Below are 137,010 nucleotides of genomic sequence, written 5' to 3'. Positions count from 1 at the left end.
AATGGTGTTAACAGATGGCATCTACTTTCAGTTAGAGCAATAAAAACTACTCAGTGCAGAAGTATCTAAGTGGAAACTTAAGAAAGAGGAAGCATCAGGTCCTCCTGACCAGATGATCAGGTGGGGTTTCCATTGTTGCATGTACATGTGTCTGCCAAAATTAGCACAGGGACTCTTTTTTAGTTAAATAAATTAATCAAAGATGTACATATATATTAAAAAGCATTACTATATTTTAGAAGGGCCCAATAAGGTGCATTATTACTGCTTTCCCCTAGCTACATACAAAGCTGTTTTGTACAAGCGCTCTACAGTAAACCCCCCCTTTATGAAGGTTACAGTGTTTGATCCTTTTTTTAAAAAAGCTTATAGCGCTGGATCATTTTTCAAAGCATTGCTCGCACTATAGTCAGACTAACCTCATTCATTTGGAGGAATGAGCGGTGAATTGGAACAGTTTCTTCATAAACTGAGCGTTAAGAGTGTCATGAGGGTGAGAAACCGACCACTAAGAATATATACAAAATTACTTATATCATAAAATAGATGTTACATGAAAGGAGCATGGCTTCAGTTTATAAATGTAAAAAGATCCATGCTGTTAAGGAAAAAGCATTTGACTTCGGGTCTTCTTCGATCTATCGACTATTGTCTCTGCTTTTCAGCTTTTGTTGCCTGGGGCAAAGTTTCGTTTTCTCTATCATCGCTAGCACACAACTCCAGTGAAGGAAAAGCCGAAACACTGAAGCGTTTAAAAAATATTTAACCCATTAATATCAGCCACATTAAAGAAAAGTAACAGAGGGGTTTGGTTTAGTCTCGGCGACAACTATAGGAGATAAACCCGCTTGATAAAAACACAGATTTGAGCTGAATGTCGGAAACCTCACCTGTCTGGCTCTTTACCTCCGCTGCAGTTCGACCTGGTGTCTGTCAGGCAGTCTGGTACCCAGCGGGACGGACTGACCCGGGACTGCTAACCTGGACAAAGCAGACGCGTCTGCGAGACTTGGGGTAGAAGTTCTCTGGCTCCGCACTTCCTGTTTGTGAGAGTCACGTTACTGCAGGAGGCACGTGATAGTTACCATTTGAATCTCGCTCCACCGCGAGAGGTCGAGATTTTAGGATCTTTAATGGCGGTAACGAGTCCAATAAGTGGATATTTTTCTTTGTTCTTTTTTATTAGAATTTTAGTCTGACAGGAAGTCAGAAGCTTATTATTAATAATTCACGGTTTGATATTAGAGTTAAGCTCATCTGGAGAAGCTGGTTTGGCCGTGTACAGTCATCTGGAAACCGCAGTCACGTGCGTTTGATAAACCCAGACCTGCCCTGTTTTTTTCCTCTCCTAACTTTATTAAATACATACAAACCAAGGTCAGTACCATAATTTGTAGCATGTGATGTCTCCAAAAGATACATGCTAACGTTAGGGACACTATTCAAAGTAAAAGTCAACCATACATTTAAAGTGATTTTTAATTCAGTTCTGTTACATTTAAAGAAACTGAAAAATAGTTCCTTTCTTAGTAGTTTCATTATTATGCAGCAGGCAAAGGAAGAATGTAGAAGTTCACAACAATGAACACTTAAAATTCAACTGAGATGTTGTGTAGGATTTGCGTAGAAATCACAGCCTCTAAGCATGCAGATATGTATCATAGGCGTGAAAACCATGGCCGTTTTGATTTCTTCAAGCTATTCTTTCTCTAGGGTGGAATGATTGTACAGCATAGATCTTTAATGGTTTAAAAAAAAAAAAAAAAACAAGAACTCAGTGCATGTTTGAATTTATTGTGGATTTCCTCTAATCCACACACAATCAAGTCTTTTAATTAATTGGTGTTGAAGGTTCTGTCTTTTTACTTGAAAAGGCCAGCGCATATTAACTTCTTGTTCATGTGATCATGAGTTCCTCTTTGCCAACATAAAAGGGATTTGTTATGCAAATGTGTCACTACTTTGTCAGGGGGGGAGGGGGGGGTTGCATGTATGTCTGGAGGAAGACCTGAACTGTCACTGTCAGATAAGAGGAAAATGGTTACAATGAAGCATGCCATTAAACTGGAAACTGCTGGAACAGGCAGCATCACTGTCCACAGTGAAGTGAGTTTTAGAGTGTTACGTCACGACAGACTGAGGATGCCAGTCAAAAGAAAGAAAGAAAGAAAAAAAAAAAAAAAAAAAAAGGGTCCTGCTCCAAAATCAAGACCTTCAAGCTCAACTGAAGCTTGTTGATGGATACCTAGATTGTCTGCTCAAGGCAAGCCCTTCTAAGGAAACATTTAACCAAATATCAATGCAAGTACGTAAAAGAGGGTAAAAAACACAAAACAAGCCAATCCTCCTTGTATGTGAACCGGTGACCGCGACTGTATCAAAAATAAAGATCACTCTCATTGTTTGGTATAAAGCTCAAACATCAAGAAAGCAATGAGTAAAATGCATTTTGATTTGAAAGGAACTTTATATTTTGGATGTATCTACAAAGTAACCATTCTAGCTGAGGACCCCCACAGGGACAGACACTTGTATGGCAATACAAAAGATATTTTATTTAATTGTAAAAGGGCAGATGTGCAACAGGTAAAACAGCAGGTAATAAGAAATACACACCCAGGGGGAAAACAAAAGACAAAAATGTTTAAATGGAATCAATAAAACAGGAAATGAAATGTGGCAAAGGTTTTTCACAGAAGTACATCAATTTCTTACACCTGTTGATCTCACTGTACATGACTGTAGATGTATCTTATCTTACCCTAACGATATTATAATGAAGCTGGTCTACACTAAGAAGCAATAATAGTTTCCAAAGACCCCCTCTCCTTTCATACATACACAAAAAAAAGAAAATACTACAGTAAAATCATAATTGCTGGCAAACAGGAAAGGAACTTAGAGGCTTTTCATGTCATTTTACATCATTTAGATTTCAAACACATAAAGCCAACAAACATGTCGCACTAACCATGCTGCTTCAAATCGCTGACAATCTCACAGATTTCTTCACTGGATATGAGGACTGACTCACTAAAAAAGATGCAAAGTTAGCACAGATTTCTTTTTTTCTTCCTTTTCTGATAATGAATGTGTCGGAGGTAGCGGCAGCTCTGACACAGACTGTTCTCGTCTTAGTTGCCCTCCTCCCCTCATCTTGAATTTCTGCTTTTATTTTTTACAAACTGTAAAATTTGAGGCTTCTGTCCATTGCTGTAGAAGTCAGGAACCGGGCATTCTCTCCAAAGGCCACCCCAGTCACCAATCCTGTATGGTCTATGGTTGAAAAGAAAAAGATCAGGGGTAAATGTCACGTGCATACTAGTTGAAAATCTCGAAAGAGATTTGACTTTTTTTTGTTTGTCTTCATACCGGTGAAGTTGAGGACCTCAGACCACTGCTTGCAGATGTAGACACGGATGTCAGACCCTCCTACAGCCAGGTAGGTACCACTCTGATCAAACACAAGGGACTTCACCTGAAACAAAAAATGAATGGATTAGGCTCAGAAGCAAACCTAAGATGGGTTGGACAACTTCAAAGCTGGTCCACAGTGAAACGCTGGAGTTCGGCTTAGTAAAAATAAAGAGAACGCAGTGAAAAACTGATAATCTGGTTCTTTCTGAAGTTAAAACAATCCACCCACCAGCACCCTGACAATTATACATGCAACTTTTCATCCACAGCCATTTATCTCTGCGTGCAATGACAGCCTACAGGTGATGCTAAGACTATTTCTCAAACACTTAAAAAATTCCTTTAGAAAGAAGAAATCCCAAATTTCTTACCTCATAGTTGTTGTCCAGAGTAATGGTCTTGAAGTTCTTCAGCTTCCTCAAATCCCACAGTTTCAGAGAGCTGTCCTGGGCACCTGGAGCAAACGAGGATAAGTTAATTTTTTTCTATTGGCACACCATTTTTATTCTTGTAAGGCTGAAGACACGGGGAAATCTCCAAAACTATGCAAGTCATTGATGCACAAGTCACTTTTGATACTCTAAAGAAAATGTTCATGCAGCTCTACAAGTTTATGCACATTACAGACTGACGGCTAATCTACGCAAAAAATGCTATCAAGTCAGTCTCACCTGTGGCCAGATAGTATCCGTTCTCAGAGAAAGCAATGGAGGTGACAGGTCCAGAGTGACCGGGGAAGTTGGCCACGTTGGTGCGCTCCTTCAGATCCCAAATCTTAATCTGGGAGTCCGCAGTACCAGTGCCAAAAATGAGACCATCAGGGTGGAACTGAGCGCATGTGAGAGCTGAGGGGTGCAATCAGAAACATTATGCCTGGAAGAGGACTGTTATTATGACTATCAAACGCATTAAGCAAGCAAAGAGAAACTTACCACAGCCAGCACTTTCATCAGTAACTTTGGTGAGGACTCTGCCTGTCTGGATATCAGAAAAGGCCCAGTACTACAGGATAAAAATAAGAGTTAGAGCGGTGAAGCAGTTTAATGGCAAAAAGGTCGATCATTCAGTGATTAAGTTCATGGCCTGTCGGTAATTTCAAGCACGCACCTGATCCTCAGAGGAGCTGAGCAGGTAGTCTCCAGTAGCATGAAGAGAGAGACCAGTGACGCCTCCCTCGTGAGCACGCACCACCTGCACACAGTTGCCCCCGGTGACAGACCACACACGGATGGTGGTGTCTGGAGAGGCGGAGAAGACCACAGACTAGGAGAGAAAAGACGGCAAGCGAGTGAGGAACAGCGGATTAAAGGAACAATCGTGTTAGTCACATCTCCATTAAAATGGAGGTGAATGTTTGCATTTAGGTTCTCAGAGGACATGTTACCTGAGATGGGTGGTAAATGACAGAGGTAACCTTCTTGGTGTGACCCTTAAGCGTTGCCACGATCTGCTCTTCGTTCTTGTCAAACACCACCACGTTCTTATCAGCTCCACCTGGGAGATAGAACAGGTTTAATATCAGATTCTTTGTCTGGCATCCCAGCAAATGAAATACAGAATGAAAGATTGATTCAGTGTACCGGTGAGCACTTTGTTGGTGTCTGAGGGACACAGATCCAGAGACAGAATACCCGGCACACTGGCACTATGAAGACCCTGAAAGCAACATAAGAGAGAATGTTGATACATTGGATCGCTCTGTGAAACAAACGCATCCTCGTGATCCTGCACAATCTATACTTACAGCATGGGAGGCCACTTGGCGGTATTTGCCAAGATCCTCGGCTCTAACCAGATCCTCTGGGACAGTTTTGCCTCTCTGTAGAGAACCACAGTAAAGCAATTAAATGAGAGCGAGAGTAAATTATGCACAAACAGAGCTTGTGGCAAAACAAGTGTTTGCACATTAGCAGCTAAATACAAGAGAAATATAATACCTTCTTTCTCTCTGTAGTGAGGATAGTAGCCTTGTCTTGGAGCTGCAAACAGAAAAAAGCACATTTAAAACCATCAAGCAATTATGACAAAGGTCATAATGGTAAAAAAAAAATCAATAAAAAAAAAAAATCAATATTACCTTCTGGATGATTTCTGGAGTCATTCCCACTTGTTCACTAATCTCCATAGGCTCTCCACCAGCCCCCTGGTGTAAAAAAGGCAGAATTAAATATTGTTTAAATGGCATGATTTGTCAGTCTGATCATTGTCTTATCAGCTGAAAATAAAGCCCAGCTACTCACTGCTGCAGCTGGCTGAGAGGCGGGCACTGCCTGAGGGGCAACCAATCCGGCCTGGGGTTTGAGCGTGGCAAGAGCTGTGGAAAGAAGAAATCAACTCATTAAAATAAATAAAACACACACATAATATCAATGAATCCAGGTTCATTTGGACCAGACGATCACATTAAAGCCATTTCTACATGTTTCATAACTGTGTAGAAACCCAAACTGCTGTCGACCCACCTTCTCTTGCAGCTGTGACCTCTTTGGTGAGTCGAGCGATGACTCTGCAGGCGGCATCGTGCTGATAGAGGGCATGTGAAAGTTCTTGGCGAGTAGTCTGCAGCTGCTGCCGCAAGGTGAAACTATGAAGCATTACAGCATCCTAGAACAGATATCAAAAGGAAAAAGTGAGAAAGGAGCACATGTATTATTTCACAAATTTTAAAAAAGGAAGATAAACAAACAAAAACAAACAGACTCACTGGAATATGTGTTTAAATGAAAAAAGGAGGATAACAAGATCGAATTCGCTTTTTTGGTCTCAGCTAAAGAATTCAAGTTATTTAAATCAATGTACCAAACAAACATATTTTTTGATCCTCTACTAATAGAAATGAATTAAAATTGATTCTAAAGACCCAGGGTTTGTCACAAAACTTGCAATTCAACAAAGGAAAGGGGCAAATCTTCCATTAGATTATTATTTTGTGGCACAGATTAGATTTATAATAATGTGTTGTGACCCATCATACAATGCACAATTGAAAACAAACAAACAAAATAAACCCAAAACAACTGTCCTGTTGTTAAAAACTGCCAGAGAGGGATAAATGGTGCACTGTAACACACTTTTAATTGTTAAACTATGTAACACCCTACAGATTGATTTTACTTCTACATATTTATAACTAATTTGGGGCAACCGTGGCTCAGGGGGTTGGGAAACGGATCTGTAACCAGAAGGTCGTCGGTTCGACCTCTCTGTCCTGGTCGTTGTGTCCTTGGGCAAGACACTTTACCCTACTGCCTACTGGTGTTGGCCAGAGGGGCTGAAGGCGCGATATGGCAGCCTCGCTTCTGTCAGTCTGCCCCAGGGCAGCTGTGGCTACAACTGTAGCTGCCTCCACCAGTGTGTGAATGTGAGAGTGAATCAATAGTGGAATTGTAAAGCGCTTTGGGTGCCTTGAAAAGCGCTATATAAATCCAATCCATTATTATTATTATTATTAATTTATATTGATTGATTAATAGCTGACTCCCTACTTGTTTAAAGGTTCTTAAATGTTGTGTGTGTGTAATGTGTTGTTGATGTAGTGTTAAACATTAATAAGAAAAATCCATTTAAAAACAAAATGATACATACAATAGATACAGTATAAAGTGCTCTGTTCTTTGATATCTCAGAGTTTACAGGACTTACCCATTCATCTTGAAGGGACTTGAGAATGGCAGGAATACTGGTTGCCGATGGTGCCTTTGGTCTAATAGGATGAGCCACTAAAAGACAGGAAACCTCTTCAGTAACTTATCAAGGCTTATTTGCAATGAGATTTGAGTATTTAAGGGCATATGACGCACTGATTTTCTTTTCATATATAAATCTTGATAATGTTCTATGTTTCTATGAATATCACAAAGAGTAGTTCACGAACACCAATCGAGGTTTGCTTCACCCCTGAAGGCCACACAAATAAAATTAAAACGTAGAATATTCTGCTTCTTCTGAAGTTGAAAATAAAAGTTGATTTGTTTGGAAGGTTTTATTTTTCCGCTTCACTTGAATTTTTCAGGTATTGTTTGGTTTTTTTATATGATAAATACAATACAGTACAATGCAACACGCCTGCAAACTTCAGCCTACTAAACCAAAGCCGAGCATCATGCCACTGATAACGACCTCTCTCACGGAAGTAGCATTACTCTGTATGAGCTTTATTACGGTCTATTGACTTATAGAAAACACCCAGAAACCCACCTTTGATGTCTACGAGCTGCTCCTCGGACAGCGGCTGTCCGTTCATCGGGTCCGTCCCATTCTCTGCGATGTACTTCTCGATCAGCCTCCGTTCAAACACCTGGTTGGACACCGGAGAGACGCACGGGTGCTCTGGCACTTCATTAGAAACTGTAAAAGAGTTCAGTTCCGGCTTTTTAACACCACATAACTACCAGCAATTTAAATAAACACACAATTAAAAAAAGAGAGCTCGCTGAACTATATAAAAGCAGAAGGCGGTGCTGCATGGCCGCTAACGCTAGCTAAATCAGCTAGCAGCATTAGCGCGGTACCGTGCTAACCGGCCTCCGTCATATCAATGAATTCAGCTTCACCTACTTGCACAAACCAAAGCCATGTTCCAGGCAGAGTCCTACAAGTCTCGTCTTAATTGTGATTTAAGCTCGCGCTTTACTTTAAAGTTGTTGCAGCTAAGGTAGACTTTACTTCTGTTTGGAAGTAGCACGCTGTTCTTTCATTGCCGCTACAACGAAGATTCTTCTTCTACGCTTTGACTTAGCTTCAATGTCCCAAACTCTGCCACCTACCGTCATGCGCTGAGGAGAACGAGAACGAGTTTTAGCCAAATAGACGCTCACGACACAAGAGTCAGAATCAGCTTTATTGATCAAGTATGTGTACACATACAAGGAGTTTTTGCACTCAGTGTACATGACAGAGTAGCCAACGTACAAGCAGAGTAACAACATGACACCAACACGGCACAGACAATAATACATTTATGGCATATTTATAGTCCAAAGTTGCAGAGTGCAAATCTGTTGGAATAAATAAGAGATGGACAGCTAGTTAGTATATATACAGTATATCCATGAGGATTGACTATAAATATATATACGGCATATAGCTATGTACAACAGGACAGAACAGTATATACAGTATGCTTTGATTCAGCATCAGGTATGGTGGATGTTTTAAATACAGAGACTATGTGAGTGTCCTAAATGTTTATCAGAGTGATGGCCTGTGGAAAGGAACTGTACAGATGGCTGCTTTTTTGGGCAAATGGTGCTCTGTAGCACCTACCAGAGGGTATGGAGTGATATTGCCTGCTTGTGTCCTGACTCTGGATTTGTTTTTCCTGCAGACTTCACTGTCCATCATAGTCTGTTCTTGTCCTGCATGGATGCTGATCCAAACAATACCGACATGAGTGAGCAGAGAACAAACTGGATTATTCCAGAGTTGAATAGATCATCACCTCCTGAGGCAGGTTGAACCTCCTGAGCTGGCGCAGGCTCTGCTCTGCCTTTTTGATAATAGTGTCTATACGGAGTGACCACTTTAGATCTTGGAAGATTGTGGCAAGCAGGCATAATGGAGAGGGACTCCTCAACTCCACTGTTACTGCTACAGTTTTGAGCGTATTCAGCTCTAGGCTGATCTGACTGCCCCACAGGGCCAGCTGTTCAACTCCACATCTGTGTCCTTGATAAGGCCGACTTCAGACCGTCATCAAACATCACAATTCTGACTGACAGGTCTTTTGAGAAACAGTCATTTGCATAGAGAGAGAAGAGCAAAGAGAAGAGGACCACCCCTGGGTGGCCAATATACATACAGTGTAAAGACGACATCATCTAAAATGTGTTTCTTAAAGATTATTTTTTTATTTTTTGAGTGATGACATTTTGACATTATGAAAATATTACAAGCTTTGGGGATAAAAGGTTATCCTGCACACAACATTCAAATATTAACTGCAGTATTTGGTGAAACATGTCACATAACTATTATAAGTAGAATTACCCCAAAGATTTAATACACTGCATAAATTGTTAAAAATGCAGACGAGCTATTTAGAATAATAATTAAGTATGGACAACATGATGGGTGAGAACTTAAGTCTATATTGCTGTACAGTATTGAAAAATGAAATTTATCAAACGTTACCACAACAACTGGTGGGTAGCCCTAGAGACTGTCTTAAACACAGGAGCAGTGCAGATCATATTGGTCCTGAGGGTCCGGAGGTAGGTAACGGCAGGAGATTTCAGGAGCACCATCAGGCAGTACAATATGAGACAGGAAGGATTATGCTCAACTCATGCTAGGGCTGCTCGATTATGGCAAAAATGATAATCACGATTATTTTCACTGAAATTGAGATCTCGATTATTTGACGATATTTATTTAACCCTTTAAGACCTACCATAGAACCAAGTCCGCCAGAGCTTATATTATATTTTTACATGTTGTAGTGCCATTTGTGGGAGCATTTCAAGTTGCTATACAACTATTATAGCCCATATTTTAATAATATGTATGCATTAAGTCCATAGTAACTACATTAATTGCAAAAAAGTACAATAAACTACAAAAAAAAATTGAAAATCATTTTTGTTTTTTTTTGCATATATTTCTACTTGGAGAAATTTAAGAGGCTTATCCTTCAAAACTTTAAATACAAAAAAGTTGCAAAAAATAGTTTACAACAGGAAATTTATTTTGAGTGTCTTCATAGTTTTATTTTGGAGATATATCAATTTTTATATACTGCAGGAAAAACGAAAAAACAATCCTATGATGCAAATTTGCAAAGAAAACAGCATCAAAATAAACTATTTCCAGCAGTGCAATTCGAGTTCTAAGCATCCCAGAAACTATTCAGAAAAGTCAAACATGACCAGTATAGGCTTTTAAGGCCTACAAGTAAAAAAACTACAATTTCCGCGAAAATGACGTCACTTCCGGTTTCGGGCAGGAAATGGCGGACATGTGACAGTTCGCGCTGACGTCTGTTTAACTGTGGGAAGTGTTACGAACAGCTGATCGGATCGGCAAAGCGTGTTTCTGGAATATTATGTTTTTGTTCCTGCAAGCGCTTTTTATGCAGTTTTTGCAAAGCTATATGTGGAAGGAAACCGTGACCGAGGACAAACTGATGGCATCAGATGTAAGTACAACTCCTCCGGTTTCATATGCAAAACAAATTATTGCGCTAGCTTACAGGTCCAGGTTCTACAGGGATTTAAAAATAGTTATGCAAAACGGAGTGCTGCTCTGACCGGATCTAAAGGGTTAACAATGACTTTAAAAAATAATATAAAATAGTGTGCAACACCACTGAAGTTTTTTTTACCTCTCTTTTCAACCAACGGCAGTCACTCTCCTCTCCAAATAACTTCTGCTTAGCTTTCCGAGCTTCCCTCGGGTCCTCTTAATCAGCGGTCTCCAACCTTTTTTGCGCCACGGACGGTTTATGCCCGACAATATTTTCACGGACCGGCCTTTAAGGTGTCGCGGATAAATGAGGGAGGGGCCAATAATCGGCTCAGTCATTTTTAATGATCGTTGAAAGCCCAGATCGTAATCGTGATTAAAATTCGATTAATTGAGCAGCCCTAACTCATGCTTCAGAAAAATTACATCACAAAGCAAACTATTAAAACCGTGCATAAGGCACAGGTGAGGTTCTTCTTCTCGGTCAGGAGCTTCACCGTTTGTGTGATTTCTCCATGTTCTCTCTTTTATGAAAAGTTCAGATTCTTTGACGTGTAAATACTGCAGGACTCAGAGGTGTCTGTGTCTAGTGGCAGCGTGGAAAAGAAGTCTTGTGATTTGTTCCCCCTTCCCTTATCTCCATCCTTTTTGATTTGGAACTGAACGCAGTCCTCGGATGAGTGGAGGCAGTCTGAAGCTCCGGGCACAGGGAAGGAAATCCTGTCCTCGTCCTCATTAGATTTAGCCTGCTAGCAAGGGATGAAGACACAAGCTTAAGCAAATATCATAATAATCTGTGGCATCTAAATATTCACAGCTGGAGAGCTGTATTACCTCAACAGTTAAGTTATGACTAGGGGAACTCCCAGCTGTTGCTCTGTGCACATCCTGGTTCTCGGCTCTTGGAGACCCTACCGTTACCGGAGCATAACCCTAGAAATACAAACAACAACAGATATGCACAAAGACACAATTCAATTGAATGATTTTAGCTCCCTTAAAAAAGAAGAAGATTATATTAGTTAATCAGTCTTACAGTGTGAACAGGACTGGCTCTTGGGGTCCATTTTCTTGGTGTTCCAGTCTGCTGAGAGTAGCTGTAGTGACCTGGGGGCTGAGGAGAGGGGGGACTGTAGTGCTGCAAAAGAAAAAACAAAACCCCACAAACATAAATAAACCAATAACGACAAAGACCTAGGAACTCATCCGACTCACAGACCACCACAATTCACCGGTTACTGCTCGTAAAAACAATAAATGTGACCTTTAGTGATCATCGTGGACCGGTGTGTCTGTTAAATGTTTAGCCGTGATATCAGGTTGCTCCTTGCTAGTGATGTGTGTGGCATCATCACGCTGACATCTACGGAGCTTCAGTCAAAATACTTCGGACAGAATATATAAAAATATCTACAAATTATCTGAAATAATTAGAGGGGATAGGTTAATTGGATAATTCAAATTGCCACTAGGTGTGAATGTGCGAGTGAATCTGAGTGTGAATGGTTGTCTGTCCCTGTGTGTTAGCCCTGCGACAGACTGGCGACCTGTCCAGGGTGTACCCCGCCTCTCGCCCTATGACAGCTGGGATAGGCTCCAGCGCCCCCCGCGACCCTGAAAAGGATAAGCGGTAGCGAATGGATGGATGGATGGATATCTGAAATAAAACATACCCACTGAATAAAGAGCTTCTACCATAAGTTTTTTTTCTCCATACTTTTTAAAGATACTTCAGTTCATCAGACTCTCTGGAGCAAAAAAGAAATGTCAAAAAACGTCAACAAGTGGCTTCTGTCGGTGTCAAAGTGCATGCATTTGCAATAAGATTGGCTCGACGGCTTGTAATCATTTATTTAGCTGTGGACTCTCCTGGTTTCCTCACCTGGATGTTGACCCTCGGGGGGTTGGCTGGCAGCGTGCGGTGTGTTCTAAAGCACGTGATGAGTTGGGAGAGGCTACAGTTTGGGTAACGTTTCATGAACAGGATGAAACCAGCCAGGGACACGAACATGCCAGAAGGGACAGTAACGGATTTGAGGAGCGCTCGCCAACTCCCTCCCCTTTTGTCTGAGAAGATGGCAGACACATGGATTTTAGGAGGAGTGGCAACTATGGATCAAACAACTTCTGATTGATACATGCTTCCAAAAACGTGGCACAATACCCACTGATCACGTGCAAGTAGGTGGAGGATACCAGGTTGCCATTCCTGTCTTTAACTTCATACAGCCCATCATGCCTTGAGGTCAGCCTTGCAATGACCACCTCGTAGATGGAGCCGTTCCTACTCAGTGAGATGATACCCCTGTAGTGCAGGTCATGGTCCGTTATCTGCCCCTCACGGATGAGCTGCACAGGGCCACGTGGGGGTTTGGGGTCAAAGGGGCCCAGGGAGGATTCATCAGGAAAATGGCCAGGGGTAAAAATGAGATGGGCATGAGCAAGAGGAAGATATAGAGGCAGGATTATGGACTCTTTGGTAAAGCGTGTGATGTTGAAGGAATGCCCTGCATCCATCCATGTGTAAAATCATGAAAAATGGAGTAGTGGTGAATGTGGAAGTATGAGAGGGCATCAGATAGAAAGGGAAGGATAAAACAAAACCATTAGCACTGTAAAGTCACAAAGTTAAAGGTAGTCAGTCAGCTTCTTAAAACCCACGTTTCTGCTCTGCTCACCACGGACGGTGAGGGTGCTGCGACCCAGCACCTTCCCGTTGTCGTCTCTCATGGTGTAGTTGCCTTGGTCTGCTTGCGTCACTCTCTCCGCCACCCAGACCTTCCCCCCTCTTAGCAGCCGCCCCCGGCCAGCGTTACCGGTTTCGGGGTCTGTCCGGTTCCAAAGCACGACCGGCACAGCCTCAGGCGGAGCGCCCCGGTGAGAGAACTCCAGCAGGGAGCCATTTTCGGGGATGCTGTGCTCAAAGGTCTCCCCATAGTTTCTGCGGTAGGGTTTAATGCATTCTGAAGGAAGACGAAGAACCACGAGGTAAGTGAAAGACAGAAAGAGAACAAGTTTATTTAAGTACAATTTAGAGATGCAAAAGTTACTTTCTTTTTAACTAAACTGGTGAAAAGGAAAGTGATATTGCAAAAGACCCACTCCTAACACACATCAGTGTACTGTAAATGATCACAAATCAAAACGAAAAGAAAAGTGATAATATATCTTTCTTTATGATACTTTGATGAGTACATTTTCCTGACATTACTTGTGTAGGGACCATTCGTAGGCTATGCATGCTTACGGCAGTGTTCAGCTGCAGGAGAGGTGGGAAAGATTGGTTCAGGGGGCAGTGGCAGGTAAAGTAATGCCACACCTGCTGTATATTTATACCAATTAACCTCTCCTCTTTTTATGCAGCAGGGGTGTGGCTGGCAAACGTTATATACACACACACAAACACACCTGACACGGAGTCAGAACAGTTGCTACAACTTCTCTGCTTTAAGGCAATGAATAGATTGCCTATGACATCAAAGCATAGGGACACATTAAGTTATTAAATAACTTAATGTTTCAAGCAAAGAGAGGCAGATCATTGAAAAAGCTGGCTCTTTTGCATCATGACACAAAGCAATGAATTTCGCCAAAGAGAGGCAACTGTCATACCCGAAACGATCAGACGGACAGTCTCGTAGGTGAAGCCCATGGACAGCTTGTTGGCATAAACTCCCTGGTCAGCATGACTCACTTCTTTCAGGACTAACGACTTATCTTTGGTCCACTCAAACCGTGGGTCCTTAACCTACAGTTGCATGGCAGATCCATTTTTAGGCAACACAGCAACCAAACACACACACACACAAAAAAACCCCAAGTGTCAACACTCGTCCACTCACAGTGGTTTTCTCCAGCAGGATGCGTTTCGGCCCGTCGGGATACGGTGTAAAAGTCACGATTCGCGACGTTGAGTCCACCGGTAGACGAAACTCCTTCCCGACGCAAACAGTCTGAACTTTTTCTCGGTCACCTGTCGAGGTGCAAATGAAAGTCAGCAACATCATTGGAGACCATGTGCTGCAGAAGAAGGATGCATGAGCGGTAAAATGTGACTTTTGACTCACCTAGTAATTCCCAACCTGCAGGAAAAGTACGAGTAACATAATTAATAATTTTCTTCAGACCTCAGATACGGACTGTAAACTCTCCTACATATGTAAAAGGTTGACCTACTTTTATGTTATTAGGTCATTTAAGGTCATCTATTTTGTAACAGATTTTTAGAGTCTGCTATGTGATTTAACTTTTAAGCTCTTTAATTCAGCATATGTACACGTTTATTAATTGTTACTGTTCACGTACTGACTTTATACTGCATATTTTTCCACTGCATTTTCTCTGGGCACCTCTCACATTTATTATAGTTTTGCATGTTGGAAATTTATATTTGTGAGAATTATATTTCAGAGTTGAAGTGCTAAAAAACAAAAATCTCTGCTCTTCAAATCTGGGCTGGCCATTCTTCTTTGCCTTTGTTTTATTTAATCCAAGACCCTTTAATGAAATGGCTTTCTAGAAACATTCTGCAGATAATGGTGACGTTATCGACAAATGTATTAATTAGTCACTTTTTAAAATAGTAACATTGACTTCACTTTTACTACGAATAACCTAACCGTAATATAAAGCACCAGTAAGTGCATTATTAATAATTATTTAAGCAGAAAGAAACAGAAAAACTACGGGTAGTCTTATTAAAAACTGGTGCCACACTTACCCAGTGCAAAAGGAAGGGTGAAAAGTGCAGTGTAGAGGACGCAGGAGGACATCTTCTCCTGTAAAAGACAGCGGATTGTTTCATCTGTAAACGTAATTGACATTCACACCAACCCTCCTCCGAAAACAAGCGGCCAGACGGGACATGCGATCATTAATCAACAAGCTGCAAAAGGCGGGGAGCTCAGCGACAGCCCAAATGATGTCGATGCGGACTCAGCGCACTGCACACACTCATGTCCCCCCATGACGTCCTGTCCGCTCTTTGAAGTCATGTCCACTCAGGTGTCCAGCATGTTTCCCATCTTCTGAACCATTGTAGCGCTACTACTGGCTGCCGGGTCATCAGTTACCGATCATCAACAAACGATTACTCAGTTTGTGCGTAATGTGAACTCACCTGCAGGATGTGAGGGTAATTTAAAAAAAATGTTTTTGTGGATGAGGATAAGAGGATAACGACGACCTCCGCAGAGCGCGCATGCCCACTGCTCCCCCTTCTGTTATGGCGATGGATACGTCGTATTCTCGGCCGCTGATACGCAAAGTGCGTCACATTTTGCAGTTCTTGTAAGGGAACATATTTTCCCTCCCTCTTACTATGCTGCTAGATTTTAGACTTCTGTAGTAACTCGTCAGATTCTGACTGTACGTGCAAATGATGAGATGATCTTAGAAAATATAAGAGATCATAACGCGACATGGAACACCTCTCACTTAAATTTTCCTTCTTGTTAAAAAATTAACAAAAGTTAATTAACAAAATTAACTTGTTAGTTTCTACAGTGAGGGAAAATTACTTGATCTCCAGCTCCCCAGAAATAAAGAGTCTCTAGATTTGATGGTAGTTTCATTTTAATGGGAGAGACAGAATATGGACCAAAAATCCAGGAAAAAACACATTACATAAAAATAATAAATTGATTTCATGTCATTGAGTGAGTGTTTTATCCCCAAGAACGACATAAGCAAGTTCTTTGTGGAGAAACCCTTGTTGGCAAGCGCAGCAGATGTTTCTTGTAGTTGGTCACCACGTTTGGACTCATCTCTTTTACTCCTCTTTACAGAAACGCTCTATTGATTTTCTATGGCAGGAATGTCAAACTCTTATTACACCATATTACACATACAGCCTACTTTGATCTTAAGTAGGTAGACAACATCCCTCAGATTTCTCAATATAAGAAGTCCAATTTCATTGATACATCTTAGTTTTACTACATGATAAAGACATTTTGTTCTATTTTAATATATAGAAATCAATAGAAATCTATAGAAATCACCCAGCACAACTCTTCTGGCTTAAATGATAAGAAATAAATGTAAAATGACAAAACTGATTTATCTGTGTGCCACATGGGCACACCTGACGTTTGTCTCTCTCCGTTGAAATGAAACAAACATAAAAATTAGAGACTGTTCGTGTCTTTGTAAATGAGCAAACTTGCTGTTTCAGGAGTGTGTGTGGTTTATCTTTATTTGGGGAGGTTTACATGAGATAAGTGTCACATGAGATAAGTAAAGTCCTTAACAGTGCACATGCTGACACTTTAAATATGTTTTTAGTATAGGTTATATACATGATTAAAATAAAGCAGGTTTTATGGTGCCGGACCAGTTATTTCCCAGTGTTTTTATGTAACATGTTTAAAAACGTCTTGACTGCGATTCCTTTAGAATTCATTCCTACTGAATTCACTTGAAATGGGACGGCAGCCAACAAAACGGTGCAAAAAGTTGTATTTTTATCCCCTTTAAACTGCTTTTATTTATGATATGGTGGTTTTAAAAGCGATCTTGGAGGCAGAAACAACACAAATGCCTGGTTTGTTATTGAAAAGTATCCTGGGAGATGGGCCCTGTATGCAGTTACAGTGGGAGAGGTGGAGCCTAAGTCACGCCCAGTCCTTCTTTTCTCCACCCAGCAGCTGCAGGACGCACAGAACTCAATCACACAAAAGAAGTACGGTCTCATTATTCTTTTTCTGTTTGTCCACAACTTCTTCTTAGTCAGGCTTTTTAATACTGAACATCACCTGTGTCACTGATTTGCTATTTTCGGGGTTAATTTTTGTGTGTTATCCGAACATTTCATTATAGAAGGGAATGCGGTACGGATTTGGTCTTGGAAGCTGAGGGAAAAAACACTCAGAAAAAAGAGCCTCAAGTCACCTCTCTGCTCTTTTTCTGCAGGACATGTCGCTTGTGTTTTTGATGTTTTCCATTGTCTTCTTCGGTGAGTAGAGCTCATTCCCACATTCTAACATATAAACACCTGAAATCTGAAATACAACGCTCGATGGTTTGGGATTATTTACAACAAACGTTAATTGATTTCCATGCCACACACTCCGTGGATACAGCATGTACAAAGTTATCCAATCTCTCCGTGGAGCCAGGTGTTAAGTGGCACTCTGCCGGAGCGAATTAAAGTGCGTGCATGTTGTAGTAAAAGACGTTTGGTGTTGTGGGGCTGCTGTAGACTAATGCAATTTAAATCAGTAGCAGAACACAGGAAGAACAATACGCATTGTCTCCACACCCATCTGCTATTCCCAGAATTAGTGCTTGGTGCATTTCATTTATCAATAAATTATTTGGGAAACATAAACACCTATCAACGTACATCCACCCATAAATAAAAATAAATAAATAAGCAAGCATATTGGGTTTTTTTTTTATTGTTTTTCGAAAGAAAACAAAACAATAATCTGATTAATTTCATTGAAATATAAATATACAGTTACATATTTATGTGTTTTAAACTATTCACGGTATTTATGCATTGTCATTAATGTCTTTAGCCGCAAAGTGAAAGGAAATGTTTACACGACGGAAACCAGAAAATTCAGCACAGCCGAGATTTCTTTCCGTTAGCTGGTTTGACAAAACATATAACCTCAGTCAGAGATAACGGGTAGCACGACGGTGGCAATCAACTTTTTCTTATTCTTTATTTGTCTTCTGCTTCCGGTTCTGTGAGCGCTCACACGTAAATATGGGCGTTTTGCAGCGTCACGTGACTCATCGTCCGCATGCGATAATCCCCTAAGAGTGGCGCTTAAAATGGTCATTTATAATATTTAAAGAAAAAACATATCATATCCATTCAAGTTAATCACGTTATCACTGCTGTTTAAGGTAACAGCTGCAGATTAGAGCTCTGAAACTTTAAACTGGATCTATTTAAACGTTAAAGGCCATTGTCCAATATCCGAATAGGCAGCGTTTCTGCCGAATGGCAGTTTGTCAGCAGATCAAAGTGTAATTATTTTATTGGTTGTCTTGATGCATGCTCAATCATCCAGATAAGGACATCCCAAAAAGTTAATCCTTTGTCTAGCTGAACAGAGTCAACTTTTTGGTATTTTATTAGTTGAAACGGTGTTCATGGTTTATGTTCAATGTTCATGGAGCTGCAATTCCAGCAGTGCTAAAGAAACTTAGCAACAGATTAAAACCACGTATTCCTATATATAACAATACGTGGTTTTAATCTGTTGCTAAATTTTTTTTATACTTTTTATATCGAATTGATTAATTATATGTGCACATTCCTGTACACTCTGTGCTTCATTCATTGGTTTTTAATAAGGTTTCGCTTAACAGCTAAAACATGCTGTAAATAAAAGAATCAGTGAACACGTTGCGTTTCTGGAGGATTTAAATTGAAACCTGACCTGCTCCCTAGCGGTTTTTGATACGGGCGAAACGGGCGGCTGCCCAGGGCGGCATCGTGGTGGGGGGCGGCATCACGGGCATCGGCAAAAAATAAAAAATTGCTCGTACTCATGCTGCCCCGACATCAGCCAGCGCATATTGGGAATGGCATAGGCACCGATCGGTTTTCTATCGCCCATTTCCTGGGAGTAAGGGCGCCCTCCGTTTGCGAGGTGCGCCTGCTGTTTACGGCACAGAGAGGAGAGGGCGGGGGATTCTCTGGCTGGCTGAAGCAGCATCTAATAACCAACTCGCAAAATAAAACAAAATAAAAACTAAACAACAAACACGAAAACACCAGACATTATGATACAGACTTATAATTTGCACCGATGTTTTTTCGAAATTCTATACGCGAAAAGTGAGCGCAGGAGCGCCTGCTTGTAGCTGTGCTGAAGTCAAAGTAAACTTTATTGTCATCTCCGCTATATACAGTCCAGTATATAGAGAGACGAGACGACGAGGCTCCAGTTACCGCGGTGCAAGTAAACAAACAGGGAGTGTTCGCCCCGGGCGCCAAACAGGCCAGGACCGCCACCAGCATAAATGACCACAGTGACTCTTACTTTGAGCTTAGCCATCTCAGCATAGCTGGTCAAGCCATAGATCTGGCTTCATTAATACACCTCGCTGTTTGTAATGTATGGGTTTGAGTTAATGGCTCAGTAGTGCTGATATCTAAAAGTGGCCAGTTGCTGTTCTAAGATGGTCAGCCATTGCTGGTTTGAGAATAGCGGCTAATGAAGTGAGTGCATCAGAGGGACCAATCAGGTTGAACCGTTTGGAGACAAAGTTACAGGCAAGGCAGAAATGGTTTAATGGTTTGGAGCTGCTGTGGTGACTGAGCTGAAAATAGGGTAATTTACTGATGTGAGATGTTGTTCATGTATTTCCTTCATTCAGCTAATAATAACTTGGTTTATTTCTGATGCTTTATGACGAATGTGAGTTAATTCATCAGATTGAGAGTTATACTTTACTCTGCCTCGTGCTTTGGGGATGAGAATGCTTTTTTATGCTGCTGCATTTGTGTAAATTCAGTGAGGTTCCAGAACCTTGTCTTCAAAATTACTTTCAGAGTGTAACAAAATACCGGTATGTGTGTGTGTGTGTGTTTGGTATATTAATGGAAACAACTGATATTATGTTGTCAGATGTTTGTGGTTTCAGTTACATTAACACTACCTCCATCTGTCTCTTCTTCTCTTGCATCTTTTTGATTAAAGGTTCATCCTCTGGTATACAAACTGATGAGGTGTGCTATGGCAGGAGGTGGCAGTTTCCATCTAATTATATACCCTCACGTTATACTGGACCAATATACTTTACTGAAACTAATACGGGATCCAAAAAAGTTGTTATAAATAATGGGATGGTGAGCAGCCTCTATGTGACCATTACATTTCGGCAATATGATAAATGTTAGGCCTATGTTTGAAACAATTAAATCAAAGTATATAGAATATGTTATAATCTGAGGAATATATATGTGCTGTCTATCTTTCAGGCAAAAGACACACGCTTTAGAGTCTCTCCTGGCTCAATTTATCTTACAGATGTAGAAAAAAGAGATGAAGGAATTTATTCTGTCTCATCTGGTGGCTACCAGCGACAAGATGTTGTTGAACTGAAAGTCTTGGGTAAGAATTTGAACTGTACTGTATATTTAGATCAAAAATATAAAGGTATGTGTTTTAGCTACCTGTTCCTAAGCACAAGTCCCCTCCTTTTTTTTCTTAATCTGCATTTTAAGAATGTGCTAAAAATGTCACAAGGGATTACTACTATACGTGGGAGGACTCTATCCCTAGATGGGCTGAAATCCTGGAGTTTACTCCCCTTCACAGTCCGGACCAGCCAAAGATCCTGTGGAATCGCACAGACTCTCAGATCAGAGAAAGCAGAGCTGAGGTGAAAAACGGTAATTGGCAGCTGTCTTACCTCACTCAGGCAGACAGTGGGTACTACAACTTCATGGATAAGAACCACTCTGTGTTGGCCAAGGTGCTGCTCAAAGTAAAAGGTGATGTGAGAAGCTGCCTGTGAGATTTCTGCATTTTACCAGATTAAATGTTCTAATGAAGTCTGATCTGTGTCACTAACAGAACAAACCAGACACTATGAAACAAGGTGGAATGAGCACATTCTCATTGAATACCCTCGGGGTCCTAAGAAGTGGACCGTGACTTTTACACCTGAGGGCCAAATGGATCCTGAAACACTGATGGATGGCAGTCTGATCATAAAAGATAATCGCTTTTCTGGCAGAATTCATGCAGTGATGGATGGCATAATTATAAATTCTACAGAAATTAGAGACTCTGGCACCTTTGAGTTCAGAGACCCAGATGGCAACCTGATCTTGAGTGCTCGGCTTGAAGTGACCCCTGGTAAGCAACAGAGCATTTCTCCTCATAGAGTAGAAGTTCTAACTAACATCAACCCCCACCCTCTACACCATATTCCCTAACTTTCTCCATACTCTTACAGAAATGTTGCCACAGTTTATATTTATGGCCGTTATTGCCTTGATTGTCGTCGGGATCATCTGCTGTTGCTGTTGTTGTAAAAAGTGCTGTAAAAGGGACAAGTCTGCTCCTCAGACTGCAGCCTCACCTGCACCTGCTGTATATTATCATGTAAGTATTCTTTTAAGTGGAAATTAAGACCAGCTGTGTTAATATTTGATGTTCTTATTTTAAAATTTTAAAATTCTTATTCCAATTACAGATTGAGAATCAACCTGCGTGCCCAAGTTACTCACATCCTTCAGCTTTGTCTTATCAGCCTGTGAATTCTCATATTTCTACACAACCTTCAGCTACCTCCTCTGAGCCACTGGTAGGTGTAAAGCTTGATTTATATTCAAGGCAAAGATAAAAGAGAGGTGAAAGGAACTCAGCCACTTTTGTTGTTTTAAAAAGAAATAGTAGTTATTTATGGATTGGGGCACTAAGTCTTTATCTCGTCTGGGACTGCCTGGCAACTCACATTAGCGCTCATCCTCTTTCCTCTTCTGACTCATGTGCTTTTTCCTAACTTCACAGTTGTACCACAAAGTGAATATCCATGAGAACCCCGCTCAGCCTGAGGTACATACACACAAACAAACATACAAAAATCCCCATGAATGCATAAAACTAAGAACAGAAATTTCCTCATTCAGAGGCATTTTTGGCCTGTCAGTGACTGATTCATTTTAACCACTGTGCTTATGCACCTTTTTTCGTTTTACCGATGTCTCCAGGTTTCAGTACCTGAAAACCAGGCTTCCACTCCAGCTCCCTCAGTCGGTCCAGACTTCCTCTCATCAGACCCGGAGCCGCAATTTGAACTGAAAGGATTAGACATGCCTTTTGCACCATCTCTTACTTCAAACACAACTATCTGTGATGTTTATAACTCAGACAAACTAAACTTTCCGTAAACAGTATGCTGAAAATTCAGGTAGAGTTTATTATTGTTTCCATTTTCATCTTTGCAAAGCCATACACGGACAGGAAAAGGACCATGCAGACAGATGTTAATCGCACTGTGTTGATGCATGATCCGTTTTTTTATCTTTCACACAAAGATGTGCTGTTGTAAAATGTATGGATTCCAAATATATTTTTTCAGTTAACAAGATTGCTTGTAAATTTGTAAGTTCATGTCTTGCAAACAGTTTGGTTCTGGAAAGCTTTGGAATTTTTATTTTTTTTCCTAAATTTTCCTCAGGTATGAGAACATAAATCTCACTCAGTGTTGTCCTCCAAATATTCTGTTACAGCAGCTTAAGTGTGAATTACAGGAATCAGGGTTTTATTAAATTGTGCAATATAAACGCATTTACAATAAATTAGAATTGTTACTTGCATGAAATAGTGTCTGCTTTGCTTCTCTTCACAGGCTATTTATGGATATTTATGGAATGACAGATAATGTAGTCCAGTATCTTGGCAAAGTGTGTAATAGATACGGTGGACCAACGTGCCTATTACATGCTTTGCCGTGATATCAGGCTGGATAATGTTGCTAGCTTTTGCTTCCATGGGTATTTTCTACCTCTGTTATGTGCATCCAGCTCCATACATCACTTGTTTGTAGCTTTTATCATTGTGTTTTGAGGGATGGTGGGCAATTTTTAAATATGCCTTTTTATATTGTCAAATTCTCAAATGCAATACAAGTATAACTGCTTCTGTATATCTTTAAACAGAAGCTTGTATAAAAGTTTTATCGGGCATTGAAAAACATGTATCGTTTATATAATGTATGTAAAATTCTGATAGTTGTTTGCATTGCATGAAGATGTCTGAATATGGAATTAGTGTAATGATTTGAAAAAGACCTTAAAGAGCTTATATGAATTTTTCAACTCTGTCCCTCTGTCTCGCTCCCTCTTTCTGTCTCACTCTCTCTCTAACACACACACACACACATGCACACGCACACGTGTGGGGACACAGTGGAATAACAACACCACTACTTCTTACATTTTAAAAAATCTAAATGGAAGAGCCCCTTAAAATTTGCATGGAAACTAGAGGGTTAGATTTTCAACATTACAATTAGCGTTACAGTTGTAATAGCTTCTAATGCAACTGTAACTCATTTAATTATAAGAGCATTTGTATGTTGACAGACATTTAAAAAAGCTGGTTTTGGAGAGTTTGCTACTATGCAGCTCTTATAGAAAGTTGATGTGCAGATGTTAATTCCTGCATGGATGTTCCTTTGCCTACATGCATGTAGTTTAAGTAATTGCATGGTGTTATCATATTTCGTAGATAAATATAACTTGGTTTCATCTGCATAGCAATGAAAATGCATGTGTTTTGTAATAACATTGCATGAGGGGAAACGTATAATGTAAAAAGTATTGGTTCTAGGACAGAACTCTGTGGAACTCCATGAAAAATTCTCTAACTTACATTAATAATACCTGTCTACCTGTTCATTCCTGGTCCATTCCTGGTATAAAGCCTGAGAATAATTGCTACGGCATGGGATTAAACTTTTCATCTGATTTTATATATATATATATATATGTATATATATATATATATATATATATATATATATATATATATATATATATATATATTTATTTATTTATTTATTTATTATGGACCAGTACAGTTCAGTCCAAGTAAAGGAGGCTCAAAATTTGTGGTAAATGTTTGAAGGTAAGCTGCTCCACGTGCCGTGTGACCATGTCTGGGCTGTCTTCTGTTGGAAAACATTAAACCCTGGTATGTGATGATAAATAGAATCTGTTCTCACCTGAGTGAATGTATATGTGTTTACATTTCGGGGAAAGGACCCCAATTCAGGACTCCCCTGGCTCAATTTGTTTTACAAATGTGATAGAATCAGGATCAGGAATTGTTTTTACATCTCATTTGGTGGCAGGCAGCTATTGTTGTGTAACTGAAAATCTTAATGAGAATTAAACTATCCTGCATCAACCAATCTGTTTGATAATAGAATTTTTTAGATAGACTGTTTCTTATAAAGAACCTTTCCACTTGAAGTACTTTTTTCTACTGTTTTTGTACTTAAGTGCTTTCTATGTAGCATTCACACTTATCATATCGGTGAGTAACTTGGGGTTCAGTATCCCAAGAATCCTTTGGCATGCAGATTATAACAGCCAGGGATTGAACCACCAACCTTCTGATTAGTGGATGACCTGCTCTACCTCCAGAGCCCTGTTAGATATGCATTTCTAAATACAAGTTCACCCTGTCTTTTGTTCTTGTTTAAAAAAAAATCCTAAATTGGATTTTTTGTTAATTAGTGTGAATGCTGATAAGTATTGACAGTATTGTTATTCAAATCTTTATTAGTGTGAATGCTGAAAAGCATTTATTTTTGTCAATACGACTTGTAGTATTTTCTTGGGAAGCATTTGTTTCACAATGACTTTTCTGTTTATTTAAACCTTTAGGACCTACCATAGAACCAAGTCCACTAGAGTTATATTTATATTTTTACATGCTGTAGTGCCATTTTTGGGAGCATTTCAAGTTGCTGTACATCAGTATAGCTGTTATAGCCCAAAATTGGGTAATATGTGTGCATTAAGTCTATAATAACTACATAAATTGCAAAAAAGTACAATACACTACAAAAAATTGAAAATCTTTTTTTTTTTTTACATATATTTCTAGTTAGAGAAATTTAAGAAGTTTGTAAATACAAAAAAGTTGCACAAAATAGTTTCTAGCAACAGGAAATTTATTTTGAGTGTCTTCACACCAATTTTTTATATACTGCTGGAAAAATGAAAATAAATATCATAATGCAAATTTGCAAAAATACAGCATATACATCAAAATAAACTATTTTCAGCAGTGCAATTTGAGTTCTAAGCATCCCAGAAACTATTCAGAAAAGTATGAAGTCAAACATGACTTTTAAAAACACCAGTACAGGCTTATAAGGGCTCCGAAGGTAAAAAAACAACAACAACAAACTCCGACCGGTTTTAAAGGGTTAAAGCAGCAGCAGAGAGGTGTATGTCTGTTTGTGTGTGTGTGTGTGTGTGTGTGTGTGTGTGTGTGTGTGTGTGTGTGTGTGTGGTGCCACTGGATGGTGTCGCTATAGCAACCAGGCTCACACCTGCCTGCTTAATGAGCTCTGTCTGTCACATAACTGACCCCATATATATCTTTGCTATTTAGCGTTAACTCTGTTACAGCCAAAGCTGAATTGGGATATTATGTAAATCTACACATAAAGCTTCCATAAGTCACTCAAAGGGTACATGGATCTTAAGTGTATTAAAAGGAAATTTCACTCAAAACCAAAATGAGTCTTGTAGTGGCAGAAAAGCGTGGAGATTACCAAAGTAATTAGATTCTGTTTCAACTTCATTTTCTTAGAAGTGTTTCAAGATTAATCTAGAAATGTTGACTTAATTCTTAAAATTAAAGATGACAATAAAAGATATCCAAGATGAAAGTCAAGATACTATTTCGACTTTAATCTCAAAATTTCCAATTAATTCTCCAAAATAGTATTTCAATGAGAAATTCAACATACAAATTTGAGAATAAACTTGAAATACTATTTTGAGATTAAATTCAACTTAAATTCAAATTTAGCTTTTTTCTCAAAATAACATTTTAAAATTTGTCTTGAAATTTTGATTTCATTCTAAAAATAATAATAAAATAAATCCCCCTCTCGACTTCCAGGCCATACTTGGCACAGATGTTCCTGTATACTATGCTGGCCACTTGGATATGGCGTCCCATGTATGCCCTGCCTGTCAGCATCTTGCATCCTGCTGTTATGTGCTGGATTAGCTCAGGGGCATCTTTACACAGTCTGCACCTGGGGCCTTGCCTAGTGTGATAGACCCCAGCCTCTATGGATTTTGTGCTCAGAGCTTGTTCCTGTGCTTCCAATATCCTTTGTGCTGACTTTAAGTCCAGCTTTATCCAGCCACTGGTAGGATTTCTGGATGTCAGTCACCTCCTCTATCTGCCGGTGGTACATGCTCTGCAGGGGCCTATCCTCCCATGATGGTTCCTCCTCTTCCTCCTTCCTTGTTTTTACTGTTTAGCTGGCACCTCGGGACTTGCCTGACTCTCTGCATTTGAAGCTTTCCTAGCAGCCTCTCCATGGTTCTCTCTATCTATCTCTCTATCTCTCTCTCTCTCTCTCTCTATCTATGTAATTTGAACAATATTGTCAAATGTCAAACGTAATATTAACCGACTCCGTCCCTTCCTTACTCCCCATGCTGCTGCCATCCTTGTCCTTAGTCTTATTCATCTTACTGTTCCGTCCTCACACCTTATTACTATGGGGAACAGAGCTTTCAGTCGCTCTGCTTCCCGGCTCTGGAACTCTCTTCCTCCTGCACTAAGAAATATTGACTCCCTTTCTATTTTAAGACACAGCTCAAAACACATCTGTTTAAACTGGCTTATTCGCTTTAATGCTGATTTTATCTGTTGTCAAGCTCTGTTTTGTAATTTTAACTTATTTTATGTATTTTATGACAACTGTTCCTTTTATTAATTTTGTTTTTTGTAAGGTGACCTTGGGTTTTTGAAAGGCGCCCTCAAATAAAATGCATTATTATTATTATTATTATTATTATTATTATTATTATTATTATTATTAAATGTATTAATAACAACAACAACAATTAACCTTTAATAAAAAATATTATTATTGTTCGTGGACCTAACAGCCCCTCGCCAATCTTTTATCGAACTGAGGGGCTGAGGCCGAGTCACACCGAACCCTCTTGTTCGATATTTTAACAATAATTTCCGTAAAACCCTTAAACGCATCACTAGTGCGCTGAAGGAAACGCCCTTTGGGTGGGCTTACAAAATGTTTCTCCGTTTTGCGACTTTAACAGCGTACCGGCGCGTATTAACTTTGTAACCTTCTTCTACTACCCATGTATTTATGTAGGGTAGGTGTAATATGAAGTCTATATACTAAAAGAGGTACAAATGAACCCCAAACGCAGGGTGCTTTGTGCCTAACTGTTTATTCGAGACTCGGAATCTCTGAATCCCTGCACATCATCATGATCTTATTGCTGCTTCTAGTTGCCAGTCTTGGTGTTGGTAAGTAAGGAAGCTCATTTCCACGTTAGTAAAGCAGCTTTAATAATGCTGAAGTCTGGGACTCAGCATCAGTGCTCAGGATCACCCTTTATTATTGTATTTAAGTGCAATTTTCTTAACTCTGATAACACGGTATAATTATGAACATGTCAATGTAAATATGCCAGAATTAGCAAAAGTAATTTGCAATAACAACATACATTAATAATTTTTCTCTCCTCTCCAGGCCTTGAAAATGTTGAAAATTATGAAGTGGAGTATGGAAACAGATTCAGGATGAGGGTGTCAAGAAGGGTTCACTTTATCGAGTTAATCCCCAAGAACAAATCAGAAGGGACGATCTTGTGGGAACGTGACGAAGATCAGCCCAAAGAGGGCAGTAGATGGAAGATGACTGAGACCTTATATACCATCAGTTCTTTAGCCCAAAAAGACAGTGGCCGCTACATATTCAAAGACAACTATGGGGAATTGATGCATGCGAAGATCATTGACGTAAAAGGTGTGGATCTTTTTAGTCCTTGATTTATCTAATGTTTTTTTTCTTTTTCTACAGGTGTGCTAAACTTTTACCACAAGCCTATAGTTAGATTGACCTACAAATCAATGAGAGCGTAACACTACTGTAACAGCACATTTAAAGTCTCTAAAGCCAAACTGCGGTATATAACAAATATGCATTTAGTTAAGTCATATAGCTCTATACTCTGTAAACTGGATTTTATAAAGTCCACCAGAGCAATGCAAATCTAAAGCTCGGTAAAGGACATATGGGTTGGTTCGTTTTAAGCCTTTTTAAAAGGACAGGTTCTGGTTTTATGAAGATTCTCACAGCTCATCTTCAGAAGCATCATACACGACAGTAACTTAATTTTCCTTAAATCGGACACAAAACCCCCCAAAAAACTTACACCACGAACCAAGACAAAGTTGAACACATCATATACTTAAAAACCCCGTCCACTGCAGGGGAAATCACCATGTGCAACTGAGGGGGAAACGTTGATAAAAGTCCTATAGACACCCTACAATGAGTTGAAATATTAACTTGTTATTTATTTCTCCATATGTAATTTTTGTCATTTGCATTGTGTCACTTTGTATGTCCCTCACGATTTCCCGTCATCAACCCCTCCCCTAGAGCTGCCCCTGCTTCCTACAGATTCCTCATGCATTAGTGCATTAACTTAAAAATCACTTTAATATTTTCTTTATCAGAGGTCACAAAGAGCTATACCCTGGAGACTAATCAAGTCCTGAACATCACTTTTGATCTGGAACCGCACTCCTGCAACATTTACTTCTTCCCTGGCGAAAACAGTAAGACTGCGATAGTCCTTAAGGGCAGACTGCAGCATGATTTGAAACAAGTGGATTGCGTGGGGTTTGAGCTTTTAAAGCCATGTGGGATTGTACACAAGGCCATCCAAAAGACATGCAGTGGACGGTTTGAAGTCAGAGATGATAATGATGACAAAGCCTTGGTAGTTTTCCTGGAAATGGAAGGTAAATAAACTAAGATCATTTTCATTATACAGTATAGTTTGCTTTGGGCTGATTAACAGACTTTGTTTCAGAGCCACAGTTCAGTCAGGCTTACCTCGGTATTGGTGGTGGTGCGTTGTTCTTCACACTGTGCTGGTGTTGCTGCAAGTACTGCTGTTGTGGTGAGAGATCCTCAGCAAAGGAGAACTCAGAAGCAGCTGCAGAGAATGATAGCGAGCCTGCTGTGTATTACCATGAGGTGAACATGATCTGCTATTTTTTTGCTTTTTGTGTATTTATTTTTTTTAGTTGTGTTTATATTGTCTGTTTAAATCGAACTGCAGTTTGAGCCTGTGGGTCCGGGATCAAACCAGCACTGTGAACTCTCTAATCCACCCAACACTGATGAGGCTCCTGATGCTCCAGTTGACCTGCTGGTTAGTGTATGAACTCAACTCCGGAGCCATTTTTATTCTCCTCTCTTTCCTGCTATTAATGTGTGTTGTTGAACTCTGCAGATACACAGTTCTGCTGCTACGGATTCTCCACCTGCTTATTGTGAGGTGAGACCTAAGTGCATGTTCAATGCAGTTTTGAAACTTCTTTAAACTTAGAAACGAGACTTGGTTTAAAGGCTAAATGTGCAGTGACACGTCTGTCTTTTTCCTCCAGGTTACACCGCCGGCGAAGCAGGAAGAGGCTCCAACCATCACTCCCACCTCCGACCCTGAGCCACGGTTTGAATTGAAGGGGACAATTTTCAATTCTGGTCCGCCACTCAGCTCAGCCTCAACGTACTGTGATGTTTATACCTCAGAAAAATTCAACTTCTTCTAAAAGTCTTGATTTTGAACTGTGTTCTTTAGTACGGTGACGAAGGGATAATTTGACATTTCAGGGAATAGGCTTGCCTGACATCTTTGAGCCAAGAAAAAAAATGTTTTGTAACCACTGGTACATTTACAAATTTATGTTTCTACAGATAGTTTTTTATGGATAAAAAAAACCTTAGAACCAAAAACATTTTGAAGCTTGTGTCTTCACTGCTGCCTGCTGTAGTTCCATATTTATCAAGGAGAAAGAAAATATGTATTTTCGGATTTTCCTCTGTCTTTTTGTTTTTTATGTTGTGATTTTTAAGGGATACGGCACATTAATCAACACTACTGTAAATACATTTTTCTGTTCTCTATAGTTCTGTCAGGAATACGTTATGCATTACAGACCACTGTGAATGTGATATTTTCAGGGAAGATATATGCAGTAGGCACGTTGCAAAAACTGAGGTTTTACAGTTAAATGTGGAATCTGAGTCATATTAACTTAAATAAGGGAACTGTTTTTAGCTCCTGAGAAAGATGCATTCACAGTTTGTATGAAATGTGAGACTGCTAATGAAGACGCTTATTTTAGACTTTTTTGTTATTGTTGCTTGTATGAAGAGTTCATATCTTAGTATTTAATCATATCTTGTACACAAAAAGCAAACTTAGAAATGCAAGGGCCATCAATATGGAAATATTTCTATGCTTTACCAAAGACCTACCCTCCTGACATGTGGTTTATGTTTTGTTTTTATATATTTGATGTATTTGTGTCCATATGTGGGAACTTTTGATCTGTTACATTTAGTTACAAGTGCAATACCCCTTCATCCTGTGAAAGTACTGTCGATTGTGTGTATTGTGTGTATGTTATTTAAGCACTTTCTGAGAAGACTATATGCTGTAAAACCTTTTAAAAAACCCTTATGGACATATCAGCATGTATTTAGACATCTGTTACATTAAAGCTAGCATTATCCTACCTCTACAACTTGTTTGGTATTTGCATTTGTTCCCCTGCACAGTTTACCTTCACTAATACTTAAAGCACCTCCAACAGTGTCACTAGAGAGCCAAAAGCCCATCCAAGCACATAAATTCCTTTCTGCCATAGTAGCTGGTTCACAGAAGACAGGAAGCAGAGCAGGACTCAAACTACACCTGAGGCTTTTCTGTCTTGAGAAGAAAAACAACAGAACCTCAGACCTGTCTGACACGCACAACAAGTAGTCCTGTGTAGAGACATTTAAAAAGGTTTATCAGCTCATGCTTTAAAAACTGGAGTATGTGTTCAAACTAACTTTGTAATAGCAGAAGAAACACACAAAATAAAACTCTAAGCACTAAAACCTCGTGTGACTCATTTAATTTCTTAAAGTTACTTAAAATTAATATGTTTTTGTTTAGCCTTTTCCCACAATAATTGGCAATCTCTGTGTAGGTTATATCAGAGACGTGGGAATCCTATAAAAGCTATAGTATGTATGCTATTGTGTAACAAAAATGTGAAAATATCCACTTCCATTCTTTCACAGCTTGAGTTAGGGTTTGTTTTGCTTTTTAAGTTTTTGGGGAAGTGTAACTAGAAGATTTTCTTTTAAGTAACTAAGAAAAGTTTGGAAGGAGTTGCAAAATCTGCATTTATCTGTGTTTTGGACACCTGGTGAACATATGCCCAATATTTAACGCTCTCTAAATTCTGTTAAGGGAAACAGCTGGCTCTTTAGGTGCTCTAAAGTGTTCATAAGCTAGCTGCTGAATCGGTTTGCCATTTCTGTATAATTAAGTGAAGTTGTGGCCTGGGAAATCCAAATGCATAAAAAGGGTTGCAGAGCTGTGAGAGGAAGAGCTGGTGTCTAATTCTTGCTTTATCCTTTTAATCTTTTAAAAGAAATTCATTTTAGATACATTTAGCTGCAACACTCTATCAGTTTCCTCCTTTTTTCACTAATGTGGTGAGAAAAAAAAGGTTGATTTCACAATAGAATTGTATCTGGTCTGCTTGGCACTCCACCAAAGAACAGCGTAGGAGGATTTTGACTATTGATGGTGAAGGGGAGCAAGCAGAAGTGATAATTTTGGCACTGAGGTCAGGTTGCTCCATTCCCTTGATGTGACAGTGGGGGTGGAGATTGGTGGTAAGAACCCAAAGGATTAAAAAGCTTCCAGATGACAGAGCCGTTGGGACCCAGCCTGGCAGATGGGAGTGAAGAGGCATGGCTGTAGCTAATTGAACATAAGTCATCAAATATAAGATGTGTTGCTTGATGCTTGTGCTTATGAAGCCTAATCTAAGATGCCATCAGTGCATGGAAAGTTCTCAATCAGGATAGCTGCATGATTACGCTGGGTTACGCTGGTCTGGCAGTTGGTCAACCACTTCAGCCCAGACAAAAATATCAGTTGGATTGGCTGCTGTAATGGACTTTCCCTTAGTGATACCAGAAGGTCAAAGATTGTACTTTTGCATCTCAATGGTTCACCATTCATCATTCTTTGATGGTTGACCCCCAGGAATGTGTACCAAAGGAACAGAATACTTTGCTTTTTTGCACAGTGCTTGCAAAGGAAACAACATTTTCATTTAGCTCAGTTGTCACTGTGGAAACTGTGGTCATGGTAAGCAGCTGGCTGAAATGCACACAGAGTTTGCATGACTGAAGCTTTTCTCTTTGAACTGAAAATTTTGTAAAATATTTTATTGTGTTTGAAATGGTGCAACAGACAGGGCAGAAAAGGACTGTTATGATCTCATTTATGGAATTATTTCCTGTATGCACAGTCATTTTTTTTCTTGTGTAGCCTTTCAATACATTTTGTTTGTCATAGTAAACAAGTTTCATGTGGCTTGATTGCAGACGAAAAGAACATTTTTGATTAAAAATCCCAGAGATTACTTTATTACCCATATCTCACACAAACAGGCTGACAGAAATCAGTTACTATTTTTCTTAACTTGCATTGCCATCACCTTTGTCCATCTTAACTCCTGTCTGCCTTTTCTCATCACTACTCCTTTTTCTTACTCTCTACTGCGTTCACTCGGCCCTCCAGGCGCCTCAGTCGATCCTCCACAACAAAAGACTTTTCAGAGCTCGAAGTGAGCAGCGTCAAAAAGACGCATACCAGCACTAAGCCAGCCAGTCGAACTGCCGTGGTGTCTGCGGACGCTTGCTTATCAGTCACTATCAGTCCAAAAAACCAGAGTCCCAAGACAGTTTTGATAATCCAGAAGACCTGCTTTATCGCACCAATCAGCAGACGCAGAACGATGGACAGCAACCAGTAGCCAATGAGGGCCACCAGACCCCACTGGGCGACGGCCGTCACACCCTCTGGAGTAAAGTGGGGCAGTTTCAGTGTAGCTGTGGAGGGAGGAAATCCAGCTTAGCCGTGTTGTTAAAAAGAATAAAGCTTGAAAATACTTTCTGTTACACAGGAAGCAACAAGAGCAAACACTTACAATTAAAAAGGAGTGGCTTACAAATTGCCCGGAGGGAGAGGCAAGTCTGCATATTTTCACTTGCATTTTTTATTGCCATGGATTCAACTTTACGTGAGCACACACACACACACACACACACACACACACACACACACACACACACACACACACACACACACACACACACACAAACAGACACACACATAGGGACTCATCCTGCTACCCACCATCAAATCCAGTGACTCTGAGGATCTCTGTGACGTAAACGGCGATGACATTCAGGCCGCTGGCAGCTCCTTCGGCCAGGAATCGGATCACCATCTCAAAAAACTGGAGTGGTGTGCAAGGAGGGTGGAGACATGCTTTACATTTGTTATTACACAAGGCCACAATTAAGTAACATGGCATACTGGCCAGACTGAAAACCATGCAGAGAGACGACAGAAGACAATGTGCAGGCAGTGTGATTCATAATGCTGACAGGAGCAGCTGGTACAAACTCACTGATCGCATTCAGCTGGGAACTTTAATAGCCCTTATTTCACTTGTATTTTTATTTTTTATTCCTATTTATTCTATTTATCCCCTTTGTATATTTTATTTATATTTGTCTCTGTATTTATATATGTGTGTGTGTGTGTGTGTGTATATATATATATATATATAACAGTTCTGTAACTGTAACTTTGGTCGTTGCTGTGCTTTTTTTGGAAGTCGAATTTCCCAGAGGAACCCACCCGAGGGATTAATAAAGTTCTATCTTATCTTATCTTATCTCTTATCTTATGAGCGGCATCTTAAGATAGAAGATGTGCCGACTTGGACAAACAGCTGTGCGTGCTGGTGACAGCTGGACAGCACCCCTCTCTATTCCTGTGCACCCTCCACCCCCGACTCACAAAACAACACACACACAGACACAGTACTGCAAGGTCAAGGGGAGCCCAGCGAGTTGGACGCATATCTAATCTGCACCTGTTGCACTACACAAGGCCACAAACTTAAGAACTTCATGCCAGTGTCTGTGTAACTCATAAACAGGTGTAATAACCTTCTATTGGTTTTAATTTCCAAAACTTTTAAAGCTTTCATAACTGTAAAATCGGGCTTATTTACTTATTACACTATTATACCAAAGATTTTGCTCTTTTACACTGATTTTACTGGGAACTATCAGCACAGCGTCCAGATCTTTTGTTTAGCTTAAATCTGAAGTTGCAGAAACAGGCTTTATTTTCAGTTTGACTGCATGTGGGAAGTTAACTCACACATTCAGACACACTAGGTGATTCATGGTGAACTACTAATGCACAATGACGTTTCCACACACACACACACACAAAAGCTCACAAGTAAAGTGAGCCCTTACATGCAAATATCACTGTACTGAAACACACAGCTTCTCTACTCTCAGCGCTATATGGTGTAACACGACATGACACGACATGGGGCTAAACTGAACCAAGTGAGTGGGCTCTGTTTAAGGCACCATGTCAGGGCAGCACGATGGAAACACCCAGGAATGTTGCTTACCATGGCCAATGTACCGACGTTCTCCTGACCAAGCAATGACTCAAGAAACAACACTGCACTCTGAGGGAAAAGGGAGCCACCAGTAGTAGAAGGAGCAGGGAGGCGGAGATGAGCGTGTGGAAGAGTGCGAAGGGGTGAGGAGAAGACAGAAAAATGAGGGCAGAGAAGATGATGGGGGATCAGGAAGGGAGATTATCAAGTTGAAGAGCACATGGAGGGGAATGCGTGTGTAGAGGGTGAAGTGATGGGTGGAGAAAGGTTAAAGAGAAAGGTTGGAGCTTTCAGAATTAGTAATCGGGTACAGTTAAGCACAGAGCGAGAATACTGAGAGAATAGTGAAGTTAGACCACCGCATTTTAACAATTCAAATCCACTTCCTAGTGCAAGGAGGAAAAGAGCGTTATCCCGCGGTGCACCTCCCCTCTTTACCTCAGCAGCTGATCGTATCACGCTGGTTCCCACTAACGACTCCGCGTACCGGTGGATCTCCTGGCAGGTTCCCGTGAAAACGGTACGCAGGGTAACCACCGATGGGCTGTCCGCCTTGGCCTGCTCAGCCCGAGCTTCGGCTCCAGCCCAGGCCACCGTCAAGCCGAGAGCCAACACACAGATAGTAAGAAAAACCCGAGCCATGGCACATCCACTGCGCTCTCAGCCCAGACGCACGGAGTCACTGAAAGGAGGTTTGAGAACAATGTGTGGAAAATGTGCCAAGTGAACGCGCACAGGTTCACGCTGCTCAGAGCAGGTTGAGCAGCTCGTGTTCAGTGACTCAGACAGAAAATCACAGACTTAAAAATGGCTTCTGTTGGGAGCATTCGCTGACTGCACACCGAGTTTTAAATCAACATGTAGCACCAACAGGCAGAAGGACAGGCAGTAGAAGGCGCACGCTTTTAAAAATAATAAGACATTCAAGTGTAAAATTTGAAATTCAGATAAAACACAGGTTTAAAAATCCTTTCGGTTTCAGGAGGATATTATTACTATTGGTGTTTAATTATAAACTCTGGCTGCACTGCAAAAAATATCCAATCCTGGAACTCTGCGCTCCCCAAGGACGCTCCAGCTATATTTGGTAAGAAACCGTTAAAGGCTTAGATCCAGCAGCGATAGAGATATGAGATCATCAGTCAAAACGTAACGGAAAGTTACAGTTAAAAACAACAACAAAAAAACTCCCGCAGTGTATGAATCCAAAAGTGGTTTGTTTCCTGGGCAGATCTGCAAGAAAACGACCGAAACTCTGAGTGTGAGCTGGCCACGAGTCTCCTAAAGCCTCTTATTTCAGCTCTGAGCCCCACAGCGATCGAGGTTGGTGCTCCTTTGTCTCTGAACTTGCATCAAAATGCACTTCTGTGATGGATTATGTTGCATAACATTTAAAGAGTGAGAGAGCGAGAGAGAAAAAGCCCTTCGTGCCACCGTTCCCGTTCGGCACTCCCTTCCTTCCAGCGTTTCTAACGACCGTTTCCAACGTGCAAACACGTCTGGGGCTTCGGGGAGGAGGAGCAGAGGGAGGAAAGAGCTCTGCTGAGCGGGGATAAACAGAGATTTGCACACTGGGACTTGTATTTTAATGCTGCAGGATCAAACGTTAAGACTTCACATGGTTTTAATAATAAAAAAACGAAGAAGAAGCGGAACAGTTTTCATGTAATTTTAATAACTAGCAGAACAGCAATTATACAGCACCAAGTCAGCTTGTTTCAGGGCAGCACTGAGCAAAAACAGGCAGATAAAAAAAAAAAGAAAACGGCATTCACAGTGTACATACACACCAACATCCACAGCACTGCTGTTTCTCTGATAACTGGTTTAATGGGCTGCTTTCAAATGAGTGCACACAAACAAGCCTCTGTCTGCACCAGCATTAAAAAAAGAAAGTTAATTAGTGGACACTGGATGAGAGAAGCTTCGGTTATTGTTAAAATAAAACAACAACAACAACAAAAATCTTCAAAGCATCACTGCGGCCCACACAAAGCTGAAATCATCGACTGTCTCCTCACCAACAATCTCTTGCACATCAGAGTGTAAGGGAAGTACATAATTGGAGGAGGGGGCACGTGAGTGCCGTGCTGAGCCTTTTCCCCAGGCAGTGTCTCTACTCCAGCTCATCTCGCTGACCCGCTTCCTGACGAGTTTAGCTGCGTGGCTTTTAGCCGATGTAGATGCGATGGAAGTCGTTGGCCCCGAAGGCCGCGTTGCATTTGGGGCACTTCCTCTGGCGTGTGTCGTAGCGCGTCTTAACGCACTCGAAGCAGAAGACGTGGAAGCACTTTGTCAGCACAGCATCCTTCACCCGGGAGTTGCAGCACGGACACGTAAGACGTGCCTGTAGAGAGAGAGAGAGACAAGGAACGGTTTGAACAATACACTGAAAAAAACATTGTTTTTCTCGACTGAATGGTTCCTAATGAGTGGAAGTGAATATCTAGGGCAGGAGTGAAGCCCTCAAACCAGACTTAACACTCAACCACTCTCTTAGAAGAACAGAAATCCTGTAAAGCAGGTGTGTATCACTAAAGACTCAGATCATAATTATATGTACTGCCTCTGGGGATAAATCTGGACAAATGTGATCACAGGCCTATAGGAATCTGAAATTTGAGCAAGTCTGTTTTCTAACAGATCCACTGAATTCCAGTTGTTCTATTCTGTCCTCATAAAGACTCTGATCACACTCCCAAAAACACACTCAGCTATAACACCTGTCAGTGTATTTGTTTATGGATTTTGCTTGCAGCCATGAGACATTACTTATGTGTAACAGGAACTGCCTGTATTTTTTCCCACAGTTGGTGAGACTGTAGTTTGACCTCAGATGTTTTTCAGCATTAGAATCATAAAGTTATCAATGGTCATCAGATCAGAGCTAAAGGAGAAACTCTGCCACAAGGTTAGCCTCATTTTGTTTTTATAGTAAATAGGAAGTTATAGCTAGCAACCTGTGAGCTCAGATTAGCACAAAGACTGAACACATGGGGAACAGAAGCACAGGAGTTTATGTTGCTGTGCTTTATCTTGGTTGAGACTGGTAACTTCCCAGAGTGTCTAAAAGACATAACCTCCTGCGAATGCTGCAATTTCTACACTAAAGATGCAATACACACATCACTGAGCTTTAAGTGTTCTGGCAGACTCATCGGATCACCTTCGTTGAGAGCCAGGCTAGTCTGCTGCAGGACTTTATGCCAAGCTGAGGGTCTGACCTTATAATCATTTATTTCTTCATTTAGAATATCGTCTCCATTGCTGATTTTCTCGGCTGGCTTCTTGGCCTTCTCAATCTTTCTCCTCAGTTTGGAAATGTCCTCCTGAAAAAAAAACACAATGGGGAGATGTAACAGCTGTAAGTGACAGGAGACACTCCCTATATTTTGGGCTCATCTAACAACAGACTTTATGACTATAATAGTCTTATAGCCCTTTTGTACTGACTTGACTCGACTTTTCAGGGGTTTCCATTAGGTCATTTTTAATATCTGCTCTGCTGGGTTCCAAGCAATCTAAGACGATCCAAAAATGTGACATCAACAGACTGCATGCTGCTGATTGGCCAGTCAGTGGCGTCACTTAAAGAGTCATGAGAGCAACTCTTTCAAAAAACACCATGTTCAAACCACCGGGTGCAGATGTTTACCCTTGATTTAGCAGCAGGTATACCCTCGCTTCGACGTCCTTCTCTGTTGTGCCGCTTTTTGTCGCAGCTGCGTTGCTATAACAACTCCAGGCACCTTAAGGTGCTACTCGATCGCAATGGAAAACGATCAAAGCCGAGCCGAGTCCCATAGAGTAGAGTAAGTACTCGTGGAAAAGAGACTATTAAGTGGCATTAACAGTCATGTGAGAAGTTTTCACCGTTTCATTGGAGGGGGAAACATAATGGAAATATTGGAATTATAGAGGAAACAAATCCAATTAGGGATTAGAAAATATGTTGTGTATTTTGAGAAAAAGTCATCTCGAAAGTCTTATGACAGAAAATTAAATTGTTTTAAATCCAGTTTAGATTTATGGTACAATCTGATACAGGAGAGCTGTGGAGGATCAACATGTAGGGCTGTTTTCAGCAGTATAGTTAAAATTGCTTTAAAGTCTGTAATCCCAGTGCATATGATTATGTGACGGCATTTCAAACTGCCGTGTTTACTGAAACTTGGTGATTTGCGTACCTGTGCTCGTCGCGCATTGAAGGACTCCTTTTCCCTGGAGATGCTGTTCTCAACGACCTCCTCTCTGACCAGCTTGAGCCTCTGCTGAACCTGCTCCAGCTGAGTTCGCACCTCCTCCGAAAGCAAAGCCGACTCCTGAGCCTGAAGGAGGATGAGAGCTGTCAGTGGGGAAATTCTAATCCCATGCACTCCACTGTGCACACACAGTACAGCATGTGAAAGTGATTTTAGTTATTATTTACTTTAACTATGTACATCTAAATAGCATTAAGGAAGCTTAAATTCCTTAATAGGAGCTCATTTTGTAGCTCTGATTCTGCCCTCTTAGGGAAATTTGATTTACAGCATAGTCACAGGGCATTTTATCACATTATTTAAGCTTTACATATGATCAAGCACAATGTAAAGGCACTTTCTAGTGAGCTGAACCGGCTCTCCAGTGAAAGATGTATTGTTAGAAGCCTGCAGCTAAAAATCAATAGACAAGATTTTGACTGCTCACAACAGTTTAGGAAGAAATCAAGCATTGGTGTGTTCTCCTCCTCCCCGTTACGTAGGAGGGCAACGCCTACATCAGTATCATCTGAGTGCTCGATAACATTTAGGATGAGCTGGTATATGAAATAAACAATAAAGATCATAAAATTTCCAGGGGGCAAATGTGCGCGGGGGTTCGTCAGGAAGCGATATGCCAGTTTTGATGTCAGCAGTGCCTCCACTCTCCAGCACACTGAGCAGATAAACCACAGAGGGTCTATAAGGTGCTGATTGTTGATCCATTTAAACACTGTGCAACTGTTGTTTGTTAAAAGTTGTTTCGCTGTAAGGCTCTAGGATTTTTTGGCACATCTTGAGAAGGTACCAAGGCAACATAACAATCTCAAAAACTGACTGCTCAGCTCAACAGGCTGGGCCTCCGATGGACTTCTGTTTCCTTCGAGGTCAGGTCAGACGAAAAGGCATCACAGTGAGTAGCCATTCGGAGTGGTTGCCATCCCTGGACAAGCAGGTTTTCTCCTGCCCTTCACCTCAGCTTTTATCCCCTTCATACGGAACAATATGTTACCTTGCGTTTATTCATGTCCAGGGCTTGTGTTCGAAGTGCCAGCTCCCTCTCAGCAGTGTTGATGGTGCCCTGCAGGAGGCGCTCCTTCTCCTCAAGCTTCCTCACCACCTGCAGCTGGGCATCGACCTGTAAGGTACAGCGCAAACAACGATTTCAAGAAATCCCTTTTATTTAAAAAAGAAAAAAAAGAAGAAAAAAAAAGAAAAAAAAAAAAAGAACAAAGCAGGAAACTGTTCAGCAGAAAATGTTTTACCATGTTTGTTACAAACCACTATGATGCACAGTGCATTAAAAGAAAGTAATTAACTATATTCAATTACTAATTAGCAATTAATCTATGTGTGGTGGGGGGCGCACATGGGTGCTGCAGTCGCCTTGTGCTTCACCTGAGTTTTTAAAGTAAGTAGCTGGTCGGCGAGCTCCTCCTTCTCCTCTTTCAGCAGCTTGTGGATCTGGTTGGACTTGATTCGCTCGCTCATCAGCTTGAAGTTGGCGTCGTCTTTTTCTCTGAGCTGCTGCATCAGGCGGATGTTCTGTTCCTGCATGTCCTCAAAAGCCTGGCCCGTCACGTCCATCTCGCTCAGCAGAGCGTCTTCCTCCTACAGGAGGAGGCGAGAGTGTTGGAAGAAAAGAACCAGGCAGAGGTATTTAAGAGTAAAAACTAAATTATGAGGTCCCGCACCTGTTTAGCTATGGACAGCTTCTTGTTGAGGATGTCGATCTGCTCCTCCACAGAACGGATCTTCCTCAGAGCCTCTTCATCAGCCATTTTCTTGCCTTCCTTCCTCTCCCTCTCCTCCAGCTCTCTCAGCCTCTGCCGCAGCTCCTCTGCCTGAAACCAGGACATTTATACGGGAAGCCCAAAGCACATTACTACCTGCTTCCATCCATCCATGTAAAAAAAATACATAAAAATCAAGCCAGAAACATCTTAGTGGACCAAACAGATTCACTTCCACTACTTTGCCGATCATGTTAACAAAACGCCTGCATTGTGCAGCGCTGATCACCTCAGACTTGGTCTTCTTCTCTGCAGCCATGAGCTGGACCTTGTCCCTCTGCTCCTTGGGTGCTGAGCGGTACATGTCCAACAGCAGCTTCATCTCCCGCTGGGACTCCTGGGCTTTCCTGCACAACCACAGTGAGAATATTTAACAAAACTATCACCTAAACGAACACACAACACACAGTTAAAGGAGTTTCTCAAGCTATGCTAGCTCCATATACAACAAAAAGACCGTTCCCCCATGTTTTACATGTCAACATTCTTTGTTTACCTGCTGTATAATGAAGAGCTCATCATTTAGTGAGTGCTACTGCTGTTGATTCAAAGAATCACATGACGTTTGCAGCCTGAAGCTGACCCGCAGAACAAAAGATCCACAACAACAATGAAAGTAAACATGTTTCCACTGTACTCTGACAACTGTGACATATGAAGCATATATATAATACTATAATATGAAAATATGAACACAAAGGTGTAACACTGAAATCAAGCCCTCCAAAATCAGATTGAGGAAACAAAAAATATGATAATGGGCTGTTTGAGTACTTACAGTTTACAATATTTTTCCAGCTTCCAAATTCTTGGTCATATGTCTCTTTATAATGTATAATTTTAATTTATGTGTGTGCAAAAAAAAAGAAAAGCAGAAAAAATCCTGCATGGATGAATAATCTCTGACACAGCTTAAAATAAATAAATAAAAATCACTAATGTATCTTACTTGAGTTCTGTGCGAACGATCTTCAGCTGCTCCATCTCCTTCCTCTTTGACCCTCCAACCATAGAGAGACGCTCCCCGGCCAACTCCTCTGCCTGGCTGCTGCTCCCTGGTTTCTCCTTCTCTTCCTTTATCATGCTGCTGCTACTGCTGCTGCTGCTCCCGCTGCTCCGGGTCGGCCTCTCCCTCTCCTTTTCCCTCTCTCTCTCTTTTTCCTCCTTCTTTATAATGTCCTTCTCTTTCTTTTCTTCCTTCTCTTTCTTCTCCTCCTTCTCCTCTTCCTTTATAGTTGCCTCGAGCTCTATACCAGACTCTGTTTTCACTGAGGCACCTGTAGAAAGACGATGCGAGAAAGCCATGGAGGAATTGTAAACTGGGACAGGCTAATTAGCGAAAAAATAAAAAGCTATCTAAAATAAAGCTACATAAAATGAGATCAGTTTTAGAATTAGTTAGCTAAGCTGGGAGTTACCTGTGCTGCTGGGTGTGGAGGAGCCGTTGTCAGGCTCCGTCTTGACCACAGGTTCCCCAGAAACAGCTAGCGTTGATGGAGAAGTCATATCCTCCTTCACATCCATCTCTGTGCTGGACTGAGATTGGAGGGGGGCGTTGCCCTTTGAAGCGCGAACCTATGAGGGTAACAGATTGTGCCATCATGTTCTGCTTCACTTCACCCAGAAGATGTGACTGTGAAAGCACGCCATCATTGTTTCATTTCTCTTCTTGCCTCCATCTCACTTACCTGGTTGAGCTCAGCTTGCGCTTCTCTAAGTCTCAACTTGTATTTCACCACCTCTCCCTTCATCTGTTGGTTGTGAGTTTGCAACGTGCTGATCAGGTGTCGCATCTCCCTATTAATGGGACCTGAATGAAGTAAGAGGAAGTCAAGGGTGAAGGTTTTGGTTCAAATACAAATAATGCATCTCATTCACTTTTAATGTCAAAACTTCCATCAGTTACCTGCTTGCTCATTGGCAGCAAGAGTCTGCTCAAATTCGATGCGCAGCATCTCATACTCTTTCCTGACCTGCGCCAGTGTGTCCTCCAACTGAAACACCTCTGTGCGCACCTTCCTCTGCAGAGTCACCTCATCATTCTGCACACAGAGAAGATGAGAGTAAGACGAGGTGTGACGAAGACAAACGAAACCGCCCAAACACACAACCTACCTCCATGTGCTCGAGCTGTCGTAGCCGTGCCGTCCTCGTGGTGTTGAGTCGAGCGCGTGTCTCATCTAACTGAGCCTTGAGGATCAGAGACTCGTTGTAGAGCACAGAAAACTGTGACTGCAGACAGCGATACTCTGCGGTTTCTTTCACCAAGCTTTCAGCTCGGTTCAGCAGCTCCGTCTGAGCAAAACAGAGGTAATGAGAAAAGTCAACAAAACGGAGAGAAAAATATTAGCTGATGAATAATTTCCATCACATTTTTGAGGTTCATCAGAAAGACTCTGGTGTAAAAACTGACTTCATTTCTGTTACACTCATGTGAATCCACTCATTTTTAATTAGCTTCAAGTAAAAAGCATTTTTACACGATGGTAAATTAGCAGTTTGGTTGTTTGGTTTCATGAAAGTGGACTTTAAAAGTGCTCATGAATCACAAGCAACTAAAACAAATGTCAAAGCAATGCTGCGTTCAGTGTGAGCACCTTCATGCTGCCGTTCTCCTGCTGAACATTTTGCAGGTCTTGCTCGAGCTTCTGCAGCTCGATGAGACGATTTTCCGCCAGCTCTCTGTTCTCCTCCAGCTCACTGTTCATCTCCTCAAACTGTGTCAAGGAAAAGTACAAAAATGCTCACGCTATAGTTTTTTTGCTGTCCAAAAAGCTGCTCTTTAACTTTAAAAGGGAATCCTACCTTTCTCTTGTTAATAGTGATGGTCCCACACACACTGCTGGCCTCTCCACACACTTTGTAGCCTTTGCTGTTTACCTGGAGTACACAGGAAGTGTTACAACATACAAATAATCTCCTGACATTTCCCTGCTTCTAATCAGCCTGCGCTATCCTCACCCTCTCCAGTATCTCGATCAAGTGTGCGTTCAGTCTGTTTTCCCGCCGGCGGATCTTCTCCATGTCCCACTGCAACTCCTCGATCAAAGCCTGCACCTCGCTGACACGCTGGTCGGCCTTGTTAGCCGCCCGTGCCAGAAGCCGGGACTAAGCGACACAGAAAAAACCCAAAGAATTAACTACTGAGAAAAAAAAATCAAGTCTTTATGACCAAATCATTCAAGAAGTTTATATTATCTTCAAAACAAGTGTTTAAAAAGTGTAAAAGTTAGTTGGATCTGAGGATTAATCCAGTTCAAGATGCAGTTCATACCTCGCTCGTCATGTGTGTGTACTTCTGTTTGAGGTCCTCCGTCAGCTGTTGAAGCCGCTCGTTTTCACTGGTCAGGAGAGTGTTCAGTTTGGATGCTACCACCCACAGACTGCCCCCTGGAATGAAAAGCAACAGCATCACATTTAAAGAAAACCTGATGCACGCACATTTAATCTCATTGTCTCACTGAAAAACTCTCTTCACAGAAAACGTCAAAACATTGAATCTCACCAGCTCCAGAGTCCAACTCAGCCTTGAGCTGAGCCACGGTGCTTTTCAGAGATTCATAGATCTCCAGCACACGGGTAGCCTGCTTCTGGCTAGACTCCACCCTCTCCTGAAGCTCTGCCTCCATCTCCTCACTGCTGCTGCTAGCCAGCGTGGCCAGGAAGGAGTTGTTTGTCTCTCCTTGGTGGCCTGGATGACAGCCACATAACAGATTCCGTTTTTGGGTTTTTTTAACGTCACTGCTTTCAAAGTGATGATTCGTTGGTAAGTTCTGTTCTTACCTCGGTCCTTGGCTCTCTCCTGGTTGGAGTCGCCATCGGGTTCTGGAGTTTCTGGCTTCAGGCTCCGCCCCTCACCCGTTGGAGATTTCTCAGGCTCACTGCTTGCTTGGTCGTAACGCCTGATGATCAGCCGAATGTTTTCATCAAACTGAAAGAGACCAAAGAGCATAATAATTTGGAATTTTACATCTTCATACAGAAGATATTTGTTAATGATCATTTTTGACAGAGGGGTCACCTGGTTCCAGTATCTGTTCAGGATCAGAAGACTGGCATCATCTGTTGCTTGCCGGGTCTCCAATCTCTCAATTCGCTCTCGAAGTTCATCCTCAATCACCTGCACGCAACAAGATAACAGATCAAAAGCTTTTAGATTAACAAGACAAGAAACAAGTGCAGCTTCTACAGTCTGATGAGGTAGAAAACAACACCGGGGAATGAATTTACCTGTCTTTGATCGAGAGATTCTCCCAACTTTCTGTTCTTAGTCTGGAGAGCTTTGATGTCTTGTTCTTCCTAAAAAAGATTTGATTGAAACATGACTGCACAAAGAAGAAAACTTATCCACAATACGAGAAGACGGTTGCTAATAGATATATTAAGGGTAGAGTGGATAATAGATGAGGACTCACAGAGTTGGACACCCCTCCCAGTTTAATGACAGTCTCCACCGCGGTGCTCCCTCCGGCCGCGGCGCTGACTCCGGCACCTCCGTCCTCTCCTTCACGCTCCCTGCGCTTCTCTGGCGGCGCACCGGAGGACGAAGGGCCGCTGGGATCGGCAGGACGCTTTTGCCCCGACATCGTCGGACTCCTGAAACAAATACAGGAATAAAAAAATTCTCATTCTAACCGGAGGAAACTGTGTGTCTCAAATGAAAGTAACTGGGTAAACGACAAAGCCAGCTAGATCAAATGATATCAGGTAACTCTCTCAGTGCTTATTCTGATACTATATCGCCCAAAGAGATGGGAGGAGGAAAGAAACAAACCCAAATGACCTCGTAACATTTCAATTCACCAACAGTCTGATTAAATGAGTGACTGTAAGGTTAGGAGAACGTTAGCCATTTGCTAACGCCAGCTTTAAATGCCGATCAACTTCATTCTGATCCCGTACTTTGGTGCAACTACTCTGTAATACTGTCAACAACAGCTACAGCTAATAGAAACCTTACCGCTTTTAACGTTAAGACTTTTAAGCTAGTAACTGAATCTGTCTGTGGATGTTGATGTTGCGGCTCCCTGGCTCTCGGAAACGGAAGTTTCCACAGTCATGATGGATTAAAGCTAACTTGGCAGTGCGCCCCCTGCTGCCACGGAGGGCGCAAATTCACCAAAGGGACGCGTCCGGCTTCTTCTTCTTTCTCTTCTTTGTGCTTATTGGCGGATGGCAAACAACGAACTGGTGCATTGCCGCCACCAATTGGTATGGAGTGTGAACCGAATCCTCACTAAAGTATTCGATCCTATCATGCAAATTTTAATTAAAAATCGCCTGATAACTTTCTAAGTAAATCAATGAAATCCAATTTTATAAACCCATCGTCCTTTCTTTTTGCCATCTCTCCGTCATTTTCAGTTTTAATATATTTCTTATTTCTTTTTTTTTCTTTCTTTTTTTTTTTTTTTTTTTACCAAAGCTGATAATTAACTCCACTAATCTTTTTCCAGTGGCCTCATTTTCAGCATTATCTGCCACTTCATTTCCCCTGACATCATAACGTGCTGATATCCATAAAAAGTTCATTAATAGTCCCGTCATCCTTACTCTGTATAGTGTTTGTTGGATTTCTATTGGGATGTATGTATGTGTTGACCCAGGGTGAGATCTAAAACCTGCAGAGCACGGGCCCTCGAGGCCTGGAGCTTGACACCCCTGCTCTAGATTAACGCTGCTTGAGCTTTATGTTCAGGCTTCGTCTCCCTGCCCGTTTTTCCCCTGCACTAGCTTGTTCCGCCGCCTGCTCGCCTGCCTGTTCTTTTGGAGTTTGTCTTCCCGGATCTATGACGGAGATTTACCTCGCCTCTGGCTGTGATCACCGCCCGCGTCTGTATTTTCTGTGTATCAAGTCACTCCAGTGCGCCACCCATCCTCCTGCTCTGTTTCATTCCCTCTCGCTCCTCGCTCGTTTACCCGATCACTGTAAATAGCCCCTTCCCTTGTAAATATCCCCTATAACTGTAAATAAAACAGCATTCAGCGCAACCCCCGAGCCTGTGTGTGTTTTTGCTACTGAGTCCACCCGTTAGAGTCACCCAACACCAATATCTCACCCTATACCTAGCAACCTCTTCTGCCACACCAAGCATCTGCATGTCCTCCTTCACTACATCCATTAATCCTCTCTGTAGTCTCCCCTCTTATCGTTCTGCCTGGCAACTCCATATTAAGCATCTTTTGTCCAATAAGATGCACATGTCCAAACTGCTCAATCTTTCTCCCTCTGATACACTCGTTTCTAATGTTGGTCCTCCTGGTGACTCCCAAAGGGAATTGTAAGATCTTCAGCTTGGCCTCCTTTATTTTTGTTAGTGCTATCAACTTCAAACCATACAGCGTAGCAGGTCTCATCTTGTAAATCTGCGAACTCTCCTTCACCACACTTTTAGACTGTCTGATACTCTACATTCAAAAATTATCAAATAAAACGTCATACATGTTGCACAATTGCCCATAAGCCAATCACTATTAACTGATTTGATCTGATTAAAATTCATTCGAAATGTTTAATTTCACGAGCAAATTTAATAGCAGCGAGAGTGAAAGGGAACATTTACGAGATAGTGATGAGCTTGCCATGATGTATGGTTTGGAGATGATGGACCTGACAGAAAAGACAGGAGGCTGAGCTGGAGAGTTGAAAATGAGTTGAAGATGTTCAGATTTTCAGTGGGATGGAGGAAAAAACAAAGCATGGATGGAGAAATTAAAGTGAGGGCTCAGGTTGCGCAGTTTCGAGACGAATGTAGAGAGGCATGGCTGGTGGATGCTTTGGACATGCAGAGAAGAGGGATAGTGGACATACTGGACAAAGGATGTTGAAGATGGAGTTGTAGGAGGGAAAGAAGAAGACCATGGAGAACATTCATGGTTGTAATGAGAAGGTTGGTGTCATAGAAGGGATGGTGTGAGACAAACTTACTACAAAAGGTAGGGGAAGGTGTTTAATTATTTCTTTTTGTAACAATGCTTCTTGGCAGTAAATCTTATACTCTTGGAAAGTTTAATTCCCTTCAAAGGGTCATGAATCTGTAAGGAAAACAAATTTGTGGGTTGAGCAGCAGAGCTGAGTATGTGGGCTGCACACATTTGTTGCAAGACAACCGATGCGGTTGTGTTGGTCACAGAATAAGCCATTTGGCATTGGCAAAGAAGACTGGGCAAGTTTTTCATGGGTGCAACCCTCACAATGGAAGAAAATTGTACAACCTTGGTCCTCGCTACATCGAAAACCAGATTGAGTGCTTGGGGTCTGCAGCAACCTCTGACCTGATGACCTATTATCCCAGGAAGCAGCTCAAACTAAAATGTTCAAACAAATTCTTCAATTTACTGGCAACAAATGAAGAGAAGCCAAAAAGGGAATGTTAGTTGGTGCTAGTTAAAAGTCCTAGTGCAACATTTTTAACAGTCTGGCAAAGGTCAATGAGTGATTTGCTAAAACAAGTAAAAAAAATAAATCAAAATCAAAATAATCCAAATAAGAAGAGATAAAAGCCTTTGACACCAGCAGTCTGAGTTTTGAAATACTCCTTAAATTAGGAAAACAGCCCCTAACCAGCTGTTTGGAATGATTGCTCAAGAGACACTGAACAGACAAAAATGACACCCAGATTTCTGAGCCAAGACGTGCTGAATAATTTCTGCAATCAAATGGTTATTAATACATAACTCATGCATTAATGTACAAGTTCCCAAATGTTATAACACAAATTGAGACTGCTCTGTGTTTTTCTAAAGCAGAATTGATACTGGAGTCATTACCAAGCAGTCAAAGGGTAACAACCAAAGGGTAATTTCTCCTGTCCAATATTTTTCATTAATGTTATGCGAGATAAGCAGTGTTATCTATAATAAATATGCATGTATGTGATGATCCTGTGTATAATAGGTAAAATCGGATTCGTGAACAAAGAATGATCTCGATCAGAGATATCAAAGGGCAAATTGCTCATGGTGCAGAGTCCGGATTGTGTAAAAACTGGCTTGTAGTTAATCCTGAGTTTAAAATCCATTCCAGCCATGAGTTCAAATACAGCTATCTGATGAGGTCACCTATTGCCTGGTGGTCACAAGAAACTCCCCCAACACAAAAGCTTTTTGGAACACTTTCAGCAGCTGATAAGGAAACTGTCTATCCATGACGTGATTATCACGCACTGTGATGCACTTGGCACATATACGTGACTTTTAATGAAAGAAACTGAATATTACTTGTTTCCAAACCTCAAACTAAAACACGATGAGATAAATCGAGCAGAATTAAAAGAAAAAGGACGTGGAGGTGCACCAGTGGTCTCTGCGTGTAATAATATAAAAACTCTCCACAATATGAGATGTGGCTTTTATGACACACACACACACACACACACACACACACACACACACACACACACACCTCTTCAGACATAAACGTGCAGAAATGTAGAAATTCGACGCAAAAAAAAAAAGAACTGAAGAGTTCATCGAATGCTTTTGCGACTCACATTTTCACCAGGAAATACAAAAACAAACCTGAAATGCAACATTGCAGCCAGCGGCTCACATTTCAGCATCTGTCAGTGTGCAGCTCTGTGAGCAGAGACAGAGGGGCCCCTCTCTTGATCATGTGATGAGTGCATGCCGGTGCGTGCATACATGCAGACCTCGATTTTTATTACACACATCGCTCCCCTGTTGTTTTCCACTTACCCGATAAGAACATAGTGCATTGGTAGCAAAGTCATCATAAAAAATGACCGCCCCCGTGTGGGCCTAAACGGGCCAATTGCAGTTATCCGGGTTACACACGCCCCGCCACATCACGAGCACCTCCTACTTCGTGGATCCGGACAGCCTTTAAATGCCCCCTTTCATCCACTTTTCGGGTTGTGTGTCAGTGTCGTTGCTGCTTTGGGTCTGTAGAGGCTTATCTGCCACGTCAGTTGTCGTCGCTGTTTAACAAAACTGTCAAGTAAGACTAGTTGTTTTGTTTTACTCTTGCACACTTGCGATATTGCAGATTGTCATATGTTGCAGACTAGAATTTTTGGTTGGATTAGTAAGCCTCTGCGGGTTTACTGATTGAAGTAGCAAGTTTTAATGTGTTATAATTTGTGTGTGCACACGGTACACGGTTCATTTAGGAAGTTCACTTTCCTTTGCATCATACATTAGAGGCTATTTTACTTTGAAAGGCTTGGCAAACATAAACCTGTTTTCTGCAGATGGCCGTCAGAGCGCATGCTTGGATGTGCGCAAATATTTGAAAAGCGCCTAAGTTCAGCCTGTCTTTTACGATCGCTTACTTTATTCTTTGCAAGCGATGTTCTTGATTATTGGCTATGACATGGGCCTGTTTAATGCATTATTTGCTGACAGCACTGCAAAAACTTCTAGACCAAAACTGCGGGTGAACTTTGAACACATGTTGCACAATGAAAGGGAGCAGTTGTGTTTTGTAGGCCAAAGTTCAACCCTTTTTTAACCAAATTTTTAACCTTGGATGTGTTGAAGGAGAACAGAATGTTGTTGGATTTTGTGTCAGATGGAAAACAAGATTAAATCTTCCTCGTACCACTAATGGTTGAAGACTTTCCAAACACCTGCCAAAAAACCTGTATTGTTATTTCTCTTAGGATGACTCATCCGTTCCCATCCCTTTCTCCGGAGCAGAAGAGGGAGCTCTCTGACATTGCTCAGAGGATCGTGGCTCCAGGAAAGGGAATCCTGGCTGCAGATGAATCAACAGGTGAGCCACCCTTTTATTTAGTACTCCATGCTGAGAGGTAAATGCTGTGCATGCAGGTGAAATTATTTTCTGTGTTGTGTTTCTCTTTAAAGGCACCATGGCGAAGCGGCTCCAGAAAATCAACGTGGAGAACACCGAGGAGAACCGCCGCAGCTTCCGTGACATCCTCTTCTCCTCTGATGCCTCCTTCTCAAACTGCGTGGGTGGCATCATCTTCTTCCACGAGACACTCTACCAGAAGTCAGACAGTGGGAAGCTGTTCCCCCAGCTCGTCAAGGAAAAGGGCATTGTTGTTGGCATCAAAGTAAGGAGCAAGCAGTGTCTGACCCTTTGAATCTCAGAGATAAAGATTTTTTTAGAATTTGCTGACATGTTTGCATTTTCTTGCTTTAGGTGGACAAAGGCACAGCTGGTCTGATGGGAACAGATGGAGAGACCACCACACAAGGTAACGCGGATTCAACACCTTGTGCATTTCTCTGCAAATCTCATCACAATGATGCAGAATAAGCCTTTCAAAGACGGGGTTGCTAATGTTCTTTGGCTTCTCTAGGACTTGATGGCCTCTCAGAGCGCTGTGCCCAGTACAAAAAGGACGGCTGTGACTTTGCCAAGTGGAGGTGTGTGCTCAAGATCTCAGATGGCTGCCCATCAGCTCTTGCCATTGCAGAGAACGCCAATGTCCTCGCCAGATATGCCAGTATCTGCCAACAGGTGCGTGTATAGCAAATTGCTCTACATAAAAGGCTGACAAATTGGGTAAATTCTAGTCATTCATTTGAACTTGTATTCACCAGAATGGCCTTGTGCCCATTGTGGAGCCAGAGATCCTGCCTGATGGAGACCATGACCTTCAGCGTTGCCAGTACGCCACAGAAAAGGTAAGCAAGACCACCAGCAGCAAAGGATATTCCCAGTACATAAGATGGGAAGGGTGTCTAGTAATAAATCTGCCGGGTCATCTTTAGGTCCTGGCTGCAGTGTACAAGGCTCTGTCTGACCACCATGTGTACCTGGAGGGCACTCTGCTGAAGCCCAACATGGTCACTGCTGGACACTCCTGCACTAAGAAGTACACCCCTCAGGAAGTTGCCATGGCTACAGTGACTGCTCTGAGGCGGACCGTGCCTGCCTCAGTGCCTGGTAAGTGGCATGAGGACAGCTTTTACATTACAGTTAAGGAAGGTGCAGAGCAGTTCATTTGATTATGAGTATGACACTATTTTTCTGTTTCTTTAAAGGCATCTGCTTCCTGTCCGGAGGGCAGAGTGAAGAGGAGGCCTCCGTCAACCTGAACGCCATCAATCAGGTGCCTCTGCACCGTCCCTGGAAGCTGACCTTCTCTTACGGTCGTGCACTCCAGGCTTCTGCTCTTGCTGCCTGGAAGGGCAAAGCTGAAAACAAGGCAGCCACACAGCAAACTTTCATCACCAGAGCCAAGGTCAATGAGTAGTACTGATCCTCAGTAGATACTATTAACGAGTGTTATCAATTTGCTGAGGACTGTTTACTGAACTGGCTGTCAAATAATGCTTATCTTGCATTGCCCAACTTTACACTGTCTAGTAAATGATTGTTGTTGGTCCCCCCCCCCCCCCCGTTCTATTTAGTCTTACGCTAATGTGACACAAGTAACTTGGCTGATAATTAACTTTCCAATTTGACTTTGTCCTGTCTTTTTTTCCTCCCCCTCTGCTCTTCCCCTCAGATCAATGGCCTGGCTTCCAAAGGAGAGTACAAGCCCACCGGTGCAGCTGGCCAGGCCTCCACACAGTCTCTGTACACTGCCAGCTATGTATATTAAATACTGTGACAATAACCCAAGAAAAACAAATCAAGAATTGCACATGGACCAAATATAACTACAAGAAAATCTCCTTCTGGGTGCCCATCCTCCCTGCATTACCAACACCAGGGGGAGACTTCTGTCAAAATGTTCAACTACTGTTTGTCTACTTAATGAAATCTCCCAAAATAAAAGACCAAAATGTTTTTGATATCAGTGTCTTCATGAGTTGTATCCACCACTGATGGAGTAAATTCCTTGCACATATATATATATATATATATATATATATATATATATATATATATATATATATATATATATATATAAAACTAACACCCAGCACGCCCCTGCGGGCGGTTTATCCTTCAAGCTCGGGTCCTCTACCAGAGGCCTGGGAGCTTGAGGGTCCTGCGCAGTATCTTAGCTGTTCCCAGGACTGCGCTCTTCTGGACAGAGATCTCCGATGTTGTTCCTGGGATCTGCTGGAGCCACTCGCCTAGCTTGGGAGTCACCGCACCTAGTGCTCCGATTACCACGGGGACCACCGTTACCTTCACCCTCCACATCCTCTCGAGCTCTTCTCTGAGCCCTTGGTATTTCTCCAGCTTCTCGTGTTCCTTCTTCCTGATATTGCTGTCATTCGGAACCGCTACATCGATCACTACGGCCATCTTCTTCTGTTTGTCTACCACCACTATGTCCGGTTGGTTAGCCACCACCATTTTGTCCGTCTGTATCTGGAAGTCCCACAGGATCTTAGCTCGGTCATTCTCCACCACCCTTGGGGGCATCTCCCATTTTGACCTCGGGACTTCCAGGTTATACTCGGCACAGATGTTCCTGTACACTATGCCGGCCACTTGGTTATGGCGTTCCATGTATGCCTTGCCTGCTAGCATCTTGCACCCTGCTGTTATGTGCTGGATTGTCTCTGGGGCATCTTTACACAGCCTGCACCTGGGGTCTTGCCTGGTGTGATAGACCCCAGCCTCTATGGATCTTGTGCTCAGAGCTTGTTCTTGTGCTGCCATGATTAGTGCCTCTGTGCTGTCTTTCAGTCCAGCTTTGTCCAGCCACTGGTAGGATTTCTGGATATCAGCCACCTCCTCTATCTGCCGGTGGTACATACCGTGCAGGGGCCTGTCCTTCCATGCTGGTTCCTCGCCTTCCTCCACTTTCTTGAGTTTCTGCTGCCTGAGGTATTCACTGAGCACTCGGTCAGTTGGGGCCATCTTCCCAATGTATTCTTGGATGTTCGTTGTCTCATCCTGGACTGTGGTGCTGACACTCACCAGTCCCCGGCCCCCTTCCTTCCGCTTAGCGTACAGCCTCAGGGTGCTGGATTTGGGGTGAAACCCTCCATGCATGGTAAGGAGCTTTCTTGTCTTTATGTCAGTGGCTTCTATCTCCTCCTTTGGCCAGCCTATTACCCCAGCAGGGTACCTGATCACGGGCAAGGCGTACGTGTTGATGGCCCGGATCTTGTTCTTACCATTCAGCTGACTCCTCAGGACTTGCCTGACCCTCTGCAGGTACTTGGTGGTTGCAGCTTTTCTAGCGGCCTCTTCATGGTTCCCATTCGCCTGTGGGATCCCCAAGTACTTGTAACTGTCCTCTATGTCTGCAATGTTGCCTTCTGGTAGTTCAATCCCCTCAGTTCTGACTACCTTCCCTCTCTTTGTTACCATCCGACTACACTTCTCCAGTCCGAACGACATTCCAATGTCATTGCTGTATAGCCTGGTAGTGTGGATCAGTGAATCGATGTCTTGTTCACTCTTGGCATACAGCTTGATGTCATCCATGTACAGGAGGTGGCTGACAACTGCTCCGTTCTGTAGTCGGTATCCGTAGCCAGTCTTGTTAATGATCTCACTGAGGGGGTTCAGGCCTATGCAGAACAGCAGTGGGGACAGAGCATCTCCTTGGTAGATCCCGCACTTGATGGTGACTTGTGCTATGGGCTTGGAGTTGGCCTCTAGTGTTGTACGCCACATCCCCATTGAGTTCCTGATGAAGGCTCTTAGGGTCCCATTGATCTTGTACAATTCTAGGCATTCCAGTATCCAGCTGTGGGGCATTGAGTCATAGGCCTTCTTGTAATCAATCCAGGCAGTGCACAGGTTGGTCAGTCTGGTCTTGCAGTCTCGGCTGATTGTTCTGTCTACCAGTAGCTGGTGTTTTGCGCCTCTGGTATTCTTGCCAATTCCTTTCTGTGTCCCGCTCATGTATTGACCCATGTGCCTGTTCATCTTAGCCGATATGATGCCTGACAGGAGCTTCCATGTAGTACTGAGGCAGGTTATTGGTCGGTAGTTGGAGGGGACCGGTCCCTTCTTGGGGTCCTTGGGGATCAGGACCGTCCGGCCTTCAGTTAGCCATTCCGGGTGTCTCTCGTTAACTAGCAGCTGGTTCATTTGTGCTGCCAGACGCTCGTGGAGTGCAGTCAGCTTCTTCAGCCAGTAGGCGTGAACCATGTCGGGCCCTGGTGCTGTCCAACTCTTCATACTGGAGACCCTTTCTTGGATATCTGCCACTGTGATGGTTACTGGACCCTGTTCAGGGAGGTCGCTGTGGTCTGCCCTCAGATCCTCTAGCCACTGAGCATTGCCGTTATGGGTTGCATCCTTCTCCCATATGCTCTTCCAGTATTGCTCCGTCTCCAGCCTTGGTGGTGCTGTTCTCTTATTGTTCCCTTGCCACTGAGAGTACACCTTTGCTGGTTCTGTGGAGAACAGCTGGTTTATTCTCCTGCCTTCTATCTCTCTGGTGTACCTCCTCAAGCGGCTGGCCAAGGCTGTGAGTCTTTGCTTGGCAGTTTCCAAGGCCTCAGGTATGGACAGCTTGCTGTATTTCTTAGGCACCTTATTTGTCGCACCTTTCTGCAACTCCGTTAGTTGGCTAACCTCCCTCCGTGCTACTTTGATCTTGCCCTCTAGCCTCCTTCTCCATGGAGGGTACTGCCCCTTGTCGCTGTTCAACTTGTAGCCAAGCATCTCACTGATCACTGTTGCCGTATTGTAGATCAGCTTGTTAGTGTCGGTAATCGTGGTTGTAGGTATTGCCCGTAGTGCTGCATTAACATCATCTAGCAGACCTTCTGAGGGAACTTCACGTAATCTTGGTAACCGGCTACGCGGGATCCAGGTTTCAAGCTTGGCCATGATCCTATTTTTCAGGTCAGTTCCTCTCGCACTCAACGATCCTTCTCCTATCGCACTTGGGGCTATGTACCCAATCTCGGGTGGGGGTGATGATATCTCCCCCCTGACCTGGCGTCCTGACTCCTCCTTGCCGTAGCATTTGTGTTGTACCTCGTCAATCTCTAGCTGTGAGAGCAGTCCCTTCTTTCGAATGTTGGAACACTGAGCTACTAGTTGTTTCGCCGTCATTGTGGATGTTGGGTATCGAAGAATCCATAGGTCCCTCATCCTATTCATGTAGCCCCTTCCGCCGGGGTTACTTGCATAGTAGCATTCCAACAACGCCCTGTTTTCGTCTCTTGCCCACCGATGCCTTCTTGTTCCAGTAGCCCACTTTTCGTCAGGGTGCCCTGGTTCCTCAACACCTGACGCGGACCTTGTTGATCCGGGCGACGTCCGAGCCGGCATGCCTTCATATTTATCTGTCTCGCTCATGTCTGCGGTAGGCTTGCTTAGCATAGGGGGTCTAGCCTTAGGACCCTTACTGGATACAGACGCCCCAGGCAGGAATCGAACTTGCGATCCTCTGTTCCAAAGGCGTGTAGTCTAACCACTACGCTATCCAGCTGCTTTGGTGGCAGCAACTAAATACACTGACTGAAGGTGGTGTTAGGAAGCTGCTGCCTTGTCCACAGAATCGTTTTACTATTATCAATATTATATATATATATATATATATATATATATATATATATATATATATATATATATATATATATATTAGAAAACCTACTCCTGTTTCTTAATACATAAAGTTTAATGTGCTACTACAGAAAACACTGGGGCACCTGAGATGTTGATTGGGGATAAAATCAAAGGTTTAAACATTTAAGTGCAGAATACAAAGCAAAGTTTAGTGATAGTCAAAGACAAATAAGACACTGTTAACAATGCAGATACAATTAGATGCAAAATCTTGGACATCTCTGAAAAGATGACACGTATAATAGATTTTCAAAATTACCAAAGGTCTGATGAAGATATTAACAATAAAGTGTTTTTAACAAGTATGTTTTGTTTTTTTTAATTAATTAATTTTTAATTTTTTTTAAAAACCAAACTTTTATAGTTTATACCCGTTCCAGGTACCGTCCTGAATTTTGGCATTTACAGCCAAGTTGTGTGACTAACAAATGCTAGGTAGCCTAGATGTTGTCCAACATATACGGTATGACATCTGGCCTTGTTCAACACATTCAGTCGATGTGTACGGTTGCCAGACAGATTGGTTATCTTCCTGAAAAAGTTCTTCTAAGATAGTTTTTTTTTTTTCCCCCTCACAGATTCCACAGGTAAGAAACTAGTGAGCAAATAATCACATTTGACTTTTGCTATTTGACTTTTAACCCACAGTAGATTTTCACTTATTGTGGCTTAATATATGAAAACTTGTTTCCACCACTGGGAAGGGAAAAAAAGCCGTGGATATGACAACCCATTCATCCATTCTCTTCCACTTATCATTTTCAGGGTCACCAGGTCGCTGGAGCCTATCCCAGCTACTATAAGGCGAGAGGCAGGATAAACCCTGGACAGGTCGCTAGTCTGTCACAGGGCTAACACACAGAGACAAACAACCAATCACACTCAGGTTCACACTCACATTTACACGCATGGGCATTTTAGAATGACCAATTAACCTAACCTCACTAACTGCATGTCTTTGGACTGTGGGAGGAAGCCAGAGTACCCAGAGAGAACCCACACAAAGACAGGGAGAACATGCACTCCCCACAGGGAAAGGCTCCGACCAGGTGGTAGAATCTTGCTGTGAGGCAACAGTGCACAGCGCCACCGTGCCGCCCTGATAATACCCTGATAACAACTGGACGTAATGTTGATATGTCAACATTATTATTATCTCAAGTGAGTTACATTGCTTAAAAAATGTATTCGACCACCTCACAATGTAATGTTTATCCCACAGCTTTACTAAATGAAAATTAGTGGTAATTACCAAAGATATTTTTTTATGTTTCTGTAGTGGTTAATCCATCAGTACACACACTCCTTAACTAGAGTTATATTTTTAATGTTAAAATACAATTATTGTTGTTATCCAAACCAAATTAGAATGTTTAAATTTACTGTTTTACAAAAACTGAAAAAATAGTAAAATGCATTATTATTATTCTTACTATTATTTTAATAAAGTGCCAAATTACAGCAAAAACAAGGGTTTCAGTGGTCAAATGTTATACTTGAAAATAACTTGAAATTTCAAGGTATCTTTTATCTCATAGTTCATTTTATTTAAGTCATAAAACTTTATTTTTTGATGAAGGCTAAGATTCATACGGTAGATGAAAGTTGAATAGCCCATGGACCAGTGGCCTTATTCAATAAGAATATTCTGTATGATGCAACTTCACAGTTAATGCTTATTTTAATATTTAATATTAATTAATTAATTAAGTTCTAGATTCATCACTTGACTTTTAGTAATAATGAATTCTTTCAATTTCTTTGGAGGTAGTTTAGCATGACAATACTTACTCTACAATGTTAATTCAATTACAATTAACAAATGCTGAATTTGTGCAATGTAAGAAAGAATCAAAGATGGATACTTGTGGCAACTTTGTTTGAGTAACAATTGGCCATAAATTTAGCCAATGAATTTAATGCTTTTTAGCAGGAAAACCTCTGATGTTGAGGCTTCCTTGAACGCACCAGCCAAAATTGCACCATAACTATGCATAATTCTAAATGTTTTAGGTGCATCACTATTGATTAAATATCTGTTTCAAAGAAGTTTTGTAGCCTTTAATTTGACTGCCATATAATTTAAATTAAATGTCTGAATAATAAGAAATGAATATAAAAAATTACAGTATTACTTTTTATTTAAAGGTTTTTTTCTTTTCTTTTTTTTTAAAGAGTCTTAAAGATTTTCCAAAATAGTGTATTTCCATACCAGCTCAAGTCCATCTTCTTTGTTTCCCTCAGTCACAGTTAAGCTAACATATCCACTCAAGTTTTTTTTTGTTATCCTTTTAAGACAGTGTATGTCTATTTTATATTAAAACCTGCATTACAGAAAAGTTTCTGATGTAGACCAAATGTTAAGCTACATGAGTGCGTCTCAGTTTTGATGGGCGAACTGTTTATGTGTTGCTCAGTTCCTCTGGGGTGTCACAAAAAAGAGCAGCATCTTTGTAATGCAGTTTAAAAAAAAATGCAGATTACTCCTACTTTTAATGTCCAGTCGAGTCTAATCTTTATGTACAGCCTATTTCATACTTTATTAGGCACACTTGTTCAACTGCTTGGCAATACAAATATCTAATCAGACCATCACATAGCAAGAACTCAGTTCTTTAGACATGTAGACATGGTCAAGACAGCCTGCTGAAGTCCAAACTGAGCATCAAAATGAAAAAGAGAAAAAAACAGGATCCAGTTAGCTGCAGTTCTCTGGGTGAAAAATGTCTTACTGATGCCAGATGTCAGAGGAGAATGGCCAGACTCGTTTGAGCTGATGGGAAGGCCACAATACGTCAAATAGCCACCTGTGACAACCAAGGTATGCAAAAGAGCATCTCTGAACGCACAACACGTGAAACCTTGAAGCAGATGGCAATAAACAGCTGTAGCTAAAATTCACATGGGACAACAGAAAATTGTAAAACATCGACTGTTCTGATGAGTCTCAATTTCTGCTGCAACATTGGATGATAGGATGAGAATTTGGCATAAAACACATGACAAAAGTGATACATCCTGCCTTGTATGAGTAGTTCAGGCTGCCGCTGGTGCTGTAATAGTGTCAGGGATATTTATTTGGCACCCTTAATACCAACTGAATATTGTTTAAATGCCACAGTGCACCTGAGTTAATCTACTGTATGTTTGGGAAACTGAGCATCAGTATTTAGCAGACACATCTCTCTCGTTCTCTCGCCTCTTCAGCCGAAATTCCCCCAAGCTGTCGCCTTGTCGTCCGGCTTTGTGACGAACTTTGTTTAACCTCCACATTTGATGGCCACTGTGGAGGTTAAACAAACTATCTGACGTCATTAGCCGTTTCCGGGTCCAAACTCCCCTTCAGTTCCCAAACTCAAACACTGTGCCATCCCTGAGAGTTAAAAGCTATCTCTCTTACTAATCTTACTTAATTCGTCACACTGAGTTCCCTGACACATATAAACATATAGAGTACTGTGCAAAAGTATTGAGCCATCTCTCACTTCAAGTTTTGGTAGGAAAATGAGAGAGATGCAGCAATTTATTGAAATGTACAAACTCACATGAAAATATCATTTATAAGGCAAAAACAGAGTTTGTACAGCTCTAATCTATGCAAAGATTAACATAATGAAATGAGAATATTTATATTGGCTTAACAAAAGTTTATGTTTAAATCAGTACACAATTACTGCACAAAATATAAAAAGATTTTACGCAAACAGGAAAAACAGAGTTTATACCGAGGCTTCTTAGATCACAGTGCAGTACCTGCTCCCTCTGTAACCAGAGGTCAAAGCTAATAGTTTACTCATCCAGTTACAACATGTCATATTGTAAAATGTCTTCAGTTAAACATTCAGTACAGAGTACAAAGCACCGTTTAATGACAGTCAAACACTACTAATAAGACACTAATAATAATGCAGATACAATTAGATGGAAAATTTTGGACGTCTCTGAAAAGATGACACGCATAACAGATTTTCTACATGGCTTCCAAATGACTAAAGGTCTGATGAGGAAGGAAATTTTCAGATATTAACAATAAAAAAGGAATTTCTAACAAGTATGTTTTAAAACAAATCAAAACTTTTATGGTTGGACTGAATTTTGACACTTGTCACAAACAAATGTTGCATAGCCCAGATGTTGTCCAACATATAGTGTATGACATCTGGCCGAGGTCAACACATTCAGTCGATGAGAAGAGATTTGCAGACGTGCAGCAGGGAAACGCAAGGGCTGCCAGACAGATTAGTCGTTATTGCCTTCCTGAAAAAGTTCTTCTAAGATAGTTTTTCCTCACAGTGATGACATAAATGATTTTAGTTCAAGAACAAGTGTCGCAAGAGACCAACAAGTGTGTTTTAGTAAGGTCGTGTAATGTTTAATAATACTTTAAAAAGATGTCCTCAGTCCGATGGCGTTTCAGTCCTCGGTGGTGGAATTTGCTGGACGATGACCTGAAAAAACAAAACAAAACATGAAAGTGGAAGAAAAATAAAATGATGAGTGACCAAAGCTATTGAAAACTGTCCTTCAGCAGATATCCCTGGGATAAATCGGACTCTGTGGCATGTTTCTTTGAAGTAGACAGAAGGCTTGTATGTCAATAATAAAAAAATAAAATATGCTATTACCTGAGTGCGTGTGGATTTCAGTGCGAAACTTGCGACAGTGGTTAGAAAAATGAGAATCACTAACACTGAAATACTGGAGACCAGTAAAATGGCTTCGATACTTTTCAGCAGCATCTACAGTGACAGAAAGTGAGAGTTATTGATATGCTGTGAAAACATGCATGTCATACAATCATAATCAAAAAATAGATATGTACTGTAACTCACCACACTTGCATCGTTCAAATGAAATCGCAAAAAAAAAAAGTAGGGATAAGAGAGGACCTGGATCATCCTGTATATGAAAGAGATTACGATTCCAAAGATGGAAACCACATACAGGGCCAAGCACACAGTCACCTGGGAAAGATAAGTTAATCAAAATTAATTAGGCCACTGAATTAGGAAGGACTGTAGGAGTATAAACAAGGCTGAAAATCACAAATAGGAAATAAAACCATGACGTACCATCTTCTTGGACGGATGCAACTCAGTGTAGACTGACAGGATTCCACAGGTAAGAAACTAGTGAGCAAATAATCACAACAAATGATGCTGTTTGACCTTAACCCACAGTAGATTTATGGGTGATATTTTCACAGTGTGAAGCTGTGTGAGTCTGTCTTCATACAATACATCTTTTGTAGGAAACTATGAATACTTGCTGATGTTTATTTGTCATTGGAAAGATCTAGTTAACACGTAGCATTGCAATTGTACCAGATGCATTTTTAAAACCTTTTGGTATTATGACTGTGTGTCATGCTTGTGCTGTTAACCTAACAAACTGATGGTTGTAGCCTCATATTTATAGCACAGGCAGTACTTTGAACTTTTCTGAACAATAACTGCACAGAAGATATGACCAGTCAAGTTCAATCATTTTTAGCTGTCAGCATGTCAGTGCTAGCCAGTAAAATGCTACAGTAAGTACCAGAGCTCCCTGCCAAAAGGGAATGAGTTGAGCAGAGAATTTGAACTCTTCATTGGAGAACTGAAATCCCATTAACAACTCAGCACAGCCAAACATCAGAATGACAATCTGGAAAGGGGAAGAGGAAGAATGGATGAGAGTGTCTACAGCTGCATCAGCTTATAGCTATCCTCGTGTATAAATCTGCTTATTTAAGATTTTGCTTATCTGATGTGTTACCCCAAGACTTCTGGGCTCCTTTCGGACAAAGCGATGCAGAGGTTTGCTGGACATAGGCACATTGCTGCTAGTCCCCTGATCCCCATTTCTTTCTGTTGTCCCCTCCTCTCTAGTCGTTGTCTGAGTTCCCTCCATTTTCAGGAGACTACACACAGTGCTTGGCTGTGGGTCAAAAAGACTTAATTGAACTGGATGCTTCCCCACAGCAGCACAGATTGTTGGGGGCAGAATATCTGTGGAGTAGCAGAAAACATTTAAAAGCCAGATGAATGCAAGATTTTTCAAAAGTCTTAGAAAACATGACTCACCCTGTCTTAGATTTTCATGCAGAAAAAGCAGAGTGAAAGATAACAGGAAGGGAATGTTGTGGGTGGAAAGAGGAAGTGTGGCAATTTGAGACTTCTTTTTTTATTAAGTGGTGGGGCTAAAGACTGTCTGGAAGTTACAGGCTTAGGCTGTTCCACAGTATAGTGAGTAAACCACTCAGTTAAAATGAAATCCCCATTAGGTCTGTGCACACTTACTGTATTATAAGTAGATCGGCATTATTGGCAGAGTTAGTGAAACTACTGACAACCTGGTATGTATTATTTTTGTGCAAAGCTAATTGAACCTCGTGCGTGTGACATTGCATCTAAACAGAAAAATTAGTTAAAGTTAAAGTGAGTTTCAGCAGGTAAGGGCTCAGTGTGGGGGAAAAGAATCACAGCTCACAATAATTTCTATTAAGATTTCCACAAGTATTCCACATTGTACCTGGAAGTAGTGCTTGGATACGAAAGAAGAGTTACATCCTGGAGATTAAATACAAGTATTCTAAGCACGATGAAAGAACAAATTAGTCAAGATATAATAGATTATATAGCGGAAAATAATAATGAAGAAGTTTCCCCAAGTATTCTATTGGATGCCCTAAAAGCAGTGATAAGAGGAAAACTCATAGGTTACAGCGCTAATTTAAAAAAGAAGAGAAATGAGCATTTAAGAAAACTCCAGACACAACTACAATATCTTGAAGATGCCCATAAAATAAGCGCAGTTACAAACTTACAATTAGAAATACAAAAGAAGAAAAACGAAATTGATGAAATTTTTTCAAGTGAAATACAAAAAAATATGGTTTTTTTAAAACAAAGATACTATGAGGTAGGAGGCAAATCTGCTAAATTACTGGCTTATAAATTAAAAAAACAACAATTAGAAAATACAATATATAAAATAAAGGACCCTCAAACAAATAACATTGTGTATAAACTTGAAGATATACAGTCAGCCTTCCTAAAATTCTACAAAGAACTATATACACAACCTAGAGTGGATATTAAAGGTATGATATCTTTTTTAGATTCATTCGACTTACCAAAGTTGAATGAAAAACAGAATATAACCCTAATCAAGGACATATCTGAATTTGAAATTAAAAAAGCTATTACAAAATTGAAACCGAATAAATGCCCAGGCCCAGATGGATTCCCATCAGACTGGTATAAAGAAATGAAAGAGGTACTGATTCCTTTGATGAGAACATCATTCAACTATATTTTAAAGACGGGAGTAATTCCCCCATCTTGGAATGAGGCTTCTATCTCTATAATAGCTAAAGAAGGAAAGGACAGGCTTGACTGTGGAAATTACCGCCCCATTAGTGTTCTTAACCAGGACTTTAAGATATTTACATACATTCTTGCCAAAAGAATTGAAAATATTCTTGTTCAGATAATTAGTTTGGATCAGACTGGTTTTATTAAGCAGAGACAAACGCAAGATAATGTTCGCCGAACACTACACGTTATTGATTATGTTAGGAAAAATAAAATTCAGATGGTCCTTATGAGCTTAGATGCAGAAAAGGCCTTCGATCGGGTTAATTGGGAATTTTTATACAAAGTCATGGATAAATTCGGATTCCATCAATCGTTTATCAGGATTATACAAGCATTATATAAATCACCAAAGGCAAGAATCAAAGTTAACGGGGCGCTTTCAAATGTTTTTAACCTACAGAGAGGGACACGTCAGGGTTGTCCTCTAAGCCCCTCACTCTTTGCTCTCTTCATAGAGGCCCTGAGTCAAAGTGTAATACAAAGCAATACTATTATTGGAGTCAAGATTAGGGGTCGAGAGCATAAGATTTCCTTGTTTGCTGACGATATTTTGATTTATTTGACAAATCCAAACACTACTTTCCCCAAGCTATTGTCACTTCTGGAGATCTTTAGTTCAATATCAGGTTATAAACTAAATATATCGAAGACTCAGATATTAACTTTTAACTATGAGCCCAATTATGAAATTAAGGCTAAAGCCAATTTGAAATGGGAAACGGAGCAGATGAAGTATCTTGGAGTAAATATTACTAAAGATCTGTCTAAGATATACAATGCAAACTTTAATCCTTTAAGGTATAAAATAAATGAGGATATTAAAAGATGGAATTTATTACCATTTTTAAATTTTGAATCACGTATAGATACAGTTAAAATGAATATCTTGCCCAGGATGCTCTACCTATTCCAAACACTCCCAGTAGAAATAACTGACAAACAATTTCGGGAATGGGACAAAATAATCTCTAGGTTTATATGGCAGGGGAAAAAACCACGGATTAAGTACCAAACTATTCAGTTGGCTAAAGACAAAGGAGGGTTGGGGTTCCCATGTTTGAAAGACTATTATATTTCTGCTCAATTGAGGACATTAGTGTGTTGGTGTAATGTAGATTATCAAGCGAGATGGAAAGAACTAGAAACAGTGACCTTAAAAGATTCTCCAATTCAGGCAATTCTAGGGGATGTGACACTTATTAAAAAACAAATTCATCAAGGAAACCAATGGATTAACCTACCTTTAAAACTCTGGTTACAATTTCTTAATAAGAATGATTGGATTGAAGAGGTTAGGATTTTAAGATGGTGCGCTTTTGACAGTGATTTTTTACCTAATGAATTAGACGTAAGATATAAAAAATGGTCTGGACAAGGTTTAACGGCATATTGTATGTTTTACGATAAGGGAATTCTTAGGGACTTCCAATCAATAAAAGATCAATACCAGTTAAGTAAAACTGACTTTTTTAGGTTCTTACAAATTAGGCATCATCTATATAATTTTATACCTAAGAGAACAGATCTTTTTTCTTTACCTGTTCTGAGTATATTTGTCAAGGCTTATCAGGCTGACACAGGCCTTAAGGTGATTTCAAGATTGTACAAGGGTATACAAGAGGTTAAGAAGTGGAATACTACCTACATCAAAAAAAAAATGGGAAAATGAAACAAATATAGCAATATCAGATAACATTTGGTATGAGCAGTGCGCTTTTCAGTGGAGAATTTCTAGTTCTAATACATGGAGATGTTACGGTTGGAAGAGTAGCTGTAGGTTTTTTATTACCCCTGCACAAAGTAAACATTATTTTAATCACTCTAATTGCTGGAGAAATTGTGGGGCCCAAGGAGTAAAACATTTTCTTCTGTTCTGGTCTTGCCCAAGGATCAACATTTTTTGGGTATTGATCCACTCTGAGTTGCAGATTATTTTTGGTATGCAGCTTCCCTTTAATTGGGACGAACTTTTGTTTGGATATTTATACTCAGTAAATGTAGATAAAATGTCTAAGCAGTTGTATGGTATCCTGAGTTTGGCTGCCCGTAAAATTATTACCAAGAAATGGCTTAGTGTGAAAATTCCATCACTGGGTGATTGGCATGAGACTGTACATGGGATGTTTAAAATGGAAAGAATTACCTTCATTAAAAGACTCCAGTTTGATATATTTAGTGAAATTTGGGGTAAATGGAAACACTACATCCGGTTAAGGAGACCCGATCTTGTTTGAATCTCTGTAACTATATATGCCACATTTCTGAATCGTTATGTGTTTATATGTATATGTTAGTATGTATGAGACTACAAGTGAACACATATGTAAGTAGGTATGTGTATGTATGCTTAAGAATATGGGTGTGTGAGTGAATATGTGTGTGCGAGTACATACACACTAGAGGGTACACCCGTCTGTTTTTCTTATTTTTATTTATTTATTTATTTTTTTATTATTTACGTCTGTTCTTGATTATATGTTTATTTTGGATTATTTGTGTTTATATAGGTTGTTTAATAAAAAGAGAATAACAAAAAAAAAAAAAGATTTCCACAAGATTTCTATTCTCTACACTGACAGCTTACTGTTTATACTCACTTTATACTAGACGGCCGGTAACGGAGAGACTAAAGGTGGTTACGCCCTCTTGTAACAGAGAGGATGTATGTCAGCCCGTTCTCACGCGTGACGATTTGTCAAGTCCAGAGGCGTTCCTGACCTAACCTTATCCCGAACCTTAACCAGCACTTTAAAGAAGTTAGTGTTTTCCAAAGCGATTTAAGTAAAATAAACGCATATGTGTAGATTCATTCCAAACTGTTCTCATGTTTCTTAATTTTTCCGATCTCGTAATCTAGGGAAGTGTTTGGTGTTTGGGAGTGAGAACGTGTTGTGTATTCTATCAAAACACGGCAGAACAATGTGTCCTTCTAACTCATCTAAACAAGGCATTCTGTAAAGGGTATAACAAATATGGCAGTCTTTCATGAAACAACAACTGTAATCTCCACATTTCCAGTTTTTTCCTCAAAATAGTATTTTAACTTTTTCCCTCCTCAAAACAACATTATGTAACTTGATCTCCAAATTTTGATTTTATTCTCAATTTCAGCAATATATGTTTTGTATTAATTTGGCCCCAATGGTCCTTCTTACCTCGTCTTGGATTTTCATGCAGCAAAAGCAGCGTGAAAGATAACGGGAAGGGATTATTGTGGGTAGAAAGAGAAAGAGACAGTTTTTTTCATTAAGGGGAGGAGCCAAAGACTTTGATTGGAAGTTACAGGCTGAAACTGTTCCACAGTGTGGTCAGTGAAAACTCCATGAGGTCTGTGCACACTGACTGTGTTATAAGTGTAAGCAGGTGTACATAAAAAAAAACAACAACTTTACCTACTTAAAGTCTTTAAGTGAGGCTTTTTTAAAAATTATTTACATTACGGTTTCAGATTGCATTAATGTTTTCTTTTTTTTTATCATTATTGAAATTACTTTCTAATTGGGCATATTTATCATCTCTACAAGTTTCAGCTTTAAACAGCAGTTTGAAGCAATCACAATGATCAACTTCTGATTATTTTTTTTAACATACATACATATAGCAGTGCCACCACTTTGGGTCGGTCTGTGCTGCCCTCACTAATCATCAGCATCACATGTAAAAGTCCCAAGATTTTTTGTGATTAAATGTAACTAAATGTTTCTTAATAAAAATCAAACCAAACAGCAAATACTCCAAAAAAAGCAGCAGTCATATTTGTTGTAAGGAAGAGTTTTATTATGTCATAATTATTTAATCGTTACACAGGCATGATGACAAGGTCTTGTTGATAAAGACACATTATGTTTCTAATGTTATATGTTCCACCTTCAGTATCTTAACATCTCGAAATATGTCAAGCCATATCTGAATATAAATACAGTTTTATGCAAAAGTACTTCACCAGTACAAGTATTATAAAAATATTTAATATTTGCATAGATTAAAATTCCATGAGTAAAAACATACAAGACAGCAGTTTTATCACTAATTACTTCAAATGCACAAACAAGTTTGATATCTATCATATCAAAATGTAAACATGTTGTTATCCTCAGCTGGGCCCTCCTAACACAACAAGTCTTGTTGTTGATTCAAGGATCTGGCATATTGTCCACCTGCAAGACAGCAGCTCCCATCAGACATTTTTAACTAAAAACTACAAAAAAAATTCAACAGAGACAATAAGGCTGCATAACAATTACTGTTATATGCTGTTGGTAGGACAACAAGTGCTTCTCCAGGAGGTACGTCGACCTTTGTCTCATCTCTGCTGCACCATTGTACTGAAGGACCTCCAACAGTGAAAGCCCATCTTGCCTGACAAACTCCTCTGCCACCTGAAGAAGAAGAATACCACATCATGCCACAGCTTAGCAATCATTACAGAGTTTAGTTTCACTAATTACCACACTTACCACTGGACTGCTGACAGTCATCATGAACAGGATGTCCAGGCTCTGAATCACCATTTCCTGATCAGCCATTTTAAGCGTGGCACAGAGTGCAGACAGTAAACCAAGCTGCATGAGCTGCACACAGAACACCTTTTTCTTGTGGGCAATATTAGCCAGAATCCTGAGAATCTGAGTGTAACAAGCAAGAAAAACAAAAAACAACAAAAACACAAAATCAAAAAACACTTTTTTCATCCAAAAGGATGCAAGAGAAAACCACAAGATTTCTTATTATATGCCACAATGACTTAATATTACAAGAAGCACTTATATCAATCATAGTACTAACCATAGTATTAATGCCTTGAGAAAATGGGAGAAGTTGGATCAATCCTGGGACCAAGTTTAGAGTCAAGAGGGCGGAGCAGAATTCGGTGGAGTGAGCTGGGATGGAGAGAGGTAGAAAACACAATGGGGCACGTTACACACACTACAGAAAACCCTGATAATTATGATGCATCAAATCTCAGATGTGCACAGAGAATGCACAAGGCAGCCACAAGCATTTTATTCAGTATTTGAATAGATTGAATAGTTACACCAAAAAAAAAATGCAATGTTTTCTTGCACAAATCTATACTGAACTGCAGCAAAGCAGGAAAAATATATTGCAAAACGGTTCTATTAGTAATGATGAGGTGTACTTCTGTATGGCTGCAGTCCCATTCAGAGACGACTAAAACAAGAGAGCCGTACCTGTGAGGTTGTTAAGGACCCAGACGGTCTCTCTGGCCAAGGCTGGCAGGGTGTGCAGGTAGGCTTGAACAAGTGCACACAGAGAAGCTGGCAGATGAGCATCAGTCAGTTGAGCATTCAGGTCTTCCTCCGGGCAGGAGGACAAGATGTTTCCCACACACCTCAACAGAGGCCAGATGAGCTGAAGAAGACACATTAAAAGCTTCTGTGATCCAAGTCAGATTAAAAACTAAAGTTGTTATTAGAGATGGACCGATCCGATATTACGTATCGGTATCGGTCCGATACTGACCTAAATTACTGGATCGGATATCGGAGAAAAATAAAAAATGTAATCCGATCCATTAAATATCACGAAAGCACCTCACAAAACTTGCAACACGCCGTAACTCACCTCAGAACGTTAGCACGTCGGAGCAGTATGCATCACGTGATAGAGCGGCTGTGGCATGCGGGACCTGTCGGTGGTCTGGATAGCATTTGGAGCTTCGCTAGCAACCCGGCATTTCATCTCCGACAAAGTTATCCCGAGAGAAGTAAAGCAAGTGTGTAAGTCCATCTCTGAATGTTTGTAAAGCATTCCTGCGTTAAGCTTAACAAGCGATATATGGAGCGACTGCCTCTTCTTGCTGCTACTTCAATCATGAAACTGCTTAATGATCAGCTGATCGGCTTTTCTGTCGCGAGTCCGTGTCTCTAGTTTGCTTTTGGCCCAGTTTGCACCAGAAAGAGGAAACCAGTGGATAAACAACAGCAGCACGTTTAAGCTTGATCAGCTGTTGTTAGAATGTATTTAATATTACTTTCTACACCAGGATCTTTTTCTACGCAGCTGACGGCTGGTAACTGTGCAGGGGCGGATCTAGCAAAGTTTAGACAGGGGGGCCGATAGGGCATGAACAGGGAAAAGGGGGCACAAAGACATACTTTTCTTTCTTATTCTCATTTAAAATGTCTAGCTTTTAATAAATAATTATCTGACAGCCAAAGTTTTAATTTGATGCAAAATGAATAGAAGTCAATTACTTCTATTCATTTAGTCTATTACTTCTAGACTTAATAGTAACTATTAAGTCTAATATATATACCCTAGTAAGCTATAGTACTTTTTCCTTTGGGAAGGTACCATCTGTGCAGTCTGCAATTTTGTTGAAGAAAGATGTTGAATCTATTTAATATTTCTTGAAAAATAATTGATTTCTGTGCATTTTTTTTCACACTGCATCAAATTAAGGTTGATTACGTCGATTAAGCATCATGAGGTGGAGCGTGAGGGGTGGTTCCCTATTTTTTATTTATTTATTTTTGTTGTTGCTGGGAGTTGGAACCCTATTAGTTAGGTTGCTTAATATTTATGCTAAGTACTCTTTAAAATACCAGAATAGGGAGGATGGTGTAGGTTTAAGTTTATTAGATTGATCAGTATTGCTGAACTATGAAATATTTTTTTTGCATGCAGGTATAACAGAATAGCTTTAGTGTAGTTGTTGTTTTAAACTTGAGTATGAACTTATACAAAATGCAGCAAGATATTTAAAAACAGTTTTGTTGATTAAAAAACATTATATCGGATTCATATCGGTATCGGCAGATATCCAAATTTATGATATCGGTATCGGACATAAAAAAGTGGTATCGTGCCATCTCTAGTTGTTATTTTTACTTTGTTCTGAAGCTTAGGCAAATATGCGATGTTGCTGTTTTGTTTCAGTTCCTAGATTCTTCAACTGACTTTTAATAATAGTTAAGTCATTTTACTATCTTTGGAGGTAGCTCAGCATGAAATGAACTAATCTACATTATTAATTCAATGATAATTATCAAATTTGTTTGCTTAAAAGTAAAAAAAAAAGTCTTAACAAGTTTTGAAAGTAAATATTGGATTTGATCATTCACTTCCATACCAGCTCAATCCCATCTTCTTTGTTTCCCTCGGTGACAGCACCACCTAGTGACACTAACAAGGAGCTGCACTGTGACAGGGCACCCTGAGCCAGCAGCTCTTTGTTATCATCTGTGCTAATAAAAGGCACAAAACAGATTCAGTAATTAGCTACAATAGCAAATCAGCAAAAAAACAAAAAAGGTTTTGGACACTTTCCTAAACTTCTCACCTGCATATGAGGTAATGGAGACACCATGCACACTCTATGGCAGGAGCCAGGCCGAACTGTGGGTCGGGGGTAAGGACGGATAACAGGTGTGAAGGCAAGGTAGACTTCAGGACTATCCTACAGACACAGAGGAAGACAAAAAAACACAACAAGGTTAAATGTGAACAAAACATTACTCTGACATTTTCTGCGAGATGAGGAATGCAGAGGCTGAAGACGTGAAGAAGTGCATTATTGATATATTTACGGGATTATCTTCTCAGGTGCGTCTCTGGCCTGGAGAAGCTGAGAGAGGGTGAACGCTGCAGCTTCCACTACTGCAAGTGTGTGCCGTTGGTTCTGGACAAATACACAGTAACATGTTACAAAGACGTGCAGCAGTCACACTCCTGTCTCTCTATGAATTGGATGTTTGAGTAGATTTGGATTCAACTGCAACAATTCTACGAATTGCCAGTACAGTAAGGATATTAGTGTAGACAGTGAGCCTTCGTAGTTTACCTCTATACAGCTGGCCAGAGCGGGAATGATTCCCTGAGCCAGGAGCTTCTCTCTTACCACATCGCTGTCTGGACACATGTTACCAAGTGTGTAGAGACACAGCTCCTGTGTACATATAATGTTCCGCACAATAAGGAAGTCAAAAGTCTTCTGCATTGTAGGTCATACTATATCACAAACTGCCTGCACTGCATGGTGACTTACTGTAAACTTAGTGCTTGGGCCAGACAGGTAAGTGAGCAGGTAAGGGGTAGCAGGCAGACAGGCTGGAGCCACATTAGTGTGGGAAGAGTGAGAGAGCTCGTGAAGACACCGAACGGCCTGCAGGCGGCACTGAGCATTAGAGCCAGTGAGGAGGCCGACCAGCAGATGCATACTGTTCTCGTGCCTGAAAGAAAACACAGTTTCACACACAAAGATGAGGAAGTGACTTAAAAGTGACAGCGTAATTTAGTCTCTTCCAATATGGCAACAGAAGCCACTACCATACTTGATAAAGGTGAGCTGTGCAGCTGGGTCGCGCAGAACTTTACTCAAGGCCTTCAGGTGTGCCTCCTTCTCTGTCCCGCTGTGTTGAAGTTTGTGGAGCAGACTAACAATGTCCTGAGGAAATATGAGACTGGCAGGCTGAGTTCAGATCTTTCATTTTACTGACCCTACCAAAAAAAATAATCTAAGACAGGCATGTCAAAATCAGTTTACGTTGTGGGTCAAATACGGCCCAGTTTGGCTCGAGTAGTAAAAACACCCCATTCTGTCAGTGTTAATATATTTAGCTACACTTTAAATCCCTGAGAAACCTTACAATGAGACAAAGAAGAAACATTTCAACAATATGTCTCAATTTTTCAGCAAAATAAAATTACAGAAAGGTTCCAGTAGCTCTTTTTCCAGACTGTCCTGTACTTATAAAACAAAGTTTTTGTTAATTCACAGAAAATATTCTTTTTTTCCCACCAAAATTTCAAAAGATGTCAAAAAACATTAACTTTTCTGTCATTTAATTATTTATCTATTAGATAATTCCTTTAGTTTAGCGTGAATGGCTACGTAGGAGGTCTTTATCAGCAGTAAAAGATGTAAAACTTCTGAAAACATAGCCTATAAGTTGATTCCCTCCTTTACATCTTCCAGCCTTCAAGTGGGCCAGATTGGAGAATTCTGGCACCTGGGAAATTCTTGTGCTTGACACCCCTGATCCAACACAATATCTGATACTTACATGTCCTCCTGGGGCTGTGTCCATGCTAACGTCCGGCTGCTCCTCATCTTCATTTAGCAGTAGTCGCTTGCTCACCAGCTGCCTGTCTCTGCGTGCCTGTCTCAGTGCTAAAGCATTCAGGGAGAGGCATGTCACAACTCTTTAACCTTCAGGGATCATACGTGATCATACTTGTGTTTAGTGTACATATGCTGTGCAAAACATGCGTCCTTTTGAGATAAAGCCACCATGGGGAGGCCATGCCTGTGGGGAAATAAAGAAGCTGAAGTTAAGATGATGCTAACATATCCATTTAGGTTTTGACTCATTTTACGCCAGTGTATGTCACCAACACTGCTCTATTTTATATTAAGACCTGTACATGGGAACATCTCAATTTTAAAAAAAAACACTGAATTTCGAGTAGAAACGAAAAGCTATATCTGCACAGGAACTGTTTTTGCTGTTTATGTGTTGTAAAAATGCCTGGAGATGAAGATGTAACAGCTAACTAACAGTTCCTCACGGGTGTCATAAAAAAGAGCTGTATCTTTGTAATACAGTTTTTAAAAAAATTACATGTGCACATTACATAAACCTATTTCACACTTTATTATGCACATTTGTTCAACTGCTTGGTAAATACAAGTATCTAATCAGATAATCACATAGCAACAACTGAGTTGGTTTAGACATGTAGACAGGGTCAAGATGGCCTGCTGAAGTTTAAACTGAGCATGAAAATGGGGAAGAATAGTGATTTAAATGCCTCTGAATGTGGAATGGCTGTTTGTGCCAAATTGGCTGGCCTGTGTATTCCATAAACGGATGACGTGCTGGAATTTTCAACACAACCATCTCTAGAGTTCACAGAGAACGGTCTGAGAAAGAGGAAAAATGCCTTAGTGAAGCCAGATGTCAGAGGAGAGTGGCCGACTCGTTTGAGCTGATGGGAAGGCAACAATATCTCAAATAACCGCCCATGACAACAAAGGTATGCAAAAGAGCATCTATGAACGCCAACACGAAGTAGATGGCCTACAGCAATAGACAGCTGAGGCTACAATACCAATACCAGTACTAATAGAACAATACCAGCACTTTATTGAATCTGTGCCATGATGAATTAAGACAATTCTGAAAACACAAGGGGGTTCAACTTGGCTCTAGCAACGTGTACCTAAAAGTTTATTAAGATATTAATAAAATAATGGTTACGTTGAAGCTACAGTTCCAGCTAGTTTCTATGGAAACTAAACATAGTCACAGAGCCAAAGGAAAAATGAGCTCATTACTGAATAAACAGGGTTTTAGTTAAAGACCAGGGTTAGCCTACAGTATGTTTGGGAAACTGAGCCTCGGTATTTAGCAGACACACCTCTCTCGTTCTCTCGCCTCTTCAGCCTGAGCTCCTCCAAGCTGCCGCCTTGTTGTCCGGCTTTGTGACGAACTTTGTTCAACCTCCACATTTGGCGGCCAGTAACAACTGCAACTGTAAAACTTCACTGACAGTTACTCATCGTATGGTTAGTGTGTAGCTATGGTAGTGGGGCAGTCTTCTTCTTTCTTCTTTAACAGTGGTAAAACAAACGTCTTTTCGCTGCATTAGCGTCACCCTCCGGATTGGAGTGGAACAGTCGTTTTCTCGGTTTCCTTAAAAAAGACTTGACACCCTCACATTACACGATTCAGCGGAAAGGCAGTTTTAGGCCTCGTCTCTCTTAATAATCTTAATTTGTCTCACCGAGATCCCTGACACGTACAAACATATAGAGTGTCCCCTACAGCACAGCACAATCTCCAGAGCTCATCAAGTCAAGCATTTTCCCTTAATTTGTAAGAAGTTCAGCGTTTGTGTGCCCAAAGAACAGGATTTACCAGATGTAAGACTTGGGACGGGTACAGTTGATAAAAACAAAAAAAAACTATGGTGTTTAATTTGTATTAAAAGCATAATATACAATCTATATAAGAAAATTAATATCAAACATTTAAAACTTTAAAAAATAATGCTCATCACACACATAGAATTTCCCCTCCTTTCCCACGATAGAACAGCTGACATGTCAATTTGAATAAATATACATCTGGTTAAAAAAAAGTGTGTAATTTTTTTTAACGAAATACCAAAAGACAGCTATAGGACAGGAGTAAACCTCTTAATCAGAATCACACAGTTTCACTTCATTTTACAACTTAAATCTGCATAAAAATATGAAAGGTGGTTTAGAGAACCTAGCTCAGGATTATCACGAGGGAAATTCCTGAGAGCAAAACAGAATCCATGTTTATAAAAACAGACGTTACTCAATTAAACCCCATCTGAATTTCACTATGAGGCAGAAATATTTCAACAGGTGATCATCAGTTCCCCAAAACAACCACGAAATGCGCGTGCCGTGAAAATGGCAGCTACCGTAGAAACACTTAAGTAAAAAAACACAAACCCAAAACCCATAAAAAGATAAAAATGTAGCAAAAATATAAACGACGGATCTTTAAAGTTTTAAGTCATATTCTAACTACTGATATATGATCAGTGTACATGATCGGAAATCGGAGGACGTGATGTGACCCTCGTCCTCTGGGTCTGCGGGATGACGAGTCACACATCTTGATGATTCTTTGATGATTTCTTCTTCTTCTGTGGAGAGACGGACATGAGGGTTAGGATCCGCCAACGTTGAGACTGGACACATTTGTTTTCTAAGTAGCGTCGAGATTTGTTTTCTAAGTAGCGTGATACCTTTTTGTGGGAGTCGCTTGAGGCGGTTTCTGTTGCCATGGCGTCTTGGATTGAATCTACAGGTATTTCTGGGATGTCGGCTGATTTCAATTTGCTTTTTTCTGAGGACAAATGCAAAGCAATTTTACAAAACCATCAAATTACATGTTTTTAAGCTATATGTGGGTTGTTTACTCACTTCTCTTCTTCTCCGTTTGAGAACTCGTTGCCTCTACGTCAGGTGGAGGCAGCGGCTCTGTGTTGGCGGGATTCTTTTTCTTTTTCTTCTTGACACTCTTGACCTGCTCTGTTGTTTCCTCTACCTTATTATCTATTATATCCTCAACTACCTGCTCTCTTTCTTCATCAGCTTTTTCTTTTTTCTTCTTCTTTGATTTCTTTTCCTGCAGTACTTGTTCTGGATTTTCCTCACCATTAAGAAGGTCCCTTTTCCTCTTCTTTGCCTTCTTTTCTGTAGACGTCTGCTCTAAAGTCTCAATTTCTTCAGTTTTTTGCTCTGTATTATTTTCTATGTCTTCAGCTTTTTGCTTTGAAATGCTTTCACTTGCAAATGTCAATGAATTTTCCTCACTTTCTGTTTTCTTCTTTTTTTTCTTCTTGGCTTTCTTTTCTTCTGCTATGTGCTCTGAGGTTTGGTTGTTTTCTTCCTGTTTGCTCTCTTTGTTATTTTTCACTTCCTCAGATACCTGCTCAGAATTTCCAGTCTGTGCCAAACTTCCCTCACTACCAGCCTTCTCTTTCTTCTTCTTCTTTTGTTTCTTTTCTTGTACCGTTGACTCTGAAAGGGTTTTCTCATCAGCGTTCCCTCTTGTGTTTGTCTCAGTCGTGACTGTCTCATTTCTTTCAGCATCATCTTTGGTTTCTTTTGCTTTTTTATTCACCTTCGGAGTTTTTTTAGCCTCCTCCTGCTTCGTGTCTTTGGTCTTTCTCGTCTCTTCGCCACATTCCTCTTTTCCATCTTCACCCGTCTCATTCTTTTCCTCCTTGTCTGCAATTTTCTCCTTCTTTTTCTTCTTCTTCTTGGGCTCAGATGTTCTGTCATCAGTTGTTTGTTCACTGGGAGTTGCAGTTTCCCTGTCCTTTTTTATTTGTTTGTCCGCTGGAGATGAGAGGTTTTGCTTTTGGCTCGGAGTGCTTGAGGTGACAGAAGTCACATTTTTTGTCACATTCTTCTCGGTCGAGCTCGTCTTTGCTTTTTTTTCAGTCACATGTTTCTCGCCACCTTCGTCATTGTGTTTCACTGTCCCGTTACTCGGTTTAACTGGGGTTCCAGGTTTCGCCGGAGCCTTAGCCCGGGGTTTCCTGACTCTCTTTTTCGGGGGTTGAGGAGCAGAGGAGTCCAGGGCATTGATGGCATTCATCTTGACTATGTCGGCATCTGTGGACAGAGAAAACCCAGTAAAAACATCAAACTGTGCATGGTGGAACAAATGCCTAAAAGAAAACATAAACAGCGAGCAAACAGTAACTGTACACAGCTCTGTTTGGATGAAATCACTCTTTTCCATGGTGAGGTTGTTCATGGGTGGTGCTGCACTGTCTGGTGGTTGTCTTTCTCTCATTAAGTGGAGGGACCAAGCTTTCCCTTCATCTTCCATCACTTTGTACATTTTCCACACCCTCCACAGTTTATTCCACCTGAGTTTAGACTCCTTCCACCATGAACACCTCGCCTGAATGCTACATCTCAGTCTCTCAATAGCGCGCTTTGACGTTAGCTCAAATGAGACATATTTTGCTTATTTCCAGCTTTACACTTTAATTCAGAACCTGCATTAGAGTATCTTTGCATGATTCTCATTTCAATAAAATCTTATTTGAAATATAAAATACAGTCTTTTCCTGAAACAGGTTATGTTAGCTCAGACCACGTTAAGGACCCCTCTTCTAACAAGCCTAATTTCATCTGATTGGATCTCTAACAGATCAAACTTGTTGGAAAAAAGATAAAACTCACCCACGTGTGCGCTGACAGCCTGCAACTGAAAATAATTTCATTACATTAAGGGAAAACTATCCTAAAGTTACTGTGCAAATAACCGCTCCTTCTGAGAGGGGCAGATGGGATTCATTTCATTTGATGTGAAATGTTTGAGGTATCTGAACTGGATGTGCCCTGGTTGCTCCTTAAGTGAGGTGTTTTGGGCAAGTCAAATATTTCTAGCCTGGCTTTGGTCACTTTATTGTCCACTCATAACCCCCTCTTCATTTTTCTAGGATTCTTTTCATCACCTCATCCTTGACACGCTCGCCCATGAATAATGCATTCAGTGACTCACCTGTCATCTGTTGGAGCAGTTTCTTCCACTTCTCCACATCCAGACTGCTGTCAGAGTCTGAATCATCTGCACCGGCAGTCACAACTTTGTCTGATGTTCGGCTCTTTGATTTCTTCTCCCCTGTGACTTTTTTTGCAGCTTTTCCCTCAGGTTTTTTCTTGTTTGCTGGAACAGACTGGGAAAAAAAGAAAAAGAAGGATTAGCGTGGTTGGTATAGTCCAAGAACTGCCACGAAAAGAAATTAAAACAAAATAAAAATTCACCTTTTTTGCAGTTGTGTCCTTTTTCTTTTTTGATGTTGTAGACTTTGCTAAACATAAAAAGTGCAAATGTGTTAAAATGCATTCAAATACGCCAACCTCTGGCCTCAAAGAGTTTACTGCTACAAACCGAGCTGCATTCTCTGATATGTCAGTTTTTTCACTAAGCTGTCGCCCTCATCTTGAATCTGATTGGAGGTTGTTAGGAGTGTGAATGTTTGGGTACAGGTGTAAGATGAAAATACTCAAAGCAAACTAATGTACAGAAGTTCCAAATCTTGCTTAAGAATTTTGTAAGCATGAACAGCTGGATCAGGACACACATATACACAAATAAACAAATGTAGTATCTCAGATCCAACTTCAGCTTTCTAATTTAATTTGTATTTAACAAAGAAAAAGAAAAATATGAACCTTTAGTTGGAGTCCTTCCTTGATCTGCTGAATTTTTTGGGTTACTGTCAGGAATAAAAAAAATAGTTAGTATCCAAGCTATTACAAAATGAGACATCTAACCCAGTGGCCGTTGCTTCTGAAAAGCACTAAGAAATCATCCTTACTTCAACCATGATGTGTAGATGTCGAGTAGTGATACTGATATTTTGGTCTCCCCCTGTAGAAAATCAAAATTAAATGTTACAACTTATTAAGAAGTTTGAAATATACAGTGGGAGTATTTCTTGGACATGGTACAGTAGTCTGAAGGAGATGTCAGCATATAAAGACATAAAAACATGCCATTGTTATGGTTATGTGTCAAATTTGAATGAAAGCAGACCCCAAGAAGGTGGTTAGGAAGGACTTGAGTTCATTACAAATGAATAAACTAGAATAATAAACACGTTTACAGAAAAGGACAAAGTCTACTACATTTTGTGGAATATTTACAAATTCAAAAACCTGTGGAGGGACCAAATGGTTCTCATTTGGGGAAGAAAAATCAACAAGCCTTCTTGGTCTGTATTACATTTGCAATGACTGCACTTATACAAATCTCTGGGCTTTTTTCTTAGACTTTACCACAAACAGCTTTTCCTGGCCGCACACTCTCCCCACTCATTTAAATTGGCCATATGCTACATCCTATTTGAGCCACTTTGGGTGGAAGCTCTTGGTGAGTAGAGTCTAACTGATGGTATTTTTTATGTCAAGGACTTGATTACCTTTAAAACTAATCTGACTTTTTCTGTCTTTCCTCCAGCCACAGTCCCTCTTACAGAGGTCTATACAAGGTGAAAGCCTTTCAAGTGTTACGTTCTTAGTCTAGGCAAGTATTGAACGCAACAAGAAGTTGGCCCACTCACACACCACTTTTTTTTAAGTGGTATATAAGTCCTAACATTGAGCTTGTTTTAGCTCACAGCAAGGGGAGGATACATTTCTTGGATCTTACGATCTTTAAAGTTATATATACACACACAACTATGTTTATGCAGAAAAATAGAAACACGTAGCAGTCTAGTTGTTACGAAAAATGGGGAGATTTAATTGAGCAAACGTTCTTCCCCGTCCACACTTCAGAAAATGTTTTTTTGTGGAATTTCATGAGGTGTGAGTAGAGGGGGTTTATTGCACAGCACAGGAGCAGCATTTGAAACATTGTAACAGTTGCAGTTGATATGTGTGTGTGTGGTGAACAATGTTGACCTGTGGGCTGTGCCTCTGTAGCTCATCTGCAGCTGAGCGATAACCATGCTCCTTCAAGTGGCGGTAGATCAGCTGGATCAGCTCGTGCTTTGATGCGTTCACGGACATATTCGAGAAACGAAAAAAGGATTAATCAAACTAAGGCTAAGCTAACGCAAGTGGTATTTTCATATTAAAAGTATCCTCATGATGCTCAGAGTTGCAGCTTCTGAAACCCGCATGTTACCATTTTGAACTCTGACCCAAGGATGTGATTATTTCCTACCGCTGCAATGCACTATGGGAGATGTAGTAAGCGGGGCGTAGCAACGCTGTCAGCGGTCCTTGCAAAAATATCACGCATTCAAATGAAAACTTAACCTGTGTACACAATGCATTTCGATAAGGGGCTAATAACGGAAAGTAGTTTATATAGTCTGTTAGTCATATGTGTGTCAGAGGTTTTTTCAGCTGTCTTTTCACCGCATTTTAAAGCCATGTTATAATGAAAACTGACATTAGCATTGAACCATTTAAACCAAATCATTTTCTTTTTATATTTGTGTTTTGCTATCTGCCTTTAACTATCTTATATTCGGGCCAGTTTAGGCTCAGTTTTACCCAAAGAGGGGATGATTTTCATGATGTGGACGAATCATATTTTATAAATGATGTTCTGGAAATTTACTCTGATTCTACCGGTAAAATGCAGACATCTGATCTGCCCTTCTATCATTACAGTTCAGCTACTATAAACACTTTTAATATAAAGCAAACAAACAATATGACAGCTTTGTGGCATGGCATGCTTCTAGTGGGCAATGTCTTTTTATAGCTACTACTTAAAAGCACCAAGTGTACAACTGGTTGCTTTCAATTGCTCCTTCCGCTGTGCAACTGTCTGCATGTTGCATGTAGAAGCAGATAAAACATGCTGTGTAATAAGTCTTTGTCTTCAGTGTAAAAGATCGTTTGCGTTCTGCATAGTGTGATAAGCTTGATCTCTTTTGTCTGTTACATTCACCCACCACTTCCTTTTTCCTGCAGAACAGGCATAGATTTATCAAGATGCTAGAAACATTTTTCTGAGAATTTGGGCCATATCGACATGATATCATCCCACAGTTGCTACAGATTATTTTGGTTGGATATCCACAGTGTGACACTCCTGTTCCACCACACCCCATAAGGGTGCTTTATTGGATTGAGATCTGGTGACTGGAGGCCATTTCACTACAGTGAACTCACTGTGATGTTCAAGAAACCCCTTTCATATTATTTGAGCTTTGCGGCATAGTGTGTTATCCTGCTGGAAGTAGCCATCACGAAATGGGTACACTTTGGGTATGAAGGGACAGCAACAATGCACACATCGTTACTAAATTTTGCCAAATTCAGCTATCTACTATCTGAATGTTGCAATAAAATAATTGGGATTGTTCAGTTAGCATATGTGAAGCAACGTTTCAATTTCCTGGTCATAATTAACAGGAGTTGCACCTGCTGCGGTCTTCTGCTGCTGTAGCCCATCTGCTTTAGGGTTTAACCGGCTGTGCGTTCAGAGATGCACTTCTGCATCTTCATCTTCATCTTGAGTTGATCACATGTGATTGGCTTATATTTAGATATTTGTGTTTATAAGCAGTTGAACAGATGTACCCATGAAGTGACTGTATATGTGTGTCTCTATTGTAACAGACCCTGTCCCTCTGTTGAGATGTTCTCAAACCTTACAAATATGTAAAAGCGGGACATTTGTAGAGACCAAAATCCACCTCGGCATATATGTTAAAAGGCAAGAAATGAACTGTGAGAGCCAACATAAACTGCCTGCTCATATTCAGGAAACATAACTGTAAGTCTTAAAATACACCTACCCTTTATGTCTCTGTTAGCTCGCTCTTGTGGCTCTAGGTTTCTTGACTCAGTTCTCTTTTTTAATCACATGTTCGAAAAAAACAAACCCATTACCCATCCACATAGCCAGACAATCCACAAGCTATTCAAGCAAGTGAACAAGTCAGAAATATCCCAGAAACTGCCAGAAAGGTCAGTCAACTCTATCAGGTGTATTTGGATATAAGTCTAACTTTTTGCTTTGGTGTGGGAGGACATTAATGGTGATTGGGCATGGGTACATGCTGCCAGTGAAAAGATCTGAGAAAGCTGGCGGTGAGATCTTAGGTCAAACTAAAGGAGAGTATTGGGTAAGCAGGGGGTCAGTAAGAGCAAGGCAGCTGAAAGAGACTCATTCATCAGGGAAAACCAGAAAAGGAAAGCAGTGTGTAGTCCAAGCTCAACGTCAGCACTCAGTGGGTCTCACTGAGCTTGATTTCACCATCTTCCACAAGCTTGCTACCCCTCATACTCTTCTCTCTCACTCTCACACTCTCACACTCATACACACACACACACACACACACACACACACACACACACACACACACACACACACACACACACACACACACACATTTGGTTTGGACAACGCGCAGGTTATGAGGCTGACTCAGCTCCCATTCTTAGAGTGTTGATGGGACAGACCACCAAAGTTTTGTGGAAGAAAAACAATTTTAATTTGTAATATTTAAAAGTGAGCAAAGAAAATGTAATATTTAATTTGCTCATGTTTACTCCAAACAAACATTCCAATATATTAAACTGGGTATTGACGAGTGTAAGAAAATGGATTTTAGCTAAAGTTACTGCTTGAGGGAGGACCAAAAGACATCCTTGAACACAAGGAAAAAGAAGTAGTACGCTCCCCTCGGCTTTGATGGCACGTTTCTGTAAAATGACTGCAGTATTTGTACAGGCTACACTTGTAAATGGCAGCCTGTTTCACAGGAAATAAATTACGCTGGACACATTTAACAGCTCACATCTGTGCTCACTCTCCATTTAATTACCCGCTATAGACGGCAAGGTCTGGGTGCCACAACCTGTCATCGCTGCCACACTGGCACAACAGTAAAACTGGTTAAGTGGAAACACTTACACACATGTGATTAATAAATATATAAAAGAATAAAAAATAGCATAACTGAGCTATACTTTTTTTTAACACCCTCTCCTTAGGGATTCTTCAACGAGTCCCTTATGATGTATATCCAAGGGGCTTTGCAGGAGGGTCCTAATGAACTGCTATGCCTAGCCTTGCCAACCAGGTGCTGCCGGAGCTCCACATGAGCCAAATCAAACACACCTTCAGCGACGGCCAAGGCCATGTGTTTGAGCCCTTCCTCTGATTTCCACCTGCTGAAGGCTGATATGTGGACTTTAAAACCCCACCAGACAGAGGAAATCTAAGAAATGTTTACTCTTTATTTGAGTTAGAAATTAAAGTTATCAGTCTTAAACACTTGATTCTGGGACAGATCTTGTGACATGGTAACTACTACACTGTAAAAGGCAACCACACAAGTTCACAAAGAGAAACTGAGGCAATAATAAGGCTGTTAGCAGAATCTAAACGCTGTTCCTGTTTTTTGGTAAATACAGTTCTTTTCTTCTGTGTAACTTGTAAACTGAGTCAAAACCTACGCAAATTAACCATACTAACCTCCCTACTTTCTTATCTACAGTGCTCTTATTCAGTTACTTCTCTCTGCATTTGAATAGCTAATATAACTGTATGTAGGTCCTGGTTGTTGTCGAGGACTGTTTAGGAAACTCACCTGAGAGAGGAAGCGTCTTTGGCCTTTACTTTGCTCCCAAATAAATGACCTGTAGCTGAAAGATTGATAAAAGATGAAAAAGCCATTTTTAGTAAATTCTGAAACAAGGCTTCTATTGTATAAAGTGGAGAGATGACAAGCTGAGCATGCTGAAGTACAAGTTTTGCCTCAGAGTTGGCACACAGGAGGAAAAAGAACAGTTCCATCCAGTCTTACTCAGATTAGAAAATTGGGGTGAGAGGTGGGGGTAATGTGGAGGTTTACCGGCAGGGCTGCGTTGATTAGAAAGGGGGTAGTGTTCCTAGTGAAGCAGAGCAGCCGTATTCAGTAACAGCACCACTTTCTTTAGCCAAAGCCAACATCTGCTGCCGACCGGCACAGCCGTCTCTACTTCCCTTTAAACTCATTGTCGGATTTCTCAAGGCCTTAAAATCCTGCTTGGAACCGGTTTGGACAGGGATGTAAAGATGAGAAAATGCTGTGAAAGTATAATTTTGTGTTACTAAATCCAAATCTTTTAGGGTGGGTCTGCTATTGATTTACTCTTTACGTGACAGAGAGGCAAAAACCACAGAAGCAAGACAGGAGCTGAAAACTACCTGTACCAGCAAAAGCTACCATTGCTATTTATAACTTTATGAATGGTTTTCTCCAGCTCAAGCTAAGAAATCCTTAAAGAAACTGGATTCTGTTTTATGGCTCCACTGTTAATTACGGGGTAGGAAAATGAAGTGTTGTTAAATTTATGATAGCCTACTTCACAGCACTTTGCTCACATCCTCTGGAAGAAATTGGCAAATTAGGAGGGTAATGAACAGCCAGTGAACACAATTAAATCTCAGTCTGAGAAATTCCCATGTAGCAGATTTAAAGGTTGTTACCACATAACAAGTTTAATTGGTTAATCAATAACTAAAATAGTGAAATAAGTGTCTGAGAATGTGAAATTTAACTCCCACAGCAACAACTCAGAATGAGTGGTTTCTTAAAGCAGAGTGACCTTTTTTAACATGCCTGAAATGACCGCTTACTGGAAATAGACAGCTGCGGTTTACGAGGATATTAAGAAATTCCATTTTTATTTACATTTTTTAAAAACACGAGCCTAACATAAGTTAAAACAAACAAATAACTTTAAAAATAACCTCCAGAAACCGAGCACGATGTTTATTCAGGGTCCGTGATATTCTATTACTGGTGCATTGTAAGGTTACTCATTCTGTAAATACTGTCATCAAACCATTTTGTGGCTTAGCCTTGCGTTCGTGGTGAAATTATTTTGGCAATATGACAATCCACAAAAGAAAGAGCAAATGTGGAAGGCGAGCAAGAATATATCTGTGGTATTGGCCTATCACAGTCTTTTTAGACTTCAGAGTCTGTCGGGTCTCTGGGGACGTGGCTCTGTTAATATTTGTGGATGTGATAGACGTGAGTGTTCGTATACGTGTTGTGTGCATTGTGGTCTTGGATGTGAGCAGAGTTGTTGTCAGCCTGGCGAGCTGCCGCAGTTACAGCTCTGAGCGGCAGAAAACAGATGAGTCACATCTCATAAGTGTGGCTGCCCAAAGACCAGGAAACTCTCTTTCCTCTAATTTTTTGCATACTTTTGAGGAAAAGCAGTAATATCACAATCATGATATGTAATGTATTCCCTCTAGAACAGCACGAGAATAAACATGATCGTATAAAACTTCAGGTCCCTTTTCCTCCCTCTTTCTCTGTTTGTTCTGTCATAAAGTCTAAAGCTCCGCTCTAAAGATGCCTTTCCTGCTTCAAGACAAACATGCCCATCAACCTCAGCTTTATACTCTTTTGGGGGGCGGGGTCATTCTTCCTTTTGCACCCCACGACCTCCATGCCCACAAACCTCAATATCAACACTTGCAAGGTGTGATGTTTTACATCTCACTATGTTGACCAACTCCTCGCTTCAGTATATCAGTTTATTTTTGTCTGCTAGCCACATTTGACGTTGGTGACCATGAAGTATTCATTATATTCAAGATTTAAAGCAAAAGAAATATTAACCACCAGCCTTATTTTTCAAATTTGATTCCCTGTAAAATCGCCCTGTTTCCCAGAATTGCATTGTTGCCATTTTTGCCAATGAAGGACCTCAAGAAGGAGTGCAATGTTCAGTGGAAACTGTGCAGTGTTTCGCAAGGAGACGGCCCTGAAGGGAACAGCGTCAATCACTTTGTGCTTTTAGCTCTGCTATGAAATGAAGCCTGATCCTAGCTTCAACAGCACCAGAGCTCAAAAACACTTGTGATTCACAGTGACAGGCAAATACCCAATGTATGTTAGATTAATTATTTTCTACTTTTTATAGTCTGATTTTTAGCTGTTCTCTACAGCTATTCCACTGTTCCCAGTCAAAGTGAACCTGTATCATGATGGTGATCTACAGTGCAGATACTGTGGAGAAATACCTCCAGGAGCTGTGGGTGAGGCTGTGCAGTCCTGCTGCTTTCTGTTGACCCACTGGATGATTTGTAAAGTGCTTCCATGACGCCCAGCTGGAGATGTTATCAGTCAGAGAAGTCTGTTCTGTCTCTCTCGTAGGGTCTGCAGTGCGCAGAAACAGCAGGAAAAATAAGAGTGTTTGTGAGTGCAGTACAGAGTAGAGTGGAGACCTGTGTCTGTAGGGCCCCACAGCCACCCTGAGACTCAAATCTCCCCCACACATGGTGTTTTTTTTTCTGTAGACCCTCTGTCAACTGTGTTTTAACCAGGTCAGATGGGGAGATATTGCTCTTGCTTTCTAAGGTTTTCTGAAGTTTATAGGGTGGCATATTGAAATGATGATCATGATGGAGCACAAATGAAGAGGAGAGTCTATGATGCAATTATTTTGAGTACTAAGTATGTTTTTAAAGCTATTTTTTACAGTCAAAGACCAACAAAGCTACATTAATATCTAGAATAATGCAGCACAATGTCCAAATTCAGCAGAAGTATCACTAATGTGAGATGTAAACTCTCCATTAACACCTGGATGTAGTAGAAATACTGTATTTTCTTTGGCAGTGGGGTCAGTAGGGGCTGATATTATTTCAGTGAGGCAGCAAGGCAACTGGGCGGGGTTAACAGGAACACTTGGAAAAGTGGAATGCTTTCAAAGGTGGCAGAAAGTGTTTGGAGATTCAGCGAGGCTGGAGGTGTAGCTTTTCTTAGTTTTAGGTTGCTTAACTGCCATTCAAGTGTACAAGGGGTTACTTGCAACACCTTATGAGGGGTTTTTTTTTAACCCTGAGTCTCACTGCATAGTTATTTAGCGCCAGCTTACTAAATACAAGCAAGCTTAAGTAATTTAAAGCGTCACAGGAACCATGGCAACGACAGCTCTCACCGGTTTCTCCATGATGAGCCTGCTGAGCCTCGGGTACCTGACCTGGGATCTGATGAGCCCTAACCAGGTGGAAAACGATCCAGAAAAACCTTTTATTGGCAGATTTCCTGTCCCTCAACCCCCTCATATTATTTTCATTATGACAGATGACCAGGGGTTCAATGACATTGGCTATCATAGCTCAGACATCAGGACACCGGTGCTGGATAAACTGGCTGCGGATGGCGTGAAGCTGGAGAATTATTACATCCAGCCCATCTGCACCCCATCCAGAAGTCAATTCATCACTGGCAGGTAAAGTGTCCTGTGACTGGACTGCTCCTTATTTAAAATAAATGCTTTGTATTCCTAGAATTAGACCATACTGATGTTTAACATAGATGTAACTGCTGCCTGATGAATTAAACTACTGGATTTTAAAGCAGCTTCCTGTTTTGTGAGCTTGTATTTGAATGCATGGGGACAGTGGAACCAAGACCACTCTTCTAGAGATAATGGCAAATCTAGAAAGTGTACAGCTTTTATGTTTCAAAGCTATCAATCAGGTCCAAACATGTGATTTCCGACTATATATTTCCAATTAAAGAAAAAGGATGTAAAAGATGTGCTTGCTATTACACAGCCTTCTGTCTGTGTTTTGACTGGCATACAAATATAAACAGACACAAATCTGGAGTGTATCTTCATGCCAATCACCATAACCTGTTTGAGAAAAACAGGGCAGTCTCCTTCTCCCTGTTCTATTTTTCTAAACCTCTTTACAACCCCTCTTATTCACATTTCTGTTTAACCTGTTGGATGTGATTGGATGATATGGATTAAGGCTGTCTTGATATCAGATTTCCCTCCTTTATTATTGCGCCCAAAAGATATGCAACCTCAAAAACGAATCTTATCCCTAAATGCAAACAATATATTTTTCCTTTTAAATATTTTCTTAATCTTAAATTCTGCAGGTACCAAATCCACACTGGTCTTCAGCACTCCATCATCCGACCTCGCCAGCCTAACTGCCTGCCTTTTGACCAGGTCACGCTCCCTCAGAGGCTACAGGAACTCGGCTACTCCACCCACATGGTAGGGAAGTGGCACTTGGGGTTCTATAAGAAGGAGTGCTTACCCACTCGCCGTGGCTTTGACACATACTTTGGATCCTTAACGGGGAGTGTTAACTACTACACCTATGATGGCTGTGATGGCTCTGGGCTGTGTGGCTTTGATCTCCATGAGGGGGAGTCAGTTGCCTGGGGTCAGAGTGGAAAATACTCCACGCATCTGTACACAAGGAGAGTACGCAAGATCCTGGCAACCCATGATCCTCAATCCCAACCGCTGTTCATCTTCCTCTCCTTCCAAGCTGTTCACACACCCTTACAATATCCAGATGAGTACATCTACCCCTACCTTGGGCTGGAAAATGTGGCACGCAGGAAGTATGCTGCTATGGTGTCAGCTGTAGATGAAGCGGTTCGTAATATAACATACGCTCTCCGCAAGTATGGATACTATCAGAACAGTGTCATCATTTTCTCTACAGACAATGGAGGTCAGCCCTTGTCTGGTGGAAGTAACTGGCCTCTTAGAGGACGTAAAGGAACCTACTGGGAAGGTGGCATCCGGGGTCTGGGATTCGTCCACAGCCCTCTGTTAAGGAAAAAGAGGAGGGTGAGCAAATCACTGGTGCACATTACTGATTGGTATCCCACATTAGTGGGATTAGCAGGTGGTGATGAGTCCCTCACTGAGGGGGTTGATGGGTATAATGTGTGGGAGGCCATCAGTGAAGGAAAAGAATCACCTAGGCTGGAAATCCTGCACAACATCGACCCTCTGTATAACCATGCACACACTGGCTCCCTGCAGAAAGGATATGGCATTTGGAATACAGCCATTCAGGCCTCCATACGAGCTGGAGATTGGAAACTTCTGACAGGAGACCCTGGTTATGGAGACTGGATTCCACCACAAATACTTCCAGGTTTCCCCAGTAGCTGGTGGAAGCAGGAGCGTCACACACGTCCTCGAAAAACAGTGTGGCTTTTTAACATCTCCGGGGACCCCTATGAACGTTATGACCTTTCTGAGCAGAGACCGGATGTTGTGAAGCAGCTGCTTGCCAGACTGGTGTACTACAATCGCACTGCAGTGCCTGTGAGGTACCCATCAGAGGATCCGCGGGCTGACCCCTATCTGAATGGAGGTGCCTGGGTCCCTTGGGTAGGAGATGAGGAGGAGGACAACTGGGGCAGTTTTTTCCAGAAAAAAAGCATGGATTGGAAGAAGAAGCTAAAGCTATCCAAAAGCAGGTCATTTTTCGGGAAACTAAAAACTCGGATCATGTCTAACATAGTATAGGAGAACACAACCAAAAGAAAATCACTGGTTTAATGAAGAGGTGCTACTTTAGTTGAGAGAACATCTGAAGATGTGTTCTCACTCATGGGCCAGGTTTCTGCAAGATCGAGCTGTAGCTGCAGGTGCATGTTCGATTTCTGTAAGAATAACCGATTGGTGATGTTTTCATTATTAATTTGTTTGTATCTCAATTACAAGTGTTTGTTTTGCAAAAGTGAACATTATAAGCTTCAAAAACACATGAGCGAATTCCATTTTACAGGTGCTAGTGTGTTTACTGTTGCACAGGTAAGGGTTGTTTTACAAACTCAAAATCTGTGTACTTGACAAGAATGACAAGGTGGAATCATCAGAAGCTTTCTAGCTTTGATTAATGTAAATGATGACTACCTCTGTGGCAATGTGACATTAATTGTAGACATTATTTCCTTCATTAAATTAGCCTCTGGATTATTGTATTTACATATTTTCTACCGGAAGAATATTCTTTGTTTCTGTACACATCAGATTCTTTTTGTGCTGTTCTGTACTTTTTATAGCAGCTACCTGTTCCACTGAATATTAGAAGAGGGCTTCCTTCTTCATTTGTCACAGCTATTCACGATGAGCTTGAACGATTGCAAGGACTTTAGCAAAAACCAGTACAAAGCAACATAGCAATATGTTTTAAAAAACAGGCTTGTTTGCCTCATTGTGCCAGAATAAAAACTGATGAGATGCCCAGCCGGGCACATATATGCTGGTGGACATGCATGTACAGACATAGCTGTTTCTTCTATTTTTAGAGCAGGGTAGGAGGAAGCATGCAAAACAAAAGTCAAAGTAGCTTCAGTGTGTTTAAAAGCCCCGTACTATTCGCACAGGTTTACTGCACCCCTATAAGAGTGGTAGCTTCCATCTCTGCTGTAATACAGGAACTACCGATGTAGGTTCTTTTATTTTTTCACACAGATGGGTTTTCTCAGTTCCAGTTGAGTGATTATATGTGTGTTACTGCCTTAGCCTGTCCTGTTGTGTGCGTCCATTAAAATGTAAGTAAGCAATGTACATTCTTCTTTTCTAATGATCATTTTTATTCTTCTTATTCTGTTCTCCATCACTCCTCTTGCTTACTAACCTTAATTAAGAGTAAGTGAAGAATTGTAAAGCTTGCTTCCACCTGTGCAGAGCTGCAATGTTTAATGTTACTATGTTCATAGTGACTATTTGATATTTACTTTTTAAAGTTTATTGTGCTATTACAAACTTATTCACATATAAATCTGCATCATTTGGAATTTGTTTTCTTTACCCAAATACTTGTGAGTCAAAAAATCATGATTTTTCATATTGAATTCAGCCTCCTTTGTTGGATAAGAGGATTCTGTGTTTTAATATTTTCTGGAGAACATTGCCTCACAGTTTCATATTGTGGCAAAGATTTGCATCCTTTTCGCGTGGTGCTTTTAACCAGGTTGTCTGCATTTTATTTGTTCTATATCTTTCATTTCTCTTCCTTTTTGGAAAGCAAACTTATGCAAACCTACAAACAGAAAAAGACATCTCTCCTGCACACCCTGTAAAGACTGTTAAACAATAAAGTTCTCCTCACAGAAGCTTCTGGACTATTGGTGACTTAATTTGTCACTTTAGTTTTGGTTTGCTCTTTCTCACACTATCTGTGGTAACCAACGTACCACGTGTGGCTGACTGTTCTGAAAGTGTGACTGCAGTTCCCAGTGTTGTTTAGATTCAAGTTTTCACATGCAATTACAACAGAGAGGAGAACATATTTGTTCATATGTGGTAAATATTTCTTAAGATCAGTTCAGTACAGCAGCCTGTCTCAGTTCTCTTTGTGTTGGCAAGCAAAGTGAATCACTTTATTTCCTGCCCCTGTGAAAATACCCTGCCTATATCGTCTCCCATTTACTGTTTCCTGTCAGTTAGGGCTGAGGTTCACAGCAGATTTATACACGGATGTGTCCAAAACTTTCTAGATTCATTTTAAAACATTAAAACCACAGCGTGGGTGAATGAAAAGCATGGAGCAGTTTCTTATTCTTGCGCTATTGGCAGTGGGAACTCATGGTAAGATCATTCTCACAAAGAAGCCAAACATACATTTGTAGTGTGAATAATTTCAACTCATGTTCTTTTGAATGCATCTTTTCCAGCTCTGGTTACGGTTGATGAGACTACTTGTGACCTCAGGACGAACACATGTCCGTGCTCTCCTCTTCTTCAAGGAACTGTGTATATCCAAGTGATGACTGATGCTAATGGCCGTGAAGTGAAGTGTTTGAAGGTCATCAATAATATAATTGCGTTTAATCAGATGAAAGAAAAAATAACGATAGACAAGGAATTTCACAATAGACTACAGTTTATAATCGAGAACGGGACAATCAAGATCACAAACCTGAGGAGGAATGATTCAGGTCGATACAGCATTGAGGTCTTTAAGTCAGATGGAATTCAAGAGAAAACTATTCATTTCACCCTGGATGTTAAAGACAGTGGCAAAGTTGAAGGCAAGGGACTCTGGAACCTGGAAGGTAACTTACTCATAATTTTATAGTTTTGATATTATTATAAAGTTAATCAGAAATGTAAGCATGTGAGAATAGAACTGCAAAACACAGTACACATCACTTGTGCAACTAATTATAGAAGATGAAATAAAGAAAATGCAGAGACATGAAAATGTATCATGTTTAAAGTTTTCGATTTCTTGAGGAGAATGAACAGAATATTTGTTGATACAACATCTTTGTATCTGTTGGTATTTTCAGTTATTTCAGCCACACAAGGGCAGCTGTTCATATTCACGATTTATTTATCTTTTTATGGCACACTAAAACTTTCCACTTGGTCACTGATTATTATTAGCTGCACTATATGTGCACATTAAGCTGTGAAATGGATGTGTTGTAGTAGGTGTGGTTCTATGACAGGAAACAGGTGGTTTAACAGAAATTGTCAGTGTGGTTTTTCTTCAGTGTCTAACACTATACCTCTGGTGTGGTTTAGTGGGAGTTAGCAAATAATCACAGTCAGAGCAATAAACTTTAACTACATAACACTTTTCTTAACTAAGTGTTTCACTGAACAAATGAAAAGGAATAAAAGATAAGAACAAATGTGAATCTGGAACTGTCAAGAAGTAAAGATCTTGGAAGAAACATAACCTCGGGTTCTTGATACATGTATCAAGATCAATTAATGAAGTATTCAGCCATGATCCAAACTGCATAATGGTAGCTAAGAAAAATGTCTAGGATTCATTATGTTTTTATATCTGTAATCTGATACCTCAGCCTCATAACAAACTGACTTGTTTCATGTTTGTCACGGCGACGGATGGCCGGTACTGAATAGGACCCAGGTGCAGGAACCCAGAGCGGAGACGGTAGATGATTTAATAGTTTATTACGGTTAAGTGCAAGGGGAACAAAACAAAGGGAAACGTGGCAAAGACAGAAAATGACGAGACGTGGAGCCTTGGTGTGGCGTGCCCAGGGGAACGTGGCTAGGGCGAGGGAACGAGGCCTGAGAAGTGGAACGGAGCTGAGTGGGGAACAGTCACACTGAGGGGAGAGGATATAGAAGTTAGGCAGGTAGTGAAGGCAGCTCAGAAGTGGCCAGTATAAGAGCAGCAATTCTTACTTTGCAGTTAGGGACCTGGAGTGTTTGAGAGGGGGATGATGAAGATCCAGGGGAGGCTGAGTGGCGTGGAAAGGCTGACCTGAGATCCGGGGCTCCAGATGGAGTGTGATGGCAGGAGGGCAGGCAGGTGAGGCACAGAGGGATTTCCAAAATGATCACTAGATATTCCGAGTCCGGAGGTGGAGTGAGCCAGGGTGGGTACAGCGACTGTAGCACAAAAGAGTCTTAGTTAGTAAGATGAATCACAGCGAGAACTTGAGACACAAGACCTGTTACCAACATGGGTTGATGACGAACTGGCAGTGAGTGAACATCGATGTGTGGTTTAAATCCCTCTGGCTTGATAGCCTGCAATAGGCTCCAGGTGTGCAGGAGCTGGAGTTGGCCCTGCCCAGGGGCAGATCCCAGGTCAGTTCAGGAGCCTAATGGAAACTCCAGCCACCCACCGTAGACCATGACAATGTTGGGATCTTCTATGTTGCAAATACAGTGACATTTACGTTGAACACTTAATTGTTATCACTGTGATCTTCCCTCAGCAGACAAGTGTCTTTACCTGGTCATAGCCTGTTGTGTACTGGCATTTCTCCTGATAGCAGTGTCATGCTGTTTTGCGTGTAGAGAAATGAACCATCGTAAGCAAGGTAACATGCTGTCTCATGATCAACAATGCTCAATAAGCAACTGCATCATTCACTGAATAACATAATTGGATGGGGAAGTTAAAAAGTGTTTGTTCTGCTGTATCTTTTCTATATTTTTACAGGTTCACGTGCTCCTGTACTTTAAGCAACAAGATGACTGAGCTCACCTCTTCAATAATCAATACTGGACACTGAACTAAAGATTCCTAAAAATTGGGGAAAAAAAATATCAAACTACAAAAAAAGAAATCAGGAGGTGACTGTGATATTTTCATTTTATACTTGTACATACTGAAAAAGACTTGTTGGGGTTTTGTCTGTAAGGGTTTTTGTATGGTCTTTACTGTACAATATATTGCACATTGAAGCAACTGTAATTGTGATTTGGTGCAATAAATAAATAAAATAGAATGGAAATTGATCCAAAAAATGTATGTAGATGATTAAAATGTTCATTTCTAAAGCCTGTCTGAAGCCTGATTATGCAACACTAAAGTAAAAAAAAAAAAATAAAAAAAAAAAATCAAAATTTAAATGTAATTTTTCTTTATGTATAGCATTAGCTAGAAATATAATAAAAGGTATATTAAACCTTTTGATTTCTTAAAGTTTTTTTTAAATTTGTCATTTAACTCATATGTTTCTTTCACTGAATAAAAATGTGATAAAAAATTAATAGTTTAAAAGCTAAAACTGTTATAACTGACAGGACTGTATGTGACTGTAGGCAAATGGGGCAGGATAAAATCAAAAGAAATAACAGATCAAAATGAGATTTTGTGGAAGATGCTGCAGGCATGCCTGTGGTTTGTATGTTGACATGTTTCACTTCCTTCAAACTGTAGTAACTGTTTACAATGAAAATCACTCCTTGTATGGCAAAACTTAACATGGAATCTCAGAACACGGAACTGCAGAAAATATGTCAAAAATCTGAAGTGCTGAGATTCCAGTTTTTTGATTGCTGCAACACTTCATGTCAGCACAGTGGCCTTTAAATAAAGTAAATAAAAGAATGAAGAGAAAATTTTTCAAATTTCAACTAATATTTTTAAAATTACATGTGATGTCTTTTTGAGTTCATCCATTCACTTATCTACAACTGATTGCTAACAGGAAAGTAGACAGGAAAAAACAAGCTGCAGATGGGTTTAAGGTGATGAGTGGTTTAAGGTGTGTCCTTCGCACTTCTTTGAAACATGCAACAGATACTGTATCAAGTATAATCACTGCATATATTTTGAGGTCATGCTTTGTGTTGTGTTATTTGGCTTTGAGAATGACTATTCTATGCTATCAAAAACAAAATGTCATATAAATACAACTGTCATGTAACTGTGTGAAGCAGCCAGAGTTGAGAACCCAAATGTAGACTCACAGGCAAAACTAAACTGAAATGTAGCTTTTTTGCTGAATTACCAAATATGCTAACCAAGGAACTCATGAGGAAACTAAACTGAGATATATTAAGCAGATGGCACGCACACAGACGTGGAGGATAAGAGAAATCACGACAAGAAACAGAAGGAAATGCAGACAATTTATACAAAGGGAATAAGTGCAGAGGGGAAACACCTGGGAAACAGGGCTGGACATGATCTAACTGGCGAGACAGCAAACAACTGAACGTGATGGACACAGGACACGTGACTATCAAAACAAAACAGGAAGACACGAGAAACCCACACTGAGACCCAGACTGACTAAAAACAGGGAGCAGAGGGAGGAGACACAGACAAGACTAAGGAAACAGATAAATACAAAGGGCACGACTAACTCTCAGAGGAGACACAGGAACGAGTCAAAGGTACAAAAGGAACCTAAAAAAAAAGAAACTAGAAATACAAATAAACTCAATAAAGGAACTAAACTGTACAAAACAAACTTAAATCGTCTTCCTTATGCAAGGAAAGACTCATGAAACTAGAATAAACTCAAATCGCTGGGCCAACGACTCAGGATCATGACAACAAACTCACTATAATTATTACTTGCAGCTGAATTTGAATTAATTATGACGTCAAGTGAAAGCTTTCTGTGGCTCAACTGGAACTGGTGCCAGTGGATAACAAATGTCAGTGAACATTTCAAATACAGTGCACAACTAACAATAAAAATTCAGTAATACCTTATTACGTAATACGATTATGACTGATTCGGTATACATATGGGTAGGTGTGAGGTTTCCCTCTATTGGTTTTTAAAGGCGTTGCGTTTAAAATTGTACTTGTATAACCCTCCACCTACCAAAAAGTAGAACAACAAAACCAAAAACCGAGCAGGAAAAGGTCAACGTTTTTTTAAACTTAACCACAACACATTTTCCACCAGCTGCTGTTTAAATTGTGTCACAGCAAAGAGCCTGTACTTTTCAGCTCTGCTTGTATGAATTGATACATTTGATATAGTGGACCTTAAAATAATAATTTATGTCTTGAGCAATGCTTTGGCATCCGAGCGCTGCTCTAAATCGGTTCCATATCTGACAAACTGGTCCTCTTCTATAAGGCCCTGAGGCTGAAACTTGGCTTTCACATAATGATGTCACCCTTAAAGCTGAAATCCTGGTTTTTAATGCCATTAACCATCAGCTTAGACCCCCCAAAAGAACCTCGGTAAAATATTTAATTTGTCTCAAAAATTCGACTTGGAGATTCAACTTTTTATCAAAGCTCACTTCTTTAGAACTTTATCACCACTTTTATCACATCCTGGATTACAGTTCTTATTTACTGTTGTGTATCTCCATTTTCCTAATTAGATTTCAAATAAACAATAAGTAAGACTAGAGACCTCGACTATGATAAGAAAATATAAAGAAAATCCTAACCTGAAGAATACAAACTAAGAATTCTAAATCCTGGGTCCAATACTGTCCAATGTCCAGTTCTTGTTAATTCAAAGACGAAGCAAAGAGACAACTGCTTTTTTCAGTTTCAGAGAAAGAAGTGTGATGCACATAATAATGCTACTCTTGGTCAAAGTTTTTACACATCCTCCTCAGAAGTTGATCGCTAACAGGATGCTGTTGGAAGCTGTTGCTGACTGTGTTAACACACTAAATGATGACAAAGATCAATTTTCTTAAGCTGCTACTACTACTTAAGCTACAACAGCAATGACCACTCAGCTTTATCACAATCAGATACGTGACTATTGCATTTGATATTGCATAAAGAAGACATGATTTCTGGTTTACTTAGCAATTGTTGATAATTTTGCTAGTTGTACTGTCATCATCTTGTTAAAAAACAAGAGTTAAAAATTCCTCAGTTTTATTCACAGATCTTTTTTGTACAGTTTTTGGTAAACTTACATATTAGATAAAAATGTATCATTTATTCCTTTGTTTTCTAAAAGTTGAACTGAGCTAGATGTCATTTTATAATTATTTTACTACATTGTTACTACATTTCTAATTTTTTTTTACACCTACACTTTAACAGTGTGTTTGTAATGTGCATGTAATGTGTATGTCTGCTTCTACTAAGGAAGCAGACAATCTGGCAGATTTGCTCAAGCTCAAGTGGGACCTTAAATGCAGGTTGTAAATGAGGCTGATGAGAAACAGGTGGTTAGGCTGAGGCGTGGAGAGGAGCCTCTGCTCAGCTTCTCCTGGACTCAGGGAGTGTTAAAGACTCCAAACAACAACAACAACCCTGTGCAGAAATATGACTTCAGGCTGGGTTGAAGATTTAAGGTGGTTATACAACTTAAATGTATGCACTGATGTTAGAATGTTGCAATCTCTATTTTGCTTTTTATGCTGCCTTTATTTCCAGTTTTTCCAGCAAATATTAAAGAATTTAGAAGTGCTTTTCACACACTTCTGTAGGTCAAAAAAATAAAATGTGATGAATATAAATATTTTATTCATGCCAATATTTTAGAAGCATCTTATTGGAAACTCTAAAAATACAAAAAACAAAACCATCTGAACAAAACTAAGGGAAGTAGGTGAAGGCCACTTCACTTTTTTAACTATCAAGTTAAAACTGGTCCTTATTTTTACACTAGTTTTGTGTTTGCTGCTGCCATGAATACAAACAGTAATGATTTAAAGCCTTTAATTAAATTAAGATAAGATAAGATGACCTTTATTATTTGTTTTGTTACAGCACAAAGTGGACAGTGCAAAGTTAGATAGCAAAAATTTGAAAAACACTGGAATAGGATAAGAATAAGAAAAAGATACCGTACACAAATGTACACAATAGAATAGAATAAAATAAAACATTATACTGTATACAATAGAATAAAATAGAATACAAATACTATATACAACTGAGTAGAAAATAACAACGTTGTCAGAAAAAGAGTACTGCACTTAGTGTTGCACATTTGTGGATGTGTGTGTTTGGTCAGTTGCGAAGTTTTGTGAGAGCCTGACAGCAGAGGGGAGGAAAGACCTTCGAAATCTCTCCGTCCCACACCGTGGGTGCCGCAGCCTGCCACTGAAGGAGCTGCTTAGTGCTGTCAGAGACTCCTGCATAGGGTTGCAGATGCTGTTCAACAGTGATGACAGCTTAGCCACCATTCTCCTGTCATTCACCACCTCCTCTGGGTCCAGAGGGCATCCAAGAACAGAGCTGACCCTCCGGATCAGCTGTTCAGTCTCTTCCTGTCCTCAGCAGAGATGCTTCTGCCCCAGCAGACCACACCAAAAAAGATGGCCAAGGCCACCACAGAGTCATAGAAGGTCTGCAGGAGTGGGCCCTTCACTCCAAAAGACCTGAGTCTCCGCAGCAGGTACAGCCTGCTCTGCCCTTTCCTGTAGAGGGCGTCTGAGTTATGAGTCCAGTCCAGTTTATTGTTCAGGTAAACACCAAGGTAGCTGTCCACAGCCTCAATATCCATAACTTGACTGTTTAATGGTTGCAGTGGAGGATGTTTGTGTGTGCTGAAGTCTACCACCAGCTCCTTGGTTTTAAATGCAAGAGCTTGAATTTATATATTTCCTTTTTTTTTTTAAATCAAAAACCTTTCAGGTAATTCTCCTTGTATGCGTTGTCACATGCTCTGGCGTTTTGATCACGCACTGTTTTGTTAATGAAAGCTGAGACGTGAACAAGATTCATCATCAGTATGAAGAGATGTAAAGTTTCCCTCTACTGGTTTACGGAGGTATTACTGTTGCTTGTACATAAATGAAATTGTGTCTAAAAAGGACATGCACATATTTGAATACAATAATGCTTGCAGGAGCAAACACAACAACAAACCAAAGTATCTTTGTGAACTCAGAATTTGCCCATTAAAACTACTTAAATAGGAGCAGGCTGATTTGTGAAGGCTGAGAAGTTGCCCTGCCACCTTGAATCCAGTGGCTGAGATGGATATTGCCTAATCACCTTTATGCATGTGCAGGCAAATTTTAATTAGTGTCTGCACCTTCAAACATAACATATGAAGGATCATACCTTTATGTTTTATCATCTGAGAATGGGTCCCTTTCACTAAAGAAGTGAAAACATGACTGACTTATCATTAGATGTGCCATCCTCCAAACTCAAGATAGCTGACATTAAGTCAGCTAAACAATAACCTCTGGTTATAAGCCAACATTTTGCCACCTGATTTCTCACATCGTATGAAAGTCTATTTGCTAAGTGTCAATCAGAGGCAGACATTTGAAACACCTGGGGCTTAGCCCTAATGGGTAGTATGATTGTGTGGGATTTTTTTTTTTTTGGGGGGGGTATAAATGACTGAAAGAGTAATTGGCTCTGCTTTTTATTTTGCCATTTGTTGATTCACTTGAAGAGCGAGTAACGTAATATGGGTCAAGTGATCATTTTGATATCAATTTTTCGTGATTCACCGTCATATTTACATTATTTGTACAGTACGAATGATTTGCTTTGGTACCTGGTCAAACTTCAGTTCTCCTCTGTCTGCCTGGCTCCGTTTCTCCAACAGGCAGCAGCTCCCCCGCCCCCTCGCTTAGTGTCTGAGCTCGGATCATACCAATATTAGGGGGGATTTACGCACAGTCATAAATTCCCACAGTGCGCACTATGTGTAGTTTTTTGCTTTATACAGTTGTCAGCCAGGCATCTAACTATGAAAAAATTACACTCCAAAAGACCCCGGGCTTCTGAACAAACAACCCAGGCTTAAGCCCAGTAAGCCACTCCCATGCTCCGCCACTGGTGTCAATGTTAGATCGACTTCAAGGAAAGTTTCTCTAACACCGGCTAACAGCACTTAACAGAGGCTAACAACTACCTGTAGCAAAAACAGCAGCAGTGTTGGGTGAAGTAACTGAACCAGAGGAAATCAAATGAGAGGAGGCTCATATGAGAAATTTAGCTTAGCTTCAGAAAAGTGTGAAACAGCAGCACTGTCTGAATGTACTTCATCACCCTGTATGTCCACTTCTGCAATTAAGAAGATATGAATCTACTTCCTTTCCCACTTTGAAGCTCTGAATGACAAAGCATCAAATCATCAGTTTCACAAACAAAACCTCCTGAACAGTTTTTAAACTGATACATGGCTTAAAACTGTGACGAGTCTCAAAATAATGGCAGTACATTTCAGTCTTTGAAATGTCACATACAAATGAGTCAGAACAAGAGAGCTGACACATAGTTAACATGTGATGCACCCAGATCCCAAACTAATGACAGAATATTATCATTGTTATTATTATTCTCTTTATGGAAAACATTACAAGCAATTGTCAAGGAGTTAATACAACACAGGTTTGTATGGTACTTTTTATACATATACAAAAATATTTTCTTGCTAAAGGTTTCTTGATCTTTTCATCATATTTCAGCTAAATTTGTTAGCTAACTTGCTAGCTTTAACATAACAATGAAAAACAAAATAGCTCTGTGCAAAGGTAAAAAATCCATCCAAGTCTGGGAAGTCTAGTCTAGTCTACTCCAGTCTGTGTGCTTTCCTGTCTGCAATGGAAAATATGTTATGATGTTATCTTGCTTCTCTGCAGAGAAGACCAGGAAGTAATGTATGCTGATGTTAGGTTCATGAACCCGGTAGATGAAGGAGGAGAAGAAGTGTTACATAACCAAGCCAAGTTTTCACAGTTATCTCATTACAACAAACTGACATGATGATGACCGAATCATAACTATTTCTAATGCCAAGAGTATGCAAAGCAGTAATTGTTAGTACATAATTCCATATGTGTTCATTGATAGTTTTGATGCCTTCAGTGAGAATCTACAATGCAAATAGTCACGAAAATAAAGAAAAAACATTAAATGAGAAACTCTAGTACTCTATCATGTCATAAATAATATTAGGATATTCTAGTTTTGAGCACGGCCAAATATTGAACATACTGTCAGCCCTTTTCCACTGAATGTTAACTAAAAGCCAGTATAACACACACAGTCAAATTCTATTAATCCAGCATCATGTTTCTTTATGTCATAATGGCCAGTGTTGGGTGACGTCTAACCCTAAAAAAGCAAAGAAGAGGAAGATGGCGTGAGAAATTAAAGTTAGCCTCAGAACATGAACATTACAAACAAAAAGGATGATGTACTCACAAGCAGTGTTGGCAAAGTTACTTGAAAAAAGTAATCAGTAACTAATTACTGATTAGTAATTTGTTTGTTATGTAATGTTACTTCACTGATTACTTATTTTCAAAAGTAATGAATTACTTAGTTACTTAGTTACTTTTTAAAAACACGATTTACAACCTGAATAGGTAATAAAGCAATAGATCTTTCAGCCCAATTCTACTTTTTCTGCATAATCAATCAAATGGAAAAGTCTCTTTTTAAAACTTGTTTTATTAGTTTTAATCTTTTAACTTTATGCATCACGCAAAAATTTAATTATATGCAACATCTCTGACTGGAAGAAATTTGTTTTTTGTTGAGGATAAGTTAAACCTGATTACTCCTGTAAGAAGATTTGCAAGCTGTGGAATAAATTTTTGTTATATCTTTTCACATCGGAGTCCTGTGGAAGTTTTTCTCTTTCCTCTTCAAACTAACGTATACGAGTGGAACACGGGAAAACTGGTCTCACTGCTATACAATATGTATCTGTATATATAGTAGTGTGTTACCAAGCTTCATAAAAGAAACTCTTATTTTTTTAGTAATTATTAATTATATTATATATTTGCATATATAGTCATCTGTAAATACGAGTGCTGTCAGCATTAATCTCGTTAAAATGACTTTAATACCATAACCACATTAACATGGCAAATCTCTGTTAGCGAGTTATCGTGGATCGCCCTGTGCGTGGGGCTGCACTGCGTAAACTTAATGTGATGGCAGACAGGATGGAGCTCAGTGTTATGGAGCTTTGGGAGGAACTGTGAAAATCCAGCTGATGGACAGCACCTCAGAAATACATCGATACCAATTGTTAAAGAATTCATTAAAAATACTAGATGTAATATCAAAGAACAGAGATGTCTAATTTTTCCAGGAAATGGAACATTTAGGCTCAGTGACCTGAGCAGGAATGAAAAACCTTTAATTCAGATGGAAAAACATCAGGTGAGTGGACTTTACAGTTGTTTATTCAAAGTAATTTCTTTGCTGATGGGAAATAATGACATTGATAGATACATTTCACGTTATTTTGGTAATCTATACAATATATTTGCAATGACCTTTCATTCTTTCATTTATTATTCATACCTTTTGTCAAAAAATATATTTTGTTGATATATTTTTCTTCCACTCTGAAGTTTACCATGTTGCGTTTTGTTCTGCTTAGTACTGACAATTTTGTTGTACTATTGTACTAAGTATGACTGTGCAATGACAGTAAAGATTGTTTCCCTCTCCCTCATTTTCTCTCTTCTTCACTGGTCTGCATTTCTGTCATATAACACGACATAAATTCACCAAGTCATAGAATTTTGTTTGTGTTTAATTGCAAATACTGTGAATGTTTTTGAACTGAAGATGAAACTTAAACAAGTTCAGTCTCTTTTCTTTCCAGTCTCCCTAGATTACATTGACCCTGATGACTGAGAACCTAAAGACCCAAATTTACAGTATAATACCCACAGAGTATTATACTGTAGATTTGAGCACTGTCAAATGCTGAATATCTTGTCTGCTTATTTGTTCTTACAGTAACTTAGATTCCAGGTGGTAGGAAGATCCAGCCTAGAGAAAACTTTGATTTCCAGTAGGAATTCCATTAAGCAGTGCTTATGCGTCACAGTAGATATTTATTTTACATAGCAATGCTATTCAGGTCTTTTTGTCAACAAAGAAAAATCCTGCACCTACAAGAGAAGAGGATGGTCAGATTATCTCTGTAGGAAAAGAGTTAGGCATGTATTTCTCATTGCCTAGCAACACTCCCATTGCCATGGCAACCACCTCTTGTCCTCCGGTCAGGCTTGTAGAGTTAAAGAAGGGGAGAAGAGAGCATTACATAACAGCAGGTCCTGATTGCATTTCCATCCTCTTCAATGCACATACCACACTCCAGAAATGACAAACTATTATTCTTTGTGTCTTCCCTGGTGGACTTTTCTATCCACTGAGCTGATGTGAAGGTAAGTTAAGGTTAAAGGTTTCTACTTCTTTGACCCAGGTGTCATCCACTTATCTTTACCAGTGGCAAGGTGTTGTCCCTACGAAAGATTCAAAAGCTCTTACTTTCCATTTCTTCTATGTAAGGTTTGGCTACGGTGGGTGACACTGGAGAGCCCATGGCACATTCATGTTTGTATCTGTATTAACCTTCATTGTATTTAGAATATGTGGTGAAGAGGCAGAGGCCTAACAGTGTGCAGGTCTGATCAGGGGTGAAGCTGGTTCTGTTTTCTAAGGATCTGTCTTGCTGTATTGATTTTCTGAAAGTCTCCACTCTCTCAGTTGTAGGTATGCGAGTGAAGTGTCAAAACACACTGGTCTATCGGGTTATTGTCTCCCCAGAAACACTTCCCTTGTGCTTTTGGAAATCTGTTTTTTCCTTTTTCTGCTTTGTTTTTTCCTATTTCTGTTGTTGTTTTTCCCTATTTCTGTTGTTGTTGTTTTTCCCTATTTCTGTTCCCCCCCTATTTCTGTTGTCGTTTTTCATATTTCTGTTGTGCTTTGTGTGCTTTTGCAGCATTTTTCTTATTGCTGGTGTTTTCTTAAGCTGCAGACAGTTTGGCCTCTCGCTGCCACCATAAGTTATAGGTGTTTTGTTGTGATTTGGTGATATGTAAATACAATGGAAGGGAATTTATTTCAGCATTTTTTTAAAAAGCAGTCGCAGAGCAGATGATTTTGTAATTTAGTGAATGTTTGGAATGACGAAACGGTAAGAAAAAAGACTGAGAATATGAACAGTAACAGATAGGATGCAGCAGGAGTGAGTTTGAGAACAAATTGGAATGGATTGGAAAATATTCTGATTTGCAGGAACATCTCCACACACATCTCACTGGTCAGAGACTGCAAAAGGAGAGTGTTTCGGAGCATGGGTCAAGGTGTAATTATGTCAGTGCATGAGAAAAAACATCCTTACAGAAAGCTGAGCATTAAAATCAATCAAGTAGCGGTCCCCAACCTTTTTCGCGCCACAGACCAATTTAATGTCAGACAATATTTTCACGGACCGGCCTTTAAGATGTCGTGAATAAATACAACACAATAAAATGATACAATCAAGACAAAAACTGTGTTATTTTGTAAATATAATAAGAAACGCAAATTCACTGTGTAATTGTGTAACTTTATTAGCAGCGTCCTCCTGAAAATGCGCCAACAACATTGGGAGTAACATCCTCCTTTCTGCCCCTTAATGCTCTCTGGTTGTTATGGTAACGTAAATATTTCTTTCAAAATTAGACACACAACTACAAAGACCCAGAGAAAGCTAGTTAATGATAAAAACCCAGAAAACCATACATTTCACACCCGAGCCTCAACTCTCGCAGCCTGGTACCAAATGACTCACTGACTGGTACCAGTCCGTCGCCTGGGGGTTGGGAACCGCTGATTCAGAGTATTTAGAAAGAAGTTTCCTTCAACTCTGACTGCTGAACTGTTGAACTAGGTCCTAAAAAACATGATATGCCATTAAACAGCAGCTACACAATCATTCAAAAGGTTTGGAGGACATAAAGAACAGGGCCTTTGTAAACACCCAAATCATGATCCTGGAAACCTGAAGCTGAAAAATCCATTACACATGTGTTTGAGTCTGTTGTTGAAACCTCATCGAACTCACTGGTGAGGAAAACTGTTCTATGACATCATCACTGCTACAGCAGCATACAGGAAGACAGACCTGTGACAGCTTTCCTGTGAATCTGATGCAGGAGCTAGAGCGCGTCTACAGAGCTAAAGCACCAGCTGAAGAAGAAGAAGAAGCTGTTATGGTGTCATGTGGCATTGTAGGCTATGCTAGCTTTGTGTCAGTAATTTTGCCGGAAGAGGAAACTGAACCTTTGTCAGAAGCAGCATTCAACATGTTGCTTGAATGTTCACACAGCAGCAGTCTGCCTCTGAGCTGTACAGCTCTTAACCTGCTACTCTTCTTCAGATGATGCACAATGGTGTGATTGTGTTGCCTCATTAAGAGAACTTGTGCTGGATTATCGTGCCATGAAAAGAGGGGAAAAAAACAGATGCTGGTTTGAAAGTTGAAAGTCAAAAGCATGTTACCTCACGTCGAGTGCCAGCAGTACAAGTTCAACATTAAATCTGAATATTGAACATGGATGGATAATTGATATGGATCTTTTTGTGCCTTTTATTGAGTTGTAAATTCTGTTTCACCGTAACATTTACCTTTTGGATGACAGCACAAAGACAGAGAGGAGGAGAGAGGGAGAGAAAGGGAGACAGCAGAAGCGACAAGATGGAGAAAAAAAAGAAATTTGATAGAGTGGTTACATGGCACCATAGTTGTAACATCTGGTGGAGAGTCCCAGATTTTAAGCACTATGGATGTGTCCCCAAGAAAGATGGTTTAAAAGAGGAGGGAAAGAAGCCATCTATGTCCACTGTGAATGACCATCTTTGAACAGAGGCGGTGGTTTACGACACCAACTGTCTGCCATCTATAATCCAGTTTTGAGATCCCTTCCCAGACACCTTAATTCCCACTCACATTCTGGGCCATTTGACCTCAATAAATCACATCATAGGATTGGACTGGTTTCACAATGGGTTCACCCGAAACTTTGGCTGATTGTGAATCACAGCCGTTTTCCCTCCTTGGTTTGTGTGATTAGGCAGAGGATCAATGACCATGACCCTCTTGGGGACACTCCCAAAGGCCTAAAATATGGGACTCTCCACCAATTGCTCTTAGAACTGAAGAAGCTTCTCAGATGAGAGGTGAAACCTCTTCAAGGAAACTTAAAGCAGTCCTCATGTTTTAATTTCCAAGCTCCTTAGATTACACTTGTTGCAACATCTTCAGAATAAGACTCAGAATCGGAATACTTTATAAATCTTGTGGCACAAAGTTGTATTGCATACCTAGTTTGACTCTAGTTTGAGGCCCTGAGTTGTAAAGGAGATGAAATTCTGGCCTTTCAGAGCTGCAGTAAATGTTCTGCTTTGTTTCCAGAAACTTGCAGCCTATTGTTAAAAAAGAGCGGATACAGTGGGAAAACACTGTTTTAACAAAACAGTGGAGATTTTGTTAAAGATTTAAAATGAGAAAAAAATCTAAAATAATAAAATAAATTACAAACTGTATAAGTATCTTTGTTCTTTTTTTTTGCATCAACCTTAGATGAAGATAAAAATATTTTAGAATGATTTCTTTATGTTTCTGTATGTTTTAGATAACAGAACAACTTTTCTCAGAATTCATACTGAACACAAACACTGGACAAAAGTAGACCTCAGCTGCAACATTTTATTTTGTCCCTGACCTCCAACCAGTCGCAGCAGACTGCCACCCCTCTCTGGGCCTTGTTGTGCTGGAGGTTTCTTTCTGTTATAAAAGAGACTTCTTCCTTCCCACTGTCGCCAAGTGCTTGCTCACAGGGAGTCATCTGATTGTTGTGGTTTGGTGCTTTATAAATACAACTGAACTTAACAGAACTTCACATTTCATGTAATGTGTGTTATTGTACTATCAAACTATGAGTACTGTTGGAGTAATGACCCTGGTGTCCTTAATGATAAAAAGATAAATGTTGTTTATTTTGAGAGCTGAATTTTTGTGGTTCTGAATATCATGACAATATGCTCCTCTCACTTTACCTTGACACCCGACCGTTTCAACATTCACTTCGGAAATTAGTCAGACCTCTGTCACATTTAGCTCACACCATCCAGTTGATCAGTTTGTGATTATTTTATTATTGAAGGCAAAATTAAGAGTGAATCAGAAAAAAATATTTAAGGCAATCAGTTTTAAATCAGTTTTACATTTAGAATAAAGGCCAAATATATCTAGACACCACAGACCAAGTTGACATGTCTTGAATAAATCTGATATGCATGTAAAATCAGTACCTGTCTTTATATTTTTGACCATACGTTGCACTGGATATTGATTGATCTTTTTGATTAATAATTGATTCATTACACAATTTATTTAAAGATAATAGACGCTGATAGTATTTGATGTCAGTGATTTCCTCCATTCAGCAGCATTCAGCTTTCATCTGCAACTGAAAGAAAATTTTATTTCAGAGTTTCAATACCGAACTACAGTGTTTTAGAAAAGAATCAGTGTTTTTTCCTGAACCACCTAAAAGCACGGTGTCTAAGAGCAGATTCACATTTTCCTCTCAATGTTGAATGTGCTTAACTTTTTGCTGTTATAAATGCTAAAATTAAAGAGCAGGAAAAAAAACAAATCTGAATTACTTACAGTGACAGCTGTAAGCCACCTCCAGGTACTTGTAGGTGCCATAACATGGGTCTCCAAACACAGAGCCGCTCACTTTGACAGTACAGCTGCTTTTCCCGTTACAGCTGTGGATTCAGGCAAAAGTGAGTTGGCAGAGGCCAACTATATGTTGTGAAGAGAAGATATAAGGCTGAAGAAAGAGAGTCGGCAACTGTACCTCTCGGCTACTTTGTTTATTTGCTTTGAGCATTGGACATTTTGGAGCTGAGAGGCTGGACGATTGAAAGAGCATGTAGTTGCATCATGACGTCCGTAATCAGCTCTGCGAATAAGTAAAACCTGTCCTTCATCTGATGAAGAGCAAACATTAAAGATTTAAACACGTATTTAACTTTAACTTCATTTGTATCTTTATCAGATGAATCCAGAGACACACAAAGAAAGAGGAACTGTGCTCTCACCGCACTGAAGGTTTGCCAGAGAATCGTCACATGTCACACTGTGGACTGACAAAGTGACAACAAGGAACATTAGAAACATGGACATTCACAGATTTGACTGAATATTAGTTTCTTATTACAGATGTAATTTACTGGCTGGGAAGCAGGCGTAGGTGGTGTCCACGTATTTGTAAATGCCGTAGCACGGATCAGAAGTATGGAAGAGGACTGTATTTATTTCACATACCTTCTGACCATCACATCTGCAGGGAGACAAAGGTGGGTTAAAGTGATCAATTAATGATTGATATAAAGTGCTCAGATTTGTGTACCTGCTCTTGACAACCTTCAGGGCGCCATCCTGGGAACATTGTGTATTTTTAAGCTGTTCTGCAGGTCTCCCCACACTGCAGGTTTCTGCATCTGTCCTTCCGAACAGAACTGATTGCACAATGATCACCCCATTCTCTGTTTTACAGAAAGCATGGGAAAGAAAGTTCAAAAGGAGGAACTCATGAGAAATGCATAAGGTGTGCAGCACAAGAGGAAAACCCAAGGCTCTTTATGTTTTTCAATAATCAGAGAATGCCTTCATTTCTGTAGATCTGGGGTATTACATTGAATCTGAAAGATCATATGAGTCACAAGCATAAACTGTAGTTTCACTAAATAAAGCACAAAAAGAACTGAAACCTTAACAGGTTATCCTCCTCAGCAAAGTGTTTACTGAGGTCAGAGATCTGCAGGGGGTAAGCTAATTATCTTACAGACATAGAATCAGACTTCTGTTTACAACCAGAGAAGCCGTCTCCTGCTGGAAATGAGAAAGAATTGAGATTACCTCACAACTGGGTTTATATTTGAGTGATAGCAAAGAGCTATAAAAAACCTTAAACATAGAGATTATTTTCATGTTACCACAGCTCAGGCGTTGTACATTGTCGGGGCTGTCACAGGTGATCACCCTCTCTGTTGACACTGGGAAGTGGGCTAAAGGACCAGTTCTAGGAAAGCCTGAAATGGAAAATAACTCCATAATTAGTAAGTCTTGGATAAATGAAGCATACTACAGTAGGGCCTTTATTCATCTGTTTGCTCCTAAAGCAAATATGAACGAATATAAAATATAGCACCGCTATAGCGCTTTGGAACGGGCGAGGTGCCCACGGCAGCACCTGCTGCTGTTTGAGAGTAAGAGCGATACGCGCTTTCAAGTCAAAAAGTCGTCATAAATAAGTCTCCAATAACACCAGAAAAAGTCGCCAGATTTGTCTCTAGTCGCTTTTTAGAAAAAAAGTCGCTCAGTTGCTCGTTAAATATAACGTCCCACACCCAGACAGTAAATGCTTTTTATTATGTGTGATAAACAGGATATTAAGGCAATTGGTCAAAAGTTGGAGGAAAGTCACAGTTCTCCTCACTTGGCTGAGATCCAGCACACATCTCTTCCGCTGCAACTTTCTCGGCATCACCTTATTGTAGATGCCGCTTCACCCATTACCATGGCAACCACCTCTTACCTTCTTGCATAGGAATGCATAGGTCTATACCAGGGGTCGGCAACCCTGGTATAGACAACCCAGTCGTGGCACGCGAAGGGTTAACTGATGGCACGACCATAGCTGGACTGGCCATCGGGCATACTGGGCATTTGCTCAGTGGGCCGATGGTGATTTTCCATTTTTATGGACCGATGATTTTTTTTTTGTAACGGTATAAATAATGAAAGGTGGTGGATTGGCCAGATGCTGGCCGGTGTGTGAAAATAACTCAGTTGTTTGGTGGCGGATATGGCGGGGCTTCCACAGATTCAGTAACATTACCAAGTGGTGGAGACCAGCAGGTGGATGAGAGAAAGGGGAGGCAGGAGGAGGAGAGACCGAAGCGGCTGCTGGTCCGAGTGTCAGGTGAACTGAACTACAGGTAAGAAGTTATGACCTGCAGTCTATCTGGGTCAGATATAAACCAAGTTTAGGTGGAGTTTATTTTTGTTGTGCTGACTTTTTACAGTCAGTTACAATAACTCGTACTGCATGCTAGCTAGCATACAGCTGGGTGGGTGCTATGATGTTACTGATAGTGAACTTTATTTTATTCATGAGGTTAGTTAGTAGAGTTGCCAACCGTCCCGTAAAAAGACGGAATCGTCCCGTATTCAGAGAAAATATTACGCGTATTGAGGTGAAAAGGAACACAGTTTGTCCCGTACTTCAGCTAGGATGAAGCACGTTTTATTTTCTGATCAAACCAGAAAGCTTTAATGAGCAGCTAGATTTGTCTCGCATTAACTGGCTGAGTTAATGCCAGTTAATGCAACATCGAAGCAGCTGGAATCCACAGCTGTGTGTGTTCATGGAGCTTGCATTTTCACCTGCTGGACATCACTATCTGACAAGTTTAACTGTCTTCAGAACATTGCAGAGGCCAGTATTTGGCTCTACATATCTATGTGAACAGATTTTCTCTCACATGAAGAGTGCAGTCTGAATGCTGGACACTCGGAGACCTGTGTCTCTGAGTGAGAGACCAGAGATTAGAATGTATTAACAAACATGCCATATTGGCCCAGTTTATTTTTCTTATCATTGTTGTGAGGAGACCATGAATAGCATTTGCATTTTCTGTTGTACAGTTCATTTGCTGTTATGGAGTTCTTGTTATGGATAAAAAGTGTCTTTTTTATTTTTTTTTGTTTCAAAATACTTGATAACTATTTGCTGATAGCTGCAAACATCTCCGAACAAATATAATTCTATAAAGTGGTTCTATATATTGTGTAACTGTTAATATAGAGCGTTATTAAATTTATTGCTAATGCAATCATATGGCACACTGACTTCTGAGGAAATTTTAGATGGCACACGTCATCAGAAAGGTTGCCTATACCCCTGGTCTATACCCAACACCATAACAGCACCTGATATATGGCCTTGTCTTGTGGGTACCACAACCCCATCCACATTCTTGTGAAGGGGGCTGAGTCTGTTAGTATCAGAGTGAATCCTATTCTACAAACTATTCTATTATTCTACTAACTATTCTACAATACACTGTGTGCAGTAAAGAATAAAATGTGTGATGCTAATTGTGAGATATTAACCTTAAAGGTAAAATAAATAAAAATACAATAAAAAATAAATAAATAAAATAAATCCCAACAGTATCAGTGTTCTTCTTGAATGAATTCTGAGTAAGTCTCATGTGTAATGTAAATGGCTGAGCATGATGCAGGTGAATCAGAAGTAACTTATGGTAGCGACAATGGGGACGTGTCCCTACCGTTTTAATGACTACCAAAAGCTACTACCACTAATTTAACATCAGTTTCACAGGGAACTATTATTGGTTACTGAAATGTTCCTATCACTCAAGACCTCAATAAATCAAATAGAGTTTCCAGAGTTTAACTAAAGGATTAATCCCTAATGGTAATGGGACTAAAAACCTATCAGAGGTTCTTGTTGTTAGTGGCTTATCACATTCAAGTATTCACACAGCACAAAATTCACCATACTGTACATAAAGCATAACCAATTTGCAAATCCAGGGTACCTCTTTGGAAGAAACTTGGAGTATGAAGGAGTCTTAGGGCCACATCAAAAAGAAAAATATTATTGTTCATTTTGAGAGAAAAGAAGAAATACAATGAACAGATGTAAGGATAGCAATGGACACAGCCCCATGCAGTAAAGAGGGTGGATGTTGTATCACAGACACAGTAAGTGCTGAGCATTTGCAATTTAATTTTGAAATTTTGACTGTAATCTCAAAGTGAACAATATTACTTTTTATGTGGTCGTAACACTCCATCGTACTTGAGTGAAAGCACAGAACAATGGGTTTAAATGACTAGTGTGGCTAAAGTATTGGGATAAAAGAAAGGCACATTTGGATAAACAATTGCTGAACATTTAACAATTACCTGAAGTCATGAGTACACATGTTGCTGCAAGCACTGAAACACAAAAAAGAAACCTCAGTGTTAGATGGTGCATGAACTACAGCTGATTTATTCATTTATCTTCTGTATTAAGTTAACAGTGTTTCAGATGGACTTTAATTTACCTCAAAACACAAATGACAATAAAGAAAACCCAAAGAAAAAATGGATGTTAAATACACCACTTACTGATCAAACAAAAATCATATAAATGATACATTAAGAACAACCTTTTGGGTGGAAAGATTTTTTTGTACTCACACAGTGTGCTGCTGAGTCTGGAGGACAGCATGGTGTTAGAGCTGGTTTCAGTGAAGAGCTGAGCCGATGGTGCAGCAAACCAGGGACCTGATTTATTTATACTGTTTGACTAAGGCAAGATGTCAAATTATTTCTCGTGATGTGCAACATCCTGAAACAGGAAACAGGATTTCACCTTAGATAAACGCAAAAGACAAACAGAATACACAAACTCAAAAAAGATACATATCTGATGGAAAATTTCGTATCCTGTGACTGCCTGCTGGCTCCTCACGCACCTCGTCCACCACCTCCGGTTGCCAAGGTGCCCCACGCAGCTCCTCCACCTCTTTCCCACTGCTCGGATACACCGGTGTTGATGGCATCAGTGGTGTCGACCCGGGCCGGAGCAGTGCCGCCAGCCTCCGAGTCTTCACCCTCGCCTGGTCCAGCTTCAGACTCATCCTCGCCTGCAGCGGCTTCATCATCCTCGCCTGCAGCAGCCTTTGCTTCTGCCTCTGCGTTGCCTGGTCCAGCTTTGGCTTCAGCTTTGCCGTCGCCTGGTCCAGCTTCAGCTCCAGCTTCAGCTCCAGCTTCAGCTTCGCCCGGTCCAGCTTCAGCTTCAGCTTCGCCCGGTCCAGCTTCAGCCTCTGCTTCGCCTGGTCCAGCTTCGGCTTCTGCTTCAGCTTCAGCCTTGCCTGGTCCAGCTTCAGCTTCTGCTTCAGCTTCAGCATCGCCTGGTCCAGCTTCGGCTTCGGCTTCTGCTTCAGCTTCAGCTTCAGCTTCAGCTTCAGCTTCAGCGTCGCCTGGTCCAGCCTCCGTGTCTTCGCCTTCAACGTCGCCTGGTTCAGCCTTGTCTGGGTCTGCTGTTAACCGGCCACTTTCCAGGCTATTGGTCGGGCGCCATGGCCGTCGTGGGTGGTCCCCAGACCCACTTCGCCTGAGTCGCCGCCACTGCCTTCTGCACGGCTGGCCCCCGGACCAGTGTTATCGCCGCCGCTGCCTTCCGCACGGTCGGCCCCCTGAACTGTTTCCACATCGCCGCCGTTGCCGTCCGCACGGTCGGCCCCCTGAACTGCCTGCTTGTCGCCGCCGTTGCCGTCCACATGGTTGGCCCTCGGGCTCCTGTGTTTTCGGCCCCCTGAAGTGTTCTGTTTTGGACTTTGTTTTCTTGAGCCCCAGTGTGTTTCTTTTTTTGTCTTCTTTTGGTTTTGGACTCGTGTTCTGTTTTGTGACCTTCTAGTGCTCCTGTTTTGTTTTGCTCCGAGTGTTTCCCTCCTGTTTCCCATCCTCTGATTACTGGTGTGTGTATTTATAGTGTGTGTTCACCCGTCTGTGTTGTTCCCCTCGGTCTCCCTGCGTCTCTCCGTCCGTCTCTCCGTCCGTCTCTTTGTGTATTTCCTCGTACCTCCCTGCATCTTGGTTTCTGGTTAGTTCTGTTAGTTTTTCCAGTTTAGGTTTTCTTAGTTCATGCTCACCCTCGCCATTTCCGTTTGTATCCACTTTTGTTCAATAAATACTCACCTGCACCAGAGCTGCTGCATTTTGGGTCCTTTCTACAAACTCCACACGTCTGCCACACCGGACGTGGCGCTTCCAACACTTCTTTTAGAGTGTGATATTTATTTATAATGATATGATTTCAACTACCTACTTTTCCTCAAAATAGTAAATATTTTAAAAACAAACAAATCTGTAATCAAATTCAACTTTATTATCATTTCTGCACTAGGCCATGCCTCACCTCTGGTAAAACATTTCCTGCAAATCCTTCCCTACCATTTTGAATAAACCTGCTAACAAAACACCAAAACCAGTCACATAATATCCTTCAGAATTACTATGATGCATTTTCGTGATACTGACTAATCGAAAACAATTCCCTATATTTAATGCAAAAAGTGGGAATGTTAATGAAACTTCTTTGTTTTGGATCTCACTTGGCTGTCTGTTTGTCCTGCAGCAGCCACTGTATGATCATTTTGAAGGTTCCAGTCGCTTGTGCTGTTGTACTGTATCAGGTTTACTGGGCGACATTTTTTTTTGTCTATTATCTACCCATGTATGTCTGTGAGAGCAGGTTAAACAACAGAACCATTGGTCTGCATGTGCAGTTTAGCTGGTTTATAATGGTTATATTTTTATATTGGTAGGACAAACTCTTTATGAACCCATCAAACATGTCAATGCCAGTTTATTTCAACATGCACAACAGTAGCAGCAATCACAGAAATCACGTCCAAAGATGTTAAGATGGAGGAAGACAGGACGAAAGAAGTGCTTCTAATAACTGGTTGTTATTAGGTAATAACTGGTTGACAGGTGTGACAACTGTCAGTGGTTTCTTTATCATGTCACATGAGGGGAGGCCTCTAGAAGGTTATCATTTCAAGTATAGGGGCCATGTGCAGGTATGAAAGGGATGGTCTGTTGGCTTTTTCTTTCTTCTACACCCGCCATCACAAAGACATTACTTCCTCTGATAATAATTGTTTTACAATGCTTCCAAGATTTAATTGAATACGTGATCTATCTGGTCTTAATTGCTTTACTTAATTCAAAGGGGCGATCGTGGCTCAAGAGTTGGCAGTTCGTCTTGTAATCAGAAGGTTGCTGGTTCGAGCCCCGGCTCGGACAGTCTAAGTTGTTGTGTCCTTGGGCAAGCCACTTCACCCACTGGTGATGGCCAGAGGGGCCGATGGCGCGATATGGCAGCCTGGCTTCTGTCTGTCTGCCCCAGGGCAGTTGTGGCTACAACTGTAGCTTGACACACACCAGTGTGTGAATGTGAGAGTGAATGAATAGTGGAATTGTAAAGTGCTTTGAGGGCCTCAAAAAGCTCTATACAAATGCAATCCATTGTTATTAATTTGGGGTTTAAATGTGGGAAATCTTCCAAAGCATTTTTTGAAGGTTAAACTTTACTCTCTTCTGTTCTGTTCAGGCAGTCCTTCTCTATCTGATGAATGCAGTGCTCTGTGCAAAGTCTGGAGAAAGCAACTCTTTAGTGTCTGACTATGCACATAAACACTTTTGGGATATTTTATGTAACAATGGTTATTAAACTTCATTATTTTTTCCTGGTTATTTCATGACTAAAAATGCATTTCAAGTTTCAGTATAAAAAAAACTCATATTACAACCCAGGTGTTTTTTCTTTTGTAGAAAATGTGGGGCACAGTCAAGAACCCTATTTAGTTACATTTATTTATGTACATTTAGAGGATAAATGCAGAACAACCTTTGCTGGCCACTGGCTTTGTTAGCAAGCACATCACTCATGTACCTTAAAAGATAACACTGCTGACAGAACAAATATTGAAACCGCCGTGAGTAAACATTCTTTAAAACAATGGGTGATAATTTTCAGACAGTAAAAACAAGGAACCAGTTGTTTGGATTGTGCCTAAAAATCTTCATAGAACTAATTCAGTCACAAAGCAGCAACGTGATGCTGTAACATCACAAAATCAGACAGCATTGGAGGTGTTCGAGGAACAGCTTCAACAGAAGTACTAAAGGAAACAAAAAGAAGCCCGAAGATACATTTAAAATGAAATAAAACATTTATACAGGCAATTCAAGGTCATTGAGTCATCACAGACAAACACTTCCTGTTTGTACAGTCTGTACAAGCATACTGTGCAAATATCTGTGCTTCTATTCTGTGAAATGACACTCACCAGCTTTCTTGGAGAACGTATCCTTGTCACCAAACAAAAGATCAGTTTAAACCCAAAGACAAACTGCTGTTTCTGTTATTGTGGTCATTAGTAATCTAGTGTACAACTTGGAAATGATCTGCCATTATAAAAGGCACACATGTGTGCACAAACACACATCTGTAACAACACTGCTGAACTTGTCAGACTTTAACAAGTCTGATGAGCTCAAACCTGTTGCATCACTCGTACAGAGATCAGATGAAATAAATATATTAAAAAAAAAAAAAATTCCCCACTCGCCCCTGCGGGCGGTCAATCCTTCGAGCTCGGGTCCTCTACCAGAGGCCTGGGAGCTTGAGGGTCCTGCGCAGTATCTTAGCTGTTCCCAGGACTGCGCTCTTCTGGACAGAGATCTCCGATGTTATTCCCGGGATCTGCTGGAGCCACTCGCCTAGCTTGGGAGTCACCGCACCTAGTGCTCCGATTACCACGGGGACCACCGTTACCTTCACCCTCCACATCCTCTCGAGCTCTTCTCTGAGCCCTTGGTATTTCTCCAGCTTCTCGTGTTCCTTCTTCCTGATATTGCTGTCATTCGGAACCGCTACATCGATCACTACGGCCGTCTTCTTCTGTTTGTCTACCACCACTATGTCCGGTTGGTTAGCCACCACCATTTTGTCCGTCTGTATCTGGAAGTCCCACAGGATCTTAGCTCGGTCATTCTCCACCACCCTTGGGGGCATCTCCCATTTTGACCTCGGGACTTCCAGGTTATACTCGGCACAGATGTTCCTGTACACTATGCCGGCCACTTGGTTATGGCGTTCCATGTATGCCTTGCCTGCTAGCATCTTGCACCCTGCTGTTATGTGCTGGATTGTCTCTGGGGCATCTTTACACAGCCTGCACCTGGGGTCTTGCCTGGTGTGATAGACCCCAGCCTCTATGGATCTTGTACTCAGAGCTTGTTCTTGTGCTGCCATGATTAGTGCCTCTGTGCTGTCTTTCAGTCCAGCTTTGTCCAGCCACTGGTAGGATTTCTGGATATCAGCCACCTCCTCTATCTGCCGGTGGTACATACCGTGCAGGGGCCTGTCCTTCCATGATGGTTCCTCGTCTCCCTCCTCTTTCTTGGGTTTCTGCTGCCTGAAACCCAAGAAACCCAAGCAGCAGGCAGCATATATATATATATATATATATATATATATATACACGATACACAAAATTCACGGTTCGGTTCGGTTCGATAATTTGGTGTCACAGTTCGATATATTTTCGATACAAAAAAAAATGTTCATGCCTTTTTAATTTGTCATTTATTAAAATTATAAATATATATTTTAACTCAAAAGTACAGTTTTTAAATTTAACCCTAACCCTTGTGCGTGTTTTTTATTTTGACAGCGAATGCGCACCTGCGGACCACTTATGTGCAGCCCCGGTTATTTAGCTCGTATAGTGCGTGTGTAAAAGCAGCAGGATATATATCTTAGTTATGCTGAGCCAAATAAGACAGGTCAGGGTGAAGAAGTGACAGCCAAAGAAAAGCTTACCACAAAACGGAAAAGTTATGACAAATCAGACTATAAGGCAAAAAGAAAGTGCAGCTTTATGGTTCCATGGACAAAAGAATTTCTGTGGCTGCAATATGACGAGCTATATAACCGGGGCTGCACATAAGTGGTCCGCAGGTGCGCGCATTCGCTGTCAAAAAAAAAAAAAAAAAACGCGCACAAGATATGAAGTTGCAAAGTGTGTTTGCATACATAAGATTTTCTGGAGGAGGACAGACATTTGTTTAGAACTCTTAAAGATGTCGAAGAAGCAAGCTCCCTTAAGCAATAACTTTGGTGTTCCTCCACCTCCAAACAAATGTCAGAAGGAGTCCGAACCACAAAAGAAGCACGTATTCTCGGAAGAGTGGTTGCAGGAGGTGAGCTGGCTTCAAACAAATGATGAACGCACAGAGATGTGGTGCGGAATGTGCCGTGAAAATCCCACTCTAGTGGACAAAAACGGTGCCTTTTATTTGTATGCAAACGCGTGTTGCAACTTCTTATCTGGTGCGCGTCTTTTATTTTGACAGCGAATGCCACATGCGGACCACTTATGTGCACCCGTGTAAATAACATAATGTTCTGCCGGGTGTGTTGTTGGTTTTCTCTCGATTTCTGAGTCGACAAGCGCCTTTGTTACTGGGACCAGTCATTTTAAGAAAGGCCCCCATTAGAACCCATGAGAAATGCAAGAAATGCATTATTGCTCAGTCTGCAATATCTTTCCCAGAACAAACACCAATTGCAAATAACATACTAAAAATAAACCTGAAAAATCTGTTTAGAACAGCGTACTATGTTGCAAAGAGTGAACTACCACTGGCAAAATTTATCAGTCTTTGCAAACTTCAAAAAGCAAATGGCCTAGATCTTGGTTCCACTTACCTCTGACCCGTGACTTCAGTGGAAATTTCAAATTCAGGATCTGACACAGACTGATTCATGTCCTACACAGTTCTTACAAGTTCATAGAAATTTCTGTTCAATTAGAACCAAGTATTTGAGTTGATGATTGTAATTTTTATACAATGTTGTAATTTGTTTTCAACAATTTTTTGATTAATGTTTTGTTTCCTTTACAATATTATACTTTAATGTATAATATTGTAAAGGAAACAAAACATCAATCAAAAAATTGCTCTCTTTTTTATTTGGGCTACTTACATTTATTTTGGGCTACCAAAAACTGAAGAGTCCCTGCCCGAAGGGCTACCAGGGATTTTGAAATTTTGAGAGCCCTGAGATATATTTATTTTTTTAATTACTTTTGTTTCAGCAACATTAAATTTAAAAACTGTACTTTTGAGTTAAAATATATATTTATAATTTTAATAAATGACAAATTAAAAAGGCATGAACATTTTTTTTGTATTGAAAAAATATCGAACCGTGACACCAAAGTATCGAACCGAACCGAACCGTGAATTTTGTGTATCGTTGCACCCCTAGTATATATATATACATGGTGGTGGCTAACCAACCGGACATTGTGGTGGTAGACAAACAGAAGAAGACGGCCATAGTGATCGATGTAGCGGTTCCGAATGACAGCAACATCAGGAGGAAGGAACACGAGAAGCTCAAGAAATACCAAGGGCTCAGAGAAGAGCTCGAGAAGATGTGGAAGGTGAAGGTGATGGTGGTCCCAGTGGTAATCGGAGCACTAGGTGCGGTGACTCCCAAACTTGGCGAGTGGCTCCAGCAGATCCCGGGAACAACATTGGAGATCTCTGTCCAGAAGAGCGCAGTCCTGGGAACAGCTAAGATACTGCGCAGGACCCTCAAGCTCCCAGGCCTCTGGTAGAGGACCCGAGCTCGAAGGATTGACCGCCCGCAGGGGCGAGTGGGGAATTTTTTTTTTTTTTAATATATTTATTTCATCTGATCTCTGTACGAGTGATGCAACAGGTTTGAGCTCATCAGACTTGTTAAAGTCTGACAAGTTCAGCAGTGTTGTTACAGATGTGTGTTTGTGCACACATGTGTGCCTTTTATAATGGCAGATCATTTCCAAGTTGTACACTAGATTACTAATGACCACAATAACAGAAACAGCAGTTTGTCTTTGGGTTTAAACTGATCTTTTGTTTGGTGACAAGGATACGTTCTCCAAGAAAGCTGGTGAGTGTCATTTCACAGAATAGAAGCACAGATATTTGCACAGTATGCTTGTACAGACTGTACAAACAGGAAGTGTTTGTCTGTGATGACTCAATGACCTTGAATTGCCTGTATAATGCAAAAAGTGGGAATGTTAATGAAACTTCTTTGTTTTGGATCTCACTTGGCTGTCTGTTTGTCCTGCAGCAGCCACTGTATGATCATTTTGAAGGTTCCAGTCGCTTGTGCTGTTGTACTGTATCAGGTTTACTGGGCGACATTTTTTTTTGTCTATTATCTACCCATGTATGTCTGTGAGAGCAGGTTAAACAACAGAACCATTGGTCTGCATGTGCAGTTTAGCTGGTTTATAATGGTTATATTTTTATATTGGTAGGACAAACTCTTTATGAACCCATCAAACATGTCAATGCCAGTTTATTTCAACATGCACAACAGTAGCAGCAATCACAGAAATCACGTCCAAAGATGTTAAGATGGAGGAAGACAGGACGAAAGAAGTGCTTCTAATAACTGGTTGTTATTAGGTAATAACTGGTTGACAGGTGTGACAACTGTCAGTGGTTTCTTTATCATGTCACATGAGGGGAGGCCTCTAGAAGGTTATCATTTCAAGTATAGGGGCCATGTGCAGGTATGAAAGGGATGGTCTGTTGGCTTTTTCTTTCTTCTACACCCGCCATCACAAAGACATTACTTCCTCTGATAATAATTGTTTTACAATGCTTCCAAGATTTAATTGAATACGTGATCTATCTGGTCTTAATTGCTTTACTTAATTCAAAGGGGCGATCGTGGCTCAAGAGTTGGCAGTTCGTCTTGTAATCAGAAGGTTGCTGGTTCGAGCCCCGGCTCGGACAGTCTAAGTTGTTGTGTCCTTGGGCAAGCCACTTCACCCACTGGTGATGGCCAGAGGGGCCGATGGCGCGATATGGCAGCCTGGCTTCTGTCTGTCTGCCCCAGGGCAGTTGTGGCTACAACTGTAGCTTGACACACACCAGTGTGTGAATGTGAGAGTGAATGAATAGTGGAATTGTAAAGTGCTTTGAGGGCCTCAAAAAGCTCTATACAAATGCAATCCATTGTTATTAATTTGGGGTTTAAATGTGGGAAATCTTCCAAAGCATTTTTTGAAGGTTAAACTTTACTCTCTTCTGTTCTGTTCAGGCAGTCCTTCTCTATCTGATGAATGCAGTGCTCTGTGCAAAGTCTGGAGAAAGCAACTCTTTAGTGTCTGACTATGCACATAAACACTTTTGGGATATTTTATGTAACAATGGTTATTAAACTTCATTATTTTTTCCTGGTTATTTCATGACTAAAAATGCATTTCAAGTTTCAGTATAAAAAAAACTCATATTACAACCCAGGTGTTTTTTCTTTTGTAGAAAATGTGGGGCACAGTCAAGAACCCTATTTAGTTACATTTATTTATGTACATTTAGAGGATAAATGCAGAACAACCTTTGCTGGCCACTGGCTTTGTTAGCAAGCACATCACTCATGTACCTTAAAAGATAACACTGCTGACAGAACAAATATTGAAACCGCCGTGAGTAAACATTCTTTAAAACAATGGGTGATAATTTTCAGACAGTAAAAACAAGGAACCAGTTGTTTGGATTGTGCCTAAAAATCTTCATAGAACTAATTCAGTCACAAAGCAGCAACGTGATGCTGTAACATCACAAAATCAGACAGCATTGGAGGTGTTCGAGGAACAGCTTCAACAGAAGTACTAAAGGAAACAAAAAGAAGCCCGAAGATACATTTAAAATGAAATAAAACATTTATACAGGCAATTCAAGGTCATTGAGTCATCACAGACAAACACTTCCTGTTTGTACAGTCTGTACAAGCATACTGTGCAAATATCTGTGCTTCTATTCTGTGAAATGACACTCACCAGCTTTCTTGGAGAACGTATCCTTGTCACCAAACAAAAGATCAGTTTAAACCCAAAGACAAACTGCTGTTTCTGTTATTGTGGTCATTAGTAATCTAGTGTACAACTTGGAAATGATCTGCCATTATAAAAGGCACACATGTGTGCACAAACACACATCTGTAACAACACTGCTGAACTTGTCAGACTTTAACAAGTCTGATGAGCTCAAACCTGTTGCATCACTCGTACAGAGATCAGATGAAATAAATATATTAAAAAAAAAAAAAATTCCCCACTCGCCCCTGCGGGCGGTCAATCCTTCGAGCTCGGGTCCTCTACCAGAGGCCTGGGAGCTTGAGGGTCCTGCGCAGTATCTTAGCTGTTCCCAGGACTGCGCTCTTCTGGACAGAGATCTCCGATGTTATTCCCGGGATCTGCTGGAGCCACTCGCCTAGCTTGGGAGTCACCGCACCTAGTGCTCCGATTACCACGGGGACCACCGTTACCTTCACCCTCCACATCCTCTCGAGCTCTTCTCTGAGCCCTTGGTATTTCTCCAGCTTCTCGTGTTCCTTCTTCCTGATATTGCTGTCATTCGGAACCGCTACATCGATCACTACGGCCGTCTTCTTCTGTTTGTCTACCACCACTATGTCCGGTTGGTTAGCCACCACCATTTTGTCCGTCTGTATCTGGAAGTCCCACAGGATCTTAGCTCGGTCATTCTCCACCACCCTTGGGGGCATCTCCCATTTTGACCTCGGGACTTCCAGGTTATACTCGGCACAGATGTTCCTGTACACTATGCCGGCCACTTGGTTATGGCGTTCCATGTATGCCTTGCCTGCTAGCATCTTGCACCCTGCTGTTATGTGCTGGATTGTCTCTGGGGCATCTTTACACAGCCTGCACCTGGGGTCTTGCCTGGTGTGATAGACCCCAGCCTCTATGGATCTTGTACTCAGAGCTTGTTCTTGTGCTGCCATGATTAGTGCCTCTGTGCTGTCTTTCAGTCCAGCTTTGTCCAGCCACTGGTAGGATTTCTGGATATCAGCCACCTCCTCTATCTGCCGGTGGTACATACCGTGCAGGGGCCTGTCCTTCCATGATGGTTCCTCGTCTCCCTCCTCTTTCTTGGGTTTCTGCTGCCTGAAACCCAAGAAACCCAAGCAGCAGGCAGCATATATATATATATATATATATATATATATATACACGATACACAAAATTCACGGTTCGGTTCGGTTCGATAATTTGGTGTCACAGTTCGATATATTTTCGATACAAAAAAAAATGTTCATGCCTTTTTAATTTGTCATTTATTAAAATTATAAATATATATTTTAACTCAAAAGTACAGTTTTTAAATTTAACCCTAACCCTTGTGCGTGTTTTTTATTTTGACAGCGAATGCGCACCTGCGGACCACTTATGTGCAGCCCCGGTTATTTAGCTCGTATAGTGCGTGTGTAAAAGCAGCAGGATATATATCTTAGTTATGCTGAGCCAAATAAGACAGGTCAGGGTGAAGAAGTGACAGCCAAAGAAAAGCTTACCACAAAACGGAAAAGTTATGACAAATCAGACTATAAGGCAAAAAGAAAGTGCAGCTTTATGGTTCCATGGACAAAAGAATTTCTGTGGCTGCAATATGACGAGCTATATAACCGGGGCTGCACATAAGTGGTCCGCAGGTGCGCGCATTCGCTGTCAAAAAAAAAAAAAAAAAACGCGCACAAGATATGAAGTTGCAAAGTGTGTTTGCATACATAAGATTTTCTGGAGGAGGACAGACATTTGTTTAGAACTCTTAAAGATGTCGAAGAAGCAAGCTCCCTTAAGCAATAACTTTGGTGTTCCTCCACCTCCAAACAAATGTCAGAAGGAGTCCGAACCACAAAAGAAGCACGTATTCTCGGAAGAGTGGTTGCAGGAGGTGAGCTGGCTTCAAACAAATGATGAACGCACAGAGATGTGGTGCGGAATGTGCCGTGAAAATCCCACTCTAGTGGACAAAAACGGTGCCTTTTATTTGTATGCAAACGCGTGTTGCAACTTCTTATCTGGTGCGCGTCTTTTATTTTGACAGCGAATGCCACATGCGGACCACTTATGTGCACCCGTGTAAATAACATAATGTTCTGCCGGGTGTGTTGTTGGTTTTCTCTCGATTTCTGAGTCGACAAGCGCCTTTGTTACTGGGACCAGTCATTTTAAGAAAGGCCCCCATTAGAACCCATGAGAAATGCAAGAAATGCATTATTGCTCAGTCTGCAATATCTTTCCCAGAACAAACACCAATTGCAAATAACATACTAAAAATAAACCTGAAAAATCTGTTTAGAACAGCGTACTATGTTGCAAAGAGTGAACTACCACTGGCAAAATTTATCAGTCTTTGCAAACTTCAAAAAGCAAATGGCCTAGATCTTGGTTCCACTTACCTCTGACCCGTGACTTCAGTGGAAATTTCAAATTCAGGATCTGACACAGACTGATTCATGTCCTACACAGTTCTTACAAGTTCATAGAAATTTCTGTTCAATTAGAACCAAGTATTTGAGTTGATGATTGTAATTTTTATACAATGTTGTAATTTGTTTTCAACAATTTTTTGATTAATGTTTTGTTTCCTTTACAATATTATACTTTAATGTATAATATTGTAAAGGAAACAAAACATCAATCAAAAAATTGCTCTCTTTTTTATTTGGGCTACTTACATTTATTTTGGGCTACCAAAAACTGAAGAGTCCCTGCCCGAAGGGCTACCAGGGATTTTGAAATTTTGAGAGCCCTGAGATATATTTATTTTTTTAATTACTTTTGTTTCAGCAACATTAAATTTAAAAACTGTACTTTTGAGTTAAAATATATATTTATAATTTTAATAAATGACAAATTAAAAAGGCATGAACATTTTTTTTGTATTGAAAAAATATCGAACCGTGACACCAAAGTATCGAACCGAACCGAACCGTGAATTTTGTGTATCGTTGCACCCCTAGTATATATATATACATGGTGGTGGCTAACCAACCGGACATTGTGGTGGTAGACAAACAGAAGAAGACGGCCATAGTGATCGATGTAGCGGTTCCGAATGACAGCAACATCAGGAGGAAGGAACACGAGAAGCTCAAGAAATACCAAGGGCTCAGAGAAGAGCTCGAGAAGATGTGGAAGGTGAAGGTGATGGTGGTCCCAGTGGTAATCGGAGCACTAGGTGCGGTGACTCCCAAACTTGGCGAGTGGCTCCAGCAGATCCCGGGAACAACATTGGAGATCTCTGTCCAGAAGAGCGCAGTCCTGGGAACAGCTAAGATACTGCGCAGGACCCTCAAGCTCCCAGGCCTCTGGTAGAGGACCCGAGCTCGAAGGATTGACCGCCCGCAGGGGCGAGTGGGGAATTTTTTTTTTTTTTAATATATTTATTTCATCTGATCTCTGTACGAGTGATGCAACAGGTTTGAGCTCATCAGACTTGTTAAAGTCTGACAAGTTCAGCAGTGTTGTTACAGATGTGTGTTTGTGCACACATGTGTGCCTTTTATAATGGCAGATCATTTCCAAGTTGTACACTAGATTACTAATGACCACAATAACAGAAACAGCAGTTTGTCTTTGGGTTTAAACTGATCTTTTGTTTGGTGACAAGGATACGTTCTCCAAGAAAGCTGGTGAGTGTCATTTCACAGAATAGAAGCACAGATATTTGCACAGTATGCTTGTACAGACTGTACAAACAGGAAGTGTTTGTCTGTGATGACTCAATGACCTTGAATTGCCTGTATAATGCAAAAAGTGGGAATGTTAATGAAACTTCTTTGTTTTGGATCTCACTTGGCTGTCTGTTTGTCCTGCAGCAGCCACTGTATGATCATTTTGAAGGTTCCAGTCGCTTGTGCTGTTGTACTGTATCAGGTTTACTGGGCGACATTTTTTTTTGTCTATTATCTACCCATGTATGTCTGTGAGAGCAGGTTAAACAACAGAACCATTGGTCTGCATGTGCAGTTTAGCTGGTTTATAATGGTTATATTTTTATATTGGTAGGACAAACTCTTTATGAACCCATCAAACATGTCAATGCCAGTTTATTTCAACATGCACAACAGTAGCAGCAATCACAGAAATCACGTCCAAAGATGTTAAGATGGAGGAAGACAGGACGAAAGAAGTGCTTCTAATAACTGGTTGTTATTAGGTAATAACTGGTTGACAGGTGTGACAACTGTCAGTGGTTTCTTTATCATGTCACATGAGGGGAGGCCTCTAGAAGGTTATCATTTCAAGTATAGGGGCCATGTGCAGGTATGAAAGGGATGGTCTGTTGGCTTTTTCTTTCTTCTACACCCGCCATCACAAAGACATTACTTCCTCTGATAATAATTGTTTTACAATGCTTCCAAGATTTAATTGAATACGTGATCTATCTGGTCTTAATTGCTTTACTTAATTCAAAGGGGCGATCGTGGCTCAAGAGTTGGCAGTTCGTCTTGTAATCAGAAGGTTGCTGGTTCGAGCCCCGGCTCGGACAGTCTAAGTTGTTGTGTCCTTGGGCAAGCCACTTCACCCACTGGTGATGGCCAGAGGGGCCGATGGCGCGATATGGCAGCCTGGCTTCTGTCTGTCTGCCCCAGGGCAGTTGTGGCTACAACTGTAGCTTGACACACACCAGTGTGTGAATGTGAGAGTGAATGAATAGTGGAATTGTAAAGTGCTTTGAGGGCCTCAAAAAGCTCTATACAAATGCAATCCATTGTTATTAATTTGGGGTTTAAATGTGGGAAATCTTCCAAAGCATTTTTTGAAGGTTAAACTTTACTCTCTTCTGTTCTGTTCAGGCAGTCCTTCTCTATCTGATGAATGCAGTGCTCTGTGCAAAGTCTGGAGAAAGCAACTCTTTAGTGTCTGACTATGCACATAAACACTTTTGGGATATTTTATGTAACAATGGTTATTAAACTTCATTATTTTTTCCTGGTTATTTCATGACTAAAAATGCATTTCAAGTTTCAGTATAAAAAAAACTCATATTACAACCCAGGTGTTTTTTCTTTTGTAGAAAATGTGGGGCACAGTCAAGAACCCTATTTAGTTACATTTATTTATGTACATTTAGAGGATAAATGCAGAACAACCTTTGCTGGCCACTGGCTTTGTTAGCAAGCACATCACTCATGTACCTTAAAAGATAACACTGCTGACAGAACAAATATTGAAACCGCCGTGAGTAAACATTCTTTAAAACAATGGGTGATAATTTTCAGACAGTAAAAACAAGGAACCAGTTGTTTGGATTGTGCCTAAAAATCTTCATAGAACTAATTCAGTCACAAAGCAGCAACGTGATGCTGTAACATCACAAAATCAGACAGCATTGGAGGTGTTCGAGGAACAGCTTCAACAGAAGTACTAAAGGAAACAAAAAGAAGCCCGAAGATACATTTAAAATGAAATAAAACATTTATACAGGCAATTCAAGGTCATTGAGTCATCACAGACAAACACTTCCTGTTTGTACAGTCTGTACAAGCATACTGTGCAAATATCTGTGCTTCTATTCTGTGAAATGACACTCACCAGCTTTCTTGGAGAACGTATCCTTGTCACCAAACAAAAGATCAGTTTAAACCCAAAGACAAACTGCTGTTTCTGTTATTGTGGTCATTAGTAATCTAGTGTACAACTTGGAAATGATCTGCCATTATAAAAGGCACACATGTGTGCACAAACACACATCTGTAACAACACTGCTGAACTTGTCAGACTTTAACAAGTCTGATGAGCTCAAACCTGTTGCATCACTCGTACAGAGATCAGATGAAATAAATATATTAAAAAAAAAAAAAATTCCCCACTCGCCCCTGCGGGCGGTCAATCCTTCGAGCTCGGGTCCTCTACCAGAGGCCTGGGAGCTTGAGGGTCCTGCGCAGTATCTTAGCTGTTCCCAGGACTGCGCTCTTCTGGACAGAGATCTCCGATGTTATTCCCGGGATCTGCTGGAGCCACTCGCCTAGCTTGGGAGTCACCGCACCTAGTGCTCCGATTACCACGGGGACCACCGTTACCTTCACCCTCCACATCCTCTCGAGCTCTTCTCTGAGCCCTTGGTATTTCTCCAGCTTCTCGTGTTCCTTCTTCCTGATATTGCTGTCATTCGGAACCGCTACATCGATCACTACGGCCGTCTTCTTCTGTTTGTCTACCACCACTATGTCCGGTTGGTTAGCCACCACCATTTTGTCCGTCTGTATCTGGAAGTCCCACAGGATCTTAGCTCGGTCATTCTCCACCACCCTTGGGGGCATCTCCCATTTTGACCTCGGGACTTCCAGGTTATACTCGGCACAGATGTTCCTGTACACTATGCCGGCCACTTGGTTATGGCGTTCCATGTATGCCTTGCCTGCTAGCATCTTGCACCCTGCTGTTATGTGCTGGATTGTCTCTGGGGCATCTTTACACAGCCTGCACCTGGGGTCTTGCCTGGTGTGATAGACCCCAGCCTCTATGGATCTTGTACTCAGAGCTTGTTCTTGTGCTGCCATGATTAGTGCCTCTGTGCTGTCTTTCAGTCCAGCTTTGTCCAGCCACTGGTAGGATTTCTGGATATCAGCCACCTCCTCTATCTGCCGGTGGTACATACCGTGCAGGGGCCTGTCCTTCCATGATGGTTCCTCGTCTCCCTCCTCTTTCTTGGGTTTCTGCTGCCTGAAACCCAAGAAACCCAAGCAGCAGGCAGCATATATATATATATATATATATATATATATATATACACGATACACAAAATTCACGGTTCGGTTCGGTTCGATAATTTGGTGTCACAGTTCGATATATTTTCGATACAAAAAAAAATGTTCATGCCTTTTTAATTTGTCATTTATTAAAATTATAAATATATATTTTAACTCAAAAGTACAGTTTTTAAATTTAACCCTAACCCTTGTGCGTGTTTTTTATTTTGACAGCGAATGCGCACCTGCGGACCACTTATGTGCAGCCCCGGTTATTTAGCTCGTATAGTGCGTGTGTAAAAGCAGCAGGATATATATCTTAGTTATGCTGAGCCAAATAAGACAGGTCAGGGTGAAGAAGTGACAGCCAAAGAAAAGCTTACCACAAAACGGAAAAGTTATGACAAATCAGACTATAAGGCAAAAAGAAAGTGCAGCTTTATGGTTCCATGGACAAAAGAATTTCTGTGGCTGCAATATGACGAGCTATATAACCGGGGCTGCACATAAGTGGTCCGCAGGTGCGCGCATTCGCTGTCAAAAAAAAAAAAAAAAAACGCGCACAAGATATGAAGTTGCAAAGTGTGTTTGCATACATAAGATTTTCTGGAGGAGGACAGACATTTGTTTAGAACTCTTAAAGATGTCGAAGAAGCAAGCTCCCTTAAGCAATAACTTTGGTGTTCCTCCACCTCCAAACAAATGTCAGAAGGAGTCCGAACCACAAAAGAAGCACGTATTCTCGGAAGAGTGGTTGCAGGAGGTGAGCTGGCTTCAAACAAATGATGAACGCACAGAGATGTGGTGCGGAATGTGCCGTGAAAATCCCACTCTAGTGGACAAAAACGGTGCCTTTTATTTGTATGCAAACGCGTGTTGCAACTTCTTATCTGGTGCGCGTCTTTTATTTTGACAGCGAATGCCACATGCGGACCACTTATGTGCACCCGTGTAAATAACATAATGTTCTGCCGGGTGTGTTGTTGGTTTTCTCTCGATTTCTGAGTCGACAAGCGCCTTTGTTACTGGGACCAGTCATTTTAAGAAAGGCCCCCATTAGAACCCATGAGAAATGCAAGAAATGCATTATTGCTCAGTCTGCAATATCTTTCCCAGAACAAACACCAATTGCAAATAACATACTAAAAATAAACCTGAAAAATCTGTTTAGAACAGCGTACTATGTTGCAAAGAGTGAACTACCACTGGCAAAATTTATCAGTCTTTGCAAACTTCAAAAAGCAAATGGCCTAGATCTTGGTTCCACTTACCTCTGACCCGTGACTTCAGTGGAAATTTCAAATTCAGGATCTGACACAGACTGATTCATGTCCTACACAGTTCTTACAAGTTCATAGAAATTTCTGTTCAATTAGAACCAAGTATTTGAGTTGATGATTGTAATTTTTATACAATGTTGTAATTTGTTTTCAACAATTTTTTGATTAATGTTTTGTTTCCTTTACAATATTATACTTTAATGTATAATATTGTAAAGGAAACAAAACATCAATCAAAAAATTGCTCTCTTTTTTATTTGGGCTACTTACATTTATTTTGGGCTACCAAAAACTGAAGAGTCCCTGCCCGAAGGGCTACCAGGGATTTTGAAATTTTGAGAGCCCTGAGATATATTTATTTTTTTAATTACTTTTGTTTCAGCAACATTAAATTTAAAAACTGTACTTTTGAGTTAAAATATATATTTATAATTTTAATAAATGACAAATTAAAAAGGCATGAACATTTTTTTTGTATTGAAAAAATATCGAACCGTGACACCAAAGTATCGAACCGAACCGAACCGTGAATTTTGTGTATCGTTGCACCCCTAGTATATATATATACATGGTGGTGGCTAACCAACCGGACATTGTGGTGGTAGACAAACAGAAGAAGACGGCCATAGTGATCGATGTAGCGGTTCCGAATGACAGCAACATCAGGAGGAAGGAACACGAGAAGCTCAAGAAATACCAAGGGCTCAGAGAAGAGCTCGAGAAGATGTGGAAGGTGAAGGTGATGGTGGTCCCAGTGGTAATCGGAGCACTAGGTGCGGTGACTCCCAAACTTGGCGAGTGGCTCCAGCAGATCCCGGGAACAACATTGGAGATCTCTGTCCAGAAGAGCGCAGTCCTGGGAACAGCTAAGATACTGCGCAGGACCCTCAAGCTCCCAGGCCTCTGGTAGAGGACCCGAGCTCGAAGGATTGACCGCCCGCAGGGGCGAGTGGGGAATTTTTTTTTTTTTTAATATATTTATTTCATCTGATCTCTGTACGAGTGATGCAACAGGTTTGAGCTCATCAGACTTGTTAAAGTCTGACAAGTTCAGCAGTGTTGTTACAGATGTGTGTTTGTGCACACATGTGTGCCTTTTATAATGGCAGATCATTTCCAAGTTGTACACTAGATTACTAATGACCACAATAACAGAAACAGCAGTTTGTCTTTGGGTTTAAACTGATCTTTTGTTTGGTGACAAGGATACGTTCTCCAAGAAAGCTGGTGAGTGTCATTTCACAGAATAGAAGCACAGATATTTGCACAGTATGCTTGTACAGACTGTACAAACAGGAAGTGTTTGTCTGTGATGACTCAATGACCTTGAATTGCCTGTATAATGCAAAAAGTGGGAATGTTAATGAAACTTCTTTGTTTTGGATCTCACTTGGCTGTCTGTTTGTCCTGCAGCAGCCACTGTATGATCATTTTGAAGGTTCCAGTCGCTTGTGCTGTTGTACTGTATCAGGTTTACTGGGCGACATTTTTTTTTGTCTATTATCTACCCATGTATGTCTGTGAGAGCAGGTTAAACAACAGAACCATTGGTCTGCATGTGCAGTTTAGCTGGTTTATAATGGTTATATTTTTATATTGGTAGGACAAACTCTTTATGAACCCATCAAACATGTCAATGCCAGTTTATTTCAACATGCACAACAGTAGCAGCAATCACAGAAATCACGTCCAAAGATGTTAAGATGGAGGAAGACAGGACGAAAGAAGTGCTTCTAATAACTGGTTGTTATTAGGTAATAACTGGTTGACAGGTGTGACAACTGTCAGTGGTTTCTTTATCATGTCACATGAGGGGAGGCCTCTAGAAGGTTATCATTTCAAGTATAGGGGCCATGTGCAGGTATGAAAGGGATGGTCTGTTGGCTTTTTCTTTCTTCTACACCCGCCATCACAAAGACATTACTTCCTCTGATAATAATTGTTTTACAATGCTTCCAAGATTTAATTGAATACGTGATCTATCTGGTCTTAATTGCTTTACTTAATTCAAAGGGGCGATCGTGGCTCAAGAGTTGGCAGTTCGTCTTGTAATCAGAAGGTTGCTGGTTCGAGCCCCGGCTCGGACAGTCTAAGTTGTTGTGTCCTTGGGCAAGCCACTTCACCCACTGGTGATGGCCAGAGGGGCCGATGGCGCGATATGGCAGCCTGGCTTCTGTCTGTCTGCCCCAGGGCAGTTGTGGCTACAACTGTAGCTTGACACACACCAGTGTGTGAATGTGAGAGTGAATGAATAGTGGAATTGTAAAGTGCTTTGAGGGCCTCAAAAAGCTCTATACAAATGCAATCCATTGTTATTAATTTGGGGTTTAAATGTGGGAAATCTTCCAAAGCATTTTTTGAAGGTTAAACTTTACTCTCTTCTGTTCTGTTCAGGCAGTCCTTCTCTATCTGATGAATGCAGTGCTCTGTGCAAAGTCTGGAGAAAGCAACTCTTTAGTGTCTGACTATGCACATAAACACTTTTGGGATATTTTATGTAACAATGGTTATTAAACTTCATTATTTTTTCCTGGTTATTTCATGACTAAAAATGCATTTCAAGTTTCAGTATAAAAAAAACTCATATTACAACCCAGGTGTTTTTTCTTTTGTAGAAAATGTGGGGCACAGTCAAGAACCCTATTTAGTTACATTTATTTATGTACATTTAGAGGATAAATGCAGAACAACCTTTGCTGGCCACTGGCTTTGTTAGCAAGCACATCACTCATGTACCTTAAAAGATAACACTGCTGACAGAACAAATATTGAAACCGCCGTGAGTAAACATTCTTTAAAACAATGGGTGATAATTTTCAGACAGTAAAAACAAGGAACCAGTTGTTTGGATTGTGCCTAAAAATCTTCATAGAACTAATTCAGTCACAAAGCAGCAACGTGATGCTGTAACATCACAAAATCAGACAGCATTGGAGGTGTTCGAGGAACAGCTTCAACAGAAGTACTAAAGGAAACAAAAAGAAGCCCGAAGATACATTTAAAATGAAATAAAACATTTATACAGGCAATTCAAGGTCATTGAGTCATCACAGACAAACACTTCCTGTTTGTACAGTCTGTACAAGCATACTGTGCAAATATCTGTGCTTCTATTCTGTGAAATGACACTCACCAGCTTTCTTGGAGAACGTATCCTTGTCACCAAACAAAAGATCAGTTTAAACCCAAAGACAAACTGCTGTTTCTGTTATTGTGGTCATTAGTAATCTAGTGTACAACTTGGAAATGATCTGCCATTATAAAAGGCACACATGTGTGCACAAACACACATCTGTAACAACACTGCTGAACTTGTCAGACTTTAACAAGTCTGATGAGCTCAAACCTGTTGCATCACTCGTACAGAGATCAGATGAAATAAATATATTAAAAAAAAAAAAAATTCCCCACTCGCCCCTGCGGGCGGTCAATCCTTCGAGCTCGGGTCCTCTACCAGAGGCCTGGGAGCTTGAGGGTCCTGCGCAGTATCTTAGCTGTTCCCAGGACTGCGCTCTTCTGGACAGAGATCTCCAATGTTGTTCCCGGGATCTGCTGGAGCCACTCGCCAAGTTTGGGAGTCACCGCACCTAGTGCTCCGATTACCACTGGGACCACCATCACCTTCACCTTCCACATCTTCTCGAGCTCTTCTCTGAGCCCTTGGTATTTCTTGAGCTTCTCGTGTTCCTTCCTCCTGATGTTGCTGTCATTCGGAACCGCTACATCGATCACTATGGCCGTCTTCTTCTGTTTGTCTACCACCACAATGTCCGGTTGGTTAGCCACCACCATGTATATATATATACTAGGGGTGCAACGATACACAAAATTCACGGTTCGGTTCGGTTCGATACTTTGGTGTCACGGTTCGATATTTTTTCAATACAAAAAAAATGTTCATGCCTTTTTAATTTGTCATTTATTAAAATTATAAATATATATTTTAACTCAAAAGTACAGTTTTTAAATTTAATGTTGCTGAAACAAAAGTAATTAAAAAAATAAATATATCTCAGGGCTCTCAAAATTTCAAAATCCCTGGTAGCCCTTCGGGCAGGGACTCTTCAGTTTTTGGTAGCCCAAAATAAATGTAAGTAGCCCGAATAAAAAAGAGAGCAATTTTTTGATTGATGTTTTGTTTCCTTTACAATATTATACATTAAAGTATAATATTGTAAAGGAAACAAAACATTAATCAAAAAATTGTTGAAAACAAATTACAACATTGTATAAAAATTACAATCATCAACTCAAATACTTGGTTCTAATTGAACAGAAATTTCTATGAACTTGTAAGAACTGTGTAGGACATGAATCAGTCTGTGTCAGATCCTGAATTTGAAATTTCCACTGAAGTCACGGGTCAGAGGTAAGTGGAACCAAGATCTAGGCCATTTGCTTTTTGAAGTTTGCAAAGACTGATAAATTTTGCCAGTGGTAGTTCACTCTTTGCAACATAGTACGCTGTTCTAAACAGATTTTTCAGGTTTATTTTTAGTATGTTATTTGCAATTGGTGTTTGTTCTGGGAAAGATATTGCAGACTGAGCAATAATGCATTTCTTGCATTTCTCATGGGTTCTAATGGGGGCCTTTCTTAAAATGACTGGTCCCAGTAACAAAGGCGCTTGTCGACTCAGAAATCGAGAGAAAACCAACAACACACCCGGCAGAACATTATGTTATTTACACGGGTGCACATAAGTGGTCCGCATGTGGCATTCGCTGTCAAAATAAAAGACGCGCACCAGATAAGAAGTTGCAACACGCGTTTGCATACAAATAAAAGGCACCGTTTTTGTCCACTAGAGTGGGATTTTCACGGCACATTCCGCACCACATCTCTGTGCGTTCATCATTTGTTTGAAGCCAGCTCACCTCCTGCAACCACTCTTCCGAGAATACGTGCTTCTTTTGTGGTTCGGACTCCTTCTGACATTTGTTTGGAGGTGGAGGAACACCAAAGTTATTGCTTAAGGGAGCTTGCTTCTTCGACATCTTTAAGAGTTCTAAACAAATGTCTGTCCTCCTCCAGAAAATCTTATGTATGCAAACACACTTTGCAACTTCATATCTTGTGCGCGTTTTTTTTTTTTTTTTTTGACAGCGAATGCGCGCACCTGCGGACCACTTATGTGCAGCCCCGGTTATATAGCTCGTCATATTGCAGCCACAGAAATTCTTTTGTCCATGGAACCATAAAGCTGCACTTTCTTTTTGCCTTATAGTCTGATTTGTCATAACTTTTCCGTTTTGTGGTAAGCTTTTCTTTGGCTGTCACTTCTTCACCCTGACCTGTCTTATTTGGCTCAGCATAACTAAGATATATATCCTGCTGCTTTTACACACGCACTATACGAGCTAAATAACCGGGGCTGCACATAAGTGGTCCGCAGGTGCGCATTCGCTGTCAAAATAAAAAACACGCACAAGGGTTAGGGTTAAATTTAAAAACTGTACTTTTGAGTTAAAATATATATTTATAATTTTAATAAATGACAAATTAAAAAGGCATGAACATTTTTTTTTGTATCGAAAATATATCGAACTGTGACACCAAATTATCGAACCGAACCGAACCGTGAATTTTGTGTATCGTGTATATATATATATATATATATATATATATGCTGCCTGCTGCTTGGGTTTCTTGGGTTTCAGTCAGCAGAAACCCAAGAAAGAGGAGGGAGACGAGGAACCATCATGGAAGGACAGGCCCCTGCACGGTATGTACCACCGGCAGATAGAGGAGGTGGCTGATATCCAGAAATCCTACCAGTGGCTGGACAAAGCTGGACTGAAAGACAGCACAGAGGCACTAATCATGGCAGCACAAGAACAAGCTCTGAGTACAAGATCCATAGAGGCTGGGGTCTATCACACCAGGCAAGACCCCAGGTGCAGGCTGTGTAAAGATGCCCCAGAGACAATCCAGCACATAACAGCAGGGTGCAAGATGCTAGCAGGCAAGGCATACATGGAACGCCATAACCAAGTGGCCGGCATAGTGTACAGGAACATCTGTGCCGAGTATAACCTGGAAGTCCCGAGGTCAAAATGGGAGATGCCCCCAAGGGTGGTGGAGAATGACCGAGCTAAGATCCTGTGGGACTTCCAGATACAGACGGACAAAATGGTGGTGGCTAACCAACCGGACATAGTGGTGGTAGACAAACAGAAGAAGACGGCCGTAGTGATCGATGTAGCGGTTCCGAATGACAGCAATATCAGGAAGAAGGAACACGAGAAGCTGGAGAAATACCAAGGGCTCAGAGAAGAGCTCGAGAGGATGTGGAGGGTGAAGGTAACGGTGGTCCCCGTGGTAATCGGAGCACTAGGTGCGGTGACTCCCAAGCTAGGCGAGTGGCTCCAGCAGATCCCGGGAATAACATCGGAGATCTCTGTCCAGAAGAGCGCAGTCCTGGGAACAGCTAAGATACTGCGCAGGACCCTCAAGCTTCCAGGCCTCTGGTAGAGGACCCGAGCTTGAAGGATAAACCGCCCACAGGGGCGTGCTGGGTGTTTTTTTTTTTTTATATATATATATGGAGTGCTTGTAGTCACAGACAATGCAAAGAGGAGTGTGGATATTTCCCTGCACTGGACATTCTCCCCTGGTTTCCCCGGAGCCCCTCTTCCCCTGCTGTACTGTTTATATGTATATATTTCACCTGGTTTTCCTCTGTAAATAAACCCCCTTTTACTTTCAACCAGCTTTAAGTCTTGCAATTAAGTCCTTCACCTAACCAACCTTGACAGTAACATTGTCACGGTCATGATCAGGTCATGTAGAGAGGTAAGTAAGGACCCAAGTACAGGCACTGACTTTTCTGAGAGTGAGCTTTTACTTACAGTTGGTGATAAACAAACAAAACAAAGCTAACAGAACCTATACTGAGAAAAGCTAGAAATAACAAATTAACCTGAGGACGGTGAGCTGAGGCAAGGAACAGGAAACATGGGGAAACGGGCAGGGAACACAGCTGACACTAATCAGATGAAATGAGACTGGGAGGAAGCAAAACAGAATACACTGACATAAGACAAAGACCTTCAATGTAAAACAGGAAACACACCGACTGACCTCAAGACAGAGACTGGGGAGACATGGCGTGTCCAAATTCAGGGTCTACATCCTTGGAGGACGCGGCCTTCGCGGTCTATGTACGTCAAAGGCCGAGAGGGCCAAAAGTGCGAGGCTTGTGAAATGGCAACCATGATACTCACCGCTGGAAATGTTTCATACAGCATTGTTTGACAGAAATGAAGGAGAAAATGTTTTTGTTCATCTGTTTGTATGAGCTTTGTTTGAAAAGTATCCGAGGCTGAGACATGATTGTTGGGCTTAATTTCTGTACTGAACAGTCATTTTAAGATTAGCCAATAAATAACAATCAGCTAATTTTGTTAATGAAGCTAAAGTCATCTCACTTTGGTAATGTAAATATAATATGGCCAATATTACAGTTATTATTATATTAATCATTATTAGTTATTACAGCAGTGAACTCTAGCTTCAGTAAAGTTGCAGTTATTTATATTTATATAGTTATTATGTTGGCATTACTAAATTTGGCTCAATGTTTACATATATGTGTAAAAAGAAAATGTACGAGCTGTGATAACTGTTTCTGATAAAATGAAGAGTAGACTGATATATGAAATATTCCTTTATTGGGTGTGAAAATCAGACCATGTCATAACTGCTTTAAGTCATACAGAATAGATATCAGAGCCTTAAACAGGCTGACATCTGCTAAATGGGTCAAACTGGGCAGAAAGTATACAAACACAGAACATCCTTATAGAATATGATGTAACACTATAGATCAACTTACCTCAGAATATATAAAGCATATAAACAATTACAGCAATATGATGCAACAAACACAGCAGTGCTACTAATCCAAAATACTCAAAGCTTCATAGAACTCAAACAAACATGGACATTTATTTTTAGGTCCATTCTGCTGCTGATACATACTTTAAGTTTCTGAATATTACACTTGTTGCTGCCTTTCATAGTGTGTAACTTGAAGGCCCTGAG

General features: G+C 40.7%; 14 protein-coding genes and 1 long non-coding RNA gene across 26 annotated transcripts in view; 6 read left to right on the top strand and 9 right to left on the bottom strand.

The window, feature by feature from the left end:
• Positions 1-1,035, bottom strand: part of tcirg1b (T cell immune regulator 1, ATPase H+ transporting V0 subunit a3b) — an 8,008-nt gene extending 6,973 nt beyond the window's left edge. The window contains exon 1 of one of the 2 annotated variants that reach the window (XM_085478571.1): positions 891-1,035. The gene's annotated coding sequence lies outside the window, so the exon portion shown is untranslated. The remainder of the gene's footprint in view (positions 1-890) is intronic. The other variant, XM_085478572.1, reaches the window with a different exon arrangement.
• Positions 1,036-2,447: 1,412 nt separating this feature from the next.
• On the bottom strand, positions 2,448-8,156 carry prpf19 (pre-mRNA processing factor 19). The gene is made up of 16 exons (XM_085478570.1): positions 7,975-8,156; positions 7,615-7,764; positions 7,060-7,136; positions 5,880-6,021; positions 5,658-5,731; positions 5,495-5,560; positions 5,355-5,396; positions 5,162-5,236; positions 4,998-5,073; positions 4,802-4,911; positions 4,525-4,680; positions 4,350-4,419; positions 4,089-4,262; positions 3,789-3,871; positions 3,373-3,478; positions 2,448-3,276 (listed from the first exon to the last, which is right to left on the bottom strand). Exons 1-16 carry the CDS (start codon positions 7,991-7,993, stop codon positions 3,179-3,181), a joined length of 1,518 nt encoding a protein of 505 aa, XP_085334696.1. The 5' UTR covers positions 7,994-8,156; the 3' UTR covers positions 2,448-3,178.
• A 2,501-nt stretch (positions 8,157-10,657) lies between these two features.
• On the bottom strand, positions 10,658-15,815 carry LOC146717616 (uncharacterized). 4 transcript variants are annotated; one of them, XM_085478569.1, is made up of 11 exons: positions 15,719-15,815; positions 15,320-15,377; positions 14,667-14,681; positions 14,442-14,572; positions 14,212-14,347; positions 13,278-13,562; positions 12,768-13,106; positions 12,482-12,666; positions 11,636-11,737; positions 11,434-11,532; positions 10,658-11,348 (listed from the first exon to the last, which is right to left on the bottom strand). In XM_085478569.1, the coding sequence occupies exons 2-11, from the start codon at positions 15,369-15,371 to the stop codon at positions 11,127-11,129; spliced, it is 1,566 nt and encodes a 521-aa protein (XP_085334695.1). In that variant the 5' UTR covers positions 15,372-15,377; positions 15,719-15,815; the 3' UTR covers positions 10,658-11,126. The 4 variants fall into 4 exon arrangements, with proteins under 4 accessions (XP_085334695.1, XP_085334692.1, XP_085334693.1 ...); XM_085478566.1 differs by lacking the exon at positions 15,719-15,815 and having other exon boundaries at positions 15,320-15,712; XM_085478567.1 differs by lacking the exon at positions 15,719-15,815 and having other exon boundaries at positions 10,658-11,345; positions 15,320-15,712.
• A 1,407-nt stretch (positions 15,816-17,222) lies between these two features.
• LOC146717615 (uncharacterized) lies at positions 17,223-24,058 on the top strand. Of its 2 annotated transcripts, none has more exons than XM_085478563.1 (10): positions 17,223-17,281; positions 17,512-17,554; positions 20,265-20,413; positions 20,546-20,678; positions 20,792-21,061; positions 21,144-21,428; positions 21,529-21,677; positions 21,769-21,879; positions 22,086-22,130; positions 22,286-24,058. In XM_085478563.1, exons 2-10 carry the CDS (start codon positions 17,515-17,517, stop codon positions 22,463-22,465), a joined length of 1,362 nt encoding a protein of 453 aa, XP_085334689.1. In that variant the 5' UTR covers positions 17,223-17,281; positions 17,512-17,514; the 3' UTR covers positions 22,466-24,058. The 2 variants fall into 2 exon arrangements, with proteins under 2 accessions (XP_085334689.1, XP_085334688.1); XM_085478562.1 differs by having other exon boundaries at positions 17,245-17,281; positions 17,419-17,554.
• Positions 24,059-27,382: 3,324 nt separating this feature from the next.
• Positions 27,383-31,204, top strand: LOC146717614 (uncharacterized). Its single transcript, XM_085478564.1, has 7 exons — positions 27,383-27,617; positions 27,844-28,119; positions 28,836-29,123; positions 29,195-29,361; positions 29,447-29,539; positions 29,621-29,665; positions 29,775-31,204. Exons 1-7 carry the CDS (start codon positions 27,578-27,580, stop codon positions 29,937-29,939), a joined length of 1,074 nt encoding a protein of 357 aa, XP_085334690.1. The 5' UTR covers positions 27,383-27,577; the 3' UTR covers positions 29,940-31,204.
• Positions 31,205-32,604: 1,400 nt separating this feature from the next.
• Positions 32,605-36,406, bottom strand: LOC146717613 (uncharacterized). Of its 2 annotated transcripts, XM_085478560.1 has the most exons (4): positions 35,334-36,406; positions 34,905-34,964; positions 33,599-33,701; positions 32,605-33,291 (listed from the first exon to the last, which is right to left on the bottom strand). In XM_085478560.1, the coding sequence occupies exons 1-4, from the start codon at positions 35,535-35,537 to the stop codon at positions 32,936-32,938; spliced, it is 723 nt and encodes a 240-aa protein (XP_085334686.1). In that variant the 5' UTR covers positions 35,538-36,406; the 3' UTR covers positions 32,605-32,935. The 2 variants fall into 2 exon arrangements, with proteins under 2 accessions (XP_085334686.1, XP_085334687.1); XM_085478561.1 differs by lacking the exon at positions 34,905-34,964 and having other exon boundaries at positions 35,334-36,405.
• A 144-nt stretch (positions 36,407-36,550) lies between these two features.
• On the bottom strand, positions 36,551-46,124 carry rnf20 (ring finger protein 20, E3 ubiquitin protein ligase). The gene is made up of 22 exons (XM_085478554.1): positions 45,890-46,124; positions 45,345-45,525; positions 45,160-45,228; positions 44,951-45,049; positions 44,713-44,860; positions 44,435-44,620; positions 44,204-44,319; positions 43,891-44,037; positions 43,735-43,809; positions 43,527-43,646; positions 43,045-43,224; positions 42,836-42,971; positions 42,618-42,739; positions 42,348-42,504; positions 41,879-42,206; positions 41,159-41,276; positions 40,831-40,980; positions 40,535-40,747; positions 40,149-40,274; positions 39,083-39,223; positions 38,120-38,224; positions 36,551-37,242 (listed from the first exon to the last, which is right to left on the bottom strand). The coding sequence occupies exons 2-22, from the start codon at positions 45,513-45,515 to the stop codon at positions 37,066-37,068; spliced, it is 3,084 nt and encodes a 1,027-aa protein (XP_085334680.1). The 5' UTR covers positions 45,516-45,525; positions 45,890-46,124; the 3' UTR covers positions 36,551-37,065.
• Positions 46,125-49,787: 3,663 nt separating this feature from the next.
• aldob (aldolase b, fructose-bisphosphate) lies at positions 49,788-52,662 on the top strand. The gene is made up of 9 exons (XM_085478545.1): positions 49,788-49,888; positions 50,553-50,665; positions 50,758-50,969; positions 51,059-51,113; positions 51,219-51,379; positions 51,463-51,546; positions 51,634-51,808; positions 51,907-52,106; positions 52,374-52,662. Exons 2-9 carry the CDS (start codon positions 50,554-50,556, stop codon positions 52,467-52,469), a joined length of 1,095 nt encoding a protein of 364 aa, XP_085334671.1. The 5' UTR covers positions 49,788-49,888; position 50,553; the 3' UTR covers positions 52,470-52,662.
• A 7,205-nt stretch (positions 52,663-59,867) lies between these two features.
• On the bottom strand, positions 59,868-66,957 carry LOC146717610 (uncharacterized). Of its 2 annotated transcripts, none has more exons than XM_085478532.1 (7): positions 66,879-66,957; positions 62,120-62,352; positions 61,901-62,008; positions 61,435-61,491; positions 61,195-61,326; positions 60,988-61,101; positions 59,868-60,810 (listed from the first exon to the last, which is right to left on the bottom strand). In XM_085478532.1, exons 2-7 carry the CDS (start codon positions 62,252-62,254, stop codon positions 60,760-60,762), a joined length of 597 nt encoding a protein of 198 aa, XP_085334658.1. In that variant the 5' UTR covers positions 62,255-62,352; positions 66,879-66,957; the 3' UTR covers positions 59,868-60,759. The 2 variants fall into 2 exon arrangements, with proteins under 2 accessions (XP_085334658.1, XP_085334653.1); XM_085478527.1 differs by lacking the exon at positions 66,879-66,957 and adding an exon at positions 62,428-62,807.
• A 673-nt stretch (positions 66,958-67,630) lies between these two features.
• On the bottom strand, positions 67,631-74,583 carry tmco6 (transmembrane and coiled-coil domains 6). The gene is made up of 13 exons (XM_085478517.1): positions 74,110-74,583; positions 72,753-72,859; positions 72,021-72,133; positions 71,735-71,918; positions 71,531-71,635; positions 71,277-71,368; positions 71,030-71,146; positions 70,820-70,934; positions 68,916-69,096; positions 68,509-68,603; positions 68,181-68,348; positions 67,968-68,102; positions 67,631-67,880 (listed from the first exon to the last, which is right to left on the bottom strand). Exons 1-13 carry the CDS (start codon positions 74,198-74,200, stop codon positions 67,857-67,859), a joined length of 1,527 nt encoding a protein of 508 aa, XP_085334643.1. The 5' UTR covers positions 74,201-74,583; the 3' UTR covers positions 67,631-67,856.
• Positions 73,420-78,018, top strand: LOC146717608 (uncharacterized). The gene is made up of 2 exons (XR_014923661.1): positions 73,420-73,725; positions 77,695-78,018. It is a non-coding gene; the product is annotated as an uncharacterized LOC146717608 (long non-coding RNA).
• Positions 74,632-79,900, bottom strand: LOC146717607 (uncharacterized). The gene is made up of 8 exons (XM_085478506.1): positions 79,664-79,900; positions 78,577-78,629; positions 78,431-78,474; positions 78,020-78,066; positions 77,757-77,931; positions 75,656-76,855; positions 75,478-75,578; positions 74,632-75,375 (listed from the first exon to the last, which is right to left on the bottom strand). The coding sequence occupies exons 1-8, from the start codon at positions 79,769-79,771 to the stop codon at positions 75,337-75,339; spliced, it is 1,767 nt and encodes a 588-aa protein (XP_085334632.1). The 5' UTR covers positions 79,772-79,900; the 3' UTR covers positions 74,632-75,336.
• Positions 79,901-86,654: 6,754 nt separating this feature from the next.
• On the top strand, positions 86,655-89,116 carry LOC146717606 (arylsulfatase I-like). Its single transcript, XM_085466128.1, has 2 exons — positions 86,655-86,968; positions 87,631-89,116. The coding sequence occupies exons 1-2, from the start codon at positions 86,655-86,657 to the stop codon at positions 89,027-89,029; spliced, it is 1,713 nt and encodes a 570-aa protein (XP_085322254.1). The 3' UTR covers positions 89,030-89,116.
• An 847-nt stretch (positions 89,117-89,963) lies between these two features.
• Positions 89,964-93,784, top strand: LOC146717605 (uncharacterized). 5 transcript variants are annotated; one of them, XM_085478440.1, is made up of 5 exons: positions 89,964-90,060; positions 91,009-91,099; positions 91,186-91,566; positions 93,217-93,321; positions 93,444-93,784. In XM_085478440.1, exons 2-5 carry the CDS (start codon positions 91,045-91,047, stop codon positions 93,464-93,466), a joined length of 564 nt encoding a protein of 187 aa, XP_085334566.1. In that variant the 5' UTR covers positions 89,964-90,060; positions 91,009-91,044; the 3' UTR covers positions 93,467-93,784. The 5 variants fall into 5 exon arrangements, with proteins under 5 accessions (XP_085334566.1, XP_085334557.1, XP_085334578.1 ...); XM_085478431.1 differs by having other exon boundaries at positions 90,959-91,099; XM_085478452.1 differs by having other exon boundaries at positions 90,955-91,099; positions 93,220-93,321.
• Positions 93,785-106,572: 12,788 nt separating this feature from the next.
• On the bottom strand, positions 106,573-111,812 carry LOC146717604 (L-rhamnose-binding lectin CSL2-like). The gene is made up of 9 exons (XM_085478381.1): positions 111,730-111,812; positions 111,451-111,483; positions 108,447-108,542; positions 107,861-107,996; positions 107,682-107,791; positions 107,550-107,594; positions 107,306-107,438; positions 107,110-107,213; positions 106,573-106,906 (listed from the first exon to the last, which is right to left on the bottom strand). The coding sequence occupies exons 1-9, from the start codon at positions 111,758-111,760 to the stop codon at positions 106,890-106,892; spliced, it is 705 nt and encodes a 234-aa protein (XP_085334507.1). The 5' UTR covers positions 111,761-111,812; the 3' UTR covers positions 106,573-106,889.
• Between the last annotated feature and the right edge of the window lie 25,198 nt (positions 111,813-137,010).

Source organism: Copadichromis virginalis, linkage group LG2 (genome assembly GCF_057382275.1).
Source record: "Copadichromis virginalis isolate Kocher_CV1m ecotype Utaka linkage group LG2, C_Virginalis_male_GT1.1, whole genome shotgun sequence".
Taxonomy (NCBI): Eukaryota; Metazoa; Chordata; class Actinopteri; order Cichliformes; family Cichlidae; genus Copadichromis; species Copadichromis virginalis.
The sequence above is the reverse complement of the archived record's forward strand: the minus strand, read 5'-3'. Positions and strand labels throughout refer to the sequence as shown.

What these genes read in the sequence shown, in the direction of transcription:
- prpf19 (XM_085478570.1), bottom strand. An exon ending in CACCAACAAAGTGCTCACCG is followed by an intron (nt 4,912 to 4,997) that starts GTACACTGAATC and finishes TCTATCTCCCAG; the next exon opens with GTGGAGCTGATAAGAACGTG. An exon ending in CGGATACTATCTGGCCACAG is followed by an intron (nt 3,872 to 4,088) that starts GTGAGACTGACT and finishes CGTTTGCTCCAG; the next exon opens with GTGCCCAGGACAGCTCTCTG.
- LOC146717616 (XM_085478566.1), bottom strand. Translation starts at nt 15,422, where the DNA reads ATGTCAATTACGTTTACAGATGAAACAATCCGCTGTCTTTTACAGGAG. An exon ending in CAGCACCCTCACCGTCCGTG is followed by an intron (nt 13,107 to 13,277) that starts GTGAGCAGAGCA and finishes GGATGGATGCAG; the next exon opens with GGCATTCCTTCAACATCACA. An exon ending in GTCATAACTTAACTGTTGAG is followed by an intron (nt 11,349 to 11,433) that starts GTAATACAGCTC and finishes ATCCCTTGCTAG; the next exon opens with CAGGCTAAATCTAATGAGGA.
- LOC146717615 (XM_085478563.1), top strand. Translation starts at nt 17,515, where the DNA reads ATGTCGCTTGTGTTTTTGATGTTTTCCATTGTCTTCTTCG. An exon ending in TTGTTATAAATAATGGGATG is followed by an intron (nt 20,414 to 20,545) that starts GTGAGCAGCCTC and finishes TCTATCTTTCAG; the next exon opens with GCAAAAGACACACGCTTTAG. An exon ending in CACCTGCTGTATATTATCAT is followed by an intron (nt 21,678 to 21,768) that starts GTAAGTATTCTT and finishes TTCCAATTACAG; the next exon opens with ATTGAGAATCAACCTGCGTG.
- LOC146717614 (XM_085478564.1), top strand. Translation starts at nt 27,578, where the DNA reads ATGATCTTATTGCTGCTTCTAGTTGCCAGTCTTGGTGTTG. An exon ending in AGTTTTCCTGGAAATGGAAG is followed by an intron (nt 29,124 to 29,194) that starts GTAAATAAACTA and finishes ACTTTGTTTCAG; the next exon opens with AGCCACAGTTCAGTCAGGCT. An exon ending in ATGCTCCAGTTGACCTGCTG is followed by an intron (nt 29,540 to 29,620) that starts GTTAGTGTATGA and finishes TGAACTCTGCAG; the next exon opens with ATACACAGTTCTGCTGCTAC.
- LOC146717613 (XM_085478560.1), bottom strand. Translation starts at nt 35,537, where the DNA reads ATGGCTCGGGTTTTTCTTACTATCTGTGTGTTGGCTCTCGGCTTGACG. An exon ending in ACGTCGGTACATTGGCCATG is followed by an intron (nt 33,702 to 34,904) that starts GTAAGCAACATT and finishes ACACCACTCCAG; the next exon opens with TTTTTTGAGATGGTGATCCG. An exon ending in CAGAGTCACTGGATTTGATG is followed by an intron (nt 33,292 to 33,598) that starts GTGGGTAGCAGG and finishes CTCCCTCCACAG; the next exon opens with CTACACTGAAACTGCCCCAC.
- rnf20 (XM_085478554.1), bottom strand. Translation starts at nt 45,515, where the DNA reads ATGTCGGGGCAAAAGCGTCCTGCCGATCCCAGCGGCCCTTCGTCCTCC. An exon ending in ACACACACATGACGAGCGAG is followed by an intron (nt 44,038 to 44,203) that starts GTATGAACTGCA and finishes TGTGTCGCTTAG; the next exon opens with TCCCGGCTTCTGGCACGGGC. An exon ending in CTCCACACCCAGCAGCACAG is followed by an intron (nt 42,207 to 42,347) that starts GTAACTCCCAGC and finishes GTCTTTCTACAG; the next exon opens with GTGCCTCAGTGAAAACAGAG.
- aldob (XM_085478545.1), top strand. Translation starts at nt 50,554, where the DNA reads ATGACTCATCCGTTCCCATCCCTTTCTCCGGAGCAGAAGAGGGAGCTC. An exon ending in GGCTGCAGATGAATCAACAG is followed by an intron (nt 50,666 to 50,757) that starts GTGAGCCACCCT and finishes TTCTCTTTAAAG; the next exon opens with GCACCATGGCGAAGCGGCTC. An exon ending in TGGAGAGACCACCACACAAG is followed by an intron (nt 51,114 to 51,218) that starts GTAACGCGGATT and finishes TGGCTTCTCTAG; the next exon opens with GACTTGATGGCCTCTCAGAG.
- LOC146717610 (XM_085478532.1), bottom strand. Translation starts at nt 62,254, where the DNA reads ATGGAGGGAACTCAGACAACGACTAGAGAGGAGGGGACAACAGAAAGA. An exon ending in CCTTTTGGCAGGGAGCTCTG is followed by an intron (nt 61,492 to 61,900) that starts GTACTTACTGTA and finishes TTTGCTCACTAG; the next exon opens with TTTCTTACCTGTGGAATCCT. An exon ending in ATTTGAACGATGCAAGTGTG is followed by an intron (nt 61,102 to 61,194) that starts GTGAGTTACAGT and finishes CTGTCACTGTAG; the next exon opens with ATGCTGCTGAAAAGTATCGA.
- tmco6 (XM_085478517.1), bottom strand. Translation starts at nt 74,200, where the DNA reads ATGTGGAGGTTGAACAAAGTTCGTCACAAAGCCGGACAACAAGGCGGC. An exon ending in CTCTGGCCAGCTGTATAGAG is followed by an intron (nt 71,369 to 71,530) that starts GTAAACTACGAA and finishes GTATTTGTCCAG; the next exon opens with AACCAACGGCACACACTTGC. An exon ending in CCTACCAACAGCATATAACA is followed by an intron (nt 67,881 to 67,967) that starts GTAATTGTTATG and finishes GCTGTCTTGCAG; the next exon opens with GTGGACAATATGCCAGATCC.
- LOC146717607 (XM_085478506.1), bottom strand. Translation starts at nt 79,771, where the DNA reads ATGTCCGTGAACGCATCAAAGCACGAGCTGATCCAGCTGATCTACCGC. An exon ending in TACAGAGGCACAGCCCACAG is followed by an intron (nt 78,630 to 79,663) that starts GTCAACATTGTT and finishes GATTTTCTACAG; the next exon opens with GGGGAGACCAAAATATCAGT. An exon ending in ATCTACACATCATGGTTGAA is followed by an intron (nt 78,475 to 78,576) that starts GTAAGGATGATT and finishes TATTCCTGACAG; the next exon opens with TAACCCAAAAAATTCAGCAG.
- LOC146717606 (XM_085466128.1), top strand. Translation starts at nt 86,655, where the DNA reads ATGGCAACGACAGCTCTCACCGGTTTCTCCATGATGAGCCTGCTGAGC. An exon ending in AGTCAATTCATCACTGGCAG is followed by an intron (nt 86,969 to 87,630) that starts GTAAAGTGTCCT and finishes TAAATTCTGCAG; the next exon opens with GTACCAAATCCACACTGGTC.
- LOC146717605 (XM_085478440.1), top strand. Translation starts at nt 91,045, where the DNA reads ATGAAAAGCATGGAGCAGTTTCTTATTCTTGCGCTATTGGCAGTGGGA. An exon ending in ATTGGCAGTGGGAACTCATG is followed by an intron (nt 91,100 to 91,185) that starts GTAAGATCATTC and finishes CATCTTTTCCAG; the next exon opens with CTCTGGTTACGGTTGATGAG. An exon ending in AATGAACCATCGTAAGCAAG is followed by an intron (nt 93,322 to 93,443) that starts GTAACATGCTGT and finishes ATATTTTTACAG; the next exon opens with GTTCACGTGCTCCTGTACTT.
- LOC146717604 (XM_085478381.1), bottom strand. Translation starts at nt 111,760, where the DNA reads ATGCTGTCCTCCAGACTCAGCAGCACACTGT. An exon ending in CAGACTCAGCAGCACACTGT is followed by an intron (nt 111,484 to 111,729) that starts GTGAGTACAAAA and finishes TTTGTGTTTCAG; the next exon opens with TGCTTGCAGCAACATGTGTA. An exon ending in TCTGGCAAACCTTCAGTGCG is followed by an intron (nt 107,439 to 107,549) that starts GTGAGAGCACAG and finishes GCTCTTCATCAG; the next exon opens with ATGAAGGACAGGTTTTACTT.